The 144,179-nt window shown below is 48.3% G+C and overlaps 1 long non-coding RNA gene across 1 annotated transcript; it reads left to right on the top strand.

Moving 5' to 3' along the window:
• Nucleotides 1–76,513: 76,513 nt before the first annotated feature.
• LOC147097611 (uncharacterized) lies at nt 76,514–135,367 on the top strand. Its single transcript, XR_015074296.1, has 3 exons — nt 76,514–76,817; nt 107,285–107,394; nt 134,630–135,367. It is a non-coding gene; the product is annotated as an uncharacterized LOC147097611 (long non-coding RNA).
• Nucleotides 135,368–144,179: the final 8,812 nt, after the last annotated feature.

Genomic DNA, 144,179 nt, shown 5'->3' with positions numbered 1-144,179 from the left:
ATTAAAAGTGTGGACTCTCAATCCTTCAGGTTGTGAATTGTTGTTGGAGATTTTTTAAATGTCAAACGTAAAATGTTTACATTTTATTTCTTACTTTTCCTTTCTGTCTCTTTCTTTCTCCATCTCCTAATCCAACCTTTCTTTCTTTCTCTTTATTTTACTTTCTGTACCTGATTTAACATTGAATTCAGCCCCTCTAATTCATCCTCCTTCTCAGTCCTACCTCTGTTTATTTCGCAATCCTTTAATTTGATTGGTTAAGAAGATAGACTTTTGGTCCCATTGTTCACCCAGGTCCCAGATGCCCTGTTGTCCTTGCTCGCTATTAGCTCGCAATTCCAGCTACTTTGTAGGCAAAAATGTTTTGAGCTAAATGGTGTGGGAACAAGTCTAATGAACAGGGCATACCACGAGATGTCCCACTCCTGCAAAAATCTGTGCCAATATTGATGGCAGGAAGAAAAACCAAGGATTATGGGTTGTCACCTCTATCCCGTGAGGGGCTGGCAGACATCACAGTGGTCTACCTGTGGCCATGGTCATGCCCAATTCTTCGCCTCCCAGACATGGCTGCACTGTAAACAGAGGCAGCCAGTCGTGGACTGGCAGTGCGGCGAATGGAGATTTTCACACGCTGCCAGTGCTTCGCTAACAATTCCAATATATTCTCACCCCGAATAATGAGGTGACTATGCTTCACAGAAACATAGAAACATAGAAGATAGGAGCAGGAGTAGGCCATTCGGCCCCTCGAGCCTGCTCCGCCATTCAATGCGATCATGGCTGATCATCCAAATTCAGTACCCGGTCCCTGCTTTCTCCCCATATCCCATACCCTTTAGCCTTAAGAAATATATCCAACTCCTTCTTGAATATATTTAATGAATTGGCCTCTACTGCCTTCTGTGGTAGAGAATTCCACAGGTTCACCACTCTGTGGGTGAAGAAATTCCTCCTCATCTCCATTCTAAATGGCTTACCCCTTATCCTTAGACTCTGACCCCTGGTTCTGGACTCCCCGGCCATCGGGAACATCCTTCCTGCATCTAGTCTGTCTAGTCCTTATGACTTATGTTTGAACACTATACTGTGCAGTGGTCCTCCAAGCCCTACTAACCCCTCAAACAGCGATGGAAGATGAACAGGGGCTGGATCTTGACAAAGGGTGAAGGTCAGTGGCGACGGAGGTAAAGTTTAAGAAAGCAATTGGTATTGGGAACAGGGAGGGATCGTGAAAAAAAGGGTCTGATTCCCACATTATAACTAGGCTGGGCTTTGATATCCCTATATTATATATATATATCTATATATATAAAACAGTCTGTCTTTCTGTCTGTCTTTCTGTCTGTCTTTCTGTCTGTCCGGCTATACAATCAAAATTTATAGAGCGTACCTACACATGTGTTGTATCAAAAGGAAGCTTATGATTATCGAAACCTCATAAGCATATTTACTTTTTGCTCAGACAAAAATTGTTCAGGCAGTATACAAAAACCCTTCAAAAACCTTCAAAATTCCACTCATTATCCACTCATTAGCATTGAGTGACGTGAAGATTGACCAATCCTGTGACGTGATGATTGACCAATCCTACAGTTCACTCACCTGATGGTTGACCAATCAGTGCATCACGGGCGGGTCCTAATCCTCCACTCTCCCTAAACTTCGCCGCCATTTTTTCCATCCCCACAGGGACAGCAGCACCAAAACAAACCCCCACATTCCGGCTCCCGATCCTGCTCCCGCCCCGCCGGAGCGGCAGGTAATTTGGGCTCACTCGGGCCGTGCCTCGCAACCGCTCGGCCCGACACACACAGCGGTCGGGGGAGCCACAGCGGCCGGCCGTCAGCCGCGCGATCCGCGGGGGAGCTCAGCTCAGGTCCGTCTCGGCCCGACAGCCCGGCCGCGCCTCAACCGCTAGGCCCCGCACGGCCGCTATCACAACGGCACCGGGCCTCAGGTGCTAGACAGGGAGAGGGGAGGGAGGGGGAGGGGAGGGAGGGAGAGGACAGCACAGGGAGACCAGGCGAGGGACACAGAGGGGGGACAGACAGGGTCACTGAGGCCGCGCGGCCCAAAATTGCCCTGGCAATGCCGGGCTCCCCTGCTTGTATATATATAAAAGAATGATTTATATAGCACCTTTCATGAACTCAGGATGTCGCTCTACAGCCAATGAAGTACTTTTTGAAGTGTAGTCATTGTTGTAATGTAGGAAACGCGGCAGCCAATTTGCGCACAGCAAGCTCCCACAAACACCAATGAAATAATGACCAGATAATCTGTTGTTAGGAGTTGGTTGAGGGATGAATATTGGCCAGGACACCGGGGAGAGCTCCCCTGCTCCTCTTCATTTTAACATCTCATCCAAAAGATGGCACCTACGACAGTGCTGCACTACTGTAGTACTGCCAATGTCAGGCTAGATTTGGTGCCCAAGTCTCGGGATTGGGGCTATGAACCCACAACCTTCTGATCCAGAGGTGAGAGAGTGCTGCCAACTGAGCCACTGGCTGACGGCGCATATGATATATTAAATGCCAGTTTATTAGCAGCCAAGGCACTGGACACACTGCCCGTTCCCCACCGCACTCTGTGCCTGCTGTTGATGTGACTCTCGCTGCCAGTCCCACACTGAGCACCCGAAACCAGCTTCCTCTTAGGAAACATGCTGACACTTCCTCACCCTGACAGCTTATTGCGTCACCTTAGAATATTGCAATGACCTTGTGGGACTTAACAGCGTCTATCAGAGGTGTCAGTCGGACCATTCCAGGAGGTCCATCTCTCTTGTGAAATGATCTGGACCTTTTCCCAGGAGAGGAGAAAGCTCGGCCTATATCTGACTGGCTGTGGCTCAGTGAGGGATTCTCAAGCCAATCCCTTAGCACCACTGCAAGGTGTCTCAAGGAATAAAAGTCAGCCTGACATGAACGTTTAATTTTAGTTCCTCACCTTTTAAAAAAATTCAATGCTCTCACCAATTTTGTCCACCCCCGAAGATGTTGCCTCCTTGATTCGATGCAGTTCCACTGATGGGCAAGTGGGACTCAAGTGTGGGGCAGTACACAATTGGATTTCAATGAGGTGGGAGTGACATTATGGTCTTTCCTGCCTCATTTACTGTGCCGCCCCCCCAGCCCCCTACAGCCCCCCTTCCCCAAGTGCTGGATGGGTGGATGCCCATTAGGAAGATTGCCCAGGAGAAGAGGGCTTTAGGCCGACCTCTCTGATTGGAGGAACTGAGCAGGGAGAAGGAGCAGGACCATGGAGCACCTGGAAAGATAACTGCCCCTGTTTTTCAGGCCCTCCATAGACCTTAGGGCCAGAACCATCACTTGCTGCTGCAATTGGACATTAGCCAGAAGGACCTACACCCAAAGGACAGCACTGCTACTGTAAGGCTGTAGACTTACAAGTTCCGAAATAAGATTTATCCACCAGCGAACCTAGAACAATAAGAACATGCCCTTTCCAAATCACCAGGCTCACAGAAATTCAGATAGGACAAACCAGGGTGTAAGAGGTACAGACACAAATAGAACTGTGTATTCTGGGTGTCATAGGTCAAGGGTAATTCGGGACGGGCAATAAATGCTGGCCTAGCCAGCGACGCCCGTATCCCAGGAACGAATTAAAAAGAAAAAATTGCCAGAGCTTGCGGGCCATATGTGGTCCCCAGACTTTGCACCCAGGAACTGAGCATTTTCTGGATGCAAAGCAGAGGAAAATTGGAGTAGCAACAGAAAATGCTGGAAGCCCTCAGCAGGCCAGGCAGCATCCGTGGCGAGAGAGAAACAGAGTTAAAGTTTCAGGTCTGGGACCCTTCATCAGAACTGGAGATGTAACAGATTTTAGAAGAGCAGAACGTCTTCAAGGTGGGCATGCCTAGAAGAGAGGTGGCAGTGAACCAAACACTAAGACAATAGCAAAATACTGCGGATGCTGGAAATCTGAAACAACAACAGAAAATGCTGGAAACACTCAGTGGGTCAGGCAGCATCCGTGGAGAGAGAAACAGAGTTAATGGGCTAGAAATTCAGTAGGCTTTGCGCCCAGTTTTCGCCCAAAGAGGGCTTTTGCGCCACTTGCTGAGCTTTCGCCGATATTCAGCGCTGCGGTAATGGCGGCGTTAGCCAGTAGCGCTGCGCCACCACCGATGACATCATCAGTGTGCGCAGTGCCCCGCTACCGCCCCGCTACCGGCCCGACCGCCATATTTAGTTGCGGCCGCCTCTTCCGCAGCGGCTGCAAACAGCGATCAGAAAACGGGGCCGTCCTGTAGCGTTAGTGGGGCGAGTTAAGGCGGAGGTGCGGTCGGCCGCTTTTTCGGCGGCCGCCTGCCCGCACCTCCTTCCCCGGCCTCCTCCACCCACCCCCCGCGGCATTGCCGGCTGTTTTCCAGGAGCCCGGCACTTCTCCGTGGTGCCGGGCTCATTTGCCGGCACTAGCGAGCGGCGATCTCGCTGTTGCAGGCACCTCCCCCTTAAGAGAGGGAGGAAGGCCTGCAGTACCGCAGCCTGCCGCTCCGCAGCGGGTGGCGCTGCGGCACCTAGCGCGCCGATATTCAGTTTCTGCGCCCCAAGCGGGGGCGCCGAAACCCTTGAATAGCGGCCGCCTTCGAGTTGGGGCGCTGAAACTGAATTTCCGGCGGGCGCAAGTGGCTCCGCGCGCAGCGGTACTTTCTGGGCGCGAGCGAGCTGGCCACCCCAAACTGAATTTCTAGGCCAATGTTTTTAGAAACATAGAAGATAGGAGCAGGAGTAGGCCATTCAGCCCCTCGAGCCTGTTCCGCCATTTAATGAGATCATGGCTGATCATCCAAACTCAGTACCCTGTCCCTGCTTTCTCCCCATATCCCTTGATCCCTGTAGCCTTAAGAAATATATCTAACTCCTTCTTGAATATTTTTAATGAATTGGCCTCAACTGCCTTCTGTGGCAGAGAATTCCACAGGTTCACCACTCTCTGGATGAAGAAATTCCTCCTCATCTCAGTCGTAAATGGCTTACCCCTTATCCTTAGACTGTGACCCCTGGTTCTGGACTCCCCTGCCATCGGGAACAGCCTTCCTGCATCTAGTCTGTCCAGTCCTGTTAGAATTTTATAAGTTTCAATGAGATCCCCTCTCAACCTTCACAGCGCACTTTTGCACCCCACAGACCCCCACAGACCCACAACTCGCCTCAGTGACCCTGGCGGGGTTCGCAGCCTTCGGGAAGCCCGCACTCGTGTGGGTAAAATGGGGATAATCCTCTTATCTGCCTGTTAACTACCTGTTAACAGGCAGATAAGTGGCACTAATCCCCTACCCGCCTCTGCAGGGCTGGCAAGATCGCACCCTCTGTCTGCAGTTTATTGGTGCAGTTGCTGTGTATCGATAAAGTTTGTTCCGTATACTCCACTACGAAGTCTCGCGCTCACTCGAAACATGCTGTTGTGAACCAGAGGAGAAAGGAGGTTGCTCAACATTTGGTGCCGTGAAGTCGTCCAACGAATACGCGGTCGGTATAAGTTAATATCGACACTGAGTGATGTAAGACAACTACTAGGCACTTGGTCTGAGCGTTAAACAAAGCTTTAATCAACTGTTTTACAACATGGAGGTCTAGTTGTGTCCTTCACTAGTTCCTGTTAAGAATGTCCTGCGCAAGCTGGGCCCGTGCCCGAGTATTTATACTCTCCCTGGACAGCGCCACCCGCAGGCCGCTCAGTATTATTTCATAAGTCTTTCTTTCACGAATGACTGATTCATGTCACTGAGTATAATTATAGCTCCTGAGAATCGCGATCTAGCGAATACGTTGGAATCAGACAAGATAGACAGTTTCTCGACCATGTTGGTCCCTTTGAAAATTTCTGACTGGATTAAAAGTAAGGGGGGGGCGGTCCTTACAGTTTCTCCAAGAAAATTTTAAATGGGAGCTGGGAGGAGATTGAACAGGTGCTGGAGAATGTGGGCTCCATTTTGTCAATGGGGACGTGATGGAGGCGGGACTCCCACTTTTTGGGTTGTAGTCCCGCCTCCATCGACTTGTGGCCAACCCACGCTATTTTCCCTTGCTTGACCTTGTTAAACCCACCCAGCGGGCTCAGCAGGCCCATTAAGGGACACTTGGTTACTGTTGACGTCAGTGATTGGCATTTCATCTGTCGAGAGCTTTTGACAGATGAAAAATCAGCGTTTGACGGCTCTGTGAAGCTGTCAAACACTGACAATCCGTCTTCTAACTTGAGTCCCTCTACTCAGACTCAGTTAGTGATCTCTCCAGACCAGAAAGCAGAGGCTGCAGCTTTTGACAGTTCAGCGGCCATTCTGCTTTCTGGCCGGTGAGCTGAGGGACTCCCGAGAACTGAAGAGAGGAAGCCTGCAGGAGAAAGTAAAGGTAAGTAAAACTTATTAAAACACTTTACACTTACCTCACACACTTACCTCTGCACACATGCACCCATCACTCACCTGCACAACGGACATCTTGACCCCTCCAACCCATGCAGACCCACGGTCTGCCTCGCTAACTTGGCGTGGTTCGGAGCCGTCAGACAGCCCACACTTCAGGGCTAAAAATAGGGAATAGGCAAAAAACTGCCTGTTAACTACCAGTTAATTGGCACTAATCCCCTTCCCGCCTCGGGGAGGTGGCTCCCAGCACAGGTCGGATACCCGCCTCCTGGGACATTGGCACGGAGGCGGGTTGGGGGCGGGATGGGTTCCTGCCCCCCGATTCTGCAATTTTCCCACCACTCCCGCCTCCAAACCCGCCTCCTCGGGGCTTGGAAAATCGAGCCCTGTGAGTCTGCAGAGACAGAGATTGTGGACAGAAAATGTTCCTGTTTCAGCAGAAACAAAATGAAAGGAGACAGAGAACATACCTATTGCAAGGGCTTTGTGTGGGATTAGGCGCCTTGCGGAGAAAGCATGATCAGACGCAGGCTGAAAATAGAGTCCTGAAGTTAGAAATAAAGAAGCTTAAAGAGGAAATAACAACAGAAACTGTTGGAAACACTCAGCAGGTCAGGCAGCCTCTGTGGAGAGAGAAACAGAGTTAACGGTTCAGGTCGATGACCCTTTGTCAGAACTGGAAAAAGTGAGAGAAGTGACAGATTTTTAAGCAAGTGTAGGGGCTGGGAAAGGGGGGAGGGGAGGAAAGAACAAAAGGGAAGGTCTGTGATAGGGTGGAAGGCAGGAGAGATTGGCCCAGAAATTAGGTTCGGGGGCTTGCCGCGCGTGCAAGCCCCCGACGTGCACTCACCCGGCGCGCCGACGGCTGAAGCCTGGGCCTGCTTGGAATTCCTGTCACTGGCCTGGTTCAGCTGTCGGCGCGCTGTGCTTGCCTGATCCAACGGCGTAGTTAGTTCGATGTGCCGGCTGGGATCAGCTTAGCACTGGGCAGCCAATCAGGGGAGGGAAAACTTCATTCATGAGTTTGATAGCAAGAACTGTCAAACTCATGAAAACTACGGGCGCCCAAAACACTACTTAAACTTTCAATAAAATTTTTAAAAAATCCCACTAATTAAATGAACTATAAATAACTTTAAAAAACTATTTTAAACAATTATTCAAATTTTAAAAAATAATAAAATTTTTAAAAATCGGGTCTAAAAATACACTTATCTTACTGTAAAGTCCTTAAAAACAATAAAGCTGTGGAAAAAATGTTATAATTTTAAATAATAGACCACTTACCTTAAAGAATCAAGTCCTTACGTCTCCTTTTTACATTTCTAAAAAGTTGAGGCCCTTGCACACGGGCAAACCTGTCAAAAAGAAGGAAGTTCAACGTGTGCGCGCAGAGTCCTGCGCGCACGCATTGGACCTCTGAACCCCTTGGAGGAAATGCCGGTTTCCCGCGCATGCGCTGTGCATGCTGAAATCCGGCACTTCCAACGGGCCCACGCGTGAGTACCCCGTCTGCACTCACGCGTTGGGACTGGAATTACTGGGCCAATAAGAGACAAAAGGGATGATGGTGCAAGGCAAAAGGAGATGGTAATGGGACAAGTTAAGAAACAAAAGATGAGTCTAGATGAGGTAAAAGGCGATGGCAGAATCATCAACAGCTGCCATGTGAGAGAAAAAGAGGATAAAGAAAAGAGAAAAAAAAACATAGGGGCTGAGGTTATAGTCTGAAATTGTTGAACTCAATGTTGAGTCCAGAAGGCTGTAAAGTGCCTAATCGAAAGATGAGGTGCTGTTCCTCGAGCTTACGCTGAGCTTTGTTGGAACAGTGGAAGAGGCCGAGGACGGAGAGGTCAGAGTGGGAGTGGAGCGGGGAATTAAAATGACAGGCGACCGCAAGCTCGGGGTCACGCTTACTGACTGAACGGAGGTGTTCCGCAAAGCGGTCACCCAATCTGCGTTTGGTCTCCCCAATGTAGAGGAGACCGCACCGTGAGCAGCGAATACTAAATTGCAAGATGTACAAGTAAATCGCCATTTCACCTGGAGCTTAAAGAGGAGTTTGGTGCAGTCAAGGTCCACGCTGTGCAAGCTACTAATTCCTTCCATACCTGGGATGGCAGGAATGACGTATGAGGACAGATTGGGTCGATTGGGCTTATACTCGCTGGAGTTTAGAAGAATGAGAGGGGATCTCATTAAAACTTATAAAGTTCTAACAGGACTAGACAGACTAGATGCAGGAAGGATGTTCCCGATGGTCGGGGAGTCCAGAACCAGGAGCCACAGTCTAAGGATAAGGGGTAAGCCATTTAGGACTGAGATGAGGAGGAATTTCTTCACCCAGAGAGTGGTGAACCTGTGGAATTCTCTACCACAGAAGGCAGTGGAGGCCAATTCATTAAATATATTCAAGAAGGAGTTAGATATATTTCTTAAGGCTAAAGGGATCAAGGGATATGGGGAGAAGGCAGGGACAGGGTACTGAATTTGGATGATCAGCCGTGATCTCGTTGAATGGCGGAGCAGGCTCAAGGGGCCGAATGGCCGACTCCTGCTCCTATCTTCTATGTTTCTATGTTTCTATGTTTCTAGTTCCGATGCTGTGGTGCAAGTGCGTGATATGAGAGAGGAATTGGAAGATAAAGAGGGCAGCTTAGAAGCTGAGACCGACAGACTAAAGCTGTAAAGGGCACTGGAAAAAGTATGCCTACAGATACAAAGACAAATACAGAAACTGGAACAGAAGCAGAAACAGACAGTGGCCTCGGGTGAGTGAAAGAACAATCTGAGGTGTTGCTCATTAATTCGCTGAAGGGAGCCGTGGATGAGAAACTGATACAGAAACAGTTAGAGATGAAAGGAATTGGAGAAGCTTGCTCAGAAGCACGTAGGGGGCTAAATTCGGTTGATTTGCACCTCCCGTTAGTGCCCTAAGAGGGCGCTAACGGGGCGCAAATCAACTAGCGCCTGGGCGCGGCGCCGCTAACGCCTCCCGCGAAATTCATCGCCGTGCGCAGCACCCCGCTCGCGCCCCGGCTGTAATATTGGGTGGCGCCCTCCCGACTTATCTCGGGGCACTACCTGGGAAAATCGGCCGCAACGGCGCTAACTTTTTCGGCGCTATCCAATTTTTACCCCTTAAAGTTTCTGTAGGAATGGGCTGTCTCAGAACTGATGAGACGTTAAGTGAAAAGCTAAGATGTGGGAGTTGTAAGCTAGGTCCAAAGGGATGCGAAACGGACATTGAAATGTTGAAAACATCGAGCGAGACAGTTATAGCAGGTCAGAAGGCTGGACTGAGTAAAGGATTGGGGCCCTCGACTGAATATTCAGCGTTCCCTTCACCCTTCACTCTATGTCATTACACACCTCCCATAGACCAGAGGAAAGTGTGAAGAATTGAGCAGGAGGCTTGGTTGAGGACACGGACTGCGAGCTTGACATTTTGAACCAGTACAGAATGGGATTCAGCAGGAAACATCAGAAATTGAAAATTGGCGTCAGGGAAAAAGGATAAAAACAGTTTGCGATGTAATAAAGAAGACAAGTGTAGTGTATGTGACCGTTCCACCTTTAAGAGAACCGTTCCACCTTTAAGAGAACTATTTTAAGAGTTGCACTACTTTATCTTGGCTGCTGTATACTGTAATACCGGTGGTGACCACACCGGTATATAAGTGCTGTGTAACGGTTTATTGGGCAGTTCCGCCCTGACCTTCAACTAGTAAAGACCTGTTAAAATTTACTCTTGTGGTCTGTGTAATAATTCTCATTATAACACACAGACTTAACAGTGGCGACGAGTACGATCTTACCCTGCGGCAGAGATACATCCAAGGCAGTTTAATGGGCGTCAAGAAGAGGCATCCGCCCTCATCATTCTGCTGAGAGAAGACTCGGGTCTGCAGAGCAAAGGAAGAATTCTGACACGAAGCCTTCCATCAGCAACAGGCAGTGATCATCCCTTCTATCACGGTGGTGGGTAAGCCGATCAGCGACGAGCAGCAAGTCGGCCACGTTGGCTGTGAAATAGGGGAGGGAAAAACGGAGGATATAAGGGCGGAGAACTCGACCACGGCCGGGGAAAAGAGCCGGACAGAAGTCGGGGCCAGAGGCGCTGAGACTGGGGCAGCGTAAGGCACGGGAGCCGCGGTGAATGCAAACGCAGCCGGTGTGAGAGACCGGGCTACAAGCGGGCTGGGAGACGCAACAGCGTCGAGAGAGTGCTCGACCACGACCGGTGAAAAAGGCCGGGCAGCTACCGAGGCCGCGAGGCGCAGCGACCGGGACAGCGTAAGGCGCGGGAGAAAATTAAAAAAAACGCGGAGAACTCAGCCGCAGCCGGGGGGGAAAGGACCGGACTGCAAGAGGGGCTGGGAGGCACGATTTGAAAACCGCTGGGGAGGGCGAACGCAGCAATTCGGCATTCGCCATTACAGCCAGCGGGGGAGAAAGGCAAAACGCAGGAAGCCGCCATTTTCGTAGGCGGGGGAAGAAGACAAGCGCGGGAAACCGCCATTTTGAAAAAAAAAAAAAAATAAAAGAAAAATTTCTTTGTGTTTCTCAAGAAGGTTGCTAAGATGCCTAAGCGTGGTAACATCAACGATTTCGATCCTGATGTTGAAGATTGGGCCACGTATGTAGAACGCATAGAGATATATTGTAAGGCAAATAAAATATCAAATGAAGATAAAGCACTAACCTTACTAAACTCAATGGGTGCGAAGACATACGGGCTATTGAAGCATCTTCTATCACCAGCTAAACCGGCGGATCAGACTTTCGCTAATATTGTTGCTGTCCTGAAGAATCATTTGAACCCCACACCGCTGATGTTAGCGGAACGATTTAAATTTTATGCGAGAACGCAACTGAAAGAGGAAAGCAACGCGGAGTATTTAATTGAACTGCGTAAGCTAGCGAAATACTGCCAGTTTGGGGAAAGCCTGACAGAGGCACTGAGAGACAAATTCGTGTGTGGATTGTCGAAAGAAGGAACACAAAAGCGGCTGCTTGAAGAGAATGATCTTACACTTGATAAGGCTGTCACTATTGCAGCATCGCACGAAGCCGCAGCGAGAGGCACTGCAGAAATGCAGTTGAAGGCAGCAGTACTCAGCGTAGATCAAATGGCTTTGGGTACAACGAAATGTTATCGTTGTGGAAAGACAACACACGATCAGAACCAATGCTGGTTTAAAAACCAGGAATGTAGAAAATGTGGCAAGCTTGGTCACATAGCTAAAGTATGCCGGTCAGGAAAGAAGACCAGCAACAAAAAGTCACCGCAGGAAAAGTGCAGAAAGGTACATAAGGTGGCTGAGAAGAGTTCGGATGAACAGAATTCGGACTCAGACTCCAACAGCAAGGAACTGGGTAGTCTGAGAATTCACAATGTGAGTAAGGAAGCTGACCGACAAACTATCTGGGCCACACTGCAGATAGCAGGAGTCCACGTGAAGATGGAATTGGACACCAGATCAGCGTTGACAGTCATGAATAAGCAAGATTACAAAAGGTTATTCAAACATATTCCCCTACAGGATATGAAGATAGTATTGCAGACATACACGGGGCAAGGAGTATACCCCATCGGAAAGATAAAAGTCAAGGTGGTACACCAGGGTAAAGAACACCAAGGAATGGACATATATGTACTACCTGAGGGAGGTCCACCACTTCTGGGACGGGAGTGGATCAGGAAAATTAATATGGACTGGCACTCCCTAAAAGCAATAACGGTAGTTTCCGGCAAAAACAAAGATGTCAAACCTGCACGATTGTCCAGAATATTGGATGAGGGCATATGCAACAGTGACAGTGACAAAGCAGAGAGTGAGAACTCGGTGAAGATAATCAGCTCAGACTCTGGAACTGATGATGGTAAGACCAGCCCATGTGCAAAAGACAAGTCTAAAATGGACTTGCAGACTAATGATGGAAAAACGAAGGAGTGCATAAATGCTTCAGAAGAGAACAAAGTATCAGAACAGAATTCCACTGAGTTTGACAGAGAATTCTGAGTCTGTCCAGTCTACAGACATGCACATTTCTGAGGAACACCGGGCTCGAACTCAACTCAATTTCAAACTACAACAGCAATTAGAACAAATGATTCGCCGTTTTGAGCAAGGGATGAATGCAAAGAAAAAGTTCTTTGACACAGAGTGGGAGAATCTGGAAAGACAGCAGAAGCAGCTGATTGAGAAAATGGAACAGGAACACACAAACCGTTTACGCGATGAGGCCAAACGAATCAAAGCTGAGCAAGAAAGGGAATATGTCAAATTCATCGATCAGTTGAAAGCTAAGAAGAAAGAGCACCCTTTTGTGAGCAGTGTCAGCAGTAATAAGCCACTCAGGGAATTGGTGGCAGAGGCAAAAACTGAAGATGCTGCAGAGATCAAGTTTGTTGCTGAAAGCGCTACTTCCAGAGCTTTGCTTCGAATTAAAGAATTGCCAGTTAAAATTGTGAAACCCTTAAGAGAGAAGATTGGCATGGAGAAACATCGTGTCATTTTCGAATGCAAGGTTTCCAGGCCAAATGCTGCTGTCAAGTGGTATTACAAAGACAAAGAGATTCATCCCAGTAATAAATATGAGATTGTGAGTGAAGATGTGTACAGGAAGCTCGTTATTAATAATGTCGCTTTTGAAGATGAAGGCAACTACATGTGCGATGCCATAGATGACCAAAGCACAGCAAAGTTATATGTAGAAGAGCAATCAATTGCCATCATTAAACCCATATGTGATGTGGAAGTGACAGAGCCAAGTGATGCCATTCTTGAGTGTGAGCTTTCAGTTGCTGACGTGAAGCCTCCAAAATGGATACTAAATGGTGAAATTCTTCATGCTTCTGAAGATGTGGACATTGAGCATCGTGGCACTATTCATCGTCTCACTCTGAAAAAAACAACTTGTAAGATGACCGGCTTGCTGCAGTTTATCGCAGGGAAATCAAAATCTGAGGCGAGGCTGACTATTAAAGAGCCTCCGTCAAAGATAGTCAAAGAACTACAGAACATTACAGGGGAAGAGAAGCAACCTGCTACTTTGAGCTGTGAGTTTACACCTACTTCCAAGATGGTCAGATGGTACAAAGACCAGAGCTTAATCGAATCTTCTGACCGATACAAATGTAAACAAAATAAGAATGTGATAGAACTTACCATTACAAATCTCACACCCAAAGACTCTGGTGGATATAGCTGCAAATCAAGTAATGCACAGACCACAGCCACGCTCACAGTTGAAGCTCCAAAAATAGAAATAATAAAACATTTGGAGGACGTAGATACTGAGGAGGACAGCAATCTAGTATATTCATGTGAGTTGTCCCATGATGATGAAGATGATGACTCATCTGAACCATTATCACCCCTACCAGGTCACGCACGTGGTCCCTCCGAACTGAGCCAAATCAGTCTGGAAGCAGAAAAACTTCCCAAGGTACTCGAGCCTTTAGAAGTCAACAATGCTGGTTCTGAAGTTACGAAAATTCAAGCTGTTAAGTCCAGTGAAGGACTATTAGATAAGTCACCCCAGCAACGAAAACCTACTACACCACCGAAAACTACTACACCACCGAGGCGCTATCCGGACCGAGTCAGGAGGCGCAGGAGGCGCCGCCTCAGAGACTGAACCTGTGAACTGTTTTTACATGAAGTTGTGTATATATGTTATGATGTTATGTTTAATGGGAAATATATACTGTTAAGCTAAAAAGGGAGGATTGTAGCGTATGTAACCGTTCCACCTTTAAGAGAACCGTTCCACCTTTAAGAGAACTATTTTAAGAGTTGCACTACTTTATCTTGGCTGCTGTATACTGTAATACCGGTGGTGACCACACCGGTATATAAGTGCTGTGTAATGATTTATTGGGCAGTTCCGCCCTGACCTTCAACTAGTAAAGACCTGTTAAAATTTACTCTTGTGGTCTGTGTAATAATTCTCATTATAACACACAGACTTAACAACAAGGGAAGCTCGTGTCTCTTTTCCACTGACCTGCAGAGTTTTTTGTTTTCGATGTGAATGCTAATGTCATTTTACAAAGCATGTGTGCATGTTACTGTGGCTGCTCCCTCTTTTTCAAACTGGAATGTGTGTTGCGTTTAAGATTAAATTGGAGTTATTGAGGTTAACTTACCGATTAAATCGTGAAAACCAAACTTTTATTATGGCCGTGGTGAAATTCTGGTTGGTGTAAATTGTGCGAAAGCCTCTAGGTCCGGACATGAGGCAATCACATCAACAATTTCATTTTGGACCAATTTCAGTACTCACTGCTTTGAGGTGATTTTTATTCATCTTCGTGATACTGGAATGTGTGAGTAGAAAGAAAGAAAGAAAGAAAGACTTGCATTTCTATAGCGCCTTTCATGACCAGTGGATGTCTCAAAGCGCTTTACAGCCAATGAAGTACTTTTGAAGTGGAGTCACTGTTGTAATGTGGGAAATGCGGCAGCCAATTTGTGCACAGCAAGCTCCCACAAACAGCAATGTGATAATGACCAGATCATCTGTTTTGTTTGTTATGTTGGTTGAGGGATAAATATTGGCCAGGACACAGAGAGATTAAAAGGTGGTGGGGTTGGGGGGGGCGGGGGGGTGCGGGTGGGCGCGATGCTACTGCTATGTCTATGATAATGATGTCTGAGTTTATATGTGGAATTGAAGAGTAATATCTTTGCAAGTTTTAAAGGCACAAAGGCTTGCTAAAGTAACAGTATTTTTTCTATTTGGCAAGGAGTTTTAATGTTGTGAGAAGTTGTGTGACACAAGCTGACATTGATTGATGATACGATAGCAAAATACTGCGGATGCTGGAAATCCGAAATAACAACAGAAAACGCTGGAAAAACTCAGCAGGCCAGGCAACATCCGTGGAGAGAGAAACAGAGTCAACAGTCCAGGTCGAAACCCTTTGTCAGGACCGTCGAAGGGTCTTCGACCTGAAACATTGACTCTGTTTCTCTCTCCATTGATTGATGATATCTGAGTTTGTCTTCTTTTGAAATGAATAAGAGTTAACACTTCACACAAGCAACTGTGTGTTTTATGTTACTTCCTGGTATCAGATTAACTCTTGTTCTCATTCATTAAGCAACAACTTTGCATTACTGACACAAAGCAGTATGGACATTTTTCAATTGTAAGATTTTAAAAATTTGAGCGGATGCTTCCCCACACTGACAGAAGGGAATCAGAAATTGACAACTGGCCAATTAACCCATTGGGCTGGCGGGAAAGCCACAATGGATTTTCTGGTTTTTTCTTTAAGCAGAGGACCAGATGAGTGTTGATGGTGGAAGATTACCAGGAGGGGTTCTCTGATATAAAAGGACTGCAAGGTGAACTTTGCTGGAGAAGTGCAGTGGGAGCTCCAGTATTGTTCAGAGCTTAAGGGGGCAATACCTTTAGCGCCCCGAAAAAGTTAGCGCCCCTGCACCCGAAATTGAGTGGTAGCACCCCAAGCGGGAGGGCACTGCTGGAAGCGCTCCCCCTCCCTCTTGGGGCGCTCCCATTCTATATCGTGGCGCTACGCGTACAGCGCCATGCGCGTCGGCACGTAGCGCCGCGGTACCGCAGGCCTCCCTCCCCTGATTAAAGGGGAGGGCCACCGGGGCCCTGCTGGACTACCGGGGAGTGGGGTGCCAGCAAAAGAGCCCGGCACTCAAGAGGAGTGACCGATCGCAGCTGGCACCCCGCAGGAGGAGGCCAGAGGGGGCAGGTGCTGGCAGGTGGCCCCAAAACAATGGCTGCCCGGCACCTGCCCTTTAATTATCGCCGCCCCGGCCGCAAGAACGCCCTCCCTGACCCTGTCGGACATAGCGTCCGGTGGTAGGTCAGGGGGCACGAGCCAAGTTTGCGGCCGTGGCGCGAGCGGGGCGCTGCGCACGGTGATGGCATCATCGTCGGAGATGCAGCGCCGCGAGGCGCTATTGGCTACCACTGCCGCTAACCTCCCGCTGAATTTTGCGGGAAGTGTTAGCGGCACCACGCCCGGGCGCTAGGAGCTCTGCGCCCCGTTAGCGCCCCCTCGGGCAACCCAATTTTCCCCTTAAGTCCTTATCTGCAGACATCGATGGATTTTGAATGTCGCAACGGGGTGACAAAAAAATTGAACTTAAGAGCTTGCCTTTCCAACTGCTATCTTCCAAGACACATTGCTCAAGGGGGGAGATAACCGACTTGCATCCAAACATATTTGTTACTTTGTTGAACTTTTGTAAAATCACGAGCCTGGTCATTTTTTGTGAAATTAAAATTGATAAGATAAATTGATACGAGTTGCTATTCAACCACTCGGGATGGGAAATTTAAGGAGATAATCAAATATTATTTTTGAAAAGGTCCAGTCTATGTGCTTCCATCCAAACTGTGTGTTAGCAAAGAGGTTTTTGGGGGGAGACTGTTGTGTTAAAGGTATCTAACATCCCTCATCTTGCAGACTGAATTGCTCTCTGGCATATTTTGGGGAATAAAGGGTCCAATAAGAGTTTAAGCAGAATCAACAAGAGTGTGTTTATAACTTGGATTGACTTGGGAACTTTGGTTAAATGGTAATGATCATATTGTATTGGACATTAAAGTTTCTCCAGGGCTCCTGAATGAGATGAAATGGTAATATAATGGTAATTTTCCTAAAATCATTTTCCTGGATGATTATGAGTGAATTACAGAAACTCAAACAGGGGTTAGGAAAAGATGTGTGAGTGCATCCCTGAGTAACATGATTCGTGAAAGGATTTTCAATTTGGTATCAATTTAAATTCTATTGAAAGTCAGCAAAGTGGAGGTGAGAATCATTACTTGATAGGTTTCTCTTGGAAATGTTTGTGTCTTTGCCTCTACTGAACAAGGGGTAAATGTGTATGATAGCCTGGCCACCACCCTAAACATTGGGACCATGCAGGGAGAAAGGGGAAAAGACCTCCTATCTTTTGATAAGATAACTTAATAGCCCAGGAATGGCTTGTATCTGATGTCAAGTGCGGTATGATATTGGGATACCGCACTTGTGATATGTTGCGGATGAGGCAACTAGCATGTGGAAATGCATGGCGAAGATGCGCTGAAGAACGGGTCTCAGACATGTACAGTTATTTAACAACAGCACGACATGAAATGGTTAATGTGGCTCAGGAGAGTGAGACAACTTTTATTCAAGGCACTGATGTACTCCATAGCGAAACTGACTTTTTTAATGAAACAATAGCGAGTTAAACGCACTGGTACCTATCAGAGGGACTGAAATTAAATTAAAGAGGGACGTAGAATTTAAAACGCAGGGTTGAATCCCTTTAAGATCACAATGAAATTGGAAAACTGAAAGATAGTGGGAAATGGTAATTAGCGAGAATACCCACAAGATGCTTAACTGTAAAAGGAGAGCTGGAGAATTCTTTTAAGTCCATGAGTACATATGGTAAACTGGAATGTTCTGTACGATGGATTATGTTTTCTTTGTGGGTATCATTGACATAAGAAAACTACTAGGCACTTGGTCTAAGCATTAAACAAAGCTTGAATCAATTGTTTTACAACATGGAGGTCTAGTTGTGTCCTTCACTAGTTCCTGTTAAGAATGTCCTGCGCAAGCTGGGCCCGTGCCCGAGTATTTATACTCTCCCTGGACAGCGCCACCTGTAGGCCGCTCAGTATTATTTCATAAGTCTTTCTTTCATGAATGACTGATTCATGTCAATCATGATGTGTAATATTACCCAACATAGAGAAGACCAAGATTTGTTTATTCTCTCTCTCACATGGTAGCTGTTGATGATGCTGCCATTACCATTTACACCTCATCTTGACCCACCTTTTGTTTCTTAACTTGTCCCATTACCATCTCCTTTTGCCTCGCACCATCATCCCTTTTGTCATTTAATCTCTCCTGCCTTCCACCCTATCACAGACCTTCCCTTCTGTTCTTTCCTCTCCTCCCCCCTTTCCCTGCCCCTGCACTTGCTTAAAAACCTGTTCCATCTCCAGCTTTTTCCAGTTCTGACGAAGGGTCATCGACCTGAAATGTTAACTCTGTTTCTCTCTCCACAGATACTGCCTGACCTGCTGAGTATCTCCAGCATTTTTTGTTTTTATTATAGACAAGACCTCTGTAGTTTAAAACCCTAACATTAAATGACTGACAGTGTATATGATGCATAGAAACATAGAAGATAGGAGCAGGAGTCGGCCATTCGGCCCCTTGAGCCTGTTCTGCCATTTAATGAGATCATGGCTGATCATCCAAATTCAGTACCCTGTCCCTGCTTTCTCCCCATATCCCTTGATCCCTTTAGCCTTAAGAAATATATCCAACTCCTTCTTGAATATATTTAATGAATTGGCCTCAACTGCCTTCTGTGGTAGAGAATTCCACAGGTGCACCACTCTCTAGGTGAAGAAATTCCTCCTCATCTCAGTCCTAAATGGCTTACCCCTTATCCTTAGACTGTGACCCCTGGTTCTGGACTCCCCGGCCATCGGGAACATCCTTCCCGCATCTGATATCATGTAATGCTGGCGTTGAAAAGGGGACATCTACCTTTGAAATCATGAATGGTGGGTGAAAGTTTAAAACATAGTTCAGTACCTATGGACTAGAATTACACTGTATAAACAGTCTTTCTCATTCTATGAGCATGGATTAGAAGAAGTAAAAAGTGGTGGATATGTTGGAAGTTGTGAAAGTTAAAAGTTTAACAGTCGGACTACTTTGTATCTTAAAGCATCAGGTGTTGTTGTGAACCAGGGCAGAAAGGAGGTTGCTTAACAGGTAGCGGTTGGGAACTACAATTGTCCATGTGCTCCAGTTTGGACATGCCAGCACTGGATTTAATCTGTTGATGAAATTTATTGCCAGTGTACAACACATGACTCTGACCTCATGAAGGCATGAGAACCAAACCACGGGTGGACTCCATATTATTTGCAAACCAAAGTAGAACATGGAAACCGCACGACCTACCCTTTCAGTGGGTGTGCGGAGCGCAATCGATTGGATGGGATTGGGCTCCAAGTAGCAGCAAGACTTGGTTCCTGCACACAGCTCAGTTTGCAGAGTAAGCTGTAACAGGTTTATTTCTGTATTTGACACTTTATCCGCCCTTCCTGTATCCACATCAGTTTCTCAGGGTCGTGCATTCATACACAGTCACTGAATGAACTTTAAAAGCATGAGGAAACGTGGCGTGAGGAAAGGCCACACTGTAGAGACTTGAGCACATATTCTAGGCTGACACTCCAGTACAGCACTGAGGGGGTGCTGCACTGTCAGCGGTGCCATCTTTCAGATGTTAAACCGAGGCCCCGTCTGCTCTCTCAGGTGGACGTAAAAGATCCCATGGCGCTATTTTGAAGAAGAGCAGGGGAGTTCTATCTGGTCTCCTGGCCAATATTTATTCCTCAATCAACATCACTAAAACAGATTATCTGGTCCTTATCACATTGCTGTTTGTGGGAGTTTGCTGTGTGCAAATTGGCTGCCGCGTTTCCTACATTACAACAGTGACTACACTTCAAAAGTACTTCATTGGCTGTAAAGCATTTTGGGATGTCCTGAGGTCATGAAAGGCCCTATATAAATGCACGTTCTTTCTTTCCTGAACCAAGGCAGTGGTAGTCATCACAATATTCAACTTTTAGGAGCTGCATTATAGCCAGGCCCAATTCTATCCTTACATGACATCTACATGTAACCATTCACATTTCCTGAAGGTATTGACTGTTTGCTGGGGTATGGTTCTCTCTGGACAGTGATCCTCCTCTATTACCTCGCTCAAGTGACCATTATCATGTATGGGGTTAGACAATGAGCATCAGTCGACTATTTGACCAAACAGACATCATCAACTGAGTTGATTCATCCAAAACCCTGCTGCCCGTGTCCTAATTCGCATCAAGTCCCCTTCACCCATCACCCCCGTGCTCGCTGATTTACATTAGCTCCCAGTCCGGCAATACCTCGAATTTAAAATTCTCATCCTTGTTTTCAAATCCCTCCATGGCCTCGCCCCTCCCTATCTCTGTAACCTCCAGCCCCACAACCCTCCGCGATCTCAGCATTCCTCCAATTCTGGCCTCTTGTGCATCCCCGATTTTAATCGCTTCACCATTGGTGGCCGTGACTTCAGCTGCCTAGGCCCTAAGCTCTGGAATTCCCTCCCTAAAACCTCTCCGCCTCTCCACACATCTCTCTCCTCCTTTAAGACGCTTCTTTAAGCCGACCTCTTTGACCACATTTTTGGTCACCTGTCCTAATTTCTACTCATGTGGCTCGGTGTCAAATTTTGTCTGATGACACTCCTGTGAAGCATCTTGGGACGTTTTCCTATGTAAATACAAGTTGTTGTTGATTATGTCCTCACTTAATGCCCATATGCACAGTTTCTAGAAGGCGTTGCTGGCTAGTGATCAGGAGTAGGAACCTTGGAGGACGTTCAGCTCTGTCACCCAAGGATGCTGAGACCAGCTGGCTCTCCAGAGGCTGGGGTTTCAGCCTGGGACCTCACTGCTCTGTATAATCAAGAGATAAAGACACTGAGCCATCATGGGAACCCTGTAGTTTAATAAATGCATTGGCTGACCTTCCTGTATCATTTGATAACTGAGCCTAGTTGCATGATGCACAAGAGCTTACTGACACCTAGGTTGATATGCAGGTTGTACACAGGTGTGCATACACGCCTTCAAATTTCAACCTTTCAAGATCACTTCTCTCCTGGGACACCTTTGAGAGCTCAATCCCAACCTTGATAGCCGTCTTCATATGAACATACAATTACGAGGGGAGATTACACAAACTAGGGTTGTATTGCCTGGAATTTGGAAGGTTGAGGGGCGATTTGATCGAAGTTTTCAAGATATTAAGGGGGACAGATAGGGTATATAGAGAGACATTTTCCGTCCTTACCCAGTCTGGCCTATATGTGACTCCAGACCCACAGCAATGTGATTAGCTCTTAACTGCTCTCTGAAATGGCCAAGCAAGCCACTCAGTTGTATTCAAGAAGGTGGCTCACCACCACTTTCTTGAGGACAATTAGGGATGGGCAACCACTGGTTGGTGAGTCTCGGACTAGGGGGCATAGTCTAAAAAATTAGAGCCAGGCCTTTCAGGAGTGAAGTTAGGAAACATGCAAAGGGTGGTAGAATTATACGGTACGGTAGCATAGCGGTTATGTTACTGGACTAGTAATCCAGTCTAGACCTACGCTAATGATCGGGAGCTGTGAGTTCAAATACCCACCACAAGAGCTGGGGAATTTAAATCAAATTAAAAATAATCTGGAATAAAAAGCTAGTTTCAGTAATGGTGACCATGAAACTACCAGATTGTTGAAAAAATCCATCTGGTTCACTAATGTCCTTTAGGGAAGGAAATCTGCAGTCCTTACCCGGTCTGGCCTATATGTGACTCCAGACCCACAGCAATGTGATTAACTCTTAACTGCCCTCTGAAATGGCCTAGCAAGCCGCTCAGTTGTATTCAAGAATGTGGCTCACCACCGCCTTCTCGAGGGCAATTAGGGATGGGCAATAAATGCTGGCCCTGCCGGTGATACCCACATCCCATGAACAAATAAAAAAAAGTTTGAAACCCCCTTCCACAAATGGCAATTGATGCTGGATCAATTGTTAATTTTTAAATCTGAGATTGATAGATTTTTGTTAACCAAAGGTATTACATAAGAAATAGGAGCAGGAGTCAGCCAGTTTGTCCTTCGAGCCTGCTTCGCCATTCAATAAGATCATGGCTGATCTTCTACCTCATCTCCACTTTCCTGCACTATCCCCATACCCATTGATTCCCATAATATTCAAAAATCTATCGATCTCTGTTTTGAATATACTCAATGACTGAGCCTCCACAGCCCTCTGGGGTAGAGAATTCCAAAGATTCACCACCCTCTGAGTGAAGAAATTTCTCCTCATCTCGGTCCTAAATGGCCGACCCCTTATTCTGAGACTGTGACCCCTGGTTCTAGACTCCCCAGCCAGGGGAAACATCCTCCCTGCATCTACCCTGTCAAGCCCTGTAAGAATTTTTTTATGTTTCAATGAGATCACCTCTCATTCTTCTAAACTCTAGAGAATATAGGCCTAGTCTACTCAATCTCTCCTCATAGGACAACCCCCCATCCCAGGAACCTGTCTGGTGAACCTTCGTTACACTCCCTCTATGGCAAGTATATCCTAACTTAGGTAAGGAGACCAAAACTGTACACAATACTCCAGGTGTGGTCTCACCAGGGCTCTATATAATTGCAGTAAGATGTCTTTACTCTTATACTCTAATCCTCTTGTAATAAAGGCCAACATACCATTTGCTTTCCTAATTGCTTGCTGTACCTGCATGTTAACTTTCAGTGATTCGTGTACAAGGACACCCAGGTCCCTCTGAACACCAACATTCCCAATCGCTCAACATTTAAAAAATACTCTGCTTTTCTATTTTTCCTACCAAAGTGGTAACTTCACATTTCTCCACATTATATTCCATTTGCCATGTTCTTGTCCACTCACTTAGCTTGTCTATATCCCCTTGAAGCCTCTTTGCATCCTCCTCACAACTTACATTCCCACCCAGCTTTGTATCATCAGCAAACTTGGATATATTACATTTGGTCCCCTCATCCAAATCATTGATGTAGATTGTGAATAGCTGAGGCCCAAGCACTGATCCTTGCGGTACCCCGCTAGTTACAGCCTGCCAACCCGAAAATTACCCGTTTATTCCTACTCTCTGTTTTCTGTCCATTAACCAATCCTCAATCCATGCTAGTATATTACCCCCAATCCCATGAGCCATAATTTTGTTTAATCTTGTGTGGCACCTTATCGAATGCCTTCTGAAAATCCAAATACACCACATCCACTGGTTCCCCCTTATCTATTTTACTAGTTACAACCTCAAAAAACTCGAATAGATTTGTCAAACATGATTTCCCTTTCATAAATCCGTGTTGACTCTGCCCAATCCTATTATTATTGTCTAAGTGCCCTGTTACCACGTCCTTAATAATAGATTTTAGCATTTTCCCTACTACTGATGTCAGGCTAACTGGTCTGTAGTTCCCAATTTTCTCTCGCCCTCCTTTCTTAAATAATGGGGTTACATTTGCTACCTTCCAATCTGCAGGAATCGTTCTAGAATGTATGGAATTTTGGAAAATGATAACCAATGTATCCACTACCTCTATAGCGAACTCGTTCAAAACTCTAGGATGTAGGCCATCAGGTCCAGGGGATTTATCAGCATTCAGTCCCATTAATTTCTCCAGTACTATTTTTTTACTTATACTAATTTCTTTCAGTTCCTCATTCTCGCTAAACCTTTGGTTCTAGTATTTGTGTAATTTCTCTGCCATTTTCTTATTCCCCATTATAATTTCTCCTGTCTCAGCCTGTAAGTAACCCACATTTACTTTAGCTAATCTTATCCTTTTTACATACCTATAGAAGCTTTTACAGTCTGTTTTATGTCTCTCGCTAGTTTCCTCTCATATTCTATTTTCCCTTTCTTTATCAATTTCTTGGTCCTCCTTTGCTGAATTCTAAAATCCTGCCAATCCTCAGGCTTACTACTCTTTTTGGCAACATTATAAGCCTCTTCATTTGATCTAATACTATCTTTAACTTCTCTTGTTAGCCACGGTTGGACCACTTTTCCTGTGGGATTTTTTGCCTTAAAGGAATGTATATTTGTTGTAAATTATGTATTAATTCTTTAAATGCTAGCCATTGCTCATCCACAGTCATACCTTTTAATGTAGTTTCCCAATCTACCTTAGCCAACTCGCCTCTCATACCTATGTAGTTTGCTTTGTTTAGATTTAAGACCGTAGTTTCAGATGGTGACCCCCAGGATGTTGATGGTGGGGGATTCGGCAACGGTATTGCTGTTGAATGTCAAGGGGTGGTGGTTAGACTCTCGCTTGTTGGAGATAGTCATTGCCTGGCACTTGTGTGGCGCGAATATTACCTGCCACTTATCAGCCCAAGCCTGAACGTCCGTCCAGGTATTGTTGCATGCGGGCATGGACTGCTTCATTATCTGAGGAGTTGTGAATGGCGCTGAACACTGTGCAGTCATCAGCGAACATCCCCACTTCTGACCTTATGTTGGAGAGAAGGTCATGACTGAAGCAGCTGAAGATGGTTGGGCCTAGGACACTGTTACGTCACAGATCAGCCATGGTCTCCTTGAATGGCGGAACAGGCTCGAGGGTCTAAATTGCCTCCTCCTGTTCCGACAAAATTAACAGGCAGGGAAAGACCAGCTGGCCATCAAGCCTCCCCCACAACGTGATGGCCAAAGAATCATAACTAGACACTTCATAATCCAACCCCCCATCTCCCATCATGCCCCATGCCCTCCCCCACCCCCGTAGCCATGCAATCTCCTGCGAGAGGCCAGAAAAAACAGAGAAAAAACCCAGGACCAAAAAAGGGAAAAAATATTTTCTAACCTGTTGTCAGTCTCTCTACTCAGCTGACAGGAAATCCGTTCCTGGAGTGGGTCCTGGTGATACCAGTTCCGATTTGCCCGCTCCATCAGTCTGAACAATGTTGAGCTGTGAGGATGCTACCAGTGACTGAGCTGTCAGTCGATTGCAACCGTATTGCTGGCTTGACCACAATCAGGCTTTGCGGCTCTCTGTCTGAATTCTTTTCCTGTTCATGGGACTTCTTGTTGGTCAGCCTTCCTTCCCGTAACCCGTTTGAGGTAATTCGCAGGGTTTTCATTTTGGTTTTTGTTAAGGGCTGTGACAAACTGAAGCCAGGAAACACCTTGCAATGGGATTTGTGAAGCTCTTTGTTGGCAAGGGTACGTGCAGCGCTCACTGGCCCACCGGTGTAATACTGAACGAAAGAAAGAAAAACGAAAGAGAGAAAGAAAGACAGAAAGACAGAAAGACAGAAAGAAAGAAACATAGAAACACAGAAACATAGAAGATAGGAGCAGGAGTAGGCCATTCGGCCCCTTGAGCCTGCTCCGCCATTCAATGAGATCATGGCTGATCATCCAAATTCAGTACCCTGTCCCTGCCTTCTCCCCATATCCCTTGATCCCTTTAGCCTTCAGAAATATATCTAACTCCTTCTTGAATATATTTAATGAACTGGCCTCCACCGCCCTCTGTGGCAGAGAATTCCAAAGGTTTACCACTCTCTGGGTGAAGAAATTCCTCCTCATTTCAGTCCTAAATGGCTTACCCCTTATCCTTAGACTATGACCCCTGATTCTGGACTCCCCGACCTTCGGAAACATCCTTCCTGCATCTAGTCTGTCCAGGCCTGACAGAATTTTATAGGTTTCGATGAGATCCCATCTCAATCTTCTAAACTCCAGTGAGTATAAGCCCAATCGACCCAATCTCTCCTCATACGTCATTCCTGCCATCTCAGGTATCAGCCTGGTGAATCTTCACTGCACTCCTTCCATGGCAAGAATGTCCTTCCTCAGATAAGGCGACCAAAACTGCACACAATACTCAAGGTGCGGTCTCACCAAGGCCCTGTACAACTGCAGCAAGACATCCTTGTTCCTGTACTCGAACCCTCTTGCTACGAAGGCCAACATACCATTTGCCTTCTTAACCGCCTGCTGCACCTGCATGCTTACCTTCAGTGACTGGTGCACAAGAACACCCAGGTCTCTTTGCACTTCCCCTTCTCCCAATCTATTGCCATTCAAATAATAATCTGCCTTCCTGTTTTTGCCACCAAAGTGGGTAACTTCACATTTATCCACATTATAGTGCATTTGCCAAGTTTCTGCCCAATCACAATTCACAATTCAAATCGCTTTATTGGCATGATAAGTTACATCTTATGTTGCCAAAGCATCAAAATACATTTATGGTTGAGCACATAAACGCAGTTCTATTCATACAGTGTATAAACAGGTATATCCCTGAGTGTATAAATATACATTCGCATTGTTTATATATATTCTTTTCTTAGTTTACTGGTTGTCCCTCTGTTCATGGCAAGCTGTAACATAGTGTGCCACCAGTGTTACACAGCTTCTCTCCTCTCCCAGTAGGAATGGGAGTTTTTGGTTGTCATTCAGATTTCTGAATTCAGGGCATATTTGTGAGAATTTTTGGTAGAAATTCTCCCTGATGTCCTGATATTTTCCACAGGCTGTGAGGAAGTGCATCTCTGTCTCCACTACTCCCTGACTGCAGTGAGAGCATATCCTGTCTTCTCTTGGCAGCCTGGTCTGCCTGTGTCTGCCTTTTTCGATCGCTAGGCTATGTTCGCTAAGTCTGTACCTTGTCAAGGTTCTTCTCAGTTTGTTATCCTTTACCATGGTCAGGTAATCAGCTATGTTGTATTGTCTGTTTAGGGCCAAGTAACAATTGAGTTTGCTTTGGGTTTTTGTTGTTTCTGCCCAATATGTCAGATATTTTTCCTTTTGCTTAGCGACGATTGTGTTGGGTCGAATTCTTTGTGTTACCCTGTCACTGTCCTGGGGCTGGTTATTGTTAGTATTGTTAGTAGTTACTTCACTGAGTCCCAGGACTAGTTGACTGAGGGTATTCTTCTTTATGGTCAGCTCTTGGCATTTCAGGGCGTCGTAGTGATAGCATTGGGGGTTGCTCATTTGTAGGTGATTCCAAAATTTGGTGGCTCTTTTTTGGATAGTGATTATTAATGGATATTGGCCTAGTTCCGCCCTGCATGCATTGTTTACTGTTTTCCTTTGAGTCCGGAGGATACTTTTACAGAATTCTGCATGTAGGATCTCAATTGGGTGTTTGTCCCATTTTGCGAATTCTTGTTGTGTTAGCGGTCCCCATACCTCACTGCCATAGAGTGCAATTGGTTCAATTACTGATTTGAAAATTTTGAGCCAAATGCTAATTGGGATTTCTATTTGGATTGATTTTTTGATGGCATAGAAAGCCCTTCTTGCTTTCTCTTTCAGTTCATTCACAGCCAGTTTGAAGTTTCCCGTAGAACTGATTTTTAAGCCCAAGTATGTGTAGTTAGTGGTTTGTTCAATTTTGGTTGTTCCTACTGTGAAATTTATTTTGGGTCCCTGATGTTTGGATCTTTGCTGGAACACAAGGACTTGGGTTTTTTGGGGATTTATTGTCAGGGTCCAAGTCTGGCAGTACGACTCCAGCAGGTCCAGGTTCTGCTGTAGACCCTCTTTAGTTGGTGACAGCAGAACCAGGTCGTCTGCATAGAGGAGGAATTTAACCTTGGATTCATATAGGGTGAGGCCGGGTGCTGTAGATTGTTCAAGTAGTTTTGCCAATCCATTTATGTAAATATTAAAGAGTGTCGGTGAGATTGGCGAGCCCTGCGTCACCCCCCGCCCCTGTGGGAAGTATTTTGTTTGTTTGTCTCCAATTTTAACAGCACATTTGTTGTTTGTATACATTGATTTAATTACATCATATGTTTTCCCTCCTACCCCGCTTTCGATAAGTTTCAGGAATAAACCGTCATGCCAGATGGAGTCGAAAGCCTTCTGGAAATCTACAAAGCATGCGTAGATTTTGCTTTTGTTATGGTGAACGTGTTTGTCAATTAGGGTCTGTAGGGTGAAGATATGATCGGATGTTCTATAGTTTGGCAGGAATCCAATTTGGCTTTTACTCAAGACATTGTGCTCCTCAAGGAAGTTTATAAGTCTTTTGTTTATGATGCTACAGAATACCTTCCCCAGGTTACTGTTTACACAGATGCCTCGATAGTTGTTTGGGTCGATTTTGTCCCCACTTTTGTACATGGGCGTTATGAGTCCTTTGTTCCAGATATCAGGGAAATAACCGACACTCAGAACCAAGTTGAAGAGTTTTAGGATAGCCAGTTTCATTTTGTTGTCTGTGTGTTTAATCATCTCGTTTAGTATGCCGTCTGTCCCGCAGGCTTTTCCTGGTCGCAGGTCCTTGAGTTTTTCAAGAAGTTCTTTTTCTGTTATTATGGCGTCTAGCGGGTTTTGGTTATCTTTTATGGCCATTTCTAGCTTTTCCAGTTTTTTGCATATTTGGTGTTGCTCTGGTCTTAGTGTGTTTTTCTGGTATAATTTTTCAAAGTGGTTTACCCATGTGTCCCCATTTTGAATGGCCAAATCGTCGTGTTGTTTTTTGTGCAGTGTTTTCAAGTTTTCCCAGAAACAATTGGAATCAATGGATTCCTCCATGGAGCTGAGTGTATTCTTAATATATTGCTCTTTTTTGGTTCTGAGTGTGTTTCTGTATTGTGGTAGTGTCTGACAATAAGTAAGGTGTAATTCCTCGTTTTCTGGATGTCTGTGTTTTTGGTTTGATATTTTTCTAAGTTTTTTCCTCATGTTATGGCAATCTCGGTCAAACCATTTTTCATAGTTTTTTGTTTTGGGTTTGTCCTTGCGAGCTTTCAAGTTTGCATTTGTTGCCAAATTATCAAAAATATTGTTTAGTTTAATAACTGCCCGGTTTACGCCTTCTTTATTGTGAGTGTATATGTTATCCAGAAAGGTGTCTAAGAGAGCTTGAGTTGATGCATTGCTAATTGTTTTCTGGTATTTTTCCGTGTCGTTTTTGGCCCATCTGTACGATTTTTTGGTGTTGTACAGTTTACTGGGTTGTGTTTCTACGTTGTTTGTTTCTGTCTTTTTGAGGAACATAGTAATTTGACTGTGATCTGACAGTGTTGTTTGTGGTTTGACTGTGAATGCTCTGAAAGAGGATGGGTCTAAGTCTGTAATCATATAGTCTACTGTGCTGCAGCCAAGAGGTGAGCAATAGGTCGATCTTCCTAGGAGGTCTCCTATGAACCTACCATTGACAATGTACAGACCCAGGTTTCGACAGAGCTGTAGTAGCTGTTTTCCGTTGGTATTTGACTGCTTGTCGCAGTTATGCCTGTATGGAAGGGAAGGGATGTCAAAGTGGTTATTCCCGAAAACGTAATTGTTTCCCTGATTATTGGTGAAGTCTGGTTCTTCGCCCGTTCTTGAATTGAGGTCCCCACAGATCAACACGTTCCCCTGGGCCTGGTATTGGATAATTTCCCCCTCCATGTTGGAGAAGGTGTCCTCTTTAAAGTACGGGGAATCGATTGGGGGGATATAAAGTGCGCAAATGTAAACATCTTGGGTGTTTGAGATAATCTCCCTCTCCAGTTTGAGCCACATATGGTTTTCGCCCTTTTTTATAAATTTGATGTAATTCTTAAGTTCTGTTTTAAACCAGATCAGTATGCCTCCGGAGTCTCTGCCTTGGGTTACACTTGGTAATTTATTGGAGGGGACCACCAGCTCAGTGTACCCTTGGGGACAGCCAGTGTGTCCTTTTCCTTTATACCAAGTTTCCTGTAAAATGATAATATCTAGGTCTTTAGTTTCATCTATGAACTCTGGGGTCCTACTCTTCACTTCTTGCACTGAAGAGCGTAGACCTTGGATATTCCAGGTCAAAATATATAAGGATTTCATGTTAAGTTTGATCTTTTACTATGATAGGTTAAAGAGTGGTACGTGTTTGTCGTGTCTAAGTGTGGGGAAAAAAAAGATCACTTCAGTTGTCTATAAAAGTTAATACAATTTGGTTACAGTTCTTTCTATTAATTAGTCCTTGATCCATAAGGCGGAAGTAGATGCTGCTGCACATCTGCTTATTGTCTCTTAATGGATTGTTTCTGTCTGAGGTATTGCGTACGTCCTGTGCATCTCTCCCTCTGTCACCCAACCTGTCCAAATCGTACTGGAGTTTCACGACATCCTCCTCACAGCATACCCTCCCACCCAAGAAAGAACTTGCATTTCTATAGCGCCTTTCACTAGCACAGAACTTCCCAAACCCCTCAATAAGAACATAAGAAATAGGAGCAGGAACAGGCCACTCGGCCCTTCGAGCCTGCTCCGCCATTCAATAAGATCATGGCTGATCTTCTACCTTAACTCCACCTTCCTGCACTATCCTCATATCTCTTGATTTCCTTAGTATCCAAAAATCTATCGATCTCGGTCTTGAATATGCTCAACGGCTGAACCTCCACAGCCCTCTGGGGTAGAGAATTCCAAAGATTTGCAACCCTTTGAGTGAAGAAATTTCTCCTCATCTTAGTCCTAAATTGCCATCCCCTTATTCTGAGACTGCGACCCCTCGTTCTACTAGACTATTACAGCTTTACAGCCAAGTAAGTACTTTTGAAATGGTGTTGTAATGTAGGAGAGGCAGCAGCCAAAAGTGTGCACAGCAAGCTCCCGCAAACAGCAATGTGATAAATCTTCTGTTAATCTGTTTTTGGTGTTGGTTGAGGGGTGCAAGGGAGAAGTCCCCTGCTCTTCTTCGAATGATGCCATGGGATCTTCTACGTCCGCCTGAGAGAGCAGACGGGGCCTCGGTTTAACGTCTCATCCGATACAGATCTAAAGGTCCCAGGCTCCCCCTCCATTCGGTGCTATTAACGGACCTCAGTCCGCTACAGCTGGCCTCTGCCCTTCTGAAAGGAACATTTAACCAGGGTTCTCACCACTGATGGCCAATCCAGCCTAGACTCAAGAGATGAAAGGCTCCTCTGTCTTATGGCTGTATGGAAACCAAATTAGCTTCTTGGCAACTCAAGCCAGCTCCTGGTGTGCCTGTGCCAACAGAATAAACATGCCCCTGACCTGCCACCAATTGGCAATCTCACTCCGAGCTGACAAAATGGCTAAGGTACATTGAACAACCAGAGCGCAGAGAACTTTACTCTGCATCTCACCCTGCTCTACCTGAATTGAAATGCTGGAAGTACTCAGCAGGTCAGTCAGCACCCGTGGAGAGAACAGATAAGTGTCGCTAAATTCGGCTCCGTAGCACTCAGTTTTGCGGCACTATGGGTGCCGATTCGGGTCCAAAATGGCGTCCGAGGAGCGCAGGCACACTTTGGGTGAGGGCCATGCCAGACGTCATTTTGGGTAGGTCGTTAGCACAGGCGCTGAGAGCGTGCACCGGAAGTATGCACAGTACGCAGTTCGTGGCGTCAATCAGCGGGCAATGCTGTTTTGACGCCAGCGCTGCCATTTTCGACCTCAGCGCTGGAGCTAACGCCCTCTCTTAACCTCGCACAGCTGCAGCAGGAAGGACCCCCACCGCCCCCTGCCCGACCAACGCTATTTAAAGGGATCGTCACCTGCTTCCCCGCACCGCGATCCCCACGCCCGTTTTCGGGGGGCAAACAAATTTTAGCCCAAGTTCTCTTCGACACAGGTAGGGGAGAATTTAACCCTGCATAGCCTGGCCCTGCCCCCCGGGCTCTATTCCCCTCTCGATCACGAGGACCTCCCGAAACTCCCTCCCCACAAATTATCGTTCCTTGCCGGGGGCCTTTTGCCGCCCAGCATTCCGTTCCGTCCTGCTGGCCAGCAGTAGCTTCCCGCTAGTTTCGGGCGGGCAACTGACTGGACGGATGCAGATGAGGCCCGGGTGTTAAAATTGCCCGGGTCGCGCTGCTGAGGTCAGGGGCGTTTGTCGCTCGCTTCGGCCCTTGTGTGCCTGATTCACGCCCAGAGTTAAAATCAGGACCCAGTGTGTTTGAAATAGGAAAATGTTCAGCTAAGTTCCCTCACATTGATGAGTGCCCAATAAACATCACGCATTACTGAAAGCACTCTGCAGCATTCAACATATAGGACTAGACTCCAAGGCGATGGTTTGAAACTGCTCTGGAAATAATATATGAGACACACAGCTTTTCGTTGGTATGCTAACCCTACAACCCTGCGAGATCTCTGCGCTCCTATAATTCTGGCCTTTTGCACATCGCCGATCGCCACATCATTGGCAGGCGTGTCTTCAGCTGTCTAGGTTCTAAACCCTGGAATTCCCTCCCTAAACCTCTCCGCCTCTCTACCTCTTTCTCCTCCTTTAAGACGTTCCTTAAAACCTACCTCTTTGACCACCTGTCCTAATATCTCCTTATGTGGCTCGGTGTCAAATTTTGTTTGATAGCGCTCCTGCGAACCGCCTCGGGACGTTTTACGTTGAAGGCGCTATATAACTGCAAGTTGTTGTTGTTTTAATTCTCTGAGCGGCATATGGTAGTGGCATTAAGCAGAAGTGGTGCCTTAAATATTGGCACATAGAACTTGCTAGATGGTAAAAGACCAGGGTCCATCTAGTTCGCCTTCTACCATCCTAGTAGTCGCACGGTACAACGATAATGGAGTCGTTGACTAATCACAGTGATCAATCTCTGTCAATGAGACTACAACAGACCCAGATACGAGGCGAGGAAAACCTAATGGCGGAGAGCTTTGAGAACCAGAGGTCCAAAGTCACCTATTCCTCCTGAGCAATGCCACACTCACCACATGTCCTGTCTCCAACTACTCAGACACTGGATTCCAAAATGTTATTTTCTGAAAGAAATCTATCTAATTTGCATTTGAATGAATCTGTTTGCACCATCTTGCTAGGGAACCTGATCCATAGTGTGTGGGTTGGGGGTCACATTTCCTGGAGTTAACTCTTTAAATCCTCCCCTGACCCTCTTCCGCCTGTCGTGGGGGTTAATATTGAGGGGAATGTTTCCTCAGATTAGTTTTGGATTGAACCACCTTCAAGCACAGGCTGTGTCCTCTGGGTCTACTGCTCTGGACAGGGTGAAATAACTTCTCACGGGCTACAATATCCAGTCAACAACAACCAGAACAACAACAAAATCCTGGAACTCCCTCCCTGGGAGCAGCTTCACCACATGGACTGCAGCGGCTCAAGAAGGCGGCTCACCACTACCTTCTCAAGAGCAATTAGGGATGGGCAATAAATGCTGACCTTACCAACAATGCCCAGATCCCACAAACAAATAAACAAATCAACAACTGGTATTTGTATAGCACCTTTAACGTAGTAAAACATCACAGGAGTACTTTAAGACAAAAATTTGACATCAAGTCACATAAGGATAAATTAGGGCAGGTGACCAAAAGCTTGGTCAAAGAGGTCGGTTTTAAGGAACGTCTTAAAGGAGGAGAGAAAGGTCGAGAGGCGGAGAGGTCCCCTCAGAATCCTAAAAACAGCAATCTTATCACCTCGCAACATTCTCTTTTCCATTGATAAAATGCCCAATTTGCAGAATTACTGCTCATCATCCAATCCCTCCATCCCCTCAATCATTCTGGTTGCCTGCTTCTGTAGCCTTTCAATAGCTACAATATCCTCTTTGTTCTGTGGCACCCCAGATCTTTGCACAGTATTCAGCAGTCATACCAATGACTTATAAAGCGGCAGGATCACCTCACTATTTCGGCTAAATATTGACCTTTTAATGCACCCCAACATCTGACTTGCTTTACTCACTGCCAACAAACATTGCTGCGATAGCGTCAGCGTGTTATCAATCAGGACCCCAAGATCTCTTTCATTGTCCATGCGCTTTATTTTCTTCCCATTTAAGTAATAGTCCCCATCCGAGTGAAACACTTTGCATTTCTCTACACCGAACTTCATCTGCCACCTGTCTGCCCAATTCCCCAGTTTATTCAAATCTCCCTGTGGCTTATCTTGTTCAAGGTTAACCTTCATTAACATTGTATCATTTGCAAATTTAGCCACTGTGCTTGTGACTCCTAGCTCCAGATATTAAACTAAAAAGGTCCCAAACCAGATCCAAGTGGGAACCTATTGCTAACATTCTCCCAGGTGAATGCCAATCCCTATAACACCCTCTGGTGTCTATTGGTCAATCAATTATGTATCCATTGAAAAATATTTCCACTGGTTCCCGCTTTCTTTATTTTCAATACCAGTCAATCCAGAAATCCACGTACGCCACATCCACTGCCATACCCCCATCAAGCTCATTTCTCACAACCTCAGAGAAAACCAACCAATTAGATTTTTTTCTTTATTTAGTCGTTCACGGGCTGTGGGCATCGCTGGCAAGGCCGGCATTTACTGCCCTTGAGAAGGTGGTGGTGATGAGCTGCCTCCTTGAACTGCTGCAGTCCTTGCGGTGAGCACACTGACTTTGTGATAGGAAGTTTGGAATGACTGAGTGGCTTGACTAGGCTATTTTAGAGGGCGGTTAAGAGTCAACCACATTGCTGTGAGGTCTGGAGTCACATGTAGGCCAGACTGGGTAAGGACAGAGGATTTCCTTCCCTGAAGGACATCAGTGAACCAGATGGGTTTTATACGACAAAGTTTTATAGTCACCATTACTGATACCAGCTTTTTAATTCCAGACTCATTTAATTAGCTGCCGCGTTAGGGAGTTGAACTAAATATCTCATAGATAAGCCAGGTCTTTGGATTACTAGCCCAGTAAAATAACCACTATACTAGCATACCCGTAGATTAGATCTTCCCTCATGAGCCCATATTAGCCATCTTGTAAGACTTTCTGAAGACATTAACACTGTCTTGGCTTCACTCCCTCTTTTATTGAGTATTGCAGGCCACGGCACACTGCTTACACAACAGCACCGCTCATTTCCATTGCAAAATGTGGAGCAAACACATTTTTCTGCAGCAAAGCAGTAACCACCTGGCTTTCACTCAGCTGCAAAAACGCATTCTGGTAGAGGTGAGGAGAAGGTGGGCTGGTGTTAGCGTTGGGGAATTAAATACTTATCTACTTCCTCCTCCCACTTTCCGGTGTCAGTATGAGTCATTCCTGTGGCAGGTACAGCACGGGGTTAGATAGAGAGTAAAGCTCCCTCTACACTGTCCCATCAAACACTCCCAGGGCAGGTACAGCACGGGTTAGATACAGAGTAAAGCTCCCTCTACACTGTCCTATCAAACACTCCCAGAGCAGGTACAGCACGGGTTAGATACAGAGTAAAGCTCCCTCTACACTGCCCCATCGAGCAGTCCCAGGACAGGGACAGCTCGGGTTAGATACAGAGTAAAGCTCCCTCTACACTGTCCCATCAAACACTCCCAGGACAGGTACAGCACAGGTTAGACACAGAGTAAAGCTCCCTCTACACTGTCCCATCAAACACTCCCAGGACAGGTACAGCACAGGTTAGATACAGAGTAAATCTCCCTCTACACTGTCCTATCAAACACTCCCAGGACAGGTACAGCACGGGTTAGATACAGAGTAAAGCTCCCTCTAGACTGTCCCATCAAACACTCCCAGGACAGGTACAGCACGGGTTAGATACAGAGTAAAGCTCCCTCTACACCGTCCCATCAAGCACTCCCAGGGCAGGTACAGCACAGGTTAGATACAGAGTAAAGCTCCCTTTACACTGTCCCAGCAAACACTCCCAGGACAGGTACAGCACAGGTTAGCTACAGAGTAAAGCTCCCTCTACACTGTCCCATCTGACATTCCCAGGGCAGGTACAGCACAGGTTAGATACAGAGTAAAGCTCCCTCTACACTGTCCCATCGAACACTCCCAGGGCAGGTACAGCATGGGTCAGATACAGGGTAAAGCTCCCTCTACACTGTCCCATCGAACACTCCCAGGACAGGTACTGCACGGGTTAGATACAGAGTAAAGCTCCCTCTACACTGTCACATCAAACACTCCCAGGGCAGGTACAGCACGGGTTAGATACAGAGTAAAGCTCCCTCTACACTGTCCCATCAAACACTCCCAGGGCAGGTACAGCATGGGTTAGATACAGGGTAAAGCTCCCTCTACACTGTCCCATCAAACACTCCCAGGGCAGGTACAGCATGGGTTAGATACAGAGTAAAGCTCTCTCTACACTGTCCTATCAAACACTCCCAGGGCAGGTACAGCATGGGTTAGATACAGAGTAAAGCTCCCTCTACACTGACCCATCAAACACTCCCAGGGAAGGTACAGCACGGGTTAGATACAGAGTAAAGCTCTCCCTATACTGCCCCAACAAACTACCCTGACCCTACTGCAACAATGTGTTATTTTTCCATTTATCACACCAGCCAACCTTCTATTCCACAGGTTCTCTTGAACTTGCCCATTTTACATTATGGGTGGCTTTCAGGGCAGCAGTATCAACACTGCGACAACTGCACATGCACAGGGCAAAGACTTCGACCTATGATGTCTTTGGACGTCGACCATCTCTGGTGTTGGGCAAAGGCAAGCTGAAGTTAGTTGCTTAAAATTCTCAATGCTGACCTCTACTGGTGGACAGAGGAACTGCACCTAATCACTCCAAAATATTGGCACGCAGCACAGGAACAGGAGGAGGCCATTCAGCCCCTCGAGCCCAGTCTGCCATTCAGTTAGTTTGTGGCTAACCTGTACCTCAACCCCATTTACCGGTCTTAGCTCCATAGCCATATCTAGCACTGCTTACAGCGTTGTGTGGGGAAAACCCCTCCTGAGCTAGATCTCCTGCAGCCTGGTATCCAAAGGTTGGTCAAAGAGGTCGGTTTGAAGGAGCGTCTTAAAGAGAGAGGTAGAGATGCGGAGAGGCTTAGGGAGGGAATTCCAAAACAGTAGAAGTCACGGCCACCAATAGCAGGGCGAAGGAGGTCGGGGATGCACAAGAGGCCAGAATTGGAGGAACACAGGAGGAGAAATTGGATAACCACTAAAAATGGGCAGTGGGGATCACAGTCCGTGATTAACCCGTGCTCGTTCCTTGCTGCCTGCTCTTTTAAATGATTTCTGCATGCGGCCATTGCTCCCCGTGCTGTTCATTGGCTGCACGCATCAGCAGGGGGCCCGATATTGCAAGCGGCTAGAGCTACTTAAAGGCAGCCTGGACCTCTTAAAGGGGAGGTGCGTTGTGGTTGCAGGAAGTGCTGTGAGTTTGTTGAAAACTCAATCTGTGATACTTTGAGCAATGGCCGAACCTGCGAGAGAGCGAGCACCAAGGTTTTTCAGGCAATGCCCTGGAGCTCTTAGTGCAAGACATGGAGAGAAGGACAGATGTCCTGTATGCACAGAGGGTGTAAGAAGTGAAATTATAAATAAGGGACATGAACCAAGACAAAATGGCTCCTCCGATCTGAGTGCAGCAAGTAATGTCAGCAATCAAACTGTGTACGTGCAGAACAACATGAAGTCCACCAAGGAAATAACAAAACAAACTCAGCTTAAGGCAAAACAAACTCAGCTTAAGACAAAACAAACTCAGCTTAAGACAAAACAAACTCAGCTTAAGACAAAACAAACTCAGCTTAAGACAAAACAAACTCAGCTTAAGACAAAACAAACTCAGCTTAAGACAAAACAAACTCAGCTTAAGGCAAAACAAACTCAGCTTAAGACAAAACAAACTCAGCTTAAGACAAAACAAACTCAGCTTAAGACAAAACAAACTCACCTTAAGGCACAAACTATAATTAAGTTGGTATTGAAAGTGTATAATTGGACAAGGGAATTGTTGCTAAGGGAACGTGATTGGGTGAAGACATTTGTGTGTAATATTTTGCTTATCCGGCTCATAAAATGTATAAAAGGAGTTTCGCTACCACTGTGACGGCGAGAAGAGGGTTACTAGACTGCGGAGTCTTTAAACTCTTCTTCCGAAGCGCTTCGTATAATAAACTGTGTGTCTTTACCTTATGCAGAAGAGAGTGAATTCATTTACACTTACAGAGGGGCAGGAGGCCCTCCAGACAGACGCTCAAGGAGGCAGTGGGAACAAGTAGCGGCAGAGCGTAGCCCCAAGAACATGGATGCAGTGCAGGAAAAAGCTTAATGATCTGACACGAGTTGTCAAGGTGAGTGAGTTCATCTTCAAATGGCATAATGACATATCCGACCAACTGCATCACTCGCCTCGTCCACTGCTCAATTCACCACACCCCCATCACCCACCTACCAACAACCTACCAGAACCAGGGGTCACAGCCTAAGGATAAGGGGTGAGCCATTTAGGACTGAGATGAGGAGGAATTTCTTCACCCAGAGAGTGGTGAACCTGTGGAATTCTCTACCACAGAAGGCAGTTGAGGCCAATTCATTAAATATATTCAAGAAGGAGTTAGATATATTTCTTAAGGCTAAAGGGATCAAGGGATATGGGGAGAAAGCAGGGACAGGGTACTGAATTTGGATGACCAGCCATGATCTCATTAAATGGCGGAACAGGCTCGAGAGGCCGAATGGCCTACTCCTGCTCCTATTTTCTATGTTTCTAATCTCTATCAATCAGTACTCAACACAAACGTTCATATGCTTTACCTCACCCTAACACACTGAGCACTATTGCAAGCCTCGCACCCACGACTCACAGCTCGCACACACTGGCAGCTATTCAACCATGACAGCCACATCACCCAAACATATAGCAGCACACTCACTGACACACTTCCCGCTTTCTTGCAGGAGAAGGTGGCACATAACAGTAGGCAGCAGGAAAGAGCTGGAGTAGGACAAGCGCACCTGCATGTTTTAACACACATGGAGTAGACAGTGTTGGCAATCATGGGCAGGGGCAGCGGTGAGGCTGTAGCCGCCTGAGGTTGTGCAGCATACTATGTTGATGCTCGCTCAGCTGAGTGCTGCAGGGCTCCTCCAGCGCAGTTGAGGCATTGCTTGAGGGCGCCGATGGTGGGCTCTGTAAAGTCCCTTGTGGCAGCATGGCTTTCATTGTAGGCCTGCTGTGCACGTGTGCGTGGGTTCCGGACCGGAGTCATGGGCCACGTCATCCTTCAATAGTGACATTCAAAAGAGAATTGGATAAACACTTGAAGGGAAAACATATGTAGGGCTATGGAGAAAGTGCGGGGGGAGTGGGACTAATTGGCTCTTTCAAATACAGGCACAATGGGCCGAAAGGCCTCCTTCTGTGCTCTTTCATTCTATGATTCTACTTCATCCCATCCAAGTCTGGTGCGCCACCTTACATCCCACATTCCACCCTACGCAAACTTGAGGTCAGCCAAAACTCGGCTGCCTGTGTCATAACTCGCACCAAGTCCCATTCGCCCATCACCCCCTGTGCTCGCTGACCTACATTGTCTCCCTGTCAAGCAGTGCCTCGATTTCAAAATTCTCAACCTTGTTTTCAAATCCCTCTATGGCCTCGCCCCTCCCTATCTCTGTAATCTCCTTCAGCCCCACAACCCCCCGAGATCTCTGCGCTCCTCTAATTCTGCCGTCTTGAGCATCCCTGATTATAATCGCTCCACCTTTGGTGGCCGTGCCTTCTGTTGCCTGGGCCCTAAGCTCTGGAATTCCCTGCCTAAACCTCTCTGCCTCGCTACCTCTTTCCTCTTTTAAGATGCTCCTTAAAACCGACCTCTTTGACCAAGCTTTTGGTCACCTGCCCTAATTTATCCTTATGTGGATCGGTGTCAAATTTTTTGTCTTAAAATACTCCTGTGAAGTGCCTTGGGACGTTTTACTACATTAAAGGCGCTATATAAACACAAATTGTTGTTGTTGTTATACTGATGAGATGATAAAAATATGGCCTTCAATAAATTAGCAGCCATTTTGTTGGCGATTGTCTCGTGGAGGATAAAGAGCACGAGTAATGGAAGAAAAACTAATTGGAGGTGACATTTCAATACCAAGAAACAGGGAAAGAACTCTACAGGAATGAACCTGGTCATGTTACTGTCTTGTTACGAGATGGAACCTACACTTCAGGAGCTGCTGAAGGCATCTGATGGCTGAAGCAGGCACAATAGCTGAACAATGGGCTTTGGCTGAAGAAAGGTCACCAGGATTTATCGCCACTGACACGAGTCGGGGATGTGACTCAGAGACAAGAAGCTGGAGGAAACCACATATAAACATTTAATTTGGAAGGTGATTTTTATCAGAGACTCGTCAAAGTGAAACGTTTCCAGAGTTTTGCAAAGACATACGCAACGTCTCAGTGTGAACTGAAAGAACATAAGAAATAGGAGCAGGAGTCGGCCATTTGGCTCCGCCATTCAATAAGATCATGGCTGATCTTCTACCTCATCTCCACTTTCCTGCACTATCCCCAAATCCCTTGATTCCCTTAATATCCAAAAATCTATCGATCCCTGTCTTGAATATACTCAACGACTGAGCCTCCACAGCCCTCTGGGGTAGAGAATTCCAAAGATTCACCACCCTCTGAGTGAAGAAATTGCTCCTCATCTCAGTCCTAAGTGGCCGACCCCTTATTCTGTGAGACTGTAACCCCTGGTTCTAGACTCCCCAGCCAGGGGAAACATCCTCCCTGCATCTACCCTGCCAAGCCCTGTAAGAATTTTATATGTTTCAATGAGATCACCTCACATTCTTCTAAACTCTAGAGAATATAGGCCTAATCTACTCAATCTCTCCTCGTAGGACAATCCCCCCATCCCAGGAACCAATCTAGTGAACCTTCCTTGCACTCCCTCTATGGCAAGTATATCCTTCCTTAGGTAAGGTGACCAAAACTGTACACAATACTCCAGGTGTGGTCTCACCAGGGCCCTATATAAGATTCGCAATGCTACCTCATTTTACCCACTCGAGCAAGATCTCGCAGAATTTCTCAGTGGCACTCTTGGGCCTGGAGCACAAAGATGATGGTTAGTGTCCCTCAAGCAATATCACTGAAAAATAGATGATCTGGTCATTATCATAGTGCTTTTGGGAACTTGCTGTGCACAAATTGGCCACTGCGTCCCCTACAGTACAACAGTGACTACACTTCACAAGTACTTCATTGGCTGTAAAGCGCTTTATTCAGTCCTGAGGTTGTGAAAGGCGCTATATAAATGCAAGTTCTTTCATCTTCCTTTAACCATCTATGCAGATGTTTCATTCAGCCAATGCAAACGCCATGATCGGTGATAATATTCTCCCCTTCTCTCCTGAAGGCAGTGACCTATGCTGGAGTATGGTTCCGTGAGCACCAATCAGCTGAAAGGGGCCTCAGCATCCCTGGTCTATGGAAAGGGGGAATAAAGACCAGAGCCGCCTCCTCCTGACTGCTGTCCAATGACCCTTGCTGGAAATGCGTAGCGCCAAGTGAGGACGTGATTGTGCTCTGCCTCTTGGCCGAATAGTTTGCCAATATTCAGTGTTTAGGCTCACACGTGAGGAGTGGCCACTTAGGCGGGGTGCCGGAGGACAGTCGCTGGCTGTGAACCAGGGACCGTCAACACTTTCAGGAGAGGAGGGAAGAATTTAAAAAGAAAATTAGAGAGACGAGGAGAATTCTCTTTAACTCAGCGAGCTGTTGTGATCTGGAATGCTCTGCCTGCGAGGGCAGTGGAAGCAGATTCAATAATAACTTTCAAGAGGGAATTGGATAAATACTTGAAAGAGAATTTTTTTTGCAGGGCTCTGGGGAAAGAACAAGGGGGAGTGGGATTAATTGGAGAGCCCTGTCAAAGGGACGGCACGGGCACAATGGGGCGAACGGTCCCCTTCTCCACCTCTCTCCCTCTCGTTCCCCCTTTAAGACGCTCCTTAAAACCTACCTCTTTGACCAAGCTTTTGGACACCTGCCCTAATATCTCCTCATGTGGCTCAGTGTCGGATTTTGTTTGATAATCGCTCCTGTGAAGCGCCTTCGGAGGTTTTACTAAGTTAAAGGCACTATATAAATACAAGTTGTATTTGTTATAATTCTCTGACTTTATTCTTCTTCCAAGAATGGGAAAAAGAATTAACCAATATTGAATAAATATTGGTTAACAATTAAGCAGAAAAAAATAGTGCAGGAAAAGTCACAGTCCAACAGGGTCGAGATGTCAGTGCTCGCCTCACAAGGCAGTTCCAGCTAATCATCTACATCTACGACAATGCTGAGAAGATCATGTCCATCCCCCAATCATAATAGAATCACGTTCGAAATGCAGGATGTTTAGACCACTTGAGGTTAGTCATTAACCATTCAAGATATGGGGAGATACTTTATCAGTCCACACTGCTAAAACAGCGTTTGAAACTTGCAGATGCGGACAACAGACTGGAGGCTGTGACTTAGGTCAACTCTTCACTTGTCGTATCGATTCCCCACCCGCAACGGTGAAAATATTGGACTATGAAATATAAAAACCCAGAAGTGCAAAAAGGGCTCGGCAATAAAGGGTTAATTCAAACATTGCAGCCGAAACTACGAACCTTCAAGAGACTGGATCACAGACAATCTAATGTACAAATCTAAAGTCTGAACAAGAACATCTGCATATTCATGTCCCTTAAGGGATTACATTGTCCACCTTAGACCATGGCCCCCGAATAACCAGTTTCAGTGCAGGCCGAGACAATGGGCCGGGCCTCGAACCTTTTGAATATGAATGCCAACAGAAACCAACAACTTCGCATATACAGTCCCTTTGGGAGGGTTTGCATTGTCAAAAAGATATCTCAAATCAATGGACAATCCCAGGAACAATTCACACATTTTGATATGGCCATCACATGCTCAGAGGGGGGCCAGGAAATACTGAAGGTTGGTTTTGGTTTAAAGTAAGATCACTTCGAAGACAGTGTGTGGAAGCCGCCGGCACAACAGCGAACAGAGAGATTCGGGCCTACAATCAACTCCAAGAGACAGCTAATCGGGAGCGGTGATTGTATGTTTCAGCCAAATCATAGAGGGGGCTTTTGTGATTGAGTCTGAGTAAGTTTGTGAGTTTCAGTCAGAACACAATAAGGGCTTTGTGATTGAGCCTGGGTAACTTTATATGTAACAGTCAAATCGCAGACGGGTTTAACTGTGTCATATTGTGTCGCTGCAAATGACCCTTGCGTAGGGGTTTGTATTTTGGAGTTGTTAGCCTGATATAAATTGTTGAGTCTGTGTTTACAAGTGCAGTTATACTGAATAACAGGACACAGACTACAGAAGTAAGTAAACAGGTCTTTAGTGATTGAGGGTCAGGGCGGAACTGAGGTACACTTTGCTCCGCAGGGTTTATATACCGGTGTGGTCACCACCGGTACTACAATGTACAGGAGCCGTTAAAAAGTAGTCCATCACCTTAAGGTATCCTCTTAAGGTAGTGCAGGTTACATACACTACAATTCCTCCCCTTTTAGCTTAACAGTGGACACCCCCAATTAATACACTACATGGATAACATATATAAAATTTACACACAAGAACTGTTCAAAGATTCAGTCTCTGAGGAGGCCTCCTGATCCGGCCCGGATAACGCCTTTCAGGGATCTCTGGTTCCCGTTGCTGGGGTGACTCATCCACTTGATCTCCTATGGATTCAACATCATCCAATACGTTCGAGTCTGAGGTAGATGCTACAGGCTCAATAAGTTCTTCAACTGGTGTCTCTGCCGTAGACATGGGGTTGACCCTTGTTCTCGATTCCACAAGTTGGTCAGCATGACGTCATATTACGTTCTCTCCAACGTCTACCGTGTACATCAAAGGTCCCTGTCGTGCACGAATTGTCCCAGGTTGCCATTTATCATCCCTATAGTCCCTGGCCAACACTGGTTGTCCTATTTCAAAACTACGAGTGGCCTTTTTATTTACATGCTGGAATTGCTTGTTTTTGACTTCCTGTCGCACATTGGGTTTTAACAAATCCAACCGGGACCGCAACCTTCTGTTATAGAACATTATGGCAGGGCTTTGATTTGTCACTGCATGCGTGGCGTTTCGATACGCCATTAGGAAATTGTCCACCTTGTGTTGTAGTGGAATATGATCTTCACTCATGGCCTTTATCGCCTTTTTGAACGTCTGTACAAATCTCTCGGCCAACCCATTTGTAGCCGGATGATATGGGGCAGATGTATAGTGTTTCACCCCATTCTTTTTCATGAATTTCTGGAATTCTTCTGACACAAACTGTGGTCCGTTGTCTGAACATATTTGCTCCGGCAATCCATTCCTTGCAAATATGGTTCTTAGAACTGCAATCGTCTTCTCAGAGGTAGTGGTCGACATCTTAATCACTTCTGGCCATTTAGAATGTGCGTCTACTGCTATCAAAAACATGGAATCCATGAATGGACCTGCAAAGTCGATATGCACACGTTGCCATGGGGCTGAAGGCCATTCCCACGGATGCAGCGGTGCAATCGGAGGTGCGTTCTGAACTTTTTGGCACCCTGAGCAGCTTTTAGTCAGATCCTCTATTTGTTTGTCGATACCTGGCCACCACACATAAGCCCTAGCAAGGCTTTTCATCTTGACTCCCCCCAGATGACCTTCATGCAATTCTTTTAGAACTCCCTCCCTTAATTTAGGAGTAATAATCACCCTTGTTCCATACATCAATGTTCCTCGACATACGGACAGCTGTTCTCATCTGGCTGAGAATGCTGGTAACAGTGGCTCACCATGTGCTGGCCATTCCTTCACTGTCAAGTCGTAGACCCGAGACAGTGTCGGGTCATTTCGTGTCGCTCTCTCAATACCCGCATTGGTGACTGGTAAGCATTCGATGATGGTCGAGTAAAATATCTCGACAGGGTCAACTGCCGGTGCCTCTTCCGCTGTAGGTAGTGGCAGGCGCAACAGCCCATCAGCATTTCCATGTTGCTTTGTACCTTTGAATTCAATATCATATTGATGTGCCCCTAGGAAAAGGGACCATCTCTGAAGCCTCTGCGCCGTCATTACCGGAACACCCTTCTTAGGGTTGAAAATGGAAACCAACGGCTGGTGATCTGTCAGCAGCATAAACTTTTGACCTTGCAGGTAATGGTTAAATTTCTTAACTCCCCACACGAGGCTGAGAGCCTCCCTATCTATCTGAGCATAGTTGCGCTCAGCGGAGGTCAATGATCTGGATGCGAAAGCGACTGGCCTTTCCGAGCCATCTGGAAACTTATGTGAGAGCACTGCCCCGATACCATATGGAGAAGCATCACAAGCTAAGCGAATAGGCAGCGTTGGGTTAAAGTGAGCCAACACTTCCTTAGAGGTGATCAGTGCCTTGCTCTTTTGAAAAGCCCGCTTACAATCATCGCTCCACTTCCATGGTATTCCCGTTTGCAAAAGAGTGTTTAGCGGGTGTAACACCGTGGATAAATTTGGAAGAAACTTGTGGTAATAGTTAACCAACCCGAGGAACGACCTCAACATTTTCCGGTGCTGGAGCTTTGACAACAGCTTCGATCTTGTCAGGTGACTTATGGAGCCCCTCTTGGTCAATGACGTGGTTGCAGTACGAGATTCGCTTTTGAAAGAACTCGCATTTCTGGCGATTAGCTCTTAGCCCATATTCTTTCAATCTGATGAGCACCCGCTCCAAATTCGCGAGGTGATCATTATCGTTATCTCCTGTAATCAGGATGTCATCCAGGTAGCATTGTGTGCCTGGGATTCCCTGCAATACCTGCTCCATGGCCCTTTGCCAAATCGCTGGAGCTGATGCCACTCCAAAAACCAGCCTATTATACCGATATAAGCCCTTATGTGTGTTGATCATGAGATACTGTCGTGACGCTTCATCAACTTCCATCTGTAGGTACGCCTGCGCCAGGTCTATCTTGGTGAAGTGCTTCCCACCAGACAGCGAAGCGAAGATATCTTCAATCCGCGGAAGCGGATATTGCACCGTGTGAAGAACTGGATTAACAGTGATCTTGAAATCGCCACAGATGCGAACCTTCCCAGGTTCCCCCAGCTTGTTGCTCAACAAACGCTTCATGACAGAAACAATGGGTGTAGCCCATTCGCTCCAGTCCACCTTGGACAGTACCCCTGAACGTTCTAGCCCTTCCAGCTCTGCTTCCACAGCAGGTCGTATCGCATAAGGCACTGGTCTGGCTTTGAAAAATTTTGGGTTTGCATGTTCTTCAACCTTGATGGTTGCCGTAATTCCTTTCAGTGTTCCAAGTCCCTGTTGGAACACCTCCTTAGCATCGTCTAAGATTTTGGACAGTCGTTTAGGTTTGACGTCATCCTCCTTACAGGCATCCACAGTCAGTGCTTGTATGGAATGCCAGTCCAAATTTATTCTCCGGATCCATTCCCGTCCCAGTAGTGTCGGACCTCCATCAGGTAACACATACAAGTCCATTTTCTGACTTTCTTTATCATTGTAGACCACATTTACTTTTATCTTTCCTTTGGGGTATACTATTTGCCCCGTGTATGTTTTCAATACAATCTCCGTATCCCTCAGGGGAATGTGCAAGAATAACCTTTTGTAATCTTGCTTATTCATGACCGTTAATGCCAACCCTGTGTCCAATTCCATCTTCACTTGAACTCCTGCTATCCGGAGCATGACCCAGATAGTTTGGTGGTCTGCTGTGTTACCCACATTATGTATTTTCAGACAACCCAGTTCCTTACTGCTGGAGTCTGCATCCGTCTTCTGTTCATCCGAACTGTTCTCTGTCACCTTGTATACTTTTTTGTACTTCTCCTGCGGTGACTTTTTGCTGCTGGTCTTCTTTCCTGACCGGCATACTCTCGCTATGTGACCAAGTTTGCCACATTGCCTGCATTCTTTGTCTTTGAACCAGCACTGGTTCTGGTCATACGTTGTCCTTCCGCAACGATAGCACTTTACTGCGTCCAATGCCATTTCATTGGTGCTGAAATCCAGTGGCCTTTGCTGTATCTCTGCAGCGCCCCGTGCTGCTACCTCGTGAGATGCTGCAATGCTGAAAGCTTTGTCCAGCGTAAGATCCTTTTCCTCTAGCAGTCGCTTCTGGGTTCCTTCCCTTAGGAGCCCACACACAAACTTATCTCTCAGTGCGTCTGCTAGTCCTGTTCCGAACTGGCAGTACTTTGATAACTTGCGCAGTTCTGTTAGGAATTCAGTGTTGCTTTCTTCTTTAAGTTGAATTCTTTTGTAGAATTTAAATCGTCCCGCTATCAGCAGCGGCGTGGGGTTTAAATGCTCTTGCAGGATAGTAACAATATCCGCGAAACTCTTCCCTATTGGTTTGTCTGGGGTAACCAGGTCCCTTAATAACCCGTACGTCTTCGCACCCATCGAGTTTAGTAGGGTTAGTGCTTTCTTATCATCCGGTACATCATTCGTTGTACAGTAAACTTCGATGCGTTCCACATAAGTGGCCCAATCTTCCACATCGTTATCAAAAGCAGTGATGTTACCCGTTTTTGGCATCCTTGCTGAGTTTCTCCTTTCCCTTCGGATATTATTTAATATGATGACTTTTAAAATTTTTTTTATTTAAGATGGCGGCTTTTCCCGCGCTTGGCGGCTTTTCCCGCGCTTGTCTTCTTCCCCCGCCGACTCAAGATGGCGATTCCCACGCTGTTGCCGTCCACGCCTCCCAGCGGTCCTTCCTGCCTTTATTTTCCTTGCGCTGCTGCTCTTGTTGCCCCGCCGCTCCCGCGGTCCTTGTGGCCATAAAACGCTTTTCTGGCTGCTGCGCGTCTCTGCCCCGATTGCAGTCCGGCCCCTGACACCGGCTGCGGTCGTGTTCTCCGCCCTTTTCTTCATTTTCCCTCCCCTTCTCCCACTGACAACTCGGCCGACTTCCCCCCCGTGCCGCTCGATCGGGCTTACCCGCCGCTGTCGTAGAAGGGATGATCACTGCCTGTTGCTGATGTTGGACTTCGTGGCCAGAAAACCAACCCAGGTTCCCGATGGCCTCCCGTGTGATGCAGTGCTCAGCAGGATGTTGAGGGCGGATGCCCTTTTTCGACGCCCGTTTCTGAGGACGAAGCTTCCTTGGATGCAAAACTGCCGCTAGGTACGATCAGACTCGTCGCCACTGTTGAGTCTGTGTTTACAAGTGCAGTTATACTGAATAACAGGACACAGACTACAGAAGTAAGTAAACAGGTCTTTAGTGATTGAGGGTCAGGGCGGAACTGAGGTACACTTTGCTCCGCAGGGTTTATATACCGGTGTGGTCACCACCGGTACTACAATGTACAGGAGCCGTTAAAAAGTAGTCCATCACCTTAAGGTATCCTCTTAAGGTAGTACAGGTTACATACACTACATAAATCATAGGTATTTATACTGGGGAAGTAATTATGTGTCTGTGTGTTCAATAAACAAACAGCTCAAAGGTTGAGCCAAAACCCTGGGCCATCTGTATTTTGTTCTTAAAAATCCTGACGTCCAAGAACTATGTGTAACGGGGGGCCGGTATCGGAGAAAACCCCTTACAACTAGTGATGGACTTAGTTGAGATATGGTACGGATAATCCTGGAGTGCAATTCCTGTCGTCTTCTGTTGTATCCTATGGATAGAACCTCTACGTTCTTCGTGTTCCTTCATGTGGAGAATCACGGTGACTTTTTAAAAATTCATTCTCGGGAAGTGGGCGTCGCTGGCAGGGCCAGCATTTATTGCCCATCCCGAGTTGCCCTTGAGAAGGTGGTGAGCTGCCTTCGTGAACCGCTGCAGTCCGTGTGGTGAAGGTGCTCCCACAGTGCTGTTAGGGAGGGAGTTCCAGAATTTTGACCCAGCGACGATAAAGCAACAGCGACATATTTCCAAGTCAGGATGATGTGTGACTTGGAGGAGAATGTGGAGGTGGTGGTGTTCCCATGCACCTGCTGCCCTTGTCCTTCTAGTTAGTGGTCGCGAGTTTGGGAGGTTCTTCCGAAGAAGCCTTGGCGAGTTGCTGCAGTGCATCTTGTAGCTAGTACACACTGCAGCCACGGTGCGCCGGTGGTGGAGCGGGGTGGCTGCTTAAGCCAGTGGACGAGGTGCTCTCCGTATAATCGGCAAGTCAGGTGCAATGTGGTGAGTGTGTGACGGAGGCAAAGGGAAGGCGATGGAATGGCTTGGTTACCTGACTCATGGTCGGACCTTTTCTTCCTTTCCCATCACCATGTTTGGACAGGGCATTGTGCATGGTTGATTCATGTTAAATCCAGAGCAGCCGGTTAGCAGAGCAGACACTATCTCCACGCTGGATAGAACAGAGGTAGAAAACAAAAGACTTGCATTTATATAGCGCCTTTCACGACTTGAGGACATCCCAAAGCCCTTCACAACCAATGAAGTACTTTTGAAGTGTAGTCACTGTTAATGCAGGAAATGCAGCAGCCAATTTGCGCACAGCAAGCTCCCACAAGCAGAAATGTGATAATGACCAGATATTGGCCCAGAAATTCGGGTCGGGGGCTTCCCGCAGGTGCAAGCCTCCGACCTGCACTTACATAGCGCGCCAGCCGTTGAGCTGTGGGCTCGCGTGGGATTCCGATCCTGGACCTCCTTCAACTGCCGGCACGCAGTGCTTGCGTATCCCGGGGCGCAGTTAGTTCGAAGCGTCCCCTGGGATCACGTGGGCCATGGAGAGCCAATGGTAGCAGGGAATGCTTCATTCATAAGTTTGACAGGAAGAGCTGTCAAACCTATAAATACTATAAGCCCCAAAACATCACTAAATCTTCAAATAAAATTTTTTTTAAATCACATTTTTAAAATAACTATAAATTACATGAAATAACTATTTTAAACAATAATTTAAATTTTTGAAAAAATTAATTAAATTTTCTAACGGGGCTAAAAATAAACTTACCTTTCTTTAAAGCATTTAAAAATAATAAACCTGTGGAAAAAATGTTTTAATTTTAATTCATTCACCACTTACCTTGTTAAAAGCAGGCCTTGCGCCTGCTTTTTAAAAGTGCAACTCCTGGAGACTTACCCTCCCGGAGAAACCTGCAAAGAAAACGTAAGTTCAATGCGCACACGCTGCCTCTCCGGCGCACGCGTTCGACCACTGAACCCCTTTTTTCAGGGGAACGGAAGTGCCGGTTTCTCGCGCATGCGCAGTGCATGCAAGAAACCGGCACTTTCGTTCGGCCGACGTGTGAGTACCCCGTGCGTACTCACGCGTTGGGACCTAAATTTCTGGGCCAATCTGTTTTTAGTGATGTTGGTTGACGGATAAATATTGGCCAGGACACCGGGGAGAACTCCCCCTGCTCTTCTTCAAAATAGTGCCACGGGATCTTTTATGTCCACCTGAGAGAGCAGACGGGGCCTTGGTTTAACGTCTCATCTGAAAGACGGCACCTCCGACAGTGCAGCACTCCCTCAGCACTGCACTTGGAGTGTCGGCCTGGATTTTTGTGCTCAAGTCTCTGGAGTGGGGCTCGAACCCACAATCCTCTGACTCAGAGGTGAGAGAGAGAGAGTGCTGCCCACTGAGTCACGGCTGATACTAGATGTGCCAGACTAAAAATGGCCATCTGGCCGCACTGAAGTGGAAAACCCCAGCCTGCATTCTTAATCTCACATACTCACATGTGCTAACAATTTTACATTCTGTTGCTATCTGCACTGTCACAACCGGAGCGAGAGAGACCGAGAGAGACTGAGAGAGAAAGGTTACAGGGAGAGAGAGAAAGTTGAATCTATTATTCCTGTCGGTCATTGATTAATATCTACCAGCGCCGTGATAATTCTGGCCATTTTGAAAGAGCTTATTTTACACAACTTTCCTATCAGTGCACATGACATTGAGCCCAACAAGCCCAGCCCTTCATTTCCTACATTACAACAGTGACTACACTTCAAAAAGTACTTGGTTGGCTGTAAAGCGCTTTGGGATGTCCTGAGGTTGTGAAAGGCGCTATAGAAATGCAAGTCTTTTTCTTTAGATCTCAACCCTACCTACCCACCTTCTCACCACATTTCCTAACCCCGTCTCTCTTCAGAAACACTTTCAATTGCCTCTTGCTCCAACTTGCACTGTCCTTCTCAGTTTACTGCTCTGCCAATGGAAGAAACAAGTTCGCTGATTCTGTGTTTTACTCTTTACATTCCTAATATTTAACCACTCGTAGGGGGCGATTTTGCCAGCCCTGGGGAGGCGGGTATGGAGGTGGGACTGCCGGGGAAATGGCAGAATTTGGCGGCGGGTGCCCAACCCAGCCCCAACCTGCCTCCATGCCATCTTCCTAGGAGGTGGGTAGCCGTCCCACGCCGGGTACCGTCTCCTTGGAGGTAGTTAACAGGCAGAAAATAGGATTATCCCCTTTTTGCCCTCACAAGTGCAGGCTTCCCGAAGGCTCCGAAACCCGCCAGCTCAGCAAGGCGAGTACTGGGTCTGCGGGGGTCGGGGTGGGGTTGCAAAAGTGTGCTGTGGAGGTGAGTGATGGGTGCAAGTGTGGGGAGGTGAGTATCTGAGGTAAGCGCAATGTGTTAGTAAAAGTGTACTTACCTTTGTTTCTTCCTGCAGGCTTCAGTCGGTGTGTATGCGGAGAGTCTCGGACCTCCGTGTTGCAGATGAAAGATGGCCGTACCATTCTCAGATGCAACAACCATCTCATTTCTATAAAAGAAAGAAGGTTGATGAGATCTTGTATGCAAGACCTCATCAAACTACAGAGAATGTCACTGTTTGACAGCTTCACAGAGCTGTCAAATGATTACAATTCATCTGTCAAAAATTTTTGACAGATGATACGTCATATGTTGACATGTTCTGCAACTGGCCTTCCCTTAATTGGCCTGCTAAGCCCGCTGGGTGGGCTTAACAAGGTCAATCAGGGGAAAATAGCGTGGGTTGGCCACAAATCGATGGAGGCGGGACTAAAACCCGACAATCAGCAGTCACGCCTCCAACGCGCCCCCATTCACAAAATCGCCCCCTCCTTATTTGATTCTGCTACCATATTGAACAAGTGTTGTCAAGATCCAATGCAATCTTACACCTCTAGGGGCCAAAGATCCGTGGGCCTTATGATACAATCATGCTGTGAAGCTGGGCCCTGGCTCTATCCTGCATGTTTCCGTGGGGGCTCTGGTTGAGGTGGAGTCTCTGACTTGTCGAATAAAGTCAGCTCGGGGTTGCGGATTCCTCGGTTAGACGGTTCCTTGTCCCCGCCTGGAATCCCACAGCAGGCCCAGTGAAGCAAGACGTATGGGCCTGGCGGCGGGCGGAAGTGAGGCCTACCTGGAGGTCCAGGCCTGGGCTGTGGCCTGGACTCTTATAAAGGGGGCCGGCGGGCCATTGATGACCTGGCAAGGGCTCCAGACACCACCCAAGGAGTAGGCCTTATATTTTAGCTTTCTGAGTCACATCACCTGTTATAGGAAAGCAAGGCCTGGATTTAAACAGCGTCTTTCATGACCTCAGGATGACCCAAAGCACTCTTTTGAAGTGGAGTCACTGTTGTTATGTGGGAAACACGGCAGCCAATTTGCGCACAGCAAGCTCCCACAAACAGCAATGTCCAGATAATCTTTTGTAGTGATGTTGGCTGAGGCATAAATATTGGCCTAGGACACCGGGGGTTAACTCCCCTGCTCGTCTTCAAAATAGTGGCCGTGGGATCTTTTCCGTCCACCTGAGAGGGCAGACGGGGGGGGGGGGGCCTCGGTTTAACGTCTCCTCCAAAAGACGGATAACTGAGGTGGTGGCAGTGAGTCCTTGCGTGATCGCAAACATTCAGTGGAAGAACTGACTCAGTCAAAGCAGCGACGGTGAGTGGGAGCACTAACCAACAGTGTGCGACTGAGCAGCGGTGCCTCAGCTGCTAAGTGTCGCAGGTCCCAAGCCCAAACACCGTCGACGGCTCAGGTAAACTGCAGCAGTCTCTGATGCTGCCGCTCTCTCATAAAACAGAAGGGAAGAAACACTGGAAATACAAGGTGGAGGGGAAAGTCCGCATGTGAAAGAGAAAAGGCAAGAAAACAGTTTGGATGGGGCTCCATCAGAAACTTTCACCTTGAGGGCCGCAAATTCAGCAATAATTTAAAAAAAACACACTGATATTTATCAGTTCACAGTACCAGACCTGTTACAGATCTGGTTGATTCAGCATTTCAAATGCGGTTGACAGAAGCACGCAAGCTTCGGCTTTTTAGCACTAGCAGAGCTTGTCAAGGCACTGAGATCAGCAGGCCGGAAATTAATCTGGAACCATTTATTATGGTGGCGTAGACGCACTTAAGGGGAATTTAGGTAAACACATGAAGGAGAAAGGAATCGAAGGATATGCTGATAGGGTCGAGATGGAGCAGGTTGGGAGGAGGCTCGTGTGGAGCATAAACACCAGAGTAGACCAGTTGGGCCGAAGGGCCTGTTTCTGGGCTGTAAATTCTATGTAATCCACCTGAGCGCTCATACTCTCCAATTAGAATCATCCAGCTCAGAAGGAGGCCATTCGGCCCATCGTGCCTGTGCCAGCTCTTTGAAAGGGCTCTCCAATTAGTTCCACTCTCCCCCTACTCGTTCCCCATAGCCTTGCAACATTATTCCTTTTCAAGTATTTATCTATTTTGAAAGTTATTATTGAATCTGCTTCCACCGCCCTTTCAGGCAGCACATTCCAGATCATAACAACTCGTAGTGTAAAAAAATTATCCTCAACCCTACTCGGTCTTAAATCTGTGGCCTCTGGTTACTGACCCTCCTGCCAGTGGAAACAGTTTCTCCCCATCTACACGAATACAACCCCTCATAATTGTGAACACCTCTATTAAATCTTCCCTTAATGTTCTCTGCTCTAAGGAGAACGATCCCAGCTTCTCGAATCTCTCCATATAACTGAAGTCCCTCATCCCTGGAACCATTCTGGTAAATCTCCTCTGCACCCCCTCCAAGGCCTTGACATCCTTCCTAAAGTGCGGTGCCCAGAATTGGACTCAATACTCCAGCTGGGGCCTACCCAGTGATTTAGAAAGGATTAGCATAGGTTTGTTTTTGTAAGCTGTGCCTCTGTTTCTGAAGCCGAGGATCTTTATTAACAGCCTTCTCAACTTGTACCTTCAAATAGAGCCAAGAATTACAGGGTAATTCCCCTATTGGGAGAGGCACTCACAAAGAGCACTAGTGGGGATTTTTTGATGGAATACCAGGGGCTGTGGGCCTATGAATTCCCAATCAGACGGCGCTACTCGTCGGGAATGATACATAAATTGGCCTTGCGGTGGATAATGAAGAAGAAAGCTGCAGACTGCAGGAAGATATCAATGGACTGGTCTGGTGGGCAGAACAGTGGCAAAAGGAATTGAATCTGGAGAAGTGTGAGGTAATGTTTTTGGGGAGGGCGAACAAGGCATTGGATTACACAATAAATGGTAGGACACTGAGAAGTGCAGAGGACCAGAGGGACCTTGGAGTGCAGGTCCACAGATCCTTGAAGGTAGCAGGACAGCTAAATAAGGTGGTTAAAAAGGTATACGGGATACTTGCCTTTATTAGCCGAGGCATAGAATACAAGAGCAGGGAGGTTATGCTTAAACTGTATCAATAACTAGTTAGGCCACAGCTAGAATACTGTGTACAGTTCTGGTCGCCACATTACAGGAAAGTTGTGATTGTACTAGAGAGGGTGCAGAGGAGATTTACGAGGATGGTGCCTGGGCTGGAGAATTTCAGCGATGAGGAAAGATTGGATAGACTGGGGTTGTTTTCTTTGGAACAGAGGAAGCTGAGGGGAGACTTGGTTGAGGTGTATAAAATTATGGGGGCCTAGATAGAGTGGATAGGAAGGTCTTATTTCCCTTAGCAGAGGGGTCAACAACCAGGGGGCCTAGATTTAAAGTAATTGGTAGGATGTTTAGAGGAGATTTGAGGAGAAATGTTTTCACCCACAGGGTGGTGGGGGTCTGGAACTCACTGCCTGAAAGGGTGATAGAGGCAGAAACCCTCACCGCATTTAAAAAGTGCTTGGATGTACACTTGAAGTGCCGTAACCTACAGGGCTACGGACCAAGAGCTGGAAAGTGGGATTAGGCTGGAGAGCTCTTTGTCGGCCGGTGCGGACACGATGGGCTGAATGGCCTCCTTCCCTGCTGTAAATTTCTATGATTCTATGAACGTGTGATTGGGGAATCGGCCCTTGTTTATTTCAACTGAATCAGAAACACATTTGAAAAGTCCAACAAGAGAAGGAATACTTTACTGGCTAAAAATAGAAAATGCTGGTTGTGCATGGCAACCCTAGAAGAGTGAGATGTGCTGAGGTTTTTGATTTGGGACCTTTTGTTCCATTTTGCATTCCAGAATTCTCGTTTCCTCTTTTTGGCTGTCGCTTTGCTGGTGTCTGTGGTGGGCCTTTGATGTTCTCTGGGACATTTGTTACATTAACAATAGTTGGAAATGAAACTCTTTTCGGTTCTTTATCAAAGGCGGAGGCTCCTCTGTGCCGTTAACATGTCCCACGCGTCAGAATTTACTTCCTTCAAGACACACCTACACTGCTCCCATCACCGAGCCGCTTGGTTTCCATCCACCGTCCGCATGAGTCTGACGGAAACATCTTAAGAGTGACAAAGATTATAGCATACAGACACCGAGAGTCGGAGGGTTATAGAGAAATAAACCGCAAACAACATCGCAATGCCTAACATCGCAGAGCGGTGAAAATTGAGGTTACAAAGCGTGGGGGATTATTTTGCTTTCACAATATTCACATCAAAGCACATACTACGTCTTTCTCCACAGTCGCTTCTTCAAGTTTCCAGTTTCTTTTTTGTTCAAATCCTTGTAGTCATCAAGATGAGAGATACGAAAGTTGCAGAAAGGAACGCTTTTCTATATCGGGGCCCCCTTGACACCCATCGAGCCTGTCCCACACCTCTTGATGTCTGGAGCATCATGACTAGACACTTCCCTCCCCCATTCCGCCCCCTCTCCACCCTTCCCCGCAGCCGTCTGATCTCCTGTGAGAGGCAAAAGAAAAATCAGAGAAACGACCCAGGACCAAGAAGGGTAAAAAAATACTGTGGAAAATTCCTCTGCGACCCCCTCAGGTGATGGAATCCAGTCCGGGAGATCACACGGACCGAGTCTTCTCTGTAAAGACACTTGCCTTCTCTATGATACGATCTCTGCTCCAGTCAGGAACCGGTCCAGCTCTTTCTTGAAGACAGATGGGGCGAAATTCCCCTCGTTACCACCTCTGATGGGAGGCGCTAATGGGGCCCAAATAGCTTCGTGACCCCGCCCCCCCACACCCCGAGGCGATAACCGCGCCTCCCGTGAAATTCGGCGGGAGGTTAGCGGCGGCGCTATCGGTTTTCGTCCCCACCTTCTGTGCCCGGAGAGCATGATGTCATCTCCGGTCGCATCGCCCCATTAGCGCTCCCGGGGCAAAATTCCCCTTTTTCGCCTGCCTGTGCGCCTCCAGTTTTTTAGCGGCAGGTTCGGCAGGCGTCTTCCAGTCGGGAGGCCCGTGGAGGAGCGCTGTTTAAAGGCGCCCACTCCCGGTTGTTGTTTGTGTCGGCTGGGACACCGAACATTTTGCTGCCCAGAAGCAAAGAGCCCTTTTGATCATTGGAAGCGTTTTTGAGATTTCAGAGTTTGCTGCTGAATAAGGAATCTTCATTTGCATTAGGGTGTGATCTGAGATTTATATATTTCAATCGTTTGCTGGTCTGCGGTGTGTGTCTGTTCTCCCCGAAGCAAGCAAAGCTGCAAATGAGCATCTGGTGAATGATTGGACTTCCCCTTTAAGAGCTGGGAAGAAGCAGCGCGAGCGATCAAATCTGTTTGGAATTCACCTGAAATTCGGAAGCTCTCTGGTGTTAGCGCCCCTGTAGCGCCCCACTGAGGACATTAGCGCTTGATTTAGCACCCCTCTCCCTTCCTGGGGCGAAGTCAGGGAGTTTAGGTGAGGCTCAGAATCATTAGCGCCGGGCGCGAACTTTACAAACTTTTTCCAGTTAGCGCCCCAAATGGCCCCCGAGCGGTATTTCACCCCCAGAGAGTCAGCACCCACCGCACCAGCCTGCAACCCATTCCAGGGGCTCGCTGCTCTCTGGGAAAAGACGAACCGCCCAACATCCAGTCTATTCCTACTCTCGCATAGTTTAAACTCCTGTCTCCTGGTCCTCCCCGATCTGTTAACCTGGAATAATCTCTCAATAGGCACGCTATCCAGCCCTTCAGTTATTTTATGGACCTCAGACCATTTCAGACCATAACCTCTGCCCCTATCCTTTTTTTCCCATTTATTTTATTTATTATGTTATTTATTGTTTAAAAAAATTTTCTCTCACTCTCTCCCACATGGCAGCTGTCTTTCATTCTGCCATCGCCATTTACACTTCATCTAGAGCCGTCTTTTGTTTCTTAACTTGTCTCATTACCATCTCCTTTTGCCTCGCACCATCGCTTAATGCAATAGCAAAATACTGCGGATGCTGGAAATCCGAAATAACAACAGAAAACGCTGGAAAAACTCAGCAGGCCAGGGCAACATCCGTGGAGAGAGAAAGAGTTAACGTTTCAGGTCAAAGACCCTTCGTCAGAACTGGAAAAAAAGCAGGAAATGGAATAGATTTTAAAGCAAGTTTAGGGGCTGGGAAAAGGGGGAGGGGATGAAAGAATAAAAGGGAAGGTCAGAGATAGGATAGAAGGCAGGAGAGGTTCAAAGTCATTGAGAGACATTAAGAGATATTCAAGGCAAGAGGAGGTGGTAATGGGACAGATTAAGGAATAAAGGATGGCTCTAGATGAGGTGTGAATTGCGCTGGCAGAATGAAAGACAGCTGCCATGTGGGAGGGAAATATATATATATATATGTATGTGATCGGGGCCAAGGTTATGATCTGAAATTGTTGAACTCTATGTTGAGTCCAGAGGGCTGTAAAGTGCCTAATCAAAAGATGAGGTGCTGTTCCTCGAGCTTACGCTGAGCTTCCGTGGAACAATGCAAGAGGCCGAGGACGGTGAGGTCTGAGTGGGAATCATCTCTTAATGTCCTTTAATCTCTCCTGCCTTCCATCCTATCACAGACCTTCCCTTTTGTTCTTTCGCCCCCTTCCCCCTCCCCCTGCCCCCTACACTTGCTTAAAAACCTGTTCCATCTCCAGCTTTTTTCCAGTTCTGACGAAGGGTCATCGACCTGAAACGTTAACTCTGTTTCTCTCTCCACAGATGCTGCCTGACCTGCTGAGTATCTCCAGCATTTCCTTTTTTTATTATGGACCTCAATCAGGTCTACGCTGCTTTCGGATGAGACCTTAAACCGAGGCCCCGTTTACTCCAAAGCAAAAGGACCAAAGGTCCTTGAGCCTATCTAAGTAGCTGAGCTTCAATAAGCTAGGGATCATTCTCATGGCTCTCCTCTGGACCTGTCCGAAGGTCACTATATCACCCGCCATGTGGGGGGACCAAAACTGGGGGCAGTACACACTGCGGTCTGACCAGTGGCCTGTACAGTGACAACATGATTTATACTGAATGGTTCTATTAATACAACCCAATACCCTATAGCTGTAGCTACAGTTTCTCTTCATTCTCCCACATTCTACCCAATGTAAACTTGAGGTGATCCAAAACTCGGCTGCCCATGTCCTAACTCGCACCAAGTCCCGTTCACCCATCACTCACTGTGCTCGCTGACCTACATTGGCTCCCGGTTAAGCAACGCCTTGATTTCAAAATTCTCATCCTTGTTTTCAAATCCCACCATGGCCTCACCTCCTCCCTATCTCTGTAATCTCCTCCAGCCCCACAACCCCCCCAAGATCTCTGCGCTCCTCTAATTCTGCCTTCTTGAGCATCCCTGATTAGAATCGCTCAACCTTTGAAGGCCGTGCCTTCTGTTGCCTCGGCCCTAAGCTCTGGAATTCCCTGCCTAAACCTCTCCGCCTCGCTACCTCTCTTTCCTCCTTTAAGATGCTCCTTAAAACCGACCTCTTTGACCAAGCTTTTGGTCACCTGCCCTAATTTATCCTTATGTGCTCGGTGTCAAATTTTTTGTCTTATAATACTCCTGTGGAGCGCCGTGGGACGTTTTACTACATTAAAGGCGCTGTATAAATACAAGATGTTGTTGTTGTACATTGGTCATGGACCTTCAGTGATCCACGCACAACAACACTAAGATCATCTTCTCTCTCGACCTCCTTCAGTATTGTTCCCACCAAATGGTACGTGTATTCTCTGTTGGCCTTACCAATATGCGTGACACTGCATTTATCTAAGTTAAATGCCATTTGCCATTGTGTCAGCATCAAGCTCCCCTGTTCAAGTATCGATGCGGTGTAAAACGCCCCCTACCCTACCCTGGCCCAAAAATGTCCCTCAGTGCTAGCCTCAGTAGAGCGCCCCCTACTGCATGGGTGTGACATTTTTCACCTCTGTGAGTGAGATTAACAATTTAGTGCCAGCTTTGCGCAGTAGGCCCAATGCTTGATAAGAAATGAGTTGAAGCTGCTCAAACTCCTTCCACAACGAGGCCTTGCCACCAAGAATAGACGGTCATCTCTTCACTCAGGCCTGGATTCAGCCGAAGGTGAAAGTACGTTGTGCCAAACCTGGAGGCTCTCCTTTTTGTTAAGATTGTTTTAGCCAGGAATGTTGGACTTCAGTGGAGTTTGTTGGACATAAGCTGGATGTTTTGCACGAGGGATTCAAGTAGGAGAAAGCAGTTCATAGAAAGGAGTCTGCGGCTTTTCAGTGAAAGCTCTACCATTTTACTATAGGCACGAGGGAAATGGAGTCTTATGCAATTGGCGAATGGCCCCCTCCAATATGCTGTGGCATGGGGTGGGTGTGTAGAAGGACCAGTGTGTCAGTGTAGGCTGATCTGTTCCCTGGTCTTCTGTGATGGACTACACACCTCACCTCGTGTCAGTTGACAACACTTCTGCGGATGTCATGTCCTCCCACAACTCAAGAGCACAGCTTGGACCTCTCATTGCGGGATTCTGTTTGCTGGCATTGCTAATGACCTCTGACCCAGGAAACTGGGCTGGGGTCACGGTAGGGTCGGGGCCATTGAGTGGAAGCCCTGACCCAACCCTGGAAGAGCAAGGAAAGAAGAAAAACGGCCCGGTCGCTCTGTTGGAGCCTCATTCACTCCGTGTGCGTTCAGTGCAGACAGCAATTAGGTGCCAATGAGGCCCAAAAATGGCCCTCAGCGCTAGCCTCAGGAGAGCGCCCCCTACTGCATGGGTGTGACATTTTTTCCTGTTCCCCCGGCCTCTGTGAGTGAGATTAACAATTTAGTGCCGGTTTTCCACAGTAGGCCCAATGCTTGATAAGAACTGCGGTGAAGCTGTCCAAACTCATTCCACAGCTGTCATCGTCTGCCAAAACCAGAGGCTGTTATATCTCAAGAGGTTAATAACCTTGCTTGTATAACAATTAAAAGAGTGCGCAGAAGACAGAGTTCAGTTAACGGCCATCTTTACTTTCAGAAGTATCTCTCACTTAATGCACTCTATTTCCCATAGTGCATTGCACATCACAACTACAGTAAGCTATGTGGGACAATTCAAATGCAACATTCAAAATACACAACATCTGCTCCCCTCTTACATTAGATGTCCCAATAGAACCACAAAATTTTTAAAACACAATAACCTGTTATACCCATGGGGATTATTCTGCCCCAGATAAAGGGTAAGTCTCTGAACTATAAGTTCATACGTATAGGGGCCCGTCGCTCTCTGGTAGGATACCGGCGGTCAACCTGGCTCTCCAGTTCATTGTCTCTCACAGGTGACGTCAACACAGGTGTAGGCGGCTGAGGTGCCTGTACACAGGTCTCCCTTGCTGCAGAGATAGGGGCTGAAGCGGCTGCTTCCTCAGAAGGTGAGCCTCTCAGTGTAGAAGGCGGATGACCCACAGTGTCACCCAATGGCAGATAAACTGCTGTTGGTGGTTCAGTGGGTGTTGCTGCACTTCATAGAAGCTGATCGGTGTGTCTCTTCCAGACAATGTCCTCGGGTGTCTGTACAGTGTAGGATACTGGACCAGTCTGTGCAATGACCGTAGCAGGAACCCACTTAGGTCCACCACTGTAGTTCCGTGCCAACACATGTTCACCTGGACTGAAGACTCTGTCTTTGGAGCGTTGTTCACGTCGCTTGATCTGCTTGTCCTGCTGATACTGTACCATGTCTTTCACCTTTGGTGGTTTCAGCAGGCCGAAGTTGGTTCGTAGCTCTCTTTTGAGCAGTAGAGTGGCAGGTGATGCTTTTGTGGTCGCATGTGGTGTGTTCCTGTAATTCAACAGGAAACTATTCAGACACTGATGAAGCGTTCCCTGGCCTTGCGATGCCTTTAAAGAGTGTTTCATGGTCTGAACAAACCTCTCAGCTAGACCATTGGTCGCAGGGTGGTATGGTGCAGCCCTGATATGTTGTACGCCATTCACCTGCAGGAATGTAGCCATTTCTTGTGACACCCACTGTGGACCGTTGTCTGAGACAAGTTGCATCGGAGATCCAAATCGGCTGAACACCTCACTTAACTTCTCGATGGTCTTCTCAGCGGCGGTGGACCTCATTATAACAACCTCTGACCACTTACTGTGCGCGTCAACAGCCACCAGGAACATTCTCTCCTCGAATGGACCTGCAAAGTCTACATGAATGCGGTGCCATGCTTCCTCCGGAAAGTCCCAGGGGTGAAGAGGTGCAAGCTGTGGCACATTACGAACTCTCTGACATGAGGAACAGGTTTTAGCTTTGTCCTCAATCTGTCCATCCATACCCGGCCACCAGAAGTAGCTCCTCGCTATTTCTTTCATACGAACCATTCCGCAGTGTCCAGAGTGTAGTTGCTGTAACACTGGTTTCCGTAGCGATGGTGGAATAACCACTCTCCTCCCCCACAGCAAACATCCAGACTGCACCGACAGTTCATTTCTCCTTCTTCCTGGTTACGCCTGTGGAACCTAAACCTCTCAGCTATAACTAGGGGTTTGGGTGAAAAATGCCCTTTTAGTATCCCCACAATTTCGCTATATTGTTTAGTCCCTGGTTTATCTGGATGCACTAAAGTACGCAAAAGATTGAAAGTCTTTGGTCCCATCACACTTAACAATGTAGGTACTACTTTGTTCCCTCCAATGTCATTTGCTTGTGTGAAGTATTCAAATCGTTCTGTGTATGAGCTCCATTGTTCGACATTCTCATCAAACGGTCCAATGTTACCAATAATTCCAGCCATTTTCCTTCTCTCAGGCTCCTAATTATCATTCACTAAAGTCACTATCAGTTATTTAGTGCTTCAATTCACAGATCGTTTCACAGTCGAATAAATGTCCTTCCCGATTTACTCACTGCTTTTCCTCCCCTTCCTCAAGTCCACATAATTTCAGACGTCCTCGTCGCCACTTTTTATTTATATCTCAAGAGGTTAATAACCTTGCGTGTATAACAATTAAAAGAGTACGCAGAAGTTAACAGCCATCTTTACTTCCAAAAGAATCTCTCACTTAATGCACTCTATTTCCCATAGTGCATTGCACATCACAACTACGGTAAGCTATGTGGGACAATTCAAATACAACATTCAAAATACTCACCAGAGGCCACACCATTTGCATAGTTTGACTGGCTGATTCGCAGGAGTAAATTAAGAAATTTGTTTAATGTCGACAACCGGCCGATTATTTCTGCTGATACCATAAGTGAAACCATAGGTTTCTCTGGAACTACCACTTCAGCTGTAACCGCACACTGTAAAAGATGCTTTTATGGAACGCATTTAAATGTCTCAAAAACACAGCCTGGGTTTGCTTCCACTACACTGCCTGAAATCGGGTGCTATAGCGACAGAATGGTATGAAGAGGCCGACCATCGCATCCCCGTCCCTCAAAGTGCCGGCAGAAAATCCCACCCTCCGCCAACCCCAGCAGGAATCTTGGGTGCCCGACCTTGATAGCATCAGCAGCGGGAAAGGGCACCTTATGTCCCTGTTGGAGGGCGAGCGTCTGGTCGTGGCCACCTCGCTCTCTCGTTTTGCTACTTGCTCCGTGTAGGCCTCGGCTCATTCAGAAGCCTAATTAAATTATCGCTGGAAATGTTCGGGATGCTTGAATCCCTTTAACAGTGGCTCACCCACCACCGGCCCGGTACTGCAGCGGGCATCTCAGTGCAGCACTGCCGGACCTTGTGGTGGGCATAACATTGGGAGAGCTCCTTGCACTTAGAATCAGCTCCTACCCAGGAAAAGAGGTTAGGGTAACAGTGCAGCCAGGGCAGTGGGCAGTATAGAAAGAAGTTTATTGCGGCATCTAACTTGTGCGGCACCTGACCTTTAAGTGCTTGATAAGACAGCAAAGAGAGAGCTTTCCTCTGCATTTAACTTGTGCAGGAGCTGGCCTGGGAGCGCTTCCTGGGACAGAGCTCTACTCTGCTTCTAACCTATGCTTACCTGACTTTGATGGAGGCCATCCTTGTGTTCAAATATCTCCCTGGCCTCGCCCCTCCCTATCTCTGTAACTTCCTCCAGCCCCACAAACAGGGCGCTGGTGAGCCCGCACCTGGAGTACTGCGTACAGTTTTGGTCTCCATATTTAAGGAAGGAGATACTTGCATTGGAGGCAGTGCACAGAAGGTTCACTAGGTTGATTCCTGGGATGAAGGGGTTGACGTATGACGAAAGGTTGAGCAGGTTGGGCCTATACTCCTTGGAGTTTAGAAGAATGAGAGGTGATCTTATCGAAACATATAAGATTCTGAGGAGGATTGACAGGGTGGATGCTGAGAGGATGTTTCCCCTAGTCGGGGAATCTAGAACTAGGGGGCATAGTTTCAGAATAAAGGGTTACCCATTTTAGAACTGAAATGAGGAGGAATTTCTTCTCTGAGGGTCGTGAATCTTTGGGATTCTCTATCCCAAGAGAGCTGTGGAGGCGGAGTCAGTGAATATATTCAAGGTGGATTTTGATGGACATTTGAACTACAAGGGAGTCGAGGGGTATGGGGAGAGAGCGGGAAAGTGGTGTCGAGGCCAAGATTGGATCAGCCATGATCTCATTGAATGACGGAGCAGGCTCGAGGGGCCGATTGGCCGACTCCTGCTCCCGTTTCTTATGTTCTTATGTTCTTAAACCTCCAAGAACTCTGCGTTCCTCCATCTCTGGCCTCTTGTGCGTGCCCCACTTCCTTCGCCCCCACCAGTGGCAGCCCTGCCTTCAAACTGTCTAGGCCCTAAGCTCTGACACGCCCTCCCTAAGCCTCTCCACCTTTAAATCTCTCTATCCTCTAAGATGCTCCTTAAAACCTACCTTGGTGCACCCGTGAGTCAGTTGGTAGCACCTTTGCCTTTCTGAGCCAGAATGTTTGGTTTCAAGTCCCACTCCAGCGACTTGAGCACATAATCCAGTGCAGTACTGAGGGAGTGCCGCACTGTCGGAGGTGCTGTCTTTCGGATGAGACATTAAACCGAGGCCCCGCCGTCTCTTTCAGGTGGACGTAAAAGATCCCATGGCCACTATTTCGAAGCAGAGCAGGGGAGTTATCCCCGATGTCCTGGCTAATATTTATCCCTCAATCAACATCATTAAAAAAACACAGATTATCTGGTCATTATCACATTGCTGTTTGTGGGAGCTTGCTGTGCGCAGATTGGCTGCTTGTTTCCTGCATTACAACAGTGACTACACTCCAAAAGTGCTTCGCATTGGGACATCCTGAAAGGTGCTATATAAATGCAAATTATTTCTTCTTTCTCTGACGCTTGTCCTAACATTTCCGTGTCAAATCTTGTCTGATTACACTTCTGTGAAGCGCATTGGAACATCTTGCCAGATTATGAGACAGGATTAATTAAAAATGTCCTAGTAAAGGATCCCCTTGGAATGAGTGACCATAACATGGTTGAGTTCCATATTCAATTAGAGGGTGAGAAGGTTGGATCTCAAACAAGCGTGCTGAGCTTGAATAAAGGAGACTATGAAGGTATGAGAGCGGAATTAATTAGAGTGGACTGGGAAAATAGATTAAAGGGTAAGACGGTACATGACCAGTGGTGTACATTTAAGGAGTTATTTTACAACTTCCAAAAAATATATATTCCACTGAGGAAAAAAGGGTGTAAAAGAAAAGATAGCCATCCGTGGCTAAGTAAAGTAATTAAGGATAGTATCCGACTAAAAACAAGGGCATATAAGGTAGCCAAATCTAGTGGGAGGATGGAAGATTGGGAAGTCTTTAAAAGACAGCAAAAAATAACAAAAAGATTGATTAAGAAAGGGAAGATAGATTATGAAAGTAAATTAGCAAAAAATATAAAAACAGACAGTAAAAGTTTCTATAGTTATATAAAAAGAAAAAGGGTGGCTAAAGTAAATGTTGGTCCCTTAGAGGATGAGACCGGGAAATTAATGGTGGGAAACATGGAGATGGCAAAAACACTGAACAATTATTTTGTATCAGTCTTTACAGTAGAGGACACCAAGAATATCCCAACACTGGACAAACAGGGGGCTCTAGGGGGGGAGGAAATAAATACAATTAAAATCACTAAGGAAGTGGTACTTGGTAAAATAATGGGACTCAAGGCGGATAAATCCCCTGGACCTGATGACTTGCATCCCAGGGTCTTGAGGGAAGTAGCGGTAGGAATTGTGGATGCATTGGTAATAATTTTCCAAAACTCACTGGACTCAGCAAAGGTCCCGGCAGATTGGAAAACTGCTAATGTAACACCCTTATTTAAAAAGGGTAGTAGGCAGAAGGCTGGAAACTATAGACCTGTTAGCCTAACATCTGTGGTTGGTAAAATGTTAGAGTCCATTATTAAGGAGACAGTAACGGGACATTTGGATAAACATAATTTAATAGGGCAAACTCAGCATGGTTTCATGAAGGGGAAGTCATGTTTAACAAATTTGCTTGAGTTTTTTGAGGAAGTAACATACAGGGTGGATAAAGGGGAACCAGTGGACGTAGTGTATTTAGACTTCCAAAAGGCATTTGACAAGGTGCCACACAAAAGATTATTGCTCAAGATAAAAAATCACGGGATTGGGGGTAATATTCTGGCGTGGGTGGAGGATTGGCTCTCTAACAGAAAGCAGAGAGTTGGGATAAATGGTTCGTTCTCAGATTGGCAACCAGTAACTAGTGGTGTTCCGCAGGGGTCAGTGCTGGGTCCCCAACTCTTTACAATCTATATTAACGATTTGGAGGAGGGGACCGAGTGTAACATATCAAAGTTTGCAGATGATACAAAGATGGGACGGAAAGTAGTGAGTGAGGAGGACATAAAAAACCTGCAAAGGGACATAGACAGGCTAAGTAAGTGGGCAGAGATTTGGCAGATGGAATACAATACTGGAAAGTGTGAGGTTATGCACTTTGGCAGGAAAAATCATAGAGCAAGTTATTATCTTAATGGCAAGAAACTGGAAAGTACTGTAGTACAAAGGGATCTGGGGGTCCTGGTGCACGAAACTCAAAAAGTTAGTATGCAGGTGCAGCAAGTGATTAAGAAGGCCAATGGAATGTTGGCTTTTATTGCTAGGGGGTTGGAATATAAAAACAGGGAGGTATTGCTGCAGTTGTACAAGATATTGGTGAGGCCGCACCTGGAATACTGCATACAGTTTTGGTGTCCATACTTAAGAAAAGACATACTTGCTCTCGAGTCAGTACAAAGAAGGTTCACTCGGTTAATCCTGGGGATGAGGGGGTGGTCATATGAGGAGAGGTTGAGTAGATTGGGACTCTACTCATTGGAGTTCAGAAGAATGAGAGGCGATCTTATTGAAACATATAAGATTGTGAAGGGGCTTGGTCGGGTGGATGCGGTGAGGATGTTCCCAATGATGGGTGAAACTAGAACTAGGGGGCATAATCTTAAAATAAGGGGCTGCTCATTCAAAACTGAGATGGGGAGAAACTTCTTCACTCAGAGGGTGGTAGGTTTGTGGAATTTGCTGCCCCAGAAAGCTGTGGAAGCTACATCATTAAATAAATTTAAAACAGAAATAGATAGTTTCCTTGAAGTAAAGGGAATTAAGGGTTACGGGGAGCGGGCAGGAAATTGGACATGAGTCTGGGTTCGGAATGGTCATGGCCCTGTGGGTAGTGGAGTGGGCCCAGGGGCCGTGTAGCCTTGTTCTGCTCCTACTGTGTTCTAATTCTGTTAGATTTCAGGAGATGGTTTTATTCCTGTTCCTGGCTGGGGTGGAGATTGCCTTTACAGAAGGTAAGTACTGTAGAAAATATAGGGACAGAGTGATCTCCTGGAAGAATTTCGATCGCCTAGATGGGTCGGAGAGGAATTTCCCAGATTTTTTTCTCCCAAATTGGCCATTGGGTCTTTATCTGGTTTTTCGCCTCTCCCGGGAGATCACATGGGTTCGGGTGGATGCAGAGTGATAGAAGATTTGAGGTTAGGATCAGATCTTATTGAATGGTGGAGCAGGCTCGAGGGGCCGATTGGCCTACTCCTGCTCCTATTTCTTATGTTCTTATGTTCTTATGTTCTTATTTAAGTCGCTCGTTGTTGTTGCTGAATGGGGCATTGCAGGGGAGGCTTTACCCCTGCATCTGCTTCAACTGGCTTGAGGGTGCTTGATAAGGAGGTTGTAGAGGGACCTTTGCTCTGCGTCTAACTGTGCTGTGTCTGACCTGGAACTGGGTACTGCTGACACTGAGTGCCTGAAATGGAAACCTCTGCATTGCACAGCTCCGTTACATAAGAATTAAACAGCCCACTACAACCACAGCTGCGCTAGACTTTAACAGGCTCTGCGTTGAGCGTCGCAGAAAAGAGATCAATACCCTAACTTAAAAAAACTCCGCAGCATTGCATTTATAGAGTGCATTCCCGTATCTCTCCATTACATCTCAAAGCTTCTCGCTCACAGTCAGTCATGTGAATCACTTTGATGTGTAGGGACTATTGTTACATAGGCAAATACAAACACAGGCTAAAATACTTCCAGGGACCTGAAACTTCACTCAGAACAGTAACGTGTTTAACAGGTGTCTCATAACCAACTATCTCACAGTTATGTACACACAGGGTGGATTGTCAGCTGTGTCTCACTGAGTTCTCGCCTCTGAGTCAGAAGGGCAAGCCCCACTCCAGAGACATGAGCACAAAATCAAGGCTGACACTCCAGCGCCGGGCGGAGGGAGTGCTGTTTGTGCACAGCAAGGTCCCACAAACAGCGATGACCAGAACATCTGTTTTAATGATGTTGTTTGAAATTTAAATATTGGTCAGAACACTGGGGAGACCTCCACTGCTTTTCTTCAAAAGAGTGCCATGAGTCTTTTAAGGGAGTAGACGGAGCCTCGGTTTAATGTCTCATCTGAAAGACGGCACCTCCGACAGTGCAGCACTCCCTCAGCACTCCACTGGAGTGTCGGCCTAGATTTTGCGCTCAGGTCTCTGGAGCGGGACTTGAACCCATGAGCTCCTGGGCACCACACCTCAGGAAGGATATATTGGCCTTGGAGGGGGCGCAGCTCACACTCACCAGACTACCACGCTAAAAGGGTTAACTCACGAGGGCAGGTTGCATAGAATAGGCTTGTATTTGATTGAGTATAGAAGATCAAGGGGTGATCTGATTGAGGTGTTTAAGATGATTAAAAGATTTGATCGGGTAGATCAAGAGAAACTATTTCCTCTGGTGGGGGGGAGTCCAGAACAAGGGGGGGCAGAACCTTAAAATTAAAGCCAGGCCGTTCAGGGGTGATGTCAGGGAGCACTTCTTCATACAAAGAGTCGTGGAAATCTGGAACTCTCTCCCCCAGAAAGCTGTTAATGCCGGGGGTCAATTGAAAATTTCAAAACTGAGATTGATCGATTTTTAGGGTATTAAGGGATACGGAACCAAGGCGGGTAGATGGAGTTAAGATACAGATCAGCCATGGTCTAATTGAATGGTGGAATAGGCTTGAGAGGCTGAAAGGCCTCCTCCTGTTCCTATGTTCATTCCTATGGTCCTAGAGGACCACTGATATCCTCAGAGTCACTGCTAGCACCTACAAGAACATATTAATGCCCTGGGTTGGGTGCCAGACCCTTTTTCACTCTATCCGTTTCCTGCTATTTAACCTTTTGGTGTCATGACGTTTTGGTGTCATGACCTTTTGGTGTCATGACCTCATCGCCATTTCCATCAGCTCCACCTCTGCTCTAGTCAATCGTGACCTCAGTTATGGGCCTTGTTCTTTTGTATTGGTTTTCTCAGTGGAAATACTCCCACAGCCAACACACATAGGAACAACCTTTCGCGAAAGCGTGTGTCACGGATGCCTCAATCTATTGATGAGTCATCTCTACCATGCCTTAAAATTTCTTCAATCTGTCAACCCTTTCGGAGGCTAAGTTCCCACAACATAACCCTCAGTCAGGCAGTGCACCATCTGGTGACCACCCCTCCCCGCCCCAGCATAAATCACTTGATATCAAACTACGTTCACATGAGGAGAACAAGGCACTTGTCTGTAGATAGTCAGGGGCTTTGTGAACCTCTTCTGAGAACCCATGTTGCCAGAGGAATTAAATCCCGAGGAACCCAATGCTGGGCAGATTAACATGAAGATTTGTGCTCCCATGTGTAAGAATTCCAAAGAGGGGGCGAGGGGAGGGGTGACATGAATCAGTCATTCATGAAAGAAAGACTTATGAAATAACACTGAGCAGCCTACGGGTGGCGCTGTCCAGGGAGAGTATAACTACTCGGGCACGGGCCCAGCTTGCGCAGGACATTCTTAACAGGAACTAGTGAAGGACACAACTAGACCTCCATGTTGTAAAACAGTTGATTAAAGCTTTGTTTAACGCTTAGACCAAGTGCCTAGTAGTTTTCTTACGTCAAGGGGTCTGTCAACCAGTCCGGCAATGAACTCATAGACGTATTTTCAACACAGGCAGAGCAAGATGAGACTCAAGAAGGAGCAGCGCACTGCAAGTTAGAGATAAACCACAGGCTGCTCGGTTTACAGCAGCTGATATCAAACCTCATCCTTCCTCAGGCTTCAGCTTTCAAATCTTTTTTTACCTTTTTCCATTAAATTGATGGAAAGATAATTATTTTCAAACGAGTATAAAACAGCTCGGGACACGTGTGTAAGAACTTTATGATCTCTCAGAGTTCTTGGACAAGGCACCAAAATAGGTAGCAACCAGTCGTACTTGGGCAATAGAACCAGAATTTATTAGGCGTAGTACAGAGTAATATACTTAACAACAGGCGATAGTTGAACGAGTAGCTCGCAGCCCTTGGTCCCTGGAGCCTCTCGGACACAAGTGATGTTGGCATCAGTCTGTCCCTTCGCTCTTGCATCTCCGCGGTAGATCTGTGTGGCGTTTCCCTTTGTGTGCCAAGGTTTGATCCCTTTTTCTTATCAAAGGTTTGCTTAACCAGGGCCCATATATGGTTTTTAACAAAATCACCTTGGCAGCCCTGGGGAGGCGGATTTGAAGAGGCGGGACTGCCGGGAAAATGGCAGAATCTGGGGGCGGGTGCCCATCCCGCTCCCAACCCGCCTCCGTGCCATCTTCCCAGGAGGCGGATACCTGACCCGCGCCGGGTCCCGTCCCCTCCAGGCGGGAAGGGGTAGTTAACAGGCAGTTTTTTGGATAATCCCTATTTTGAGCCCTGAAGTGTGGGCTTCCCGATGGCTCCTAACCTCGCCAGGGTCAGCGAGGTGGGCCGTGGGTCTGCGGGGGTCGGAGGGGCCGAGATGTCCGGTGTGCAGGTGAGTGATAGGTGCATGTGTGAAGAGGTTAGAGTGTGAGGTATGTGTAAAGTGTTTTAAAAGCTTTACCCACCTTTACTTCTTCCTGCAGGCTTCCTCCCTTCAGGTCTCGGGAGTCCCTCAGCTCACCGGCACAGAAAGCAGAATGGCCGCTGAACTGTCAAAAGCTGCAGCCTTCTGCTCTCTGATCAGGAAGGCTTTCTAATTGAGCCTTGAGTAAAGGCACAACTTAGAAGACAGATTGTCAGTGATTGACAGCTTCACAGAGCCGTCAAACACTGACATTTCATCTGTCAAAAGCTCTTGACAGATGAAACATCACTCGCTGACGTCACCTGTAACCGGCTTTCCCTTAATTGGCCTTCTAGGCCCGCTGGGCGGACTTAACAAGGTCAAGCAAGGGAAAATAGCGTGGGTTGGCCACAAGTCGATGGAGGCGGGACTAAAACCCGACAAGTGGGAGTCCCGCCTCCAAAAGCTCCCCATTGACAAAATCCAGCCCCTCGGTTCTAATGGGCGGAATGTTATTGTCACTCAAATTAAGGGTAGCATCCTGACTCCTCCCAGCCTAACCATGCTACCATTGTTCACTGTTATCAGACATCCAATCGTGAGCCGCGTAGCTGTGTGTCCCTCCGTTATCAGAACCAGTCTTGACTAGTCCGGACTGTCTTTGCAGTTATATTTTGAGCAAACCTTAGTATTTTAGCGACAAGTTAATATGGCTCATACCCAGGAGTAATTATGGGTAAGATTAGTTGGTCAATTGCTGCAGTTAAATTTATACATAGAGGAAACTCTCTTTTTACCGGCACCTAAATAACCAGAAATCTCTCTTAACCGGCAAAATTCAGGAGTAGGTTCAGGTAAATTTTACTTCATATTAGTGGCCGTGTAACCGGGGTTCCTGGATCTGTGGCCGTGTAACCGGGGTTCCTGCACCTGTTGCCATGCAACAGGGACGCCTGGATCTGTGGCCGTGTAACCGGGGTTCCTGCACCTGTTGCCATACAACAGGGACTCCTGGATCTGTGGCCGTGTAACCGGGGTTCCTGCACCTGTTGCCATGCAACAGGGACGCCTGGATCTGTGGCCGTGTAACCGGGGTTCCTGCACCTGTTGCCATACAACAGGGACTCCTGGATCTGTGGCCATGTAATCGGGGTTTCTGCACCTGTTGCAATGCAACAGGGACGCCTGGATCTGTGGCCGTGTAACCGGGGTTCCTGCACCTGTTGCCATGCAACAGGGACGCCTGGATCTGTGGCCATGTAATCGGGGTTTCTGCACCTGTTGCAATGCAACAGGGACGCCTGGATCTGTGGCCGTGTAACCGGGGTTCCTGCACCTGTTGCCATGCAACAAGGACGCCTGGATCTGTGGCCGTGTAACCGGGGTTCCTGCACCTGTTGCCATGCAACAGGGACGCCTGGATCTGTGGCCGTGTACGGGGCTCTCGTACCTTGGTAAGTATACCTCTCTGCAATCTGGACTTTTTGATAAACCGGCAGCACACCGGTCCTGTCGGTGCCGGATAAAAAAGAGTTTCCTGTATATTTATATGGTTCTCATCTACTAAGGACCTCTAATTATCAATCTTTCGAACACATGGTTCCCTTTCTCTTTCATCCCACTGGTAAAGGTCGAGTGACAGACTCTGGTGTTGAGGAGAGCAAACTAGCCACGACCTCCTCAGTAGACGTTAACCAAGAAGCAGTGGCCAGTGTCAGCTGTGGCTCAGTAGGTAGCACACTCAGCTCTGAGTCAGAAAGTTATAGGTTCAAATCCTACTCCAGGGACTTAACTACAAAAGCTCAGCTGACACTCCAGTGCAGTGCTGAGGGAGTGCCGCACTGTCAGAGGTGCCATTTTTCGGAGGAGACGTTAACTCAAGGCCCTGTCTGCTCTTTTAGGTGGACATAAAAGATCCCACAGCACTATTTCGAAGAAGAACAGGGGGAGGTGTCCTGGGGCCAATATTTATCCCTCAATCAACATCACAAAAGCAGATTATCTGGTCATTATCACATTGCTGTTTGTGGAAGCTTGCTGTGTGCAAATTGGCTGTCGCGTTTCCCACATTACAACAGCGACTACACTCCAAAACATACTTCATTGGCTGTAAAGTGCTTTGAGACGTCCGGTGGTCATGAAAGGCGCCATCATAGAAATGCAAGTCTTTCTTTTCTCCGCACACATCAGCAAACAAAACGAAATACTGTGGATGTTGGAAATCTGAAATAAAAACAGAAATTGCTGGAAACACTCAGCAGGTCGGGCGGCATCTGTGAAAAAGAGAGAGAAACAGAGTTAACGCTTCAGGCCGATGACCTGTCGTCAGAACTGGCCCCCCACCAGTAGTTTCTCCCCCGAGTCTCCACTCCCCCAGTTCCGACGAAAGGCCATCGACCCAAAACGTTAACTCTGCTGCTCACCGGCAACTAGGGATGGGCAATAAATGCCGGCCTTGCCAGTGAGGCCTGGCGTAAGAAAACTCACTAATCACTTGGTTTGAGTATAAAACAAGGCTTTAATCAACTGTTTCACAACCATGAGATTCTAGTTACATCACTAGTTCCTGGTTACAAAAGCGTCCTGAGCAAGCTGGGCCCACGCCCGAGTATTTACACTCCTTGGACGGCGCCACCAGCTGGCCGTCCAGTGTTATTTCATGAGTCATTTCTTCATGAATGGTAAGATTCACGACAACGCCCACATCCCGTGAATGAATACATTAAAAAAAATACCGAAGCCAATTGCAGGATCCCGACCACTGTGAGGTGCAGTTAATCTGAACACAGACTTAATCTGAGATTTGGGGATCTTACAGTTTAAATCAGATTAAATCAGATACTTTCCTCCCAGGGTATACCAGCACGTACCACAGATGCACTGATTACTAAAGGCTTCCTGTAACCAGGCTGAAGCTCAAAGTCTCCAGCTCGATTTGATCAATTGTAAGCGCCAGGCATCAGCCTCTCCTGCTGCCATTCAGCGTTTGCTGGGGTCCCGTGCAAAGTAACGCTTCAAGGACACCCTCAAAGCCTCCTTGAAAAAGGGCAACATCCCCACCGACACCTGGGCATTCCTGGCCCAAGACCGCACAAAGTGGAGGAGAAGCATCCGGGAAGGCGCCGAACACCTTGAGTCTCTTCGCCGGGAGCAAGCGGAAGCCAAGCGCAGGCAATGCAAGGAGCGCACGTCAACCCAAGCACCCCACCCACCCGCCCCTTCAACCACCGTCTGCCCCACCTGAGACAGAGACTGTAGGTCCCACATTGGACTCATCAGTCACCCAAGATCTCATTCTTAATGTGGAAGCAAGTCATCCTCGGTTCCGAGGGGCTGCCTAAGAAGAAGAAGATTTCCTGCTGCCTCTGGCACCTCTCCCTAACGCGGCACTGGAAGATCTGCGGTGGGCTGCTGTTATCAGATGGGGTGAAGATGACGGTCTGGATTTTCCTCCACCGCCCTGCCTGAAATCAAACAGGATAGCGGCAAAATAGACGACCAGGCCTAGCTCCGCCTCCCTGCACTGAGCTCATTTTCCGTGACCCCTGACCAAGCTGGAACCACCAGTGGACACACCTTCTCTGTCTACTGCATGGGAATGCCAACCCAGGTGAGGCCTCGGTTGCCGTTGGATTTTCTGACCATCTATCCCCACTCTTCCCAGGACCACTACGTTACCATGGACTCAGCTCCTTCAGAACAGGAGGGGGAAAATAGCGTAGACAATTTTTTAAAGCTTATTATAGGATCATACAGTGCAGAAGGAGGCCATTTGGCCCATTGTGCTTGTGCCAGCTCTTTGAAAGAGCTCTCCAATTAGTCCCACTCCCCCTGCAAACCTTTCCTTTTCAAGTATTTATCCAATTCCCTTTTGAAAGTTACTATAGAATCTGCTTCTACCACCCTTTCAGGCAGCGCGTTCCAGATCACAACAACTCGCTGCGTAAAAAAAGTCTCCTCATCTTCCCCCTCGTTCTTTTGCCAATTACCTTAAATCTGTGTCCTCGGGTTACCGACCATCTGTCTAAAATATATTCTTAGAAATAGAAATGTGCTCCATATGAAAATAAAATGCTACTCTCTTCCTGCACCCACTTTACAATTGTTAAATTGTACCATTTTGTTTATATTGCCTCTCCTCGTTCTTTCTTCCTAAATGCATCACTTCACATTGCTCTGCGTTAAATTGCAGCTGCCACCTGTCTGCCCATATCACCAGCCTGTCTCTGTCCTCCTGATGTTTGCAACTATGGGCTGGATTTAGCCAATGGGGAGCTTTTGGAGGCGGGACTCCCATTTGTCGGGTTTCAGTCCCGCCTCCATTAACATCTGGCCAACCCACACTATTTTCCCTTGATTGACCTTGTTAAGCCCGCCCAGCGGGCTCAGCAGGCCAATTAAGGGGAAGCCAGTTACAGAGAATGTCAGCGAATGACGTTTCATCTGTCAAAAATTATTGACAGATGAATTGTCATTGTTTGACAGCTCTGTGAAGCTGTCAAACACTGACATTCTCTGTAGTTTGATGAGGTTCTGAATTCAAGACTCATCAAACCTCTTTCTTTAGCAGAAATTCGATGGTTGTTGCATTGGAGAATGCAGCAGCCATCTGTCATCTCTGCCGGTGAGATGCGAGACTCTCCACATCCCCAACGATTGAAGCCTGCAGGAAGAAACAAAGGTAAGTAAACATATTTACTATCACTTTCCACTCACCTCACATATTCACCTCTCCACGCTTGCACCCATCACTTACCTTCACAGCGCACTTTTGCACCCCTCCGACCCCCGCAGACCCACTGCTCGCCTCGGTGACCCTGGCGGGGTTCGCAGCCTTCGGGAAGCCTGCACTTGTGTGGGTAAAATGGGGATAATCCTCTTATCTGCCTGTTAACTACTTCCTGCCTCCAGGAGACGGGACCCTGTGCGGGTCGGCTACCCGCCTCCTGGCAAGATGGCACGGAGGCGGGTTGGGGGCGGGATGGGTGCCCATCCCCAGATTCTGCCATTTTCCCGGCACTCCCGCCTCCAAACCCGCCTCCCCAGGGCTGCCAAGATCGCGCCCTATGTGAATGGGAGAGACTGGCAGGAAGGCTGGAGGGATTGCTGAGGTTCGAATTTGTTGACGTGAGTGTTCAGACTGGGGGACCGCAGAGTTCAGGCAAAGATGGGTTGCATTCCCTGAAGGTTTAACAGCAGCAATGCTGGAGGCCAAAGATGGAAAGACAAGAGTGCGACTGGGATGGGGAGTGCAAGTGTGCGTCACTTTGATGCTAAGTAAATCACATAAAGTACTGTCTTGCAAAAGTCCTTGGGATAATGGCAAATAATCAAATATTGCTTAGTAATCATCCAAAACTTTGGTGCCCTTATCCTAACTCGCACCAAGTCCAGTTCACCCATCGCCCCTGTGCTCGCTGACCTACATTGACCCCCAGTCCATCAACGCCTCGATTTTAAAATTCTCATCCTTGTTTTCAAATCCCTCCGTGGCCTCGCCCCTCTCTATCTCTCTAACCTCCTCCAGCCCTACAACCCCCCGAGATATCTGCGCTCCTCTAATTCTGGCCTCTTGTGCATCCCCGATTTTAATCGCTCCACAATTGGCGGCCGTGCCTTCAGCTGCCTGGGGCCCTAAGCTCCGGAATTCCCTCCCTAAACCTCTCCGCCTCTCCAACCTCTCTCTCCTCCTTCAAGACGCTCCTTAAAACCGACCTCTCTGACCAAGCTTTCGGTCACCTGTCCTTATATCTCCTTATGTGGCTCGGCGTCAAATCCTGTGAAGTGCTTTGGGATGTTGAAGACGCTATACAAATGTAAGTTGTTGGTGTTGTTGTAGTCCTTCAAATGCCAAGTCCTTTGTTGCCGGATGTGCAATGATACCATCTAGTGGTGGTTGTTTCTTTAAAAATTAGGGGGAGGAAAATCAATAAAGTTTTTTTGTTGAAATTCAAGATGCCGACCATTTTCAGCATCCCATGAACAAGGCTGAAGCTTAGCAACAAGTGGGCAAGTTAAAACTTCCAGAGGAGAACGTCGCAGAAAACCAGTGAGAAAGGTTGAAGTTCAAACCAAAAAAAACCCCCATGGCTTGCTGTATTCCCACGGGCCATCGAGGAAGTGGTCCTCGACGCAGTCATTTTGCAAACGAAAGCCCTGCACTTTTTGCGGAGAAACTCGAAGAAATGGCTGGCAAGGCTGCAGTGAGTGGGCGAGACCGCTGATCACTGCCTGACAGAACTGAGAACAACAGCACAGAGCTGCAGCATTCGGTAAGTTGGATAATGACATAAATGAGGCGCAGAATGAGTTGAGTGAGAGAGAAGGAAAGCTGAGAGTTGGTGTGTGGTTACAGCTCCTAGATTGAGCTTCTGCGATGCAGAAAGCACCACTGTGCAGTGTAGCTTACAGATAAGGTTAGATAGAGAAACATGAGTTAACCAGGGCAAATTCGCACAGATTTTTAAAAGGCAGGTTGCACTTGACTAGCCTTACGTGCATTGTTGACAAAGAGATAAAAAGGATATAATTTATATGGGTTCTGATAAAGCATTTGATAATGTAGCACATGGGAGACTTGCGTCACACGGAGTTAAGCAAATTTAAACTTAACTACTTGGTGAATTATGGCTTCTAACGACTGGAACTCAATTTTAATGCAAGTTCAGAAATACCCTGGATTTATTTTGAAGGAAATCGTCCCCCATGTCCCGTTTTAATAAACCCGTGGGAGCAACCGGCTTGACCACTCGGGAGGACAAACAAACTCCGAGCTGATTCGCCAGCTGAGGAAAGGGACTTGGATTAAAGCGATCAGATTTTTAACGTTTACCACAAAGCGGCAGCCGCTGGGGTGGCCTGTTTTATGCTCTCCGGGCCTGCCCGATTTATGGGTGTTTTTCTCCACTTTTTCTTCACGTTGTAGCAACATGAGAGCATAAGAAATAGGAGCAGGAGTCGGCCCAACGGCCCCTTCGAGCCTGCTCCGCCATTCAATGAGATCATGGCCGATCTTCTACCTCAACACTTTCCCGCCCGATCTCCATATCCCTTGATTCCCTCAGTTTCCAAGAATCTACCGATCCCTGTCTTGAATATACTCAACGACTGAGCCTCCGGGGCAGAGAATTCAAGAGATTCACCACCCTCCGAGTGAAGACATTTCTCCTCATCTCAGTGGACTCTTATGGCTGCATCTTGATTGGATAAATCAAAATCAGGGAGAGGAGTGTGGCAGGGGGCGGTGGAAACTGATTGGATATTGAACTAGAACCGTCTTGACAACAGTTCTGTTTTTTTTTCTTGCTTTTTAAAATGTTTCTTTTTCACTCAAATGCTTTGACCTTCCTGGCCTGTGTTTCTGTCTTCCACTCTCTGTAAACATCAGCTCATCCAAAACTCGGCTGCCCGTATCCTGACTCGCATCAAGTCCCATTCACCCATCACCCCCCCGGGCTCGCTGACCTGCACTGGTACCTGGTCCAGTATCGCCTCGATGTTTAAATTCTCATCCTTGTTTTCAGATCCCTCCATGGCCTCACCCCCCTCCCTATCCCAGTAATCTCCTCCAGCCATACAACCCTCCGAGATCTCAGTGCTCCACCAATTCTGGCCTCTTGCGCATCTCCGATTATCTTCGCTCCACCATTGGCGGCCGTGCCTTCAGCTGCCAGGGCCCTAGGCTCAGGAATTCCCTCCCTAAACCTCTCCGCCTCTCTCTCTTCTTAAATGCTCCTATGGCCTAAAAATTCGGTTGCTTTGCACCTGCTGTTGGCCACCAACAAAATTCAGCAGGAGGTTAGCGGCGGCGGTAACCGTTGTCATCACCGGCAGTGCAGCGCCGAGGGGTACTATCATCGGCATGCGCAGCGCCCCAGCCACGATCTTCGGTAGCGCCCCCTGACTTACCGCCAGACGTTATGTCCGACAGGGTCAGGTTGGCCTACTTGTGGCCGGGGCGGCGCTAATTAAATAAGAGGTGCCAGGCGACCATTTTGTTGCTGGCCGCCTGTCAGCACCTGCCCCCTCTGCCGTCCCCGGCCTCCTCTTCAGCCCCCCCACGGAGTGACGGCTGCGCACCGTGAGCCCGGCACTTCTCTTGAGTGCCGGGCTCTTTTGCCGGCACTCCGATCCCTGGTGGCCCAGCTGGGCCCCGGGTCGCGCTGCGTAATGCCCCTCCCCTTTAAGAAGGGTAGGAGAAGGCCTGCAGTAGCGCGGCGCTTTGTGCCGCACCGATATTCCCTCACAGCGCCCCAAGAGGGAGGCGGGGCGCTTCCAGTAGAGCCCCAGTTCCCTCTTGGGGCGCTACCAATGAATTTCGGCCGCGGGGGCTCTAATTTTTTCAAGGCGCTACCCGCAAAGGGGGCGCGACTCAATTTTTCCCCCAATCTCTTTAAGCAAGATTTTGGTCACCTGTCCTAATATCTCCTTAAGTGGCTCGGTGTTGTGGCGTACCGATCACAGAAAGGACACAATCCGCTTTCCGGTCCGTAGACTATAAATCAGGCGTCATGCCTTTAAGAAGGATCACACCTTTAAGAAACTCGATCTGCAACATAGTTAAGCCCAGAGCGGGGGAGGAGCAGTCGAAGCTGTGCACTGATGAAAGGCAGTCGTACTTTGTGTAGTCTCTGACTCCATTTTGTGTTCAGCATGCAGCCTCAACAATTAAACCTTTTCTGTTGAACCTCTCCGAGTTCAGTATTTTTTGCTAGGAGTACGTAGACTCCTACATTGGTGACCCCGACGCTCAGGATGACTCCTAAGCGTAACCATGGCTGACACAAATGCAGTTTCTGTGAAGCAGCCGGAGTTCTGGGAGAACCTGGCCACCGCCTGGTTCCTTCAAGCCGAATCGCAATTCCGACTCCGTGGCATCACCGCCGATGCAACGATGTACGACTACCTCCTCGCCTCCCTGGGCAGCTCCACAATCATGAAAGTCTGGACAACACTACAAAACCCTCCGGAGGAAGGCAAGTACACACATCTCAAGGCCGCGCTCATTAAAAAATTCACAGCCTCCCAATTCTTGCGCAACTGCCACCTCCTCGACCTCCCGGGCCTCGGTGACTCCACGCCGTCAGATTTGCTCTCACACATGCTTGCTCTGACCGACGAGAAACCGCCCGGCTCCCTCTTCCGCACGCTCTTTATCCGCCAACTACCTCCCAGCATCCGCCCGGCGATTGTGGCGTCCAGCCTCATGGACCTCGAGGCCCTGGCCGACGAAGCCGATAAGCTCCTGTCTGCCAGCTCCAACCACGCCGTCACCCCCGACCAGGCCTCCGCAGCGTCGGCGCGCACTCCACCCTCTATCGCGCGGCCACACAGCTCGGCCACGAGGCCCCCCAGGCCCCCACGTCCCCCAAGCCCTCCGACCCAGGGCTACTGCTACTTCCATACCCGGTTCGGCGCACGGGCATGCCGCTGCAGCCATCCCTGCACGTTTCCAACCACCCCCACACCGGCCTACACGATGGCCGTGGGGCAAGCAGGCGCGCTGCTGTACGTTACGGACAGCGCCTCCGGACGCCATTTCCTATGCGACATGGCCGCGCAGCGCAGCATCATCCCCACGTCCGCCCTCGAGATCCAGCGAGGCGGCCGCGGCCCTGCGCTGGCTGCCGCCAATGGCACTGACATCCGGACGTACGGCACCCGCACCGTCACCATTGACCTTGCAGGCCCCCGCTACCACTGGGAGTTTATCACCACCAAGGTGCTCTCCCCGCTCCTCGGTGCGGATTTCCTGTGCGCCCACGTCCTGTTGGTCGACATGCCTCGGCGCCGCCTCGTGGACATGAACACCATGTCACCTATCCCGGGCGCCATAGCCCCCCCCCAACCCGCCGAAATGGCGTGGCAGTGCCGCGCCCGCTCAACGGATGACTACTCCGCACTCCTGGCTGAGTTCCCAGCCCTCACCAACCCAACCTTCTCCGCGAAGGTTGCTAAGCGCGGGGTAGAACACTTCATCCCCACCACAGGCCCACCGGTGTATGCCCACGCCCGCAGGCTGGACCCGGCCAAGCTGGAGATCGCGCGGGCCGAGTTCGCCGCAATGGAACAGCTCGGCATCATCCGCCGCTCCAACAGCCCCTGAGCCTCCCACATCGTCACCAAACCCGACGGGGGATGGCGCCCCTGCGGGGACTACCGGCGCCTAAACGACGCCACCACGCCGGATCGGTACCCCATACCGCACATTCAAGACTTCTCGGCTAGACTGGCCGGCCGCTCAGTCTTCTCCAAAGTCGACCTGGTGCGCGGTTACCATCAGGTGCCAGTCCACCCCACGGACATTCCCAAGACGGCCATAATCACCCCTTTTGGGCTACTCGAGTTCCTCCGAATGCCCTTCGGCCTCAAAAACGTGGCCCAGGCCTTCCAGCGGCTCATGGACTCGGTCCTCCGGGACCTGAAGTTCCTCTTTGTCTACCTGGATGACATCCTGGTAGCTAGTTCCTCCAAGCAGGAACACATCGAGCACCTCCGCACCCTGTTCCAGTGGCTCAGTGAGCACGGGCTCATCATCAGCCCAGCCAAGTGCCAATTCGGCCTCAGCAGAATCGAATTCCTCAGCCACCACATCACGCAGGACGGAGCCATTCCCCTGCCCGCCAAGGTGCAAGCCGTCCAGCAGTTCCCCCGGCCTACCACCATCAAAGGCCTCCAGGAGTTCTTGGGGATGATCAACTTTTACAACCGCTTCATTCCCGGAGCGGGCTCCCTCATGCGGCCCCCCTCATGCGGCCCCTATACGAAGCCCTCCGGGGTAAGAAAGACAGAATGCCGATCGAGTGGTCGGCAGACATATTGACCGCTTTCGACTCGACCAAAAAGGTGCTTGCCGACGCCACCATGCTCACTCACCCACAGCCCAACACCAGGGTGGCCCTCACCACGGACGCCTCCGACCACGCGGTCGGCGCCATGTACGAACAGTGGGTCGACGGGGCCTGGCAAACGCTTGCCTTTTTCAGTCGCCAACTGCGCCGCCCGGAGGCCAAATACAGCGCCTTTGACCGCGAGCTCCTCGCACTGTACCTGGCAGTCCGCCATTTTAGATTTCTTCTGGAGGGCCGCCCCTTCACCGCATTTGTCGACCACAAACCCCTGACATTCGCGATGGCGAAATCTGCGGACCCGTGGTCAGCCAGGCAACAACGCCAGCTCGCCGCGGTGTCCAAATTCACCACGGACATCCGGCACGTCTCCGGTCGAGACAACGTGGTGGCCGACTGCCTATCCCGCCCCGCCGTCCACGGCGCCCACCTGGCAGTGGACTATGCTCAACTGGCAGCAGAGCAACGCACCGACCCTGATCTGCTCTCCGTGCCCACAACCCTCCCAGGGCTGCGACTGACCGACGTCACCTGCGGCCCGTCCGCCGTCACAGTCAAATGCAACACCTCCTTGGCACAACCCCGCCCTGTAGTCCCGGCATCCTGGCGAAAACGGGTGTTCGACATCGTCCACTGCCTCTCACACCCTGGCACCCGCGCGTCCATTAGACTGGTGGCCAACCGATTTGTCTGGCGCGGCCTGCGCAAAGATGTGCGCGTCTGGTCCAGATCCTGCATAGCTTGCCAGCAAGCCAAAATCCACCAGCACGTCAAAGCCCCACTCGAGGAGTTCACCGTGCCAGAAAGAAGGTTCGACCACATCCTAATCGACCTCGTCGGCCCCCTGCCGCCATCACAAGGTCACACGCACCTGCTGACAATCGTGGACCGTACCACCTACTGGCCCAAGGCCATTCCACTGACGTCCACCACCACCGCCGACATCGCGAGGGCGTTCATCGGTACCTGGGTCGCTCAGTTCGGCATCCCCTCCGACATGACGTCGGATAGAGGCCCGCAGTTCACCTCTAATCTGTGGGCCGCCATCGCCCGAAACCTCGGGGTGGCCGTTCACCACACCACGGCTTACCACCCCCAAGCCAACGGACTGTGCGAGCGATTCCACAGATCCATGAAGGCGTCCCTCCACGCCAGCCTCGAAGACGAGGCTTGGATCGACCGCCTCCCGTGGGTGCTACTCGGCCTACGCTCCGTGGTCAAGGAAGACCTGCAAGCCTCGGCGGCGGAACTCGTGTACGGCCAGCCGCTGCGCGTACCCGGAGAGTTCCTGCCCACCGCCACGGCCCCCTGGTCGGCTGACCAGCAACGCCGCGCTTTCGCCAACCGAGCACAACAGTTCGCTCCGGTACCCACCGGCCGGCACAGCGAACCAGCAACCCGCGTACCACCTAGCCTGCACATGGCCAAATTTGTTTTCGTGCGCCATGACGCCCACCGAGGACCTCTATGGCCCCCATACGACGGACCCTACAAGGTACTCCAGACGGGGAACAAGTTCTTCCTCCTCGAAGTGGGTGGCAGAACTGACAGAGTGTCGGTCGACCGGCTCAAGCTGGCGCACCTAGAGCCCGACGAGCCCGTTCAAGTGGGCCAACCCCCACTGCGGGGCAGACCGCCTAAGAGCCCGACGCGTCCGACCGTCCCGCTCTCGACACCAACCGCCAAGAGCCGTTCCGGCCGTGCCATCAAGCCGCCACGCCGGTTCGTACACTCCCTACTAGCGGATTCTGGGGGGAGCTGTGTGGCATACCGATCACAGAAAGGACACAATCCGCTTTCCGGTCCGTAGACTATAAATCAGGCGTCATGACTTTAAGAAGGATCACACCTTTAAGAAACTCGATCTGCAACATAGTTAAGCCCAGAGCGGGGGAGGAGCAGTCAAAGCTGTGCACTGATGAAAGGCAGTCGTACTTTGTGTAGTCTCTGACTCTATTTTGTGTTCAGCATGCAGCCTCAACAATTAAACCTTTTCTGTTGAACCTCTCCAAGTTTAGTATTTTTTGCTAGGATTACGTAGACTCCTACAGTGTCAATTTTGTTTGATAATCGCTCCTGTGAAGCGCCTTGGGACGTTTTACTATGTTAAAGGCGCTGTATAAATGCAAGTCGTTGTTGTTTATCAACTGTGCTGCAGAAAGCGACGAGCCTTCGGCGATTTATTAGACACTGGATCCATCAGATGGTTCGATGTGCATTCGTGTCTCGCCTTCCCTTTCAAAGTCATTGCTGCCAAGGCTGACGGCTTGCTCCTTGAAATCTATTCCCATCCCTCGAGACACTGCTGCCTTACTTCAGGGAGCATGTTAACAGAATATCAGTACAACGCAAGCCGGCCACTCAGATCAGAGACACTCCTCGTCCACCCTTCAGGGCCCGAGGGAAATATAACTCTGCCCGGTTTTCCATTCAGCAATACAGTGCTGGCCTGTCTTTCTCCTTCAAGTGATGACTAACAAACTGCATTTCCAGCATTTCCTGCTCTTGTTTCTCATTTTACTCCACTTCAATACTATTGACTCACTTTTTGCCCCGTTTGACTCACCGTGATTTCTGCCTTCAGTGCGATCGGTTCTGGTAATGAGGTTATAAACGCATAAAGCATTCAAATGATTCTCTCATGCTGTGACCTGTGTTGCATCATCCAGGCTGTTCATCTCGGCCCCTTTACTTCCTGTCTCTGAGTGAAGGTTGAAAACTATCTCTGGCCCTCTGGCCCAGCCCTGCACCCTCCAGTGCTCTGACTTTTGAGTACTGTTCTGACACTTGTTAAAAAATTCATTCCTGGGATGTGGGCGTCGCTAGCGAGGCCGGCATTTATTGCCCATCCCTAATTGCCCTTGAGGAGGTGGTGGTGAGCTGCCTTCTTGAGCCGCTGCAGTCCGTGTGGTGAAGGTGCTCCCACAGTGCTGCCAGGGAGAGAGTTCCAGGAGTTATTGGAGAGACCAAACGCAGATTGGGTGACCGTTTTGCGGAACACCTCCGTTCAGTCCGTAAGGGTGACCCCGAGCTTCCGGTCGTCTGTCATTTTAATTCACCGCCCCATTCCCACTCAGACCTCACCATCCTCGGTCTCTTGCATTGTTCCACGGAAACCCAGCATGAGCTCGAGGAACAGCACCTCATCTTCCGATTAGGCACTTTACAGCCTTCCGGACTCAATATCGAGTTCAACAATTTCAGATCATAACCTCGGCCCCTATTACATCCCCAATTTCCATCGCTCCACCATTGGCTGCCGTGCCTTCAGCTGCCAAGGCCCTAAACTTTGGAATTCCCTCCCTAAACCTCTCTTCCTCTCCGCCTCACCCTCTCTTCCTTTAAGATGCTTCCTAAAAACCTACCTCTGTGACCAAGCTTTTGCTCACCTGTCCTAATATCTCCTTAGGTGACTCGGTGTCAAATTTTTGTCTGATAACGCTCCTGTGAAGCGCCTTGGGACATTTTACTCCGTTAAAGGCGCTGTGTAAAAGCAAGTTGTTAAAAAATCTGTGACGCCTAATATGCAATGTTTACAAACCTTATTGATTTGAGGAGTAAATTGCAACTAAGAACCCCTCCTATAACCGTAGTAATACTGCGCCCACTCCTGACCTGGATGCTTCGATGGTAGCCATCACAAGCGGCTCATTGCTTCACTGGGACTTCCATTGCAAGTCTTGTGTCTCTTGGAAACTCCAAATGCCATGCTATCTTTCTTGGCGGTTTTGTGAGACCTGACAAAATAGCCAGGAACTTGCCTAAATCGCTCATCACACGGGGTCTTTTTGTTTTATTTCACCTGTTTGATTGCTTCCGCTCTTTTCCCCTTTCAGCCTTAAGTCCTTCTGCTGGCAATCCGCGTCCTCCTTGCACTTTGAACTCGTTTCTCCCCAAACAAGGCATCCTCTGAAATAGCTTGCAATCCTTCAGTGTCATCCAGTGTTGGAACCTTTCTGGAACTGAGGTGATCACAGTGCATTCTGAGATGCACATCATTGGCCAAAAGGACTATTAAGGATCTACAGCATTGACAAGTCTTCCTCCAAGTGTACTTGCCTGTTGCCATAGTTGCATTATGCACGAAAGTTAAGACACCTGATAAGTGTGACATTACTATGATTTACATTGAATGATCAAAGAATGATACAGCACAGAAGGAGGCCATTCAGCCCATCATGCCTGTGCCGATTCTTTGAAAGAGCTCTCCAATTAGTCCCACTCCACCTGCTCTTTCCCCATAGCTCTGCAAATGTTTCCTTCTCAAGTATTTATCCAATTCCCCTTTTGAAAGTTACTATTGAATCTGCTTCCACCGCCCTTTCGGGCAGCGCATTCCAGATGACAGCAACTTACTTTGTAAAAGAATGACATAAGACGTAGGAGCAGGAGTCGGTCATTTGGCCCCTCGAGCCTGCTCCACCATTCAATAAGATCATGGCTGATCTGATCTTGGCCTCAACTCCACTTCCCTGCCCGCTCCCCGTAACCCTCGACTCCCTTATCGTTCAAAAATCTGTCTATCTCCACCTTAAATATATTCAATGCCCCAGCCTCCACAGCTCGATGGGGAAGGGAATTCCAAAGATTCACGACACTCTGAGACAAGAAATTCCTCCTCATTTCCCATTTAAAAGGGTTTCCCCTTATTCTGAAACTATGCCCCCGAGTTCTAGATTCCCCCACGAGGGGAAACATCCTCTCTGCTTCTACCCTGTCAAGCCCCCTCAGAAACTTATATGTTTCAATAAGATCCCCTCTCATTCTTCTAAACTCCAATGAGTAGCGGCCCAACCTGCTCAACCTTTCTTCATCTCCGGAATCAACCTCATGAACCTTCTCTGAACTGCCTCCAATGCAAGTATATCCTTCCTTAAATAAGGAGACCAAAACTGTACGCAGCACTCCAGGTGTGGTCTCACCAACGCCCTGTACAGTTGTAGCAAGACTTCCCTACTTTTATATTCCATTCTCCTCGGTTCCCCTCTGGTTCCTTTGCCAATTATCTTAAATCTGTCTCTGTCAAAACCCTTTATGTTGTTCTCTATCTATGAATTTATTTAAATCCTTAGCATCTAAGTGCTTTCTTACTCATTCATTCTCAAACTGCTCACCCACTCTGTACTTTGCTTGGCCGAGGAGGGTGGTTTTGCTTTGGTTTTTGCAATACTTCAGCAAGCCTGTTTCATTTTTTTTACACCACATGCATGATTGGCCAGACACCGCAAATTTTTTGTTCTCCCAGAGCACTTAGCAGCAACAACAACAACTTGATTCGATATAGCACCTTTAACACGGCAAAACATCCCAAGGTGTTTCGCAGGAGCGTTACCAGATAAATAAAAGGAGGTGGCTCGCTGAGGCTCTGTCCCATCACCCCAGGGAGGAATCCCCAATCAACCCTTAGCTGAGCAAAGAAGAAGACATTAGGACAGATGACCAAAAGCTTTGTCAAAGAGGTAGGTTTTAAAGAAAGGAAGAACTTGCCTTCACATAGCACCTTTCATGACCACCGGACGTCCCAAAGTTCTTTTCAGCCAGTGAAATATTTTTGAACTGAAGTCACTGTTGTAATGTAGGAAAAGCGGCAGCCAATTTGTGCACAGCAAGCTCCCACAAACAGCAATGAGATAATGACCGGAACATCTGTTTAAGTGATGTTGATTGGCCAGCACACCCTTTCTCTCCTTCGAAACAGTGCCGTGAGATCTTTTACATCCATTGAGAGTGCAGACGGGGCCTCAGTTTAACGTCTCATCTGAAAGACGGCACCTCCGACAGTGCAGCACTCCCTCAGCACTGCACTGGACGTAAAAGATTCCGCGGCACTATTTTGAAGAAGAGCAGGGGAGTTCTCCCCGGTGTCCTGGCCAATAGTTACCCCTCAACGCACATCACTAAAACAGATGACCTGGTCATTATCACGTTGCTGTTTGTGGGAGCTTGCTGTGCGCAAATTGGCTGCTGCGTTTCCCGCATTACAACAGTGACTACACTTCAAAAGTACTTAATTGGCTGTAAAGTGCTTTGGGACGTCCGGTGGTCGCAAAAGGTGCTATAGAAATGCAAGTCTGCCTTTCTTGAATCAATGGTACAGTATGAAAGAAAGAATTTAGTGCCTTTAATGACCTGGGCATTACAAAGACAATGAAGTACTTTTCAAGTGTCGTCACTGTTGTAATGGCCACCATCCATTACCCTTGGTACAGTACTGACACTGTCCATTACTCTTTGACACCTTGTACAGTACAGGCACTGTCCATTACTCTTTGACCCCTTGTACAGTACAGACACTGTCCATTTCTCTTTGACCCCTTGTACAGTACAGACACTGTCCATTACTCTTTGACCCCTTGTACAGTACAGGCTCTGTCCATTATACTTTGACCCCTTGGTACACTACAGGCCATCCATTACTCTTTGACCCCTTGGTACAGTACAGACACCGTCCATTACTCTTTGACCCTTGGTACAGTACAGGCCATCCACTATTTTTGCCCCCTGGTACAGTACAGGCTCCGCCCATTAATCTTTGACCCCTTGGTACAGTACAGGCCATCCATTACTCTTTCACCCCTGGTACAGTACAGACACCGTCCATTATTCTTTGACCCTTGGTACAGTACAGGCACTGTCCATTACTCTTTCACCCCTTGTAAAGTACAGACACCGTCCATTAATCATTGACCCCTTGGTACAGTACAGGCACCATCCATTACTCTTTGACCCCTTGTACAGTACAGGCACCATCCATTACTCTTTGACCCCTTGGTACAGTACAGACACCGTCCATTACTCTTTGACCCTTGGTACAGTACAGGCACTGTCCATTACTCTTTGACCCCTTGTACAGTACAGGCACTGTCCATTACCCTTTGACCCCTTGTACAGTACAGGCACTGCCCATTACTCTTTGACCCCTTGTACAGTACTGGCACCATCCATTACTCTTTGACCCCTTGTACAGCACAGACACCATCCATTACTCTTTGACCCCTTGTATAGTACAGGCAACATCCATTACTCTTTGACCCCTTGTACAGTACAGGCAGCATCCATTACTCTTTGACCCCTTGGTACAGTACAGACACCGTCCATTACTCTTTGACCCCTTGGTACAGTACAGGCCATCCATTACTCTTTGACCCCTTGGTACAGTACAGACACCATCCATTACTCTTTGACCCCTTGGTACAGTACAGAAACCGTCCATTACTCTTTGACCCCTTGTACAGTACAGGCCATCCATTACTCTTTGACCCCTTGGTACAGTACAGGCCATCCATTACTCTTTGACCCCTTGGTACAGTAAAGACACCGTCCATTACTCTTTGACCCCTTGTACAGTACAGAAACCGTCCATTACTCTTTGACCCCTGGTACAGTACAGACATTGTCCATTACTCTTTGACCCTTGGTACAGTACGGACACAGTCCATTACTCTTTGACCCCTTGGTACAGTACAGCCCATCCATTACTCTTTGACCCCTGCTACAGTACAGGCACTGTCCATTATTCTTTGACCCCTTGTACAGTACAGGCACTGTCCATTACTCTTTGACCCCTTGTACAGTACAGGCACTGTCCATTACTTTTTGACCCCTTGCACAGTTCAGACACCGTCCATTACTCTTTGACACTTGGTACAGTACAGGCACTGTCCATTACTCTTTGACCCCTTGTACAGCACAGACACCATCCATTACTCTTTGACCCCTTGTACAGTACAGGCACTGTCCATTAATCTTTGACCTCTTGTACAGTACAGGCCATCCATTACTCTTTGACCCCTTGTACAGTACAGGCCATCCATTACTCTTTGACCCCTTGGTACAGTACAGACACCGTCCATTACACTTTGACCACTGGTACAGTACAGACACCGTCCATTACTCTTTGACACTTGGTACAGTACAGGCACTGTCCATTACTCTTTGACCCCTTGGTACAGTACAGACACCGTCCATTACTCTTTGACCCCTGGTACAGTACAGACACCGTCCATTCCTCTTTGACCCCTTGGTACAGTACAGGCACTGTCCATTACTCTTTGACCCCTTGTACAGTACAGACACCGTCCATTACTCTTTGACCCCTTGTACAGTACAGGCACCATCCACTTCTCTTTGACCCCTTGGTACAGTACAGACACCATCCATTAACCTTTGACCCCTTGTACAGTACATGCACTGTCCATTACTCTTTGACCCCTTGTATAGTGCAGACACTGTCCATTACTATTTGACCCCTTGTACAGTAGACACTGTCCATTACTCTTTGACCCCTTGTACAGTACAGAAACTGTCCGTTACTCTTTGACCCTTTGTACAGTACAGACACTGCCCATTACTCTTTGACCCCTTGTACAGTACAGGCACTGTCCATTACTCTTTGACCCCTTGGTACAGTACAGGCACTGTCCATTACTCTTTGACCCCTTGTACAGTACAGGCACCGTCCATTACTCTTTGACCCCTTGTACAGTACAGGCACCGTCCATTACTCTTTGACCCCTTGTACAGTACAGACACCATCCATTAACCTTTGACCCCTTGTACAGTACAGACACCGTCCATTACTCTTTGACCCCTTGTACAGTACAGGCACCGTCCATTACTCTTTGACCCCTTGTACAGTACAGACACTGTCCATTACTCTTTGACCCCTCGTACAGTATAGACACCATCCATTACCGTTTGACCCCTTGTACAGAACAGACACCGTCCATTACTCTTTGACCCCTTGTACAGTACAGACACCGTCCATTACTCTTTGACCCCTTGTACAGTACAGACACCATCCATTACTCTTTGACCCCTTGTACAGTACAGGCACCGTCCATTACTCTTTGACCCCTTGTACAGTACAGGCACCGTCCATTACTCTTTGACCCCTTGTACAGTACAGGCACCGTCCATTACTCTTTGACCCCTTGTACAGTACAGGCACCGTCCATTACTCTTTGACCCCTTGTACAGTACAGACACCCTCCTTTGCCTCTTGAATTTCTGGTCTTCTGCTGGGTTCCTGTTACTTCTGTATTTTATGCAGCTAACAAAGATTGCGAGATCTGCTGTGTGTCGTGTGCTGATTTGTGGTGGGGCTCTATAGATAAACAAATTAGTCCTGTTTGCACGGTATTTTTAACCTTTTAAAATGGTGAGAAAGAAAACCAAAGTGTGTGTGTGTGGAACTACCAAATAATTAAAGCAAGCTCATCTTGAAGATCAAATATATTTCATTAACTCCGTGGCAGATGGTGTTGAATTAGCGAAATTTCTTTGCAGAGCAATAAACTGCAAAAACCGCAGCCCAGAGATAAGTATTTATGATTAACTAGGAGAGAGGAAGAGGTTTTAAAGAGAATGACACTAAATATTAAATCTCGTCACTATGTGAGAGAAGTAGACCCTTTCCTCTCGCTAATTAGGTCAGATTGTGTTTTGAAAAAGATGCGTGGCAGTAAAGTGAGAGAAAAAAAAATGATTGAAGAGAGACCAAGCATGACCCCAAAATTCCTGGGTTGAGGGGGTGCGGGTAAGGTGTAAGCTGGAAATGACACCTTTGTGGGGCCAGCGATTTCTGGAGGGGGATGGGTGGGGGGCGCGGGGGTGGATCTGCTGCAGAAGCAGAAATTCCATTCCGTTTTAGGACGTGTATTCCGGATGCGACGTTAAACCGCGGCCCCGTCTGCCCCCTCGGCTGGACGTAAAAGATCCCGTGGCACTATTTCGAAGAAGAGCAGGAAAGTTAGCCCCGATGTCCCAGCCAATGTTTATCCCTCAATCCACAGCTGTGGCTCAGTTGGTAGCCCACTCGCCTATGAGTCAAAAGATTGTGGGGTCTGTAGGGGGCGGCGTGTGGTGGTTGGCGCGTACGCCCAGTCAGTTATGCCTCTGACTGTTTATGAGTCGTTCGAATCGCTCCCATGCCCCTGGGTTCTAGACACCGGACTTAGGTACAGGCGGCGGTACAGAAAGACTCGAGTAGACAGGTGAGTTGGATGTAAGCAAACCCAAGATTTTATTAAACAGAACAATAACACCGTCTTACGAGAAGTCACCAGTATAAAATTACAGACAAATACAAATAACTATACTGATACAGGGAATGGGGAACACACGGCACATCGAGGGAAAACAACTATCTTAATAATCCCCTTATCCTTATCCCACCCCCTATACCTAACTAGATTAAGCTATGAGGGGCCTGAATTCATGCTCACCAATCAAAGATCTGCTGAATTCAAAACAGCGGTGGGGTTTGGGGTTCGCTCTTTGTGCTCTCTGGAGCCTGCCGTCGTCATGTGGTCTCGGGGTGCGTTGTCCAGGTACGAGTACCCCAAATTTAAAGTCTCTGCTTGGGTACTTTACCTCGCAGGGATGATGGTTCCTCTTCCTTGGTCGGCAGTTGAAGTTTGCATGAAGATAGTCACAGGTCGGCTGGATTGAAGGCCCGATTATTCGAAGCTTGTCTTCAATCATCTTCCCAATTCGTCTCGCCCAATTCGTCTCGCCTCCTCGCCTCGTCGCGTCCCACCTCGCCTGGCCTGGTATGTCCGTGTCCGCCCGGTGCGATGCCGGGCGTTCCTGATGGAATGGGGAAAGGCACGGGCAGAGGCCAGGGGGTAAGCGCGGGATGGGGGAAGAGCAGCAGCCACGAGGGCGAGGAGCAAGAAGAAGAAGAGAGCGATTGCTACCCGGGGCCTTCAGTTATACTCCTTCGGATGGCCCTTATCTGCGCGCCAAATCAGGTTAGTTCTTTGTCTTGGCGGGCTATTTTAAATAATGGTAGCAATCTACACTAACTGTTTTTAGATGGCCAGTAATCACATCTACTGGCCTGATAATTGACTTGTTTTGTTATTAATACATCTTAATGGGCCTGTCCAGCCTCGATGGCTTCCTTAAGCTGTTCCCAATTATTTATGCAAACTGCTTGATGGCCTTAACTATAGGCCTAACTGGGTTTTGATCTGTCTCTGATTTGGCCTAATACATAATTCAAAGTCCTGTCTGGTTTTCAAAATGCAAAGTCTCTCTTCACAGAAACTGCAGCTTTGGTTTCAATTTCTCCACAAGCTGCCTGTGCCGCAGAGTCCAAGTTTTTAAAACCTCACAGGCTTTCTGCCACGAGGCGCGGACGCCATCTTGGGTACCCTTTTTAATTAAAATGTCCACGCAGGGCCCCTTTTGTTAATAATAACCTTTGGGGAAATGTAGAAATTTTGCAAATCTTACAGTTCACAGTCCCACTCCAGGGACTTGAGCACATGAAGCTAGGCTGGCACTCCAGTGCAGTGCTGAGGGAGCGCTGTGCTGTCGGAGGTGCCGTAAAAGATCCCGCGGCACTATTTCGAAGAAGAGCAGGGGAGTTCTCCCCGGTGCCCTGGGCCAATATTTATCCCTCAATCAACATAACAAAAACAGATTCCGGGTCATTAGTACATTTCTGTTTGTGGGAGCTTGCTTTGCACAAATTGGCTGCTGCGTTTCCCACAACACAACAGTGGCAACACTTCAAAAATACTTCACTGGCTGTGAACTGCTTTGAGGCATCCTGAGATCATGAAAAGCGCTGTAGAAAGGCAAGTCTTTCTTTTTACGCTCATGAAATGCCCTCCCTCCCAGTGGCAGCAGCTGGCAAATTCCAGAGTTAACCGGGGATAACCTCAACCGTCAAGAATTCCATGACTTCCGCCTTCCTATCCGCTCTTGAGGATGTGCGCCATGCTTAAAAGTGTCAATTTGGTGAAATCTGTTCAGAGAGGTGGAGATACGTGTTAAGGGGCACTGCCCAACATTACCATGTGGAGACCTACGCCTGTACCTTGAGACTCATTTCAGGCCGTTGCAAATGTTCATCTGGTACTTAGGAAGCCTTCTACACTCTGCACTCTCCATAGCAAGCAGTCTCAGTGAGCTAGGCTTTGAGAGTTGCACAGTGAGCTTCCCAATGGGAATTCACCCATAGTTATATGAACTGCAAAAGCTTCCTTTCCCTAAATGTGCACCTCATTTGCAGTGAGGCCCAGCTTCTTACTGGTGAATTCATAACCTGTCGAGCGAATATATTCTCCGCCTAATCGGTGAATGTTATTGAGTTAAAGGTGAAAACTCGGCCAATAGCGAATATCCAGCTTGTTGGTCATGTCCATAGTCAGTACCTCCTGAGATAGATATAGACTTTATTCTTCGGCATCACAAATAAAAGAAAGACTTGCATTTCTATAGCGCCTTTCACGACCACTGGACGTCCCAAAGCACTTTACAGCTAATGAAGTACTTTTTGAAGTGGAGTCACTGTTGTAATGTAGGAAACGCGGCAGCCAATTTGCACACAGCAAGCTCCCACAAACAGCAATGTGATAATGACCAGATAATCTGTTTTAGTGATGTTGGTTGAGGGATAAATATTGGCCAGGACACCGGGGAGAACACCCCTGCTCTTCTTCGAAATAGTGCCGTGGGATCTTTTACATCCACCCGAGAGGGAAGATGGGGCCTCGGTTTAATGTCTCATCCGAAAGACGGCACCTCCAACAGTGCAGCACTCCCTCAGCACTGGCACTGGGAGTGTCAGCCTAGATTTTTGTGCTCAAGTCTCTGGAGTGGGGCTTGAACCCATAGCCCTCTGACTCGGAGATGAGAGAGAGAGAGAGTGCTGCCCACTGAGCCACTGGCTGACAAACAAAGTTTGCCTCCTGTCCAGTTCTGTACTAGATTATTGCGAGAAGTGTTTTTGTAAATCAATAAGATTAAACAGCGTCCCAAAAGTTTAATATTTGGAAATAATTGTCCACTTTAGTTACTTACTTCCTTGCCCCATGCTGTAGGAACATTAATTAATTAGGTCATCAATCAAAATCAGCGGAGTAAAAATCCAAACTCGGGACCTGATCCCACCCCCTTCCCACCAGTTTTCAAATTGGATTATAGTATACTATCTGTCGCGGTGTTTGAGAGGGCGTTTCCTGTTTAAATATACTGCCATCATTTATTTAAATATATCACATTATTTTGGCTGTGTGCCTGAAGAAACCTCCAGCGTGTTCTTTCAATTATACGTTTCAGGGCAGTAAGCACTCAAACAGGAAAGTGACGGGTCTCCATACACAGCTGCCTAATACAAGTGGTACGTTTAGACACCCAATCACAAGGTAGCTGAGATTATTCAAATACAACAGCCTCAATAGCCACGATGGGCTGAATGGCCTCACTTCTGTGTTGAATTCCAACGCTCTCTCTGGCCGGCCTCCCACATTCCACCCTCTGTAAACCTGAGCTCACCCAATACTCTGCTGCCCGTGTCCTAACTCGCACCAAGTCCTGTTCACCCATCGCCACCTGTGCTCACTGACCTAACAGTCCAGCAATGCTTTGATTTTAAAATTCTCATCCTTGTTTTCAAATCCCTCCATGGCCTCGCCCACCCCACCCCCACTATCTCCCTAACCTCCTCCAGCCCTACAACCCTCTGAGATCTCTGCACTCCTCCAATTCTGATCTCTTACACATCCCCGATTTCCATCGCTCCACCATTGGTGGCCATGCCTTAACTCCCTAGGCCCTAAGCTCTGGAATTCCCTCCCTAAAGCTCTCTGCCTCTCTCTCTCCTCCTTTAAGACGCTCCTTAAAACCTACCTCTTTGACCAAGCTTTTCATCACCTCTCCTAATATCTCTATTTGGCTCAAATGTTGTTTGATACCACTTCTGTGAAGCGCCTTGGGATGTTTTTACTATTTTAAAGTCACTATGTAAATAAAAGTTGTTGTTGTTCTTCTTATTCCATGACATCGCATGACGATACAAAGGTAGGTGGGAAAACAAGTTGTGAGGAGGACACGAAGGGGGAAAAATTCGGTATCGCCCATTTTGGGGCGTTAATATCGGCCGTGCGCAAAGTTTACCGCCCAGCGCTAATTATCGCCTCCGACTGCCAAATTCGCCTCTATCGCCCCTGGAGGTGATTTGAGCGCTAAATCAGGCGCTACACACCTCTCTTAAGGTGCAAACATCAGGGAGCGAGGTGGTACCTCAACACTACCGAAGCTCAGGCGATGTCCGTTACCATGGAAGCCAGGCAGACTGGCGCCATCCAGTTCTTAAAGGGGAGGGGCCATCTTACTGGTCAGCCACTCCCTGCTCATTGTAGCCTTGAATCTCGGCCTGGAGAGACCTCTGCAGCAATTGTGTTGGAAGCACTAATGGATAGGCCCAGGGAAAGAGCTCGGCGCTTAGGAACCTCAAAAGTGGTGCTGAGGGCCAAAACTCCTCAGGACAGCATTGAAACCAAAGCTTTTGCCAACAAGAAAAGGCAGGAAGTGGCCGCTTTTATATAGCGCTACCCCAGCCCCTTCCCAACTGCAAAAGTTCCCCTCTACCTGTCGTTCCTAGCGGCAGGCGGCGCGACTCAATATCTGGTCTGGGGCGCTACCGGGGCGTTGCACGCTTGACTGACGTCATGATCTGCGGGCGCAGGAGATCGCGGCGGTAGTGTTTAGCATCGCCGCAAAACAACTGATCAATTTCGCAAGCGGCGCTAAACTTGCCGCGCTCAGGTGCCAGGTTCCTAGCGCCCCCCGGAGGCGCTAACGGGAGGCGATAACCAACCGAATTTTTCCCCCAAAGAGTCTGCAATGGGATATTGATAGGCTGAGTGAGTGGGCAAAAATTTGGCGGATGGAGTATAATGTGGGGAAATGTGAGGTTCTCCACTTTGGTAGGAAGAATAGAAAAGCAAAATATTATTTAAATGGAGAGAGACTACAGAATGCTGCGGTACAGAGGGATCTGGGGGTCCTCGTACATGAACATTTGGCCTTTATTGCAAGGGGGATGGAGTATAAAAGTAGGGAAGTCTTGCTACATCTGTGCAGGGCGTTGATGAGACCACACCTGGAGCATTGCGTACAGTTTTGGTCTCCTTACCTAAGGAAGGATATACTTGCCATAGAGGGAGTGCAACGAAGGTTCACGAGATTGATTCCTGGGATGGGGAGATGGTCCTATGAGGAGAGATTGAGTTGATTAGGCCTATATTCCCTAGAGTTAGAAGAATGAGAGGTGATCTCATTGAAACATACAAAATTCTTACAGGACTTGACAGGGTAGATGCAGAGAGGATGTTTCCCCTGGCTGGGGAGTCTAGAACCAGGGGTCACAGTCTCGGAATAAGAGGTCAGCCATTTAGGACTGAGATGAGGAGAAATGTCTTCACTCAGAGGGTGGTGAATCTTTGGAATTCTCTACCCCAGAGGGCTGTGGAGGCTCAGTCGTTGAGTATATTCAAGACAGAGATCGATAGATTTTTGGTTATTAAAGCAATCGAGGAATATGGAGATTGAGCGGGGAAGTGGAGTTGAGGTCGAAGATCGGCCATGACCTTATTGAATGGTGGAGCAGGCTCGAAGGGCCAAATGACCTACTCCTGCTCCTATTTCTTATGTTCTAAGTTGGTGGCGGTAGAGGCAGTGAGGGCACAAAAATGGTGTCCAGAAGGAGACGGACAAAAGTATGTTGCTCAAAATCGGAGTGGTTTATTTTTTTACTTTAAAAGTTCATAGAATATAAAGCAGCAATCAATCGGCCAGACTCCCGAGGGTGAAATTATACATGAGCCATGAAAAGAATTGTCAAAAGAATAGCTAAAATTGGTCAAATGTCACAGGGCAGCAGTAAGTGCCTTGAGCATCTCCAAAGGATAGCAACAAAGCAGATTAGCTTCAATGCCCAACACTCAAAGCATGATGCAGTGAATGGTTCCAGCTTAAAAAAAGCACAAACATAGCCAGGCAAATGATGGTCCTCATGCTCATCCTCGGAGCCCCAGTGTATGGTCAGTGTCAAATAAATATTTACGTCCCAAACAATCTCCCAGTATAGTAACAATTGAAACGTATATAATTCTGACAGGGCTAGACAGACTGGGAGCAGGGAGGATGTTTCCCCTGGCTGGGGGGTCTAGAACGAGGGGTCACAGTCTCAGGATACGGGGTAGGACATTTAGGACTGAGATGAGGAGAAATTTCTTCACTCAGAGGGTGGTGAACCTGTGGAATTCTCTACCACAGAAGGCTGCGGAGGCCAAGTCACTGAATATATTTAAGAGGGAGGTAGATAGATTTCTAGACACAAAAGGCGTCAAGGGGTATGGGGAGAGAGCGGGAATATGGTATTGAGATAGAGGATCAGCCATGATCATACTGAATGGCGGAGCAGGCTCGAAGGGCCGAATGGCCGACTCCTGCTCCTATTTTTCTATGTCTCTTTGTGTACCTGAAGCAGTAGACCAAGTGTTGATTTGTGAAGTCCTCATTAGGCGTGCAGTACGTCATTTTCATCATATTGACAACTGCACGCCATAGAGTCACGGAAACATAGAACAGGAGGAGGCCATTCGGGCCCTCGAGCCTGTTGCGCCATTCGATTAGATTATGGCTGATCTGCATCCTAACTCTGTCCTCCCGCCTTGGCTCCATATCCCTTCATACCCTTACCTGATAAAACCTCACTCTTGAAAATGTCAATTCTCCCCCAGCATCCGCAGCCAGAAAACTGTATTGATGAGGAACCGCCGTGCGAGAGGTCTTTAATCGTGCGCACTTATCATGGACATTGATGTGCTGTTGTCGTTAATCAGCACTGTTTTTCAGTTGTATGCACTGTTGGTTTCTTACCTAGAAGGGCTGTGGTATTTTTTGCACTGAGATACCTTAGTGAACATCGGTAGATGCAGTAACTACCTCAAGAAACTCGACACCATCCAGGACAAAGCAGCCCGCTTGATTGGCACCCCATTCACCACTTTAAACATCCACTCCCTCCACCACTGGCGTACCGTGGCTGCCGTGTGTGCCATCTACAAGATGCACTGCAGCAACTCACCAAGACTTCTTCGACGGCACCTCCCAAACCCGCGACCTCTACCACCTAGAAGGACAAGGGCAGCAGGCGCATGGGGAACACCACCACCTCCAAGTTCCCCTCCAAGTCACACACACCATCCTGACTTGGAACTATATTGCCGTTCCTTCATCGTCGCTGGGTCAAAATCCTGGAACTCCCTCCCTAACAGCACTGTGGGAGCACCTTCACCACATGGACTGCAGTGGTTCAAGAAGGCGGCTCACCACCACCTTCTACAGGGCAACTAGGGATGGGCAATAAATGCTGTCCTTGCCAGCGACGCCCACATCCCATAAAATGAATAAAAAGAAAGGACTGAAGTGCAGGTGATTGGGGCTGAGGGAGACCGAAGGCTTCTTCGAGGGCCCTGGGGTGGGGGGGCACTCTTGCTCCTCCTGATCCACCAGGAGTGCTGGGAAAGGCACTTGCCTTGAGGAGCCGGCAGTTCCCACCTCACTTTTGCTTCTGTTTTTTTTCCGACCACACCCCCCCCAGGAATCCCGTGCAGCATCAGTCAATTTTAAATCGGGTTCACAATTTAAATATGCGAATTAAGTGCCCCGCCTCTCCACGGCGGGGCACTCTGATGCGGCGGGTTGGGATTGCATTCCCCCTGTTTAACTCTTTAACCCCCCCAAGTCCCTCCCCTGCCTGTCCTGTCGGTGGCGGAGGGAGGGGTGGGAGGTTAATATCGAGGTCTAAGTCTTTCAGGGATAGAATGAGTTAGAATCCACGCCCCTTTTCTTTTTCTGCAGACGCCCACCTCACCACTGTATGCTTCATCCTGCAATGAAAAGGACCAACAACAACAACAACTTGTATTTATATAGCGCCTTTAACGTAGTAAAACGTCCCAAGGTGCTGCACGGGAGTGTTATAAGACAAAAAATTGACACTGAGCCACATAAGGAAAAATTAGGGCAGGTGACCAAAAGCTTGGTCAAAGAGGTAAGTTTTGAGGAGCGTCTTAAAGGAGGAAAGGGAGGTGGAGAGGTTTAGGCAGGGAATTCCAGAGCTTGGGGCATAGGCAACAGAAGGCACGGCCACCAATGGTTGAGCGATTATAATCAGGGATGCTCAAGAGGGCAGAATTAGAGGAGCGCAGATATCTCGGGGTGGGGGGCGTGGTTGAAGGGCTGGAGAAAATTACAGGGATAGGGAGGGGCGAGGCCATGGAGGGATTTGAAAACAAGGATGAGAATTTTGAAATCGAGGTGCTGCTTAACCGAGAACCAATGTAGGTCAGCGAGCGTAGGGGAGATGGGTGAACAGGACTTGGTGTGAGTTAGGACACGGGCAGCCGAGTTTTGGATGACCTCAAGTTTACGTAGGGTGGAATGTGGGAGGCCAGCCAGGAGTGCGTTGGAATAGTCAAGTCTAGAGGTAACAAAGGCATGGATGAGGGTTTCAGCAACCTCCAAAAGGTTGACCACCAGATCATTACAGAAACTGGAAATAAGACCACAGCACGATGGGCTGAACGGCCTCCCTCCATGCTGTAAGATTCTACGATAAGAAATTATGTTGCTGTTTCTGAGGCCCTACAGATCTACACTAGACATTTGATGTAATATTACTGCTTTATTAGAACTTATCTTCTCTGTAAACAGATTTTTTGTTCATTATCACATTGCTGTTTGTGGGAGCTTGCTGTGCGCAAGTTGTCTGGTGGGTTTCCTACATTACAACAGTGACCACACTTCAAAAGTTCTTCATTGGTTAAAGCACTTTGAGATCATGAAAGGCGCTATAGAAATGCACGTCTTTTTATTTTTATATCTCCAGTTCAACCTAGGTTCATATGTAGCTTAGAGTCTCCATATTCTCTGGGCCGATACTCTCTGGAGTTTAGAAGAATGAGGGGTGATCTCATTGAAACGTATAAGATTCTGAGGGGGATTGACAGGGTAGATGCTGAAAGGTTGTTTCCCCTGGCTGGGGATTCTAGAACTAGGGGGCATAGTCTCAGGATAAGGGGTCGGCCATTTAGGACTGAGATGAGGAGACACTTCTTCACTCAGAGGGTGGTGAATCTTTGGAATTCTCTACCCCAGAGGGCTGTGGATACTCAGTCGTTGAGTATATTCAAGACAGAGATCGATAGATTTTGGGATATTAAAGGAATCAAGGGATATGGGGATAGTGCAGGACAGTGAAGTTGAGGTAGAAGATCAGCCATGACCTTATTGAATGTCAGAGCAGGCTCGAAGGGCCGAATGTCCTACTCCTGCTCCTATTTCTTATGTCCTAAGTTGGTGGCGGTAGAGGCAGTGAGGGCACAAAATGGTGTCCTGAAGGAATTCTCTACCCCAGAGACCTGTTAATGCTGAGTTGTTGAGTATGTTCAAGGCTGAGCTCAATAGATTTTATGGACACTAATGGAATCAAGGGATATGGGGCGGGTAAGTGGAGTTGATGTAAAGTTTAGCTATGACCTTATTGAATGGTGGAGCAGGCTCGAATGGATGTATGGCGTTGTCCTACTGCCAATTCTTATGTAGCTTCTTCAGATGATGACTGTTCACCCCACTGGGTATCACCATCACTTTTTTCTGGAATATTCAGCTACATATTGGTACATTAATGTCGTTCTACTGAGTGGGAGTAATTTTGACTTTGTGCAATAGTCAGCAACCCATGTTATACCAGTCCTGATTTTGATTTTGATTGAACTCAATGGAAATGTAACTTCATATCCGCCAGTTCCAACACAATGCGTCATTTTGATATCTTCCTTTGCCCCCTTTAAGTTTCTCCTCTTCTTATATCCAGAAGTGGCTGACTCAAGACCCAGGGGTATCTTTGTACCTCCTTTTGTGTGGTTATCGTCCGTGTATTAGTCTGGCCGGTGAGTTTCGACAGGCTACTTGACTCTGGAGGCTATCACAGCCCAGCCCAATCCTGCGCTCCGCACAGACTGACTTTCCGACAGTAGTCACTGTACAGCCTACAGCCATCATGAGGTGTGGGGTAGGCTTAATGGACCAGCAAGTCTTCTCCCCCTGCCCGCCGTTTTTGTATGATGCAACCTAGCCCCCTGCATTACTCTAGCAAGGTCTCGTTGTCTGTCTGGGTTTAGCCTCTACGTAGGGTAAAAATTCCTGGTTTTCCTTATTGCTGGGTGGGGAAAGTGTGCTTGGAAAGCCCTACTGATGTATAACACATCGCAGCTCCTGCCAGACTTTACCAGGGCTGTGAAAGGTGACACATTCACGCTGAGCACACAGCGGGCTGCCTGTGCGAGCTCACACGCAACAAACAGGAAATGAAAGTGCTGCTGTAGCTATTTAAAAGTCGCCTGTTTGATGCAGCAACAACAACTTGCATTTCTATAGCGCCATTCACGACCTCAGGGCGTCCCAAAGCACTTTACAGCCAATGAAGTACTTTTTGAAGTGTGGTCGCTGTTGTAATGTGGTCACTGTTGTAATGTGGGAAACGGCAGCCAATGTGCAAACAGCAAGCTCCCACAAACAGCAATGTGATAATGACCAGATTATCTGTTTTAGTGATGTTGATTGAGGGATAAATATTGGCCAGGACACCGGGGAGAACTCCCCTGCTCTTCTTCGAAATAGTGGCCGTGGGATCTTTTACGTCCGCCTGAGAGGGAAGACAGAGCCTCAGTTTAACATCTCATCAGAAAGACGGCACCTCCGACAGTGCAGCACTCCCTCAGCACTGCACTGGAGTGTCGGCCTAGATTTTTGTGCTCAAGCCTCTGGAGTGGGATTTGAACCCACAACCTTCTGACTCACAGGCGAGAGTGCTACCAACCTGACACTCGCAGTTTGAAAAGACTTTTTAATTTATATGCATTGTGAGAAATGTCTCTCACCATAATGACTATTGCTTTTTAAGGCAAATATCACGTCTATTTTGCACTCACAAAAGATAATAAGCTGTGATGTTGGTTAAGGGAGGCATGTCAGGAAGGACACTGGGAGAGCTCCCTAAATGTATTTGGGGAGAGCTCCCTAAATGTATTCGGGAGTGCTCCCTAAATGTATTCGGGGAGAGCTCCTTAAATGTATTCGGGGAGAGCTCCCTAAATGTATTCGGGGAGAGCTCCCTAAATGTATTCGGAAAGTGCAACGGGATCTTTAATATCCACTTGAACCCCCAGGGAAGGCCTCAGTTTAGCACTTCACCCAATCAGGAGCACCTCCGACAGTGTAGCAACTCCCTCGGTGTTGTAATGGCGACTTTATGCTTAAGTTCTGGAGTAATGCTGGGACTTGCAACCTTCTGACTTGGACGTGAAGCGTGCTACCAAGTGGGCTGTAGTTGCCTTTGGTTTACAATGAGACGGGCACCCGGCTGATACGGTGAGCAAGCTGGGCAGCGTTACTAAGGAGGAGTAGCTTCTGGGCCCAGTGATCGTTCTCCCGCTCATGTAGACATCGCCACTGTGGGCCAGCCTGTGGTTGAGTTCAACAGGAAGCCTTGTTACCCAGCACCTGTATTTAGCAGCCTCATCTTGACCCCATTGTAACCTCATCCAAACAGTCAGAAAGAACCATCACAGGATATGCCATGGCAGATGTACTGTAGAATGGCTTTCGTTTTTCTATTGTCTAACGGATAAACATATGCACACTGTACATCACTGTTCATGCATCTGCCCAACCATTAATGAGATAAAAGTAACAATGGGAAGCAACAATATATAACGCCTTTAACAGAGTAAAACTGTCCAACCTGTTTCTCAGGAGCGTAATCAGACAAGAAATTGACATCAAGCCAAAGAAGGAAACATTAGGCCAGGTGAACAAAAAGCTTGGTCACAGAGGTAGGTTTTAACCAGCATCTTAAAGGAGGGGAGAGAGGCAATTCCAGAGCTTCGAGCTTTGACAGCTGAAGGCACGGCCGCCAATGGTGGGGTGAAGGAAGTGGTGGATGCATCAGAGGCCAGAGTTGGAGGAATGCAGAGATCTTTGAGGGTTGTTGGAGGTTACAGAGATCATGAGGGGCGAGGCCATGGAGGGATTTTTATTTTTTATCCATTCGTGGGATGTAGGCACTGCTGGCAAGGCCAGTGTTTATTGCCCATTCCCAATTGCCCTTGAGAAGGAGAAGCTAGACCATTTCAGAGGGAAGCTAAGGGTTGTGTCAACCACATATAGGCCAGACCAGGTAAGGATGGCAGATTTCCTTCCCTGAAGGACATTAGTGAACCAGATGGGGATTTTTATGACAATCCGGTAGTTTCATGGTCGCCATTACTGATACTTAATCCAGGTTTATTTAATTAACTGAATTTAAATACCCCAGCTGCCGTGGTGGGATTTGAACTCATGTATCAGATCATTAGTCCAGGCTGTAGGGGGTTTTGGTTTGGGGTTTTGTGTCTGGCCAGTCAGGCGTATCTGAGCTGCTCCAGCCCCGTGCGGTTCGAATCGCTTCCCCTCTGGTTCTGACCACCGGACTTATTACGAGCAGCGATATAAACAAAACGAGACCAATGGTTTGGTGCAAAGAAAACCAATGTTTATTAAAAATAGAGAAAAATAAACACTATACAGAGAAAAATCACTATGTATGTAACACAATTACACTTAGCGGGGGAGGAGGAACGGACACATCGAGGGAAAATGACTAAAATGACAATTTTAGCAATCTCCTTAACTCCCACCCTTTACACCTATCTAAGTTGTCTTGCGATGGGCCAGAAAGTTTATGCTCACCAGTCTCGGATGTTAGAACGCCTGCTCCGTGCCCCATTGCCTGCCGATGTCTTTAGGGTTTTCACCGCCCAGAGCAGAGACACCCCAGTGATTTTAAATGTAACTGCGGGTATCCTGCTTCCCTTGGACGGGCTCTTCGTCGTCGATCTTCTTGATGGTAAGGCAGGGCACCGGAGTCCAGGCGAGAGAGAGAGAGAGAGATGGCTTCCCGAGGGGCTAGTTATACCCCTTTCTGGGAGCCCTTATCAACTGTCAGATCAGCTTGTTTCTTTGTCTGACCTGAACATGTTGAAGATGATACAAAGGAAACCGGTCTGGGCCCATTGCTCTGGATGGCTGGTTAATCGGTCTTTAAACGTCCCATAAGTGTTTTCCTTTGTGTAACTGGTCTTGTGATGGGGCCATTCCTGTTTTAATGCCCCGTTGATCGTTTCCAAACAGTGTTGAAGTCAGCTAACGAAGGTCTGAATGCAGCTATTACCCGTTGATTATCTGTGCAAACGGCCTTGATGGGTTTTAATCAGAGGCCCGAATGCCACTGTTTGCTTCTCATACATAAATGCTGAAGGCCTGTCTACCTTCTAATTTCTGGAACATTCCTTCTTTGTCAGCCCAAAACTGAAACTTACAGGCCTCGGCCATGAGGTTGACCGCAGCCATCTTGTTGGGCCCTGGAGCCCTGGATTTTAAACTCAGTCCAGCCAGGGTTTCTTCAATAAGCCAAAAGTAAATCTTCGGGGGAGACATAAAATTTGCGAATCCTTTCAAGGCCTCTGGATTACTCATCCAGTAACATAACCACTAACACATGTAACATAACACATGGATGAGAACTTTTAAATCGAGGCATTGGTGGACCTGTAGCCAATGTCGGTCAGCGAGCGCAGGGGTGATGAAGCATACATCTTTTGCATTACAAAATTGGGAATTTCTCAAGAGGCCATTCTATGGGTCAGTCAAGAAGTCAGCAATAACCTCACGTTCAATGCTTTCCTTATTGGACTCCTCCTCATTGTTGCCACCTCTGCTGTGCTCTGTCCTACTTTTGGAGAGGGCAGTACTCAAGTTGAACCCTATGTGGACCCAGTGTCATTTATCAATCTGGAATAGATAGAGCCATGGGGCGAAATTGAGTATTGCCCCATTTGGGGCACCAGCCTCGCCAGGGCGCTTAAAGTAGCGCCCCGGAAGCATTCGCGGCCGCCCGCCGGAAATTGAGTGGTAGCGGCCCAAAGGGAAGAGCGGCGCTACTGGAGGCGCCCCGCATCCCTCTTGGGGCGCTGCGAGTGAATATCGTGGTGCAATGTGCCGCAGCGCCACACGCTGCGGCACGTCGCACTGCGGTATTGCAGGCCTTCCTCCGCTTCTTAAAGGGGAGGGGCCTTGTGCAGCGCGATCTGGGGCCCAGCTGGGCCCCCGAGGATCGCGAGTGCAGGCAAAAGAGCCCGGCACCGAGGAGAAGTGCCGGGCTCTTGGAACGCAGCTGGCACTCCGCGGGGGTGGGGGGGGGCGTCAGGAGGCCGGGGCCGGGAGCGCAGGCAGGTGCTGGCAGGCGGCCAACAACAAAAATGGCCGCCCCGCACCTCGCCTTTAATTTGCGCCTCCCCGGCCGCAGGTAGGCCCCCCTGAACCGGTCGGACATAGCGTCCGGCGGTAAATCAGGGGGCGCTGCCAAATATTGTGGCCGGGGCATCAGCAGGGCGCTGCGCACACCGATGATGTCATCGGTAGCGGCGCAGCTCTAACGGCTAGTGCCACCACTAGCGTCCCGCGGAATTTAGCAGGGGGTGTGGACAGTGCCGCGCCCGGGCGCCTGTTGGCTTGCGACACACTTAGCGCCCTCTTAAGGCACTAACGGCTGGCACAGCCAACTGAATTTCTCCCAGAGTTATACAGCACAGAAAGAGGCCCTTCGGCCCATCGTGTCCGCGCCGGCCATCAAGCCCTGTCTATTCTAATCCCATTTTCCAGCACTTGGTCTGTAGCCTTGTATGCTATGGCATTTCAAGTGCTCATCTAAATGCTTCTTGAATGTTGTGAGGGTTCCTGCCTCTACCATCCTTTCAGGCAGTGAGTTCCAGATTCCAACCACCCTCTGGGTGAAAACGTTTTTCCTCAAATCCCCTCTAAACCTCCTGCCCCTTAACTTGAAACTATGCCCCCTGGTTATTGACCCCTCTACGAAGGGGAAAAGTTCCTTTCTATCTACCCTATCTATGCCCCTCATAATTTTGTACACCTCAATCAGGTCCCCCCTCAGCCTTCTCTGCTGTAAGGAAAACAACCCCAGCCTGTCCAGTCTCTCTTCATAGCTGAAGTGCTCCAGCCCAGGTAACATCCTGGTGAATCTCCTCTGCACCCTCTCCAATGCAATCACATCCCTCCTATAGTGTGGCGACCAGAACTGCACACAGTATTCCAGCTACGGCCTAACCAGCGTTCATAATCATAATCATAATCAACTTTATTGTCATTGTTAGCGCACAAGTGCAGTACAACGAAATGTAGGTTTGTACAGCTCCATCATAACCTCCCTGCTCTTATATTCTATGCCTCGGCTAATGAAGGCAAATATCCCATATGCCTTTTTAACCACCTGTCCTGCTGCCTTCAGGGATCTATGTACATGCACACCAAGGTCCCTCTGATCCTCTGTCCTTCCTAGGGTCCTACCATTCATTGTGTATTCCCTTGCTTTGTTAGACCTCCCAAAATGCATCACCTCACACTTTTCAGGGTTAAATTCCATTTGCCACTGTTCTGCCCATCTGACCAACCCATCTATATCGTCCTGTAGCCTGAGGCTTCCCTCCTCGCTGGGGAGGTGACTGACGGAGTGGTGAACGAGAGAGATCCAGGGAGGCTTTCGAAGACGTGACAGAGCTAAGAAGACGCAAGGGATTTAGGAAGTGAATTCCAGAGCGTGGAGGCGTGATGATGGAAGGAGTTGATAGCTTCTCTCTATCTACCCTACCTCCTCTGGTGGGGCAGTCCAGAACAAAGGGGCATAACCTTAAAATTAGAGCTAGGCCGTTCAGGGGGCGATGTCAGGAAGCACTTCTTCACACATTGGGTAGTGCAAATCTGGAACTCTCTCCCCAAAAGCTGTAGAGGCTGGGGGACAATTGAAATTTCAAAACTAAACTTCATCGATTTTTGCTAGGCAAGGGTATAAGGGATATAGAACCAAGGAGGGCAGCTGGAGTTGAAATACGAATCAGCCATGATCTAATTGAATGGCAGAACAGGCTCGAGGGGCTGAATAGCCTGATCCTGATCCTATGTTCTTTTTGAAGGTTTTACCACTCTGATGGAGGAACAGATGGAAGGGGAGATGCACACTCGGCTAGAGTTGGAAGAGCAGAGGACACAAGCTTAGGTCACAGAGCTTGAGAACATCGCAGAGGTAGGGTGAGCGAGTCCATGGAGGGATGTGTAAATGAGAGAGAAGGATTTTGAAATGGCTGTTCTGGAGAACTGGGGGAGTCAGTGATTAAAGTGAGTGGGATTCAGTACCAGAGATTTTGGAGGCAGAATACCAGAGGGCCAATTTTAACTCCTAGCACCAAGGCATCTGCCGCACCAAGTTAAGGCCGCCGGAAGCAAGGCAAGTGTGAGATGGGTGGGGCTGTTGGGAGGGTCTCAAGACTGGGTGAGGAAGGGGGACGGTAGCCCGGGGCAGGAGAGGCCTGGACTTTCCTTGTGGGTCCCGCTCAGGATCTGGTTAAAATGCCACTGGGTCAGGGCGATATTCATCAATGAGGCTCCCGCCAAGACCGACCGCATTAAAATAGGGTGTCGGCGGGAATAGAGCGGGGAAATGTAGGCACTCCATCTAATAAATGTGGATAAATGCGAGGTTATCCACTTTGGTGGCAAAAACAGGAAGGCAGTTTATTATCTGAGCGGCAATAGATTGGGAGAAGGGGAAGTGCAACGAGACCTGGGTGTTCTTGTGCACCAGTCGCTGAAGGTAAGCATGCAGGTGCAGCAGGTGGTTAAGAAGGCAAATGGTATGTTGGCCTTCGTAGCGAGAGGGTTCGAGTACAGAAACAAGGATGTCTTGCTGCAGTTGTACAGGGCCTTGGTGAGACCACACCTTGAGTATTGTGTGCAGTTTTGGTCGCCTTATCTGAGGAAGGATGTTCTTGCCATGGAGGGAGTGCAGCGAAGATTCACCAGACTGATACCTGGGATGGCAGGAATGACGTTTGAGGAGAGATTGGGTCGCTGGAGTTTAGAAGAATGAGAGGGTATCTCATTGAAACTCATAAAATTCTAACAGGATGAGACAGACTGTAAGATTCGCAAAATTGATATTGTATTAATAAGGGTCGAATGGCAGAAGAGGCCATGATTTTAAAGACTGTTTTAAAAGAAGCCCAGGAAAAAGGGGCATTCAAAATGGCCGCCAGACCCCGTGATCAACTTATTGGGACACTTTAAAATGGTTCCTGCAGTCCTCAGACAGCTTTGTGGATTCAACCCACAGTAGGTTCTGGAAGCCGTTTCTGAGGAAACGAAACCAGACACGTACACTTATACTTATAGATTGGATGCAGATCCAACCAGATCGGCCTGTAGATAAAGGCCATCTAAATGTTTACCCAGACAAAGGAAAACAGTTACACATTCATGAGAAGAGCATCAAGGACCCGTTAAGGACACCACCAGGACATTAAAAACAATGAAGGTCATTCCAGACCAGAGATGGCCCGTTACCGGCCATCCAAGAACAGTTTAAAATATAATAACTACCCCGTTGTGCAACCAGCCCGCCAAAATTAAAACAAAAGACTAACCTGATTTGGCGCGAGATAAGGGCTTCTGCTGAGAAGTATAATTGGGAGACACCCGGGTAGAAAAGAAAAAAGCTTAATGAAGGTTATGAACTTGGCAGAAGATCAGTGTGGCTCCATCATCGGAGGGGAAGAAGAAGAAAACCAGGCAGCCATCAAGAAGGTAGTTCTAAGTCCGCATCCCGCCCCGAGGTAACCGTCGGGAGGTCATCGACCCACCCCGGGCCGTTGACGAGACGAAAAGGGCCGTAGCCCTACCGAAGAGACAAATAAAAACTACAGAAGAAAGCTGCAGGAAAATGAGGGCCAGCCCGAGGCTCCTATGACCGGGGTCGAGCCGACGATCCCCGACCCCGCCGACATCCAGGCCAGCCGGTGTCCAGCCGTCCCCGACCCCCACCTCAGGAGAGAGGTGTGGCGCAGCTCGCTGGGGCTCCACGAACCACGTGGAGACAGGACGCCTGAAAGGATCAAAACGCAAGACTTCAAAACTCTATACTTTTTCCAATTGGACTGGTGAGCATGTTTCTGGCCCTTCACAATCAGATCTAGATAGGATTAAGGGGGTGGGCATTTTGGGTATAATTAACATGAGTTGTTGTCCCTCAATGTTCCGTGTGTTTCCCCATTTATGATGATCTTTGTAAGGTATAATATGCCTGTATCCATTTTAGTTAGTACTGTATTGTTATGATTTGTTTTCCCTTCCCATGTACCCTCTTATTTGCTTGCATTTGATTTGTTTTTCCTTATGCAATAAAATATCATTTCGTTTCATTTAACCTGGTCTAAAAGAGTATTCTCTACATTGTAGTTCCTGCACCTAAGTCCAGTGTCTAGAATCTAAGGGGTGAGTGGGGCGAACCACTCAAGGTTTTTCTGTGCAAAAGAGAGAGAGAGAGAGAGAGAGAGAGTGGCCTCTGAGAGAGAGTAACCTCTGCGATCTACAGAATCTCTCTGGAGAGTAAAAAAAGAAACCCCTTACAAGACTAGATGCAGGAAGGATGTTCCCCGATGGCGGGGATTCCAGAACCAGGGGTCACAGGCTAAGAATAAGGGGTAGGCCATTTAGGACAGAGATGAGGAGGAATTTCTTCACCCAGAGAGTGGTGAACCTGTGGAATTCTCTACCACACAAGGTAGTTGAAGCCAATTCATTAAGTATATTCAAGAAGGAGTTGGATATATTTCTTAAGGCTAAAGGGATCAAGGGATATGGGGCGAAAGCAGGGACAGGGTACTGAGTTTGGATGATCAGCCATGATCGCATTAAATGGCGGAGCAGGCTCGAGGGGCCGAATGGCCTACTCCTGCTCCTATCTTCTATGTTTCTATATTTAAACTGCTCCCACTCTCCTTTCCTGCCAATTGGGGAAGAGTTAAAATTCCCCCCTCAAGTCTTTGAGCCCAGGAGTAGAACAAGGCAATGCTTGAAGCCCCTCAAGTCAACAGAAATGAAAATGAGGAGAGATGTAAATCGGGCTGCCGACTCGCTATTGTCTGTTTTACACTATCGCACAAAAGTCAAGATCTACCCCAAAGAGTGCCCATTGGGAACGAGTGTTGAAGAGGAGAACCCCTATGGCAGCCCTTGTCTGGTGCCCTCTTGTCCCTGTGCCACCTCCGGCCTGCTTCTCCATGACCATCATTGGGGACAGTTCTGCTCTGAGCAGGCACAGCAGCCCTTGGCTGACTGCTGGCACCCGAAATTAGAACACTGCCCCCCCCCCCCCACCCCACTCCACTCTACCCCACCCCTCCCCACCTCTCCCCATCCATCCCACTCTGGGGCTTCCTGAGCAATATTCCCCAGAACACCAGAAATATAGTCAGGTGAACTTGTATTACTGGGTGAGGTAAGCTGATTCCTGTAGAGTTACAAAATCTAGGCCGACACTCCAGTGCTGTGCTGCGGGAGTGCTGCACTGCCGGAGGTGCCGTCTTTCAGATGAGATGTTAAACCGAGGCCCCGTCTGCTCTCTTGGGTGGATGTAAAAGATCCAACGGCATTATTTCAAAGAAGAGCGGGGGGAGTTATCCCCGGTCTCCTGGCCAATATTTATCCCTCAACCAACATCCCTAAAACAGATTATCCGGTCATTATCACATTGCTGTTTGTGGGAGCTTGCTGTGCACAAATTGACATTTCCTACATTACAACACTTCAAAAATATGTCATTGATAGCGCTTTGAGACGTCCTGAGATCATGAAAGGTGCTACATAAATGCTCCGCTTGTCCCCCTGTCCCCCTGTCCGTGTTACCGTTACACGTTTGGGAGTCTTTCCTTCTGCAGGAGGCGACTATCGCAATCGGCTGCGCAGATTGAAGTTTAATCTCACCTACTGCTGTCAAATTTGCTGATTGACTTCAATGGATTTATATTGAGTCACTGAAAATCCCCCAGTCTGAAAGAAGCAGCTCTGTGGTTAGCAGAAGCCACATAATCTCCTCATTAACACACGATTCAACCTGAAACTGAGACCTTGGCATTCTCAATTCTTATTTAAGAGGATATAACATCTGCCAGTCTTGTACAGTTCTGCACGAGATAATGATTAGCAACAAAATTGTCCAAACATTTGTTCCATGATACATTGAACTCTTAGGTGACCTAGTATAATGCTCGACAGAATTCTTCAGTACAGAAGAAGGCCATTCAGCCCATCATGTCTGTGTTAAAGCACATGGGATTGGGGGTAAGGTACTCACTTGGATAGAGAACTGGTTGGCAGACAGGAAGCAAAGAGTTGGAATAAACGGGTCTTTTTCCGAGTGGCAGGCAGTGACTAGTGGGGTTCCACAGGGATCGGTGCTAGGACCCCAGCTATTCACAATATATATTGATGATCTGGACAAGGGAACTAGATGTAATATCTCCAAGTTTGCAGGCGACACAAAGCTGGGTGGGCGTGTGTGCTGTGAGGAGGGTGCAGAGAAACTCCAGTATGATTTGGACAGGTTGGGTGATTGGGCAGGTGCACGGCAGATGCAGTATAATGTGGATAAATGCGAGATTATCCTCTTTGGTGGCAAATACAGGAAGACAGATTATTATCTAAATGGCAATAGATTGGGAAAAGGGGAAGTGCAATGAGACCTGGGTGTCCTTGTGCACCAGTCGCTGAAGGTAAGCATGCAGGTGCAGCAGGCGGTTAAGAAGGCAAATGGTATGTTGGCCTTCATAGCGAGAGGATTCGAGTACAGGAGCAAGGATGTCTTGCTGCAGTTGTACAGGGCCTTGGTGAGACCACACCTTGGGTATTGTGTGCAGTTTTGGTCGCCTTATCTGAGGAAGGATGTTCTTTCCATGGAGGGAGTGCAGCGAAGATTCACCAGACTGATACCTGGAATGGCAGGGATGACGTATGAAGAGAGATTGGGTCGATTGGGCTTATATTCGCTGGAGTTTAGAAGAATGAGAGGGGATCTCATTGAAACTTATAAAATTCTAACAGGATTAGACAGACTAGATGCAGGAAGGATGTCCCCGATGGCGGGGGAGTCCAGAACCAGGGGTCACAGTCTAAGAATAAGGGGTAAGCCATTTAGGACTGAGATGAGGAGGAATTTCTTCACCCAGAGAGTGGTGAACCTGTGGAATTCTCTACCACAGAAGGCAGTTGAGGCCAATTCATTAAATATATTCAAGAAGGAGTTGGATATATTTCTTAAGGCTAAAGGGATCAAGGGATATGGGGAGAAGGCAGGAACAGGGTGCTGAATTTGGATGATCAGCCATGATCTCATTAAATGGCGATGCAGGCACGAGGGGCCGAATGGCCGAGAAACATAGAAACATAGAAACATAGAAGATAAGAGCAGGAGTAGGCCATTCGGCCCCTCGAGCCTGCTCCACCATTCAATGAGATCATGGCTGATCATCCAAATTCAGTACCCGGTCCCTGCTTTCTCCCCATACCCCTTGGTCCCTTTAGCCTTAAGAAATATATCCAACTCCTTCTTGAATATATTTAATGAACTGGCCTCCACCACCTTCTGTGGTAGAGAGTTCCACAGGTTCACCACTCTCTGGGTGAAGAAATTCCTCCTCATTTCTGTCCTAAATGGCTTACCCCTTATCCTTAGACTGTGACCCCTGGTTCTGGACTCCCCGACCATCGGGAACATTCTTCCTGCATCTAGTCTGTCCAGTCCTGTCAGAATTTTATAAGTTTCAATGAGGTCACCTCTCATTCTACTCCTGCTCCTAACTTCCATGTTTCTATGTCAGCTCTTTTGAGAGTAAGACTTGCATTTCTATAGCGCCTGTCACGACCTCAGGACATCCCAAAGCGCTTTACAGCCAATAAAGTACTTTTTGCAGTGTAGTCACTGTTGTAATCTAGGGATACGCAGTTTGTGGAAGAAAGTTCCAAACTTCTACCACCCTTTGCGTGTAGAAGTGTTTCCAAATTTCACTCCTGAATAGTCTGGCTCTAATTTTTAGACGATGCCTCCTGGTCTCTGCCCGCGACCAATGTCCATTCTTACTAGGAATGACTGACCAGCAGCCATAGTGAATCTTTGAAACCCACCCACGCGGCTGCCTGCCAGTTTCTCTTTGATCAGCCAGCAAATAATTCGAATATTTATTCAGAAGCGAATGGGCCAACCGCAGAATCGGGACAGCAGCTTGAGTTCAATAGTTCAAACCCGGGGGAGAAGTAACGGGGGCAAAATTGGACCCAATTGCACCTGTTTTCCGGGCGCAAAATGGGGGCAATAAGCAGCACCTCTGTGGGGATATATTTGGGGCCTGACCGACACCACAAGTACATCTGACGCATATTGGAATAAAAACAGAAAAAGCTGGAAATATTCAGCCGGTCAGGCAGCATCTGTAGAGTTAACGTTTCAGGTCGATGACCCTTCGTCAGAAGTGGAAAAAGTTGGAGATGGAACACTTGCTTAAAAACCAGAAACTGTATCGATGAGGATCCACAGTGCGAGAGGTCTTTAATCGTGCACACTTATCATGGACATTGACGTGTTGATGTTGTTAATCAGCACTGTTTATCAGTTGTATGCACTGTTGGTTTCTTGCCTAGAATTGCTGTGGTATTTTTGCACTGAGATATCTTAGTGAACATCGGTAGATACAGTAACTACCTCGGACTGAAGTGCGGGCGATTGGGGCAGGGGGAGACCGAAGGCCTCTTTGAGGGCCCCAGGGTGGGGAGCACTCCTGCTCCTCCTGGTCCACAAGGGATAAGGGTGCAAGGCAAAAGGACCTCCTTCCCAAGATCCACAAACAGGACTGCCCTGGTAGACCCATTGATTCAGCCTTCTATTTTACCATCTCCTTTTTCCTTGCACCATCATCCCTTTTGTCTCTTAATCCCTCCTGCCTTCCAGCCTATCACAGACCTTCCCTTTTGTTCTTTCCTCCCCTCCTCCCTTTCCCTGCCCCGCACTTGCTTAAAAACCTGTCCCATCTCCAGCTTTTTCCAGTTCTGACGAAGGGTCATGGACCTGAAACGTTAACTCTGTTTCTCTCTCCACAGATGCTGCCTGACCTGCTGAGTATTTCCAGCATTTTCTGTTGTTATTTCAGATTTCCAGCATATTTTGCTTTTGTGTTGACGCCATATTGGGTTGGCTGATATTTTAGGTGACCCTGGAGGCCGCCTCAAAAACTGGTGTGACCTCGTGTGCGATTCCCTTAATTTCTAGAAGATAGGCTGACGAGCTTTCTAGCGGGACAAAGCCGACAGTAAAAGAAACAAACTTTTTTTTTTACACACGAACAGTGTAAAGTTCACAGTGAATTTCAATCACTCATTGCTCCCCTCAGTATATAGAGAACAACAATGCAAGCACAGAAGAGAGAACTTGCATTTCTGTAGCGCTGTTCACTACCACGGGACGTCCCAAAGCGCTTTACAGCCAATGAAGCACTTTTTGCAGTGTAGTCACTGTTGTAATGTAGGGAAACGTGAGAGAACAGCAAGGTCCCACAAACAGCAATGTGATAATGACCAGATAATCTGTTTTTAGTGATGTTGGTTGAGGGATAAATATTGGCCCCAGGACACCGGGGAGAACTCCCCTGCTTTTTGTCGAAATGCACAGCATACTATTTTTGCTCGTGTGCTAAATTCACTTCTCTGATATTAGCTAACTCTAATGTCAAGGAGCGGGTTCTGACTCACTGCGGGGAATTTTAACCCCCCAAGGACAGTTGAGTTGGGGGCGGGTGGGAAGTAAAAATTCTAAAAAAATTTAAACGAGACCGCAACCCGTCCCCAATGCGCCCACATCCGGGTTTAACGAAAGTGCATTTCGGGTGCTTGGGATTAACCTGCTTAGCACGTGATAATGAGGAGATTCTCAAACAGGAATTTGAATTTAGCCCCTCCGGCATGGGTTTTCCGGGGCTCGGGAGACACTGAAACGGAGGCGTGAGTGGGCGGCACTTCATGGGGGTGTTCAAAGTTCTGATTGCCCGATATGATGAAAGGCTCAGTGCCTACAGCTGCTTTCTCAGTTCCCTTTTGCAAATATTTAGCAGAGCGTTCTTGTGACCGTAGACATGCTTCAGAAGTTTTTAAAAATTATTCGCTTATGGGATGTGGGCATCGCTGGCAAGGCCCAGCATTTATTGCCCATCCCTAATTGCCCTTGAGAAGGCGGTGGTGAGCCGCCTTCCTGAACCGCTGCAGTCCGTGTGGTGAAGGTACTCCCACAGTGCTGTTAGGGAGGGAGTTCCAGGATTTTGACCCAGTGAAGATGAAGGAATGGCCGATATATTTCTAAGTCAGGATGGTGTGTGACTTGGAGGGGAACTTGAGGGTGGTGGTGTTCCCATGCGCCTGCTGCCCTTGTCCTTCTAGGTGGTAGAGGTCGCGGGTTTGGGAGGTGCTGCCGAAGAAGCCTTGGCGAGTTGCTGCTGTGCATCTTGTAGATGGTGCACACTGCAGCCACGGTACGCCGGTGGTGGAGGGAATGAATGTTTAAGGTGGTGGATGGGGTGGCCATGGTTTGAAGGCTTTCAAGCGGACAACATCAGGATGGTGGGGGGGGATCACCATGGATGCTTTCGATAGGACTTGGGACGAGGAAGGCAATCACCATCCAAGGCAACGACGTCGTGCTGTGGTGGGATCAGCAGGCAGGTGGGAGGGAGGTGGGCAGCAGAGGTCTGCACCGCAGAGTGGGGAACAACAGAGATGTGATGTGCAGGCTTTATGACAGTGAGATCTGAGGCCCAATATCTCGGGAGCCTTGGACCTCACCATTCTGGCGTAGGGTACTTACCCTTTGCCCCCCCGCCCCCATTATCCCCTACCGAGCGGCACTAAATGGGCACTCCCAAGTTTCTAGGCCTTGAAATCTTATCGGTTTAGTTTGGTGAAGGACTCTCTGCGCAGATTATGTAATGGAGCACAGGCAAACTACAATCGAACAATTGTATTCAGTGCCTCCGGTACAACATGGTGCCCATGTTTAGAGAGTCCATTAACGCACGCATTGATGTAACACAAGTACACTCTTCCTGCACATGACTTCACATGTTGCTTGCTCTCCTAATCCACGTCTCCAATCTTCCTCCCAGTAAGTCTTGAGTACAAACAATGCCACCTTCTCTGCAGGCAAGAATAGAAATGACACACATCTCATTGAACCATACAGCACAGAAGGAGGCCATTCGGCCCAACGTGCCAGTGCCGAATCTTTGAAAGAGCGATCCGATTAGTCCGACGTTCCTGCTCTTTCCCCCACTACATTTTACCTTTCCAAGTATTTATCCAATTCCCTTTTGAAAGTTACGATTGAATCTGCTTCCACCGCCCTTTCAGGCAGCGCATTCCAGATCACAACAACTCGCGGCGTAAGAAGAAATTCTCCACATCTCCCCTCTGGTTCGCTTTGCCAATCCTCGGACATTTAAAAAACCAATTGTATTCCATTACACTTGGATTTCTCTAGATATAAGAGATGAGACGGAATCCATTACTTGTGGATTTCCCACTGCCACGGGAAGCCATTGTACTGACTCTGAACGCGGCGCTGTATGTATAGCTGACGCGTCCCTACGGGGAACAAGCATTCCATTGTACTTGTACTTGTACTGGTTACATATGGCAAATAAAGCTGAACTGAACTGAACTGAACTAGTCCTGGCTTGACTTGTGCAAAAGGCATCTCAAAATCTAACCGCAACAGTGGTTGTGATAGAGAGCAGTTTAAACTGCACATTGTTAAGTTAGACCTGTGTACATATATAGAATGACCTTCTGCACTGTATCTAACCTAAAATCACTTGCAGCTTTCATAGAACAATGAACAAAAATAGATCCGTAGCTTGGAACCATTATAGAACCAGGAAATAATAAGAGTGCATAACCTCTTTGGTAACCCATTACTGTACCTAAATAAACTGTTTTTGTCTTACTCAACCGTGCCCTAGTGTTGCCAAATAATGAGAGTCAGGCCATGAGGCTGTGAATTCCAGCCCCCCATTACATTTTAAGATGATTTTAAGGATTTGATCGGGTAGATAGTGAGAAACGATTTCCCCTGGTTGGGGGGGGGGGGCGGCGGGGTGCCGGGGGGGGGGGGAGTCCAGAACAAGGGGGCATAACCTTAAAATTAGAGCCAGGCCGCTCAAGGGTGATTTCAGGAAGCACTTCTTCACACAAAGGGTGGTGGAAATCTGGAAAACTCTCCCCCCGACAAGCTGAGGGTTAATTGAAAATTTCAAAACTGAGATTTATAGAATTTTATTAGGCAAGGGTATTGGGGTTTATGGAACCAAGGCGGGTAGCTGGAGTTTAAATAAAGATCTGATCAAATTAAATGGAACAGGCTGAATGGCCTACTCCTGTTCCTGTTGGAGTCGACAGACATCAACAGGCTGAGACTTTTCTTTAAGCAAAAACAAAACGTGTCTTACTTTAATCAATCTCCACGAGGTCTGAAGGCTCAGCCCCGTGCAGGGGCTATGACATCATCACGCAACCGACGTCATCACGTCATCACGTTCCCGACGCTCTTAAAGGGACCCTGCACCAATAACCCAACCCAGCATGTACATATCACAACATTGCTATACAAAGTGAATTATGTTTAGGTACATATAACAGCATTGTGTTATTGTCCCTATGTGGTCGCCGCCACATACGTCCCACCAGAATTCACTAGTACTGGCAATGTCAGTCGTTGGGGGGGGGCGGATCACACGGTTGGAACGGCTCCTCAATTCCGGGGTGGGGACCGGGGGGTTCGTCGGAGGGACCTCGGGCGCTCGGTGGTGGATTGAGGGTGTGGAAACCAGAGGTCGGCTCCGTCTCGGGGGCTGTGCCAACTCAACGGGTCGGTCCAGATCCAAGTGGGCCGGCTTGAGACGGTCCACGGAAATGCAGTCCGGCTTACCGCCGACATCCACTACGAAGGTCTTGTCCCCGGTTTCCAGGACGCGGAATGGTCCATCGTAGGGTGGCTGAAGAGGTCCCCGGTGGGCGTCGTGGCGGACGAAAACGTACTCCACCGCACGAAGGTCGAGCGGAACGTGGGACTGCAGGAGGCCGTGCTGCGACGTGGGTACCGGAGCGAAAACCTTGGCATTGTCCAGAAGGTTGGACCGTTGACGGGCTGCGGACCAAGGCTCCGTTGCGTTGGCGACGAAATCCCCGGGAACCCGCAGCGGCTGTCCGTAGACGAGCTCAGCAGACGAGGATTGGAGGTCCTCCTTGGGAGCGCTCCTGAGTCCCAGCATGACCCACGGGAGTCTGTCGATCCAGCCGTCGTCCCGGAGGCTGGCTCGGAGCGCGGCCCTCATGGAGCTATGAAACCGTTCGCACAGCCCGTTAGCCTGAGGGTGGTAAGCTGTGGTGCGGTGGAGTTTCAACCCGAGGCCTCGGGCGACAGCGTTCCAGAGCTCTGACGTGAACTGGGGCCCCCGGTCGGAGGAAATGTCAGATGGGGCGCCGAACCGGGCAACCCAAGTGCTGATTAACGCCCGAGCCACATTGGCGGCCGTCGTTGAAGACAGTGGTACGGCCTCCGGCCATCGGGTGGTTCTGTCGACCATTGTGAGGAGGTGGGTGAACCCGCGGGAGGGCGGTAGTGGCCCCACCAGGTCCACGTTAACGTGGTCGAACCACCTCTCGGGCACCGCGAAAGGCGCCAACGGGGCCTTAGTATGGCGATGTACTTTTGAGCGTTGGCATACCCGCAGGTGCTGGCCCAGTCGCGAACGTCTTTCCTGAGCCCGTGCCAGACGAACTTGGCCGCCAGCAGCTTCTGTGACGGCTTCCTGCCCGGGTGGGAAAGATTATGGACGGCGTCGAATACTTGCCGTTTCCACCCTTTGGGCACGACGGGACGTGGCTGCCCAATGGAGACGTCGCACAGGAGTGTAGTGCCGGCAGCGTCGAACGCGACGTCTGCTAGTTGAAGGCCCGTGACCGCCGTCCTGTAGGCCTGGACGTCCGGGTCGGAGGCCTGGTCGGCCGCCATGTGGGTGTAGTCGATGCCGAGGTGCACGGCGCTGGCGACGGCTCGGGAGAGGCAGTCGGCGACGGGGTTGTCTTTCCCAGCCACATGCTGGATGTTCATTGTAAACTCCGAGATGAAGGCCAACTGGCGTTGCTGACGGGCCGACCATGGCACGGAGGCTTTGGCCATGACGAAGGTCAATGGCTTGTGGTCCACGAACACCGTGAACGGGCGGGCCTCCAGCAGGAAACGGAAGTGTCGGACGGCGAGGTAGAGGCCGAGTAGCTCGCGATCAAAGGTACACTACTTCCGCTCGTTGGGGCGGAGCTGCCAGCTGAAGAAGGCGAGCGGCTGCCAGGCACCGTTGACCCACTGTTCCTGGACGGTGCCGACCGCATAGTTCGAGGCGTCGGTGGTGAGAGCGATCGGTGCATCGGGCAACAGATGCGCCAGCATGGTTGCGTTAGCCAGGGCCCTTTTCGTGTCCGTGAAAGAATTGGCCATCTCATCAGACCAGTTAACGGCGAGTTTGTTGGGCTTGCCTTTGAGGGCCTCGTAAAGGGGCCGCATAAGCTGGGCTGCTCGGGGGACGAAACGATGGTAAAAGTTCACCATGCCCAAAAACTCTTGCAGGGCCTTAACGGTGAGGGGTCGCGGGAAGTCCATCACGGCCTCCACTTTCGATGGGAGTGGCACCGCCCCGTCCTTCGTGATGCGGTGCCTGAGAAAGTCGATTGAGGACAGCCCGAACTGGCACTTGGCCGGGTTGACGATTAGGCCGTGTTGGCTGAGTCGTTCGAAAAGAGTCCGGAGGTGCAACACATGTTCCGTCCTGGAGGCGCTGGCGATGAGGATGTCATCCAGGTATATGAACAGGAACATCAGGTCCCGTAACACGGTGTCCATTAGTCGTTGAAAAGCCTGTGCGGTGTTTTTGAGGCCAAATGGCATGCGGAGAAATTCGAATAGCCCGAACGGGGTGATCATCGCGGTTTTCGGGACGTCCTGCAGCCGGACGGGGACCTGGTGATAACCCCGGACGAGGTCCACTTTCAAGAATACCACTTTCCCGACCAGGCGGGCGGAAAAGTCCTGGATGTGTGGAATCGGATAGCGGTCGGGGGTCGTCGCGTCGTTGAGGCCTGGTTTCGGGGCGATGTGGAGGGGCGAAGCCCACGGACTGTTTGACCGGCAAATGATGCTGTGGTGCTCCATGGTGTCAAACTCTGCTTTGGCGATGGCGAGCTTCCCCGGGTCGAGGCGCCGAGCGCGGGCGTAGACGGGCGGACCGGTGGTCGAAATGTGACGTTCTACCCCGTGTTTGGTGGCAGCGGACGAGAACATGGCTGGGGGAAGAGGCGGGAAAACTCATCGGAGGCCGAGAGTGCACTGGACAACTGCGTCGTGCTGGACCCGCTGAGGGAACATGGGAGCGAGCTGAAGGTTTCCGCATTGATGAGACGTCAGTTCTTGACATCCACCAAAAGGCCATTGGCGCAGAGGAAGTCAGCACCGAGAAGTGGGGTGGACACTTTTGCTGTGACAAAGTCCCAGGTGAACCGTTGCCCGCCAAAACAAAGCGCCACGTTCCGTTTCCCGAAGGTGCGGATGGAACAGCCGTTGGTGGCTTCGAGGACAGGGTCGTGGTTCCCCCCTTGAATGTCTATGGTTGACGCGGGCAGGATGCTCACCTGAGCTCCCGTGTCACAAAGGAAACGACGTCCGGAGTCGGTGTCAGTAATAAACAACAAACTGCCTGAACGGCCGACAGCCATGGCAGCCGACAAGTGGTCTTTAGGTTGCTTCGATGCAGGAAAACTGCACGGGGGCCGGCACTTCCTGGCTTTGGGGCCAAACTGCGCGTGATAGAAGCAGAAGCTTGAGGGTTGCCGCCGTTGGGCTGTATCAGTGGGGGCAGGGCTCTGCGTGGCCACGCAGTACTGTTGCCCGGCGGAGAAAAATTTGTCGGCCTCCTTGGCCAGGTCGCGGAAATCGGTAGTGGAAGAGTTGGCTAACGCCAACCATACCTGACCTGGCAGCTGTTGGAGGAACAGTTCCTTGAAGAGGAAGCATGGCGTGTGTGTGCCCAGGAGGGCCAGCATGTGGTCCATCAGCTCCGAGGGCTTGGAGTCGCCCAGCCCGGGTAGAGAGAGAAGCCGGCGTGCGCGCTCGGCTTCGGTGAGTCCGAAAGTTCGTAAGAGGTGCGCCTTCAGCGTACCGTATTTGTTGAGCTCCGGGGGGTTTTCGAGCAGGTTCACGACTCTGGCCGCGGTGGAGCTGCCGAGAGCAGAGACGACGTAGTAATACCTCGTGTCGTCTGCGGTGATGTCCCGGATTGCAAATTGAGCCTCGGCCTGGGCGTACGAAGCGGCAGCCTGTTGTTTCCAAAACTCAGATAATTTGACGGAAACGGCGTTCGTCGCCATTTCAGATGAGGCCTTTGGAATCGTCCAAAAGAGCAGCGGGGTCACCATTGTTGGAGTCAACAGAAATCAACAGGCTGAGACTTTTCTTTACGCAAAAACAAAACGTGTCTTACTTTAATCAATCTCCACGAGGTCTGAAGGCTCAGCCCCGTGCAGGGGCTATGACATCATCATGCAACCGACGTCATGACGTCATCACGTTCCCGACGCTCTTAAAGGGACCCTGCACCAATAACCCAACCCAGCATGTACATATCACAACATTGCTATACAAAGTGAATTGTGTTTAGGTACATATAACAGCATGGGCTATACATTGTGTTATTGTCCCTATGTGGTCTCCGCCACATTCCTACATTAACTAAATGTGCTTTTGCACTACAAGTGTGGTGTTGAGTTTGCTTCAGACTGACGCTATTCATAAGGAGTGATTTAACAAGGGTTCACACATGGCATGACGCCTCATAGGATGGGATTGCAGGTCAAAGTCAGGGCTCTCCTCCTGTAGGCCGAATTCTGCGATGTAAACTTCCATGTAGTGAGGCATCATGCAGGGGGAAATTGCCACCTCGATTGAAAGCGGCCTTGAATCCAGACATGGCTCAAACTGACACTGGAGTGAGGCTCCTCCCCGGAGGAGAGAGTCTCCCTCTGCCTCTCTCCAGATTCAGTTTGGGCCTTAACTTTAGGGCTTACAGGGTTAAATTATGAGGACAGGTGGCATAAACTTGGCTTGTATTCCCTTGAGTTTAGAAGATTGAGGGGCGATCTGATCGAGGTGTTTCAAATGTTAAAAGGATTTGATAGACTAGATTTGGAGAAACTCGTTCCTCTGGTGGGGGGATCAAGAACGAGGGGACATAATCTTCAAATTAAAGCTAAAATATTCAGGAGCGAAATCAGGAATGACTTTTTCACACAAAGTTAGTGGAAATCTGGATTTCTTCCCCCAAAAGGCCATGGATTCTCAGACAATTGTCAAGACTGAGATCGATGTATTTTGGTTAGGTAAGGGATAAGGAGCAAATGTGGGGTTGAGGTGCAGATCAGCCATGATCTGATTGAATGGTAGAGCCAGCCTGAGGGGCTGAATGGCCTACTCCTGCTCCTAATGTTCCTAACTCCTGATTGACGCCGCACCAGTTTATCATCGGTGTGAAACGGGAAGCACTTCGCTTGGACACTTGCAGCTTGAATGGAGTTCTACCAGTGTCAGCCAGTGGCTCAGTGGGTAGCACCCTCGCCTCTGAGTCAGAAGGGTTCAAAAGTCCCACTCCAGAGACTTGAGCACAAAAATCTAGGCTGGCTCTCCAGCGCAGGGCTGAGGGAGCGCCGCACTGTCGGAGGTGCCGTCTTTCGTCTGAGACGTTCAACTGAGGCCCCGTCTGCTCACTCAGGTAGAAGTAAAAGATTCCATGGCACTATTTTGAAGGCTAATGGAATGTTGGCCTTTATTGCAAGGGGTATGGAGTATAAAAGTAGGCAAGTTTTCTTGCAACTGTACAGGGCGCTGGTGGGACTGCGTACAGTTTTGGTCTCCATATTTAAGGAAGGATAAACTTGCATTGGAGGCAGTTCAGAGAAGGTTAATGAGGTTGATTCCTGGGATGAAGGGGTTGACGTATGATGAAAGGTTGAGCAGGTTGGGCCTATACTCATTAGAGTTTAGAAGAATGAGCAAGGTGGCATAGTGGTTAGCACTGTTGCCTCACAGTGCCAGGGACCCAGGTTCAAATCCGGCCTCGGGTGACTGTCTGTGTGGAGTTTGCACATTCTCCCCGTGTTTGCGTGGGTTTCCTCCAGGTGCTCCGGTTTCCTCCCACAGTCCAAAGATGTGCGGGTTAGGTTGATTGGCTATGATAAATTGACCCTTAGTGTTAGGGGGATTAAATACGTGGGGTTACGGGGATAGGGTGGGATATGTGTTGGTGTAGGGGTTACGGGGATCGGGTGGGATATGTATCGGTGCAGGCTCAATGGGCCGAAATGGCCTCTGTCTGCACTGTGGGGTTTCTGTGATTCTTCTGTGAGGTGACCTTATTGAAACATATAAGATTCTGAGGGGGCTTGACAGGGTGGATGCTGAGAGGATGTTTCCCCTAGTGGGGTATCTAGAACTAGGGGGCATAGTTTCAGAATAAGGGTGTAAGGGTTGGGGGCTTCTTTAAACTGGTTTAAAGTAATTTTCCTGGTCTTGCAGCCTTTGCCTGCACACACACCAATTCCAAGAAAACAAATTTTAAAACAGCGGTTTCGAATCGCTACCCCTCCTTCAGTTCTGAGTGGAAGAACTTATAATTAATGATATTAAAACGGAACACGTGGTTTGGATGAGAGAAAAATGAAGTTTTATTACCTAAATAAACTACAATCCAAAGAATAAACTATACCACACGAACACAGTAATTACATTAAAACTATATAACAGGGGGGTTGCAGACGGTGAAAACGAGGGATACAATGGCTACAATGTTATTTAAACAATCTTAGCAATTACCCTCAAATCACCACCCCAAACTTCTGCTAGGTTGCTTTGTTGAGGGGTCAGAACACCTTGCTCACCTGTGGTCCAGCGAAGTAAGAGAGAGAGATAGCTTCTCAGCAGCTATCTTTATACCTGCTGAGGCCCCTGCCATTCTGCCTTGCAAGGGCTGTGTGCAAAATTCCCCGCCCAAAGGGTCCAATGCACAAGAGAAAGCTGTGATTGGCTAACTCAAAGTGGTTAGATTGGGTTAATGTGTCTTCCGGAGCTCCCTGGGCTGAAACAAAAGAGAATGCAACAGCCCTATTGTCCAGTGCTGGGTGATTTACAAACCCATTCAATTCTTAAACGTTTCCCATTCAAGGTACAAAAGTCTCTTCTGCAGTTTAGATGTATCCACTCGATATACAAACAAATGCTAATAGCATTCAATTGCTTTGTAAACAAAGCATTGTCCTTTGTCTTCGGCCATGTGGTGACAGCCATTTTTATCCCTGGAAATTTAAAAGCACAACGCCCAGGGATTCTTCAATCAAAAAAATTGATCTTCAGAACTGTAAATTATTGCGAATTCTTACAAGGGGTCACTCATTTCAGTCTGAGATGAGGAGGAATTTCTTCTCTCAGAGGGTCGTGAATCTTTGGAATTCTCTACCCCGGAGAGCTGTGGAGGCGGAGTCACTCAATATATTCAGGCGGAGATTGACAGACTCTTGAAATACAAGGGAGTCAAGGGGTATGGGGGGAGAGCCGGAAAGTGGTGTTGAGGCCAAGATTGGATCAGCCATGATCTCATTGAATGGCGGAGCAGGCTCAAGGGGCTGATTGGCCGACTCCTGCTCCTGTTTCTCATGTTCTTATGTTCTAAGAATAGGGGAGTTATCCCCAGCGTCCTGGCCAATATTTATCCCTCAATCATCATCACTAAAAACAGATGATCTGGTCATTATCACATTGCTGTTTGTGGGATCCTGCCGTGTTTCCTACATTACAACAATGTCTACACTTCAAAAAGTGCTTCATTGGCTGTAAAGCGCTTTGGAACTGTCTGGTGGTCGTGAAAGGCGCCATAGAAATGCACGTCTTTCTTTCAACTGTTGACTGCTGGAGAGCTCCCGGGGGATCTGGCGATGAAGGCATTAACACAAAACTCATGTTTCTTGAAAGCATGATGAAAGGGAAGTAAGCGCAGATTACGAGAGCTGCATTGTGTGGTTTTATACACTCACCACAGCCTGCTTTTAAACTATCTAAACATAGAATTGGTATCGTAACTTCCCCTCCTTGTGTGAGTGAGTGTTTGTCTTTCATCTTTTGGGAATCTGTTGAACTGGATAAGGTTGAATTTCAGAAAGAGTCAGAAACTAAGGCCATGAGCTCCCGTGCCTATTCCCCGCCCCCTTGGTTTGTGGGTGAGGGAGAGGAGGGTTTAGTCGGAGGGGAGACCACAGACTGGGAGCCAGGTCACAAACCATAGGAACCGCAATGAAAGCCTGCCGGGCAAAATAGAGACCTCAATCCCCTTCATCAGATTCCACGCATTCGCGATCTTGAATCTTGTGTGGTTGATATCGGTTCTAGGGAAAGGTTTATCTACGCCTGACTTCAATATTTCTCCAGGTATTCCATGCTTGTAAGACCCGTTAGGGGCTGACAAACGTTAAAGAGAGCTGTTAACAATGTTCCCAGTCATTTTTATTTTTGGGTGCGTGGCCCCTTTAACATGCTGCGTGGCCCATTCAGATCTCCGCGCACGCCCAGTTTTTCCCCATTGGAAAACCGGCAAGTGGCCTGTGCGGGACCTCCAGACCGCTGAACGGCCACGCAGCTTAACGGGAACATTGGCTGGGAACCCTTTTCAAATGGCAGGCGTGACACAACTTCGAAACCTCGTAAACACACGAGACTGCTTTGGCGATGCAGTCTCCATCGCTCATAGCAGGCGCGTTGCTGCGCCCGAGATTCGCCCACTACACGCGATGGCCGATGTAACGGGGTAGTGTTATTACCTAAAGAAAGGATATACTTGCCATAGAGGGAGTGCAGCGAAGGTTCACCAGGCTGATTCCTGGGATGGCAGGACTGTCGTATGAGGAGAGATTGGGTCGACTAGGCCTGTATTCACTAGAGTTTATAAGGATGAAAGGGGATCTCATTGAAACATATAAAATTCTGACAGGGCTAGACAGACTGGATGCAGGGAGGATGTTTGCCCTGGCTGGGGGGGTCTAGAATGAGGGGTCACAGTCTCAGGATACAGGGCAGGATATTTAGGACTGAGATGAGGAGACATTTCTTCACTCAGAGGGTGGTGAACCTGTGGAATTCTCTACCACAGAAGGCTGTGGAGGCCAAGTCGCTGAATATATTTAAGAAGGAGATAGATAGATTTCTAGACACAAATGGCATCGAGGGGTATGGGGAGAGAGCAGGAATATGGAATTGAGATAGAGGATCAGCCATGATCATACTGAATGGTGGAGCAGGCTCGAAGGGCCGAATGGCTCCTATTTTTCTATGTTTCTACTCTACTACATAACAAGAATGTTGCAGATTAAGTCTGCGTGCAATGCAACTAGCTTTATTTAAGATGCAGTCGGCGCTTAGTACAAGCTGTAACCCCGCACCATTTAGCAGGGATTAGATGAGTTTACGTACACAAAATGCCATTGAACATTAAAGAAGCATTATTTACTCTCACTCCTCTACACTGGGGAGACCAAGCGCAGATTGGGAGATTGCTTTGCGGAACACTTCTGTTCAGCCCGCAAGCCTGACCCCGAGCTTCCGGTCGTTTGCTATTTTAATTCTTCATCCTGCTCCCACTCTGAACTCTCTGTCCTCAACCTCCTACACTGTTCCAATGAAGCTCAACTTGAGAGTGAGGAACAGCACCTAACAAGGCAAGGGAATACACAATGAATAGTAGGACCCTAGGAAGGACAGAGGATCAGAGGGACCTTGGTGTGCATGTACATAGATCCCTGAAGGCAGCAGGATAGGTAGATAAGGTGGTTAAAAAGGCATATGGCATACTTGCCTTCATTAGCCGAGGCTAGGGGGGAAAAATTCAGTTGGCTGCACCTCCCGTTAGCGCCTTAAGAGGGCGCTAAGTGGGGTGCAAAGCAACTAGCACCCGGGCGCGGCGATATCTGCGCCTCTCGCGAAATTGACCAGACATTTTGCGGTGGTGCTAAACAATACCGTCCGATCTCCTGCGCCCGCAGATCTTGACGTCATTCGAGAGTGCAACGCCCTTGTGACGCCCCGGAACGGAAATTGAGTGGCGCCCCCCTCCTTTCCGCCTGGCGCAACCAACGACAGGTTGACTGGAACGCTTCCCAGTCACTGTGGGGCTGGGGGGGCGCTATTTAAAGGGGGCCTCTTCCTGGCTTTTGTCTGGTAGCCATTTTTTCACCACTCGTTCTGAGAGGGAGAGAGAGATTTTGAGAGAGACAAAGAGAGAAAGAGAGACTTCTGCATTGAGTCAACGCTGTCTGAGGTAGTTTTGGCTTCTGACCATAACTTTGCAGGTACTTTCGCTTTTTGACCTTAATAACTTTGATTGCCTAGGTACTATGGGGGCTGCAATGGATGGGAACGTCGTCCTTCTCCATCACATTCGGAGGGCACAGAGATGCAGGGAGAGAGTGGCAATCATGGCCAGACGGAGGAGGGCCAACAAGCCTCTGTACAGGAGACCTTACCCTCCCAGGGTTTTTCGCCAACAGTTCTCCTACATTAATATGTCTGAGGAGCAGTGTTTGCGAAGGCTGCGCTTCAGCAAGGAGGTGGTCACTGAGCTCTGCCACCTGCTTCAGCCAGATCTGCAGCCTCAACTGAGGAGCAGGACGTCTCTGTCAGTGGCAGTGAAGATAACAGTGGCTCTCAACTTTTATGCCAATGGCTCATTTCAATCAACTACTGGGGACAGCGCCAATATCTCCCAGTTAGCGGTGCATTGCTGCATCCGTCAGGTCACAAATGCCCTCTTTAAAAGGAGATGAGAGTACATCTCTTTCCCCATGACCCCGGACAAGCAGCAAGAATGCACAGTGGGCTTTGCGATGATAGCGGGCTTCCCCATGGTGCAGGGTGCCATTGACTGCACGCATGTGGCTTTGCGGGCGCCGCAAGAGAATGCCGAGGATTTCCGCAACCGAAAGGGCTTCCATTCCTTAAACGTTCAGTTGGTCTGTGACCACAGACAGCTGATACTCACTGTCAATGCCCACTTTCCTGGCAGCGGCCACGATGCCTTCATCCTGCACCAGACTTCTGTGGCAGACCTTTTCCAGGTACCGCATCACCCAGGAGGTTGGCTTCTCGGGGACAAGGGATATCCTCTGTGCACCTAGCTGATGACACCGCTCCGTTCGCCCAACACCCCTGCTGAGCTGCGATACAACGAGAGCCATCAAGCTACCAGGAACATCGTTGAGCACACAATCGGCGTGCTCAAGCAACAGTTTCGCTGTCTGGACCATTCTGGAGGAGTCCTTCAGTACTCGCCTGAGCAAGTTTCCCACTTCGTTGTTATGTGCTGCATGCTGCATAACCTTGCAATCCTCAGGACCCAGCCAATGCCACCAGGCATTGGAGCACCAGCAGAGGAGGAGGAGGAAGAGGAGGAGGAAGATGAGGAGGATGATCATCAGCAGCACTAAGACGGGAGGGAGGCACACAATGTACAAAGTGGAAGGGCCGTCCGTCAAAGGCTCATAGCAAGTCGCTTCTAGGCCCCATCTGAGGAAATGGCTTCTGTCATTCAAACAACCTGAATGAAACCATCCCGCAACCCCTAAGCCGGTCAAGGCAACAATGATTGCAAAGACCAAACATGCTCATTTTGAATACAGACACTTCTTTATTTGACAAACTCTGTGTGTCTCATTTCTGCATGACAAACTAATAGAAAGAAACACAAAATAAACCAGTCATTAACATAACTGGCTCTCACAACCTGGAGACAATGTCCAAAACAGTTACAAAAATTTGACCATGAGCCTCGGCCTTTAATAAAACAATGAAAAACATTTTGTCACACCTCCTACTTTTTGCCCTTCGAGGGTGATCTTCCCTTGCGAAATTCCCCCCTTCCCACCCTGCAGCTCCTCCGTAATGGGACCCCAGTGGCTGGAGCAAGGCTGGGGGAAGGCTGCTGACTGTCACAACCTGAGACTGCAAATGCCCTTGAGGGACGGCCTGGACCAGCTCTGGGCCTGGAAGGCCCGGCTGCTGACTGCACCAACTCTGCATGGGCGGTAGCAGTCTGTCCTACAGTTGGTGGCAACTGCAGTGGAGAAGTGCCAGTGGTGGCAGCAGGAATGCTGGCATCTGAGAGAGGACAGCAATTCCCTGCTCGACCGACACACTGGCACTCCCACGGGGCAGCACTTCAGCATCCGGAGCAATCTGCTGGAGCACAGATTGCTGGCTTACTGCGGCGCGGTGACAGCCCCGGGGAAATCTGCCCGATCCAGCGAGGATGGCAGCAGTCAGTGCTCGCGTGGCCTCAATCTGCATCTGCATGAGACCAGCCACTGACTGCATTGCAGCACTAAGCAGTTGCGTGGCAGTTGTCTGTGCTACACCGAAGTGCTCCACACTTCTTGCCAGTGATTCAATGGATTCGGGCACCCTTGCCACTGCAGCCATGTGCCTGTGCTCCGCCTGGGTGCTCATTTCAGCAAGGACCCACTCCTCCTCTGCGTCCAGTGCAGCAGGACTCGATGGCATACTCTCCCTCCGGGGAGAAGGCCCCCGAGCTTCCCTACCCCCATCGCGTTGCTGCAGCCCTATGGGTCCTGGAGCTTCACCTTCATCAGACCATTCCCCCCTGCTCCCCTCCAGGGAAGGCATGTCCCCAGTATGGGCATGGACTTCCTCGGGAGAGGGTGGCGCTGATGCTCCGGCTTCCCCTTCCTCCTTGCCTTCAGCTTCACTCCCACTGGCAGCTTGAGGGCCCATCTCCTCACCTGGTGAATCACCATCTGAAAGCAGGGAGGTACAAGAGTGGCTTTAGCGTGAGGACAGGGTGGCAGCAAAGGAGGCATGAGTGCAGCGATTTAGTGATTTGGATTGAAAGTGTCAAAGGCTGCTGTTGTGAGGAACAAGTGGAAGGAGAGAGGACAAAAAGATGATGACCTTATCATTGCTGTCCAGAACGGGGTCGGCGTCTCCAGTGGTGGCGGGACCAATCACCTGGCTTGCCACAATCCTGTGGACGCGCTCCTCAAGATCGCTGAGGGGTTGCAGCTGAGGCCGCCCTCCACCGGTCCATTGCTGCTGTCTCCTATTATGAGACAGCTTGGCCTGCAAGAAAAAGGATGGCGTCTGAGTAAATATAAAGCCATGGTCTTGCCTGAAATGCCTCCCATAGTTGAATAGCCCTTACTGTATGCAGCCATGGTCTTGCCTGATGTGCCTCCCATAGTTGAATAGCCCTTACTGTATGCAGCCATGGTCTTGCCTGATGTGCCTCCCATAGTTGAAAAGCCCTTACTGTATGCAGCCATGGTCTTGCCTGATGTGCCTCCCATAGTTGAATAGCCCTTACTGTATGCAGCCATGGTCTTGCCTGAAATGCCTGCCATAGTTGAATAGCCCTTACTGTATGCAAAGTGTGGAATGCGCGTGTGTGTTTGATGAAAGGGCCATAGGTGTTGGATGAATGTTGGGCATTGGGGCTTTTAAGACCTTCTGGCCATAAAGTGAGGTTGAGATGGAGGGATGGAGAGGTTTTGAAAAAAAGGCACTCACCCTGACGACCCGAGTGAGGTCGTTGAACTTTTTCCTACGTTGGATATGGGTCCTAGGTACCATGCTGCTTGAGGAGACTCTCTGAGCCACCTCCCTCCACACTCTTCTGCACTCGCGTGGCAAAGGCCTCCTGCCACTCTCTGGGTACAGAATGGATCTTCTGCGCTCCACCGCACCAACCAGAGCCTCCAAGGCCCGCTCGCAGAAGCTCTGTGCTCGCTCCCTGGCCCTCTCCATAGTGTCTGGCTGCAAGATTTAGCCACAGGTCTGCCCAGGCCGAGATTCAAGGCTCCAATGAGCAGGGTGTGGCTGCAGAGCAAGATCGACCCTCCCCTTTAAGAACTGACCGGCGCCAGTGTGTCTGTGTTCAATCGCTAACTGACAGCACCTGCGTTGCGCCCGCCCTCTGAGGTAGCGCCTCGCTCCTCGGCCTTAGCGCCTTAAGAGAGGTGTGTAGCGCCTGATTTAGCGCTCCAATCACCTCCAGGGGCGATAAAAGCCAAGTTTGCTGTCGGAGGCGATAATTAGCACCAGGCGCTAAACTTTGCACTCCGCCAATAATGGCGCCCTAAATGGGACGATACCGAATTTTTCCCCCATAGAATATAAGAGCAGGGAGTTTATGACGGAGCTGTACAAAATGCTAGTTAGGCCACAGCTGGAATACTGTGTGCAGTTCTGGTCACCACACTATAGGAAGGATGTGAGGTTCACCAGGATGTTGCCTGGGCTGGAGCGCTTCAGCTATGAAGAGAGACTGGACAGGCTGGAGTTGTTTTTATTGGAGCAGAGAAGGCTGAGGGGGGACCTGATTGAGGTGTACAAAATTATGAGGGGCATAGATAGGGTAGACAGACATGAACTTTTCCCCTTTAGTAGAGGGGTCAATAACCAGGGGGCAGAGTTTCAAGGTAAGGGGCAGGAGGGTTAGAGAGGATTTGAGGAAAAACTTTTTCACCCAGAGGGTGGTTGGAATCTGGAACTCACTGCCTGAAAGGGTGGTAGAGGCAGGAACCCTCACAACATTCAACAAGCATTTAGATGAGCGCTTGAAGTGTAGGGGTTCGCAAAATCCCCTCAGTCCCCGAAGATCGGGAAATATTAATCCACATCGTGGACGAAGACTTTGCGTGATTTAAATTGCCTCTGAGTTGGACAATGTTTTAAAACGTGCCCAGAACCGCAAAAGGCTGCATTGAGTTAGGCAGCACTTAGGCAACACCGGAATCAAAGAACTTTGTAAAAGAAATTTCGCACACTTTAAGACAGTACATTTTATTAAAAATTGCACTCTTGAGGTTGGTAAATTGCCCAGGGATAAAATGGCCATTGGAATGTGTGGCCAAGGACAAAGGAAGCAGCTTTTGTGTCTGTGAAGCAGTGGCAGTCAAATTCTGTCAATCAAAAAGGGAGTTTCCCTTCCCTCCAGAGACAATCGATGTTTGTTTACAGAAACTGCTGAATGTTGACACAAAGGATTATCCACTTAGGCTGCGGTTTCGACTGACCACGATGAATGGGTTTCTGTTTACATAGTAATCCAGCCCCATTCAAAACCCATCAGGGTGAATGGAGATGGTTCAAAGGCTCAGCACAGACATTTGAAAAAGACACTCAAACTGAGGAAGGAACAGTTTAAGAATGAACGGGTTTGAATCACCCATTACTAGACAATGGGGCAGTTGTATCCCTTTTGTTAGCCCAGAAAACTCCGGATGTAGGCGGGAACATTTCGGCCCCAGAATGAAAACACATTCAAACCACTCCAAGCTTTATTCGAAACCCATCCCAGACAATAGGGCAGTTGGATCCCTTTTGTTTTAGCCAGATGAACTTGGATTTGGGCGGGAACTTCTCGGCCCCCAAAATTGGGGTATAAGAGATAGCTTCTCAGAGCATCTCTCACTCTCTCTCTCTCTCGCCTGCCTTCGTGTGCCTCAACAGTTCGTGGAGTCTGTCTGAAGAAGTAAAACACCAGCAGTTCACTTTTAAAACACTGGGGTGTTTTTCACTTCTGGGCAATGAAGATCTAAGATCGCAGGGCACGGAGGTAGCATTGCAGTGGTGAGCATATATTTTTCTGACCTTCCACAAGGCAACTTAGGATAAGTAAAGGGGTGGTAATTTAAGGGAAATGTTGCTAAGATTGTAAGGTTAATGTGCTGCCTTCCTTTAGGAATTTATGTTAGTTTTCCAGTTAATTCAGGGGTTTGAGTAATTTGGGCCGATTTCCATTGTGTGCCACCACCTAGTGGATATTTGGTACCTAGCAAGTGCAGTAAAGCGCAGTAAAGTGCAGTAAAGCACAGTAAAGTGCAGTAAAGCACAGTAAAGTGCAGTGAAGTAAACTACTGTATATCACAGACCTGCAGCCACACATGGTCTGGGAAGTTATATTCTTGTCACGCTCCAGCCTTGGACACTATTTGTCTGTAAGTACTTGAGAATGTTATAGATGATTAGTGTACACTATATTTTGCAGAAAATGTTTAGTTTGTAACTTTTCTCTGTAAGCAAACTTACACAGCTAGCCGTGAAGTGCTCGCTCTCTGTCTAGCTGGTTAACTTGTAGCTGTATTTTGATGCACTATGTACAGGGCTAATTTAAAGAGAATGCCTTTCAGTTTGCTAAATATATATTCACAGTAAGCTGTGTTTCCACGTGTTTTGGTAAGTTACATGCCAAATGTACTGTGTTGCTCAGGCGTACCTAAATTTGTGTATGCATATCAGTTATGTGCTTGCATACTAATGTGTGCTTCCATTTCTGCATTGTATTTCAGTTTCACAATAAGAATCTTTCAGTAAAGTTTACAAGAAAAGTCAAGCCTTGTGATTTTTATGGGAAGATATCAAGTTGTTAGCTACCTGTCTAGCTCTGCATAGGAACGCGCTGCAAGGGCAGAACAGTTAACATTGTAGCCATTTATCCCTCATTTTTGCCGTCTGCCTTCCCCTGTTAAGCAATTTTACCATGATTACTTTAATCGTGTGGTGTAGTTTCTTTAGTTTAATAAAATTTGACTTTCTCACATCCAGACCATTTGTCTGTTTTCAATATATCATTAATTATAAGTTCCTCCAGTCAGAACTGGAAGGGTGGGTTTAGCGATTCAAAACCGCTGATTGGTATTGGTCACAGTGCAGTGGAAAAAAAGCTGCTTGACCAGGTAAATCAACGTAAACCAGGTAAAGGAAGGTAAATTACCGTAAACCAGGTAAAAGATGCCCCCCTACAGAAACGCCATAGCATACAAGGCTACGGACCAAGTGCTGGAAAATGGGATTAGAATAGTCAGGGCTTGATGGCCGGTGCAGACACGATGGGCCGAAGGGCCTCGTTCTGTGCTGTATGACTCTAGCACTTCATATTTCAATTCGGCACGTTACAGCCTTCTGGACTCCACACTGAGTTCAACAATTTCAGATCATAACCACTGCTCAGAGTGTACCTGCTGGTAATGATTCTGCTGTTGTCATTTACACCCCCTCTAGACCCATCTTTTGTTTCTTTACTTGTCCCGTTGCCATATCCTTTTGCCTATCACAGACTTTCCCTTTTCTTCTTTCCTCCCCTCCCCCCTCTCCCTGCCCCTACACTTGCTTAAAATCTGTTACAGCTCTAACCTTTTCCACTTCTGACTAAAGGCCATCGACCTGAAGCGTTAACTCTGTTTCTCTCTCCACAAATACTGCCTGACCGGCTGAGCGTTTTCTCTTTTTATTACAGATTGAGGATCGTGCATGGGAACCTCTTGGTCTATCTGGCACAAGGACTACCCAATTACACACTGTGCTGGTGCAGTTTTAATGGGATGTTTATTTTGATCAAAAACGACTGGTCAGACATCCTGAAGTAACATCTTGATCCTGATAAATTAAGGTCCGTGTCCTCATCGCTGGGAGTCTCTGTTGTCTTGTCTCACATTTGCTCTTCCAGCTCTACAACTCCTCTTTAAAATGTCAGCCTTAGCTCAGAGGTAACACTCTCGCCCCTGAGTCAGAAAGTTGTGGGTGTAAGATGTTTGGCTTCTGCCTTATCTTGTTAATTAATAGGTCCGAGAATCTAGTGTCAGCAACTTTAATGCTTTATTAGGAAATACGAGACTTAGCCTCTGCCTTATCCTATATTGGCCTATCGATCATAGTAAGCACGTGATACGCGGCCGTCCGTGTACTCGCGTGTAGTCAGCCCATTGGGTAGAACCTTGGATGCCCTGAGGTTCATCCACCAGTGTCTTAAGTTCAAAGAAAGACTTGTATTTATATAGCGCCTTTCAACTCTGGAGTAAGACTTGAACCCACAACCTTCTGACTTGGAGTGCTACCAACTGAACCACGGCTGACCCTGACACACAGCTGACTCCAGTCCACTGGAATACACCAACCTTTACAACTCTTCCATAACAGCCACATACTTTGGCTACAGGATATGCTGTAACTGCAGCGCCATGTGCTATTCCACATAATCTTAAAATTAGAGCCAGGCCATTTAGGAGCAAAATCAGGAGCCACTTTTTCCACACAAAACGGTAGTAAAAATCTGGAACTCTCTTCCCTCCCCCCCCACCCCCCCACCCCCCCACAAAGGCTGTGGATGCTGGGGGACAATTGAAAGTTTCAAGCCTGAGGCCAATAGATTTTTGTTAGGTAAGGGTATCGAGGGATATCGAGCCGAGGTGGGTAAATGGCGTTGAGGTGCAGATCAGCCCACGAGGGGATGAATGGCCTACTCCTGCCTGTAAAGTGGTAGAAACCAGTTTTGTCTTGTTCTGTAACAGACAGTAGGCCGCATCCTTTATCTCCAAGATTTCTCTGTTATTACGGTCATTAGGCCCCAGCTGGAACCTGTGTTGCCAGGACAACGCTTCAATTGTCTCATTTGAACCCCTTCACCTCAAAGCCTTGGTTAAGAATTCTACTTATTTATAGTAGCTTCCCTTCTGTTAATTGTGTTACTTCTAATATTAAAATCATATGTTATAATCTGATCTGTTACATAGACATAGACATAGAAGATAGGAGCAGGAGTAGGCCATTCGGCCCCTCGAGCCTGCTCCGCCATTCAATGAGATCATGGCTGATCATCCAAACTCAGTACCCTGTCCCTGCCTTCTCCCCATATCCCTTGATCCCCTTAGCCTTAAGAAATATATCCAACTCCTTCTTGAATATATTTAATGAATTGGCCTCTACTGCCTTCTGTGGTAGAGAATTCCACAGGTTCACCACTCTCTGGGTGAAGAAATTCCTCCTCATCTCTGTCCTAAATGGCTTACCCCTTATCCTTAGACTGTGACCCCTGGTTCTGGACTCCCCCGACCATCGGGAACATCCTTCCTGTTCTATTATTCATACTTACTTTAACTTGTAATCTGGCTAACTATAAATTGTCAGTTACCTAGATCTTATCTCACTTGGCCTGAATACTCAAAGATGCCTCTTCCTGTGTCAGCAGTATTCCGTGCAGACTACAGAAGGCTGCATATGTGTGCACTTTGGCTAACTTCATTTACCCATGATGCTTTCCGCTCATGTCAAGTTATCCTAACTTAGTCACTTTCTACGATTACCCCTAAAACCTACCGCTCATTCAGGTCCCACTCCAGAGACTTGAGCGCCTAATCCAGTACTGAGGGAGTGCTGCACTGTCGGAGGAGCCGCCTTTTGGATGAGACGCTAAACCGAGGCCCCGTCTGCTCCTCTCGGGTGAACGTAAAAGATCCCACGGCACTATTTCAAAGAAGAAGAGCAGGGGAGTTCTCCCCGGTGTCCTGGCCAATATTTATCCCTCAATCAACATCACTAAAACAGATTATCTGGTGATTTATCTCATTGCGGATTATGGGGCCTTGCTGTGCACAAATTGGATCCCTCATCCCTCTACAACAGTGACTATACTTCAAAAGTGCTTCATTGGCTGTAAAGGTTGTGAAAGGTGCTGTGGAAATGCAAGTTCCTCATTCCTATGATGAATCTCTCTCTCACACACATACAGAATCTGTCAACAGGAGCTTCTAAGTGAAATTTCCAACCAGGACCATAGGCCCATGAGACAAGATTAAAGCCTACTTGCATCAAACTTAGGGTGACCATATTTCCTAAACCAAATCCGGGGACACACAGGGTGGAAGTACAGCAGAGTAACCAGGGTGGAAAATGTAGGTTGTGCAATGTAGAGAGGCAACATTTTTTATCAGCACATATGCACTCGGAACATAGGAGCAGGAGGAGTCCATCCAGCCCCTCGAGCCTGCTCCACCATTCAATGAGATCATGGCTGATCTGCGACCTAACTCCATATAACCTGCCTTTGCCCCATATCCCTTAATACCTTTGGTTAACAAAAATCTATCAATCTCCGATTTAAAATTAACAATTGATCGAGCATCAATCGCCATTTGCGGAAGAGAGTTCCAAACTTCTACCACCCTTTGTGTGTAGAAGTGTTTCCTAATTTCACTACTGAAAGGTCTGGCTCTAATTTTTAGACTCTGCCCCCTAGTCCTAGACTCCCCAATCAGCGGAAATAGTTTCTCTCTATCTACCCTATCTGTTCCCCTTAATATCCTGAAAACTTCGATCAGATCACCCTTTAACCTAAATTCTAGGGAATACAACCCTAATTTGTGTAAGCGCTCCTCGTAACTTAACCCTTGAAGTCCAGGTATACTACAAATGCAAAACAAATCTGCATATAATTATGATGTGACGTCACACTATTGAAGGGCATTCAGACACCGTTTATAAATAACACTGTCAGTCCATTGGCCTGAAACTGAGATTCTGTCTAACGATGCGATATGCATATATTCCAATGAATATGGCTCTAGGGGATGGGTTTTGTGAGCCGGGGATTCCGGCGGGGATATTATTTGCCCCGGGACACAGTCCCTCATCTAGGGACTGTCCCCGGGAAACGGGGGATGTACGGCCACCCTAATAAAACCTCTTCCAAGACATGCCCAACATTAGTTAACCAGTGTATGTGCCAGTTTAGTGATTTAATTTCAGAACTGCATAAAATTTTGTATACACGCATCTCGGCAAAGAAAAAAAATTGTATAGTGAAATTATTTTGAGGTGTTTGGAAAGCTTTATGGTACATTTAATGATGGCCTTGAAAAAAAAATCAAGCAATTTGATTACTTCGTATTCTACCGGTTACTTGTTCCCCATTTGTACTTTTTGAATCACTTTTTGACTTATTCACATTTAGCCAATAGAATATTTCACTGGTAACAACAGATTATTTGAACCAATCAAAATTTATTGTTTGCTGTACTTTTAAGATTTTGATGCTTCAGAAAGGTGTGTTGCGATTAAAGTCCGCCAGACCCAGGACTTTTCATTTCAGAGATAGACGCAACCTGTTTTGACGTGCGTCGCTCTTGAAATATAAACGCAACTCTCGTGAGGTAGAAATTACTATCAGTGATGGCAGCGGGCAAATGCTTAATGGGTTTACAGCTTCGTTTAAATGGGTTAGCCTCTCGATCGAAATGGCGGAGAGGGAAATGTCACACAAACATGTTCTGTGTTTGCTGCTACAGTCGCCACAACAACAACAACTTGTATTTATATAGCGCCTTTAAGATACTAAAACGTCCCAAGGTGCTGCACAGGAGTGTTTTAAGACAACAAATTTGAAACCGATCTACATACGGATAAATTAGGGCAGATGACCAAAAGCTTGGTCAACGAGGTAGGTTTTAAGGAGCGTCTTAAAGGAAGAGAGAGAGGTAGAGAGGTTTAGGGAGGGAATTCCAGAGCTTTGGGCCCAGGTAACAGATGGCATGATCACTAAAGGTTGAGCGATTATAATCAGGGATGCTCAAGAGGGCAGAATTAGAGGAGCGCAGATATCTCAGGGGTTTGTGGGGCTACAGGAGATTACAGAGATAGGGAGGGGCGAGGCCATGGAGGGATTTGTAAACAAGGATGAGAATTTTGAAATCGAGGCGCTGCTTAACCGGGAGCCAATGTAGGTCAGCGAGCACAGGGGTGATGGGTGAACGGGACTTGGTGCGAGTTAGGACACGGGCAGCCGAGTTTTGATGACCTCAAGTTTACGTAGGAGGTCATCCAAAACTCTTATAACCCACCTTATAAAACATCCATGTTTAACACAGGCAGTCGCTTATATCGGCCAAAAAGCGATGACCATTATCCATTTATGTTAACGTCACTTTCAAAGTTGCATCTTATGTTCCGTTTATTTCAGGCAGAAATAGCTGTGCTTACGCGCTAGTTTGCACTTCGTTAAGGTGCACTGAATGCAAGAGCAAACACAAGTAAGTAAATAACACAAAAGCAAAATACTGCGGGTGCTGGAATTCTGAAATAAAAACAGAAAATGCTGGAAATACTCAGCAGGTCAGGCAGCATCTGTGGAGAGAGAAACAGAGTTAACGTTTCAGGTCGATGACCTTTCATCAGAACTGGAAAAAAAGTTCGAGATGTAACAGATTTTAAGCAAATACAGAGGCAAGGAAAGGCAGGAGGAGAGGAAAGAACAAAAGGGAGGGTCTGTGATAGGCTGGAAGGCAGGAGAGATTAAATGACAAAAGGGATGATGGTGCAAGGCAAAAGGAAATGGTAATGGGACAAGTAAAGAAACAAAAGATGAGTCTAGAGGAGGTGTAAATGGCAACAGCAGAATCATCACCATCGGTTGCTGTCCAAAAAAATGGGGGCAGAGGTTAGGTCTGAAATTGTTGAACTTAATGTTGAGTCCAGAAGGCTGTAAAGTGCCTAATCAAAAGATGAGGTGCTGTTCCTCAAGCTTACACTGAGCTTCAGTGGAACAGTGTAGGAGGCTAAGGACAGAGATCAGAGTGGGAGTGGAGCGGAGAATTAAAGTGACAGGCGGCTGGAAATCAGGGTCACCCTTACGGACTGAATGGAGGTGTTCCGCAAAGTGGTCACCCAACCTGTGTTTGGTCTCCCCAATGTAGAGGAGACCGCATCGTGAGCAGCGAATACAGTATACTAAATTGCAAGAAGTACAAGTAAATCTGTGATGATTTAGATGATCTCGTCTACAGTGATGGTAGGCGTGCCCAACCCCAATCACTCCACAGACTTCCCCCCCCCACCACCCAACTTCCTACAGGCCCTCACCTACACAAGACCGAGATCCTGTGATCTTGACTCACTCGTTGTCAAAGCTTATATGTGAATAATCCCCAACTCTCTGCCTTGGCTACTCTATTCAATGCGGTTCTTGTTATTTTCGTTCTTGGGATGTGGGTGACACTGGCAATGCCGCGATTATTGCCCATCCCCGGTTGCTTTTGAGAAGGTGGCAGGGGCCACATTGGGGCAGGAGAGTCGGTGAACCTAAATGTACGTCAGTTCCAATTAAATTTAAGGCCGATCATGGGAAGCAATATTTAATTCAAAGGGTGGTGAATGTTTGGGGACAGTCACAATGCAGCTTGCTGCTATAAGGAAAGGGTTCTACATTCAACGGATCATCCTCCGCCATTTCTGCCACCTCCAACATGATCCCACCACCAAACGCATCTTCCCCTCTCCTCCCCTTTCAGCATTCCGTAGGAACCGCTCCCTCTGAGACACCCTAGTCCACTCCTCTATCACCCCCAGCACCCCTTCCCCTTCGCCCGGCACCTTCCCGTGCAAGTGCAGGAGATGCAACACCTGCCCTTATACCTCCCCCCTTCCCACTGTCCAGGGCCCCAAACACCCCTTCCAGGTGAAACAGCAATTTACTTGTACAGGTACACTATCCCTTATCCAAAAGCCTTGGGACCAGCTGAGTTTCGGTTTTCGGAATTTTTCGGATTTCGGAAGGTATTATTATAAGACTGGGAAATTTGTTGGGGGTCGGGGTCGGCAGGGGGTCGGGGTCGGGGTCGGCGGGGGGGTCGGTGGGGGTCGGGGGTGGGGGTCAGCGGGGGGGTCGGCGGGGGGGTCGGGGTGGGGGTCGGCGGGGGAGAAAAGAATATTGGATGGGCCGCGGTTCGGGTCGGGGGGGGTCGGGTCGGGTGGGAGGGGGGAGAAAAGAATATCGGACGGGTCGGGTGGGGGGTGGAGAAAAGAATTTCGGACGTGTCGGGGGTCGGGTGGTGGGTGGAGAAAAGAATATCGGACGGGTCGGGGGTCGGGTCAGGTCGGGTGGGGAGGGGAGGGGAGAAAAGAATATCGGACGGGTCGGGGGTCGGGTCGGGGGGAGAAAAGAATATCGGACGGGCCACTGCAGCTATCGGACGGGCTGCTGTATTGTTGGGTTCACTCTCCCGGTATCTCCTTCACACTGCCCGGCTCGGCCTGCAATCTCCTACCCAGGAGGGAACGCTGTGACCCTCTGCCCTGCTCAGCGTAAGTCGTGCGCCACTCTGGTCATGTCGTGCGCACGACTTACGCTGAACGAAAAAACTTTCGGTTTTTAGAGGTTTTCGGTTTTCGGAAGTTCGGATAAAGGATAGTCTACCTGTACTTCTTGCAATCTAGTATACTGTATTCGCTGCTCACTATGTGGTCTCCTCTACATTGGGGAGACCAAACGCAGATTGGGTGACCACTTTGCGGAACACCTCCGTTCAGTCCATAAGGGTGACCCGAGCTTCCGGTCGCCTGTCACTTTAATTCACCGCCCCTTTCCCACTCTGACCTCACTGTACTCGGGCTCTTGCATTGTTCCACAGAAACCCAGTGTAAGCTCGAGGAACAGCACCTCATCTTCCGATTAGGCACTTTACAGCCTTCCGGACTCAATATCGAGTTCAACAATTTCAGATCATAACCTCGGCCCCTATTACATTTTTATATATTTTTTATCCACACCTTTGGTTTGTGCCCTTCCCCCTTTTTCTCTCTCCCACATGGCAGCTGCCTCTCATTCTGCCAGCGCATTTCACACCTAATCTAGAGCCGTCTTTTGTCTCCACTAGTCCTATCACCATCTCGTCTGGTTTTGAATACCTCTTAATGTCTCTTCACTTCTCTTTTGTTCTTTCATCCCCATTTCCCAGCCCCCAAACTGGCCTTTTAATCTGTTTCATTTCCTACATTTTTTCTCAGTCCTGATGAAGGGTTTCGACCTGAACCTTTGACTCTATTTCTCTCTCCACGGATGTTGCCTGACCTGCTGAGTTTTTCCATCATTTTCTGTTGTTATTTCGGATTTCCAGCATCCGCAGTATTTTGCTATCGTATTAAGGTACCAGATGTTGGGATAGAGGGAAGATTGCCACCTAGGGGCGACTATGAATCATTACAGCTGAGTGGCTGGCACTGGGCAATGGAGGGCAGGGCGAGAGCTAATTGGCTGCTCGGTAAGTTTCGGACAGTCTTTAGCCGCTAACCCCAGGGCTCCTCCTTTCCGAAGAGAAAAACCTGATCCTGTTGGGGTGAAAATGAACCACAAGTCTGTGCAAAAAATAAAGAGACAGTAGTGGATATCAGGCTGGAAACCAATCCAATGCAGATGAAGACACATAGAAACATAGAAATATAGGAGCAGGAGTCGGCCATTCGGCCCTTCGAGCCTGCTCCGCCATTCAATATGATCATGGCTGATCCACTATCTCAATACCATATTCCCGCTCTCTCCCCATACCCCTTGATGCTTTTTCTGTCTAGAAATCTATCTATCTCCTTCTTAAATATATTCATTGACTTGGCCTCCACAGCCTTCTGTGGTAGAGAATTCCAAAGATTCACCACCCTCTGGATGAAGAAATTTCTCCTCATCTCAGTCCTAAATGTCCTACCCCATATCCTGAGACCGTGACCCCTCGTTCTAGACCCCCCCAGCCAGAGGAAACATCCTCCCTGCATCCAGTCTGTCTAGCCCTGTCAGAATTTTATGCGTTTCAATGAGATCCCCTCTCATTCTTCTAAACTCTAGTGAATACAGGCCTAGTCGACCCAATCTCTCCTCATACGACAGTCCTGCCATCCCAGGAATCAGTCTGGTGAACCTTCGCTGCACTCCCTCTAAGACAAGTATATCCTTTCTTAGGTAAGGAGACAAAAACTGCACACAGTACTCCAGGGGTGGTCTCACCCAGGTCCTGTCTAACTGTAGTAAGACATCCTTGCTCCTGTACTCAAATCTCCTTGCAACGAAGGCCAACATACCATTTGCCTTCCTAACTGCTTGCTGCACAGGCATGTTTGCTTTCAGTGACTGGTGTACAAGGACACCCAGGTCCCTTTGTACATCAGCATTTCCCAATCTAGCACCATTTAAATAATACCCTGCCTTTCTGTTTTTTCTACCGAAGTAGATAACTTCACATTCATCCACATTATACTGCATCTGCCATGTATTTGCCCACTCACTCAACATGTCTAAATCACCTTGAAGCAACACCAACAGTAAGAGGGAATATCTATCTTATATGAATTTTGCTTTGAGTGTATCTGTCACAGTGGGAAGTGATTTGATTGCCTCAAACATCTATCTATCTATCTATCGATCTATCTATCTATCTATCTATATATCTATATTTATATCTATATCTATATATATATATATACTAGCTAAAGGGCCCGGCGGTGCCGAGGGGATTTTTGACGGAATGTTGTTGTTGGAAGAGAGAGAGAGAGCGACTGGGGGGAAGAGAGAGAGAGCGAGTGACTGGGGGGAAGAGAGAGAGAGTGAGTGACTGGGGGGAGAGAGAGAGAGCGAGCGACTGGGGGGGAGAGAGAGAGAGAGCGAGCGACTCAGTGGGAGAGAGAGGAGCGAGCGACTGGGGGGAAGAGAGAGAGAGCGAGCGACTAGGGGAAGAGAGAGAGCGACTGGGGGGAAGAGGAGAGCGACTGGGGGGGAGGGGGTGGGGGAGGGGGAGGGGGTGGGGGGAGGGGAGGGGGAGGGGAGGGGGAGGGAGGGGAGGGGAGGGAGGGAGGGGAGGGGGGGAAGCAGGGAGGGGGGAGGAGGGGGGGAGGGGGGGAGGGGAGGGGGAGGGGAGGAATGGAGGGGAGGGGAGGGGGAGGGGGGAGGGGAGGGGAGGGGGAGAGGGGGGGGAATGGGGGGAGGGGAGGGGGGAATGGGGGGGAAGGATGGGGGAATGGGGGGGAGGGGAGAGGGGAGGGGGGAGTGTGGGGAGGGAGGGGGGTGTGGGGGGTGTGGAGGGTGTGGGGGGAGAGGGGAGGGGGAGAGGAGGGGGGGAGAGGGGGGGAGGGGAGGGGGGGTGGGGAGGGGGGAGAGGGGGGAGGGGAGGGGGAGGAAGGGGAGAGGGGAGGGGAGGTGGGGGGTGTGTGGGGGGAGAAAGGGAGGGGGGGAGCTAGCAGACCCGATGGCTCCGCGG

Source organism: Somniosus microcephalus, chromosome 31 (genome assembly GCF_052327205.1).
Source record: "Somniosus microcephalus isolate GS21.2 chromosome 31, FLI_Smic_1.0, whole genome shotgun sequence".
Taxonomy (NCBI): Eukaryota; Metazoa; Chordata; class Chondrichthyes; order Squaliformes; family Somniosidae; genus Somniosus; species Somniosus microcephalus.
This window is presented reverse-complemented; position numbering and strand designations above follow the sequence as displayed.